The sequence below is a fragment of the Cucumis sativus genome, chromosome 1 (genome assembly GCF_000004075.3).
Source record: "Cucumis sativus cultivar 9930 chromosome 1, Cucumber_9930_V3, whole genome shotgun sequence".
In the NCBI taxonomy this organism is placed as follows: domain Eukaryota; kingdom Viridiplantae; phylum Streptophyta; class Magnoliopsida; order Cucurbitales; family Cucurbitaceae; genus Cucumis; species Cucumis sativus.
In genome coordinates, this window is record NC_026655.2 from 10,679,207 (window position 1) to 10,822,522 (window position 143,316).

Here is a 143,316-nt window from a genome sequence, read left to right on the forward strand (position 1 = left end):
AAAAGTAATTTAAAAAATTAATATTCACTGAACTGTTTTTTTAAATGTTTTTGTATTTATAATTTTTGTTGTTATTATAGAAAGAGAAATAGTAAAAATTAGAACCTTTTGCAAAAAAATTACTTATAAGAATTTTATTTTTTAATTTTCAATTTCTCTCTCCTTCTCCTTCTCCTTCTCATCCTCTCTTTCCTTTCCTATCATCATCTTCTCCCTAAACCTTTCCCTCCTTTCTTATAATTTCTTAAACATCACCATCCATATTTTGTTTAAGAATTAATCCCTATTTCATAGTTTGAAAATAAAAAACAATTTACACGTAAATGAAAACATCTGGGGAGAAAAGAATTACGGAGAAAAGACTTATGATAATATTTGGATTATGAAAAATGAAGAATTATGATAATCTTTGTTTGGGAAAAGGAGTATGTCAGAAGGATTATGATAATCCTTCTTTGGGGGATGACTATGTGACAAGGATTACGAAGAGATTATGATAATCCTTGTAAGAAGAACAAGGACTAAACATGCATAGAATCATTCTAAATGGTTTATGAAGGGTAACAACTTCTTTTTGAAACTCCTAGTAAAATTTTGAAATGTGCGAGATAAAACATTAGGGTCTAATAAACTTACTAAACATGCATAAAATCACTTTAAATGGTTTAGAAAGGGTAGTAATTTCATTTTGAAACTCCTAGTGAAATTTTGAAATTTGCGAGATAGGTGCGAGATAAAACATTAAGGCCTAATAAACTTACTAAACATGCATAAAATCACTCTAAATGGTTTATGAAGTGTAGCATTTTGAAACTCCTAGTGAAATTTTGAAATGTGTGAAATAGGTGCAAAATACAAGTGAGATAGGTGCGAGATAAAACATTAGAGACTAATAAACTTACTAAACCTTCACTATTAGTTTTACAATCAAATTGATATCCCTCCCAAGTCATCTTGAACGTATCTCGCACGTATCTTGCACCATCTCGCACATTTCAAACTTTCACTCCGACTTTCAAAATCAAATTGCTACTCCTCCCAAGTCATTTGGAGTGATTCTATGTCTGTTTAGTAAGTTTATTAGATCATTGTATTATATCTCGCTTTTTAAATAGTATCATTTTTTACTCAAAGCTTTCAATACATAATTGTTTCTTTTATACATGCATCCTCACCAAATAAGTGAAATAATGTAAAAGTTTGGTACTTTTAAATTTACTAGCAATGATTCTCACGTGTGTCATGGAGGAGACACATGTTTAGAATTTCATAATTACAATTTTATTTTCTATGTTTAAAAGATTTAGTTTATTAATATGCTTATGGGGTAAAGTGAAATAATTCTACCTCTATATTTTATAAATATATATAATATATATATAATTCCTTCTATGAAAAAGAATTGTAAAATTAGTAATTGATGCAAAGATTACAAATGTAACACTAATTATAATGATCAAATGAGTGTTATGTTGACATAATATACTTTGTGTTCAGACATCTTGCAACGAGACACCTAATTTAATCACTACATTTATTTGATGTGTAATCACCAATACAAAAACAATAAGTTATCTTTGAATGAGTATATTCATTCAATCTATATCCACCTACACAAAAACATTCTGACACTTCAACTCAAAAAATTGTCTCAAAGATTGAAAGACCTAATGTGTAACCAGTTACACCAAATGAGTTGTTTTTCATCAACGTAAGGTTGCGCCTCTATTGTTCTAACATTTTTCAACAGGCACCAATTGAAAATTTGTGCCCTAAGGACGGACAGGCAAGTAGTCATTTACAAAAAATGTAGGGGCAAAAAGGGAATGTAAAAGTTCTCCCTGCTTTCCCCTTTTACCAAATTTTTCTCTACATAGATTTTGTTCTTTAAAATTGGATATGTGAAATTCTTTTAAGATTGAAAAAAAAAAAACAAACTTGGATTTGTTATATCATACCATTCTTTGAAATTATCGGCTACCGATTTATTTCATTATTACCCTCAAATTTTGTTACACGTTATATTTATATTATGTCATAAAAAACAAACTTGGATTTGTTATATCATGCCAATAATTGTGCAACTCGAAACAAAATCTCACAAGAACTTGGATATTGGATATATAATGTTAACATGCTTGTTCAATTCATAGAGTAAGTAATAACATTAAGCAATAATAAAATTATAGTTCCAAAATTTTGTTGTAAAACATAACGAAATTTTAAATTTTATCAACGAGACATTTATTGGTAAATTTATTATATTTTACAAATATTTTTATTCATTTTACAATATTTAAAAATTTCTCTAATAATAATCATTATTTGTTCTATCAACTAATTGCATATAGACAAAGTTCGATGATTTAAATATCATCCATTCTGTATTTGATGACCTAGGAAAAGAAAATAGATAAATAACTAATTCAAAAGCGTTGGTTTTTAAGGTCTCGCAGATGTACACAAAATGCTATAGTTCGAATATTTTACATCAGTGAGGACAGGATTCGACCACTGACTATTCTTAAGAGAGTAAACATTTGAAGTGAGTTAAATTTTTGTTGATTTTCTTTTTTATATTTTATGGACAGCATACAATAAAATAATATCAAATACCGTATCAACAGCCATACATTTTCCGGGATGGAAGTGGAATGGAAACAAAAGAGAGCTTGTAATAGAGTTTGCTTTATTATATCATACCATACCAGAACAGGATTCAAGTTCGTTCCCCTACATGCCCTCTACTTCCTTTTAACATCTTCACTTTCTAAGTGAAACAAATGATGTTGGAATAGAGATAGAGAGAAAGACCAACCTTCTTCCATCTTTGGCCTAAGGTAATAGCTGCTGCTTGCTTTCCCTTCATCATTCTGTGGCTTTGCCTTTGCGTCTGCTGCTATCCCCAGTTTCCAACAAATAACAAACCATTGAATCCACATCCTCTCCAAATATGCTATAAGCTTCAATCACCTGTAGATAACTGAACCCCATTGAAAGCACCGTTCGCATCCCATTGCTTAAAACTGACTCCTGCACCCCACTCTCTCGCTTACAGTTACCCTCACTTCCCGAAGACCCTGAAGTTTTAAAACAAGACACTAGTAAGTACAACATGAAAGTAACTTCTCATATTCGTGCACTTTTACATCCCATAAAAATATCACTACGTATTGATTATTGTGTATACATACTGGCGCCTGAAGAGGATGGCTCTGCACCCGAGGTGGAGTTGTCTCTTCGGTCTAATTGTTGCTTCAAGGAGTATTTAGCAAGATATTCAGCTCTTGAAGCTTCCATCACCATCTGCTCGATCTCCTTTTCAGTAACCTCAAGATCTGAGAAATACCGTCCTTGAGCAAGAAGAGCCTGTCAATTCAGAAAAGTAAAAGATCACTCTTATTTTACAAATCTGCTCTAACCTATAATTTAACAGTCCAAGATACTTGCATTATCAAGCTGTTGATCTTGCTGCGCTTTTAAAGCAGCCTTCACTTTATCCTTGTCAACATTTGCCTGCAAAGTGCATATGAAAACGTCAAGGTCCATACAACATTCAACAAAAGAAAGTTTAAAAGCACACAACTTGCTGACTAGAATCTTTGACATACTGAAACTGCTTAAGTGAAGATTTAGGGAGCGTTAGGTGAGCAAAGTTGAATTGGGTTGGTAATTATTATACGAAGGGAGTAATTGGGGGAGCAATAACGAGGTGAGATATGCGTGGGTTCAATAACCAACCCTTTTAGTTAATGACGGCAGGGATTTTTTTACTCACCCAACCCAAGTTGGAGGCCTTAGGTTTCAAGAAATTTTGACCCCCACTTCTGCCCAACCAAAACTACAAGGACACAAAGAAAAACAAAAGTAATAGCATGTGATCCTATCAAGTAGTTGATAGAAACTGAATATATTAAAAGGTAAATGGATAACGGAATTACAAGATAAACCAATTGTTCAAGGTACTCGGACCCTCCCAATTTGGAGAATACTCTCAAGAGCTCTGAAAACTCTCTAGAATTGCTCTTTCCAAAGAAGCCAAGGAATAGCCCTAGGCCCCTAGCAAGATTTCATCCAGAGCACTCAAGCTTTGTCTCTCAGCCAACCACAAAATCATACTATGAGGTTTACACCCCTGCAAACCACACGTCTGACCGAAGAAATTCTGTACTTTCCCAGTGAACTCATGATGCAACAGATGGGAAAAACTCATCTTGACAGCACATAACGCACAATGGCAAATGGACTGAGTATTGGTAATATCTAGAACTGGTGCAAAGAAAAACTTCACTTCCTTTGGAATCACCCATCCGCCGTCCCAAAGCGAAGTACACAAAGCTTCATCTAACACTTTGTTTTTCTTGAAGGAGAACCAAACAAACAACAAACAGGCAAATGTACTGTAAGCATACCACACTTGTGTAACCATACCACACTTATCCAAACTTCCAGAGTAATGTATCGTGCCCATCAGTAGGACATCTAGTTTCCAACAGCAAAGCAAGCCTAGCCCACTCCACCATTCTATCAAAGAGACGCCTTCTCAAACCAAGGTGACAAGGTACCGTTCTCAAATATTTTGCCTTGGGATCTTTGGTAAAAAATGACAACATTACTTAAAGGGATCTTTGGTAAAACATGACAACATTATTTAAAGGGAGTTAGGGCATAAAGATTTTCTTTTTCTTTTTCTTTTTCTTTTTCTTTTTACTGACGAGATAATTCCATTGAATAATGAAATTACAATCAAGAGAAGGGAGGTGAAAACCCTATATTTTTCTGAAATTCTTTGCTTTACTTTTCTCTTAGAAAGGAACTGGTGTGGCCTCTTTGACATTACCAAGCCTTGAACAGGCTATAAATAATAACCATCACTGTACCCTTGGAAGGCTCATTGGGAAAATTATTTTAAAACCCACCTGATAGGGTTGGTGTCATTTTTTCACTTTTTTAATTATCTCTCTGGTTCAAGGGAGGTTTGTAACTATTTCCTTAAATGTTTTTACAACAGCAGAAAGGAAATAAATAACAGAACAAAGAAAAAGGCATACCCCTCGAAGACTGCTGAAGCCAAGCCCTGCACCAATTGCCAAGCGCCGTGGATCAACAAGAGAGTTGTAATGATTTCCATGATGATAACTCAACCGAATGGGAGGCAGGTCAGTAGCATAGTTTCCATGAAAGATGTTAATAGGTTCTGCATTAGACTAAAGGTAATTAAAAATTGTATAGAAAACATAGACTTCCATTTAACACTAATAATAATACTAATAATAGCAAACAAACAAACTGTAAGAAGGTTAAAAGAAAAAAAAGATTAGGCTCCCCATGCCAACAGTGCCAATCACAAACAATAGGCATAGACGATTGACACACTACTTGAAATTGGTTGGTAAAACACCATCCAAGAGCAGTAACAATAGTGATACGAATATGATATAAACATAATTTGCACCTGTGCCATAAGAAAAAATATGGATTGGTCGATTATACATCTCACAAAGAGCTTGGATTTCGGCATTATTTCCATATACCTGCAACAAATGAAAGAACCCCATTCCATCAACAATCACCAAACTTGAAGGAAAAAGCAATATAGAATGAAAGCATAAATGATAACAATTTAAACTACTTGAAACCTTGTCTCTTCTTTTCCTCTTGCAATAAGATGTAAATCCTTCAGTTATGAACTGGGAAAAGTGATCCCTTTCACGCTCCTGGACAGTATAGTAAACTCAATTAAATGTGCAGGCAAAACTGAAACCAAATGAAGCATGGTTTTTACACACAACTGGAACATAAAATATATTCAAAATAGTCATCTATATGTACCCGTTACTGGAATCTGTACGAGAAAAATCTTCCTCTACAGAAATCCAGTGACTAGTGCAGTATGTTTGCTGTTTCTGTATAGCTACCCTTTATTTGTTTATTGTAGCTAATTAGTCAGGCGGTTCATCATTTGGCAGCCCATACAAAATTTGACGGGAAGTAAAATCCAGCTTTTCTCTGATTCTTCTTTCATTTTTTTTGGGAAAAAATGATGAATCTTCTGGAATACATTTCTTTTTAAGCAACATAAAGGATCCATCCAATTGTTGTGGGGTTCAAGACTATAACAGTTTAGAATATTGTAATGGCATAATGAGTACTCTTTAGTTAAAACTTTTTTCTAAAAAGAAAAAAGAAAGGCGGACAAATTTGTAGTGGGTTACCTTCTTGTGAATAGTTTGTGTGCATCTACAATCTATACTACATTGATCATTTTTTTTTATTATTGTTACAAAATAACTTTCATTGGGGTTAAAAAAACGAAAGGTACAAGGGCAAGGGAGCCGCTTAAAGACAACCCTCAGATAATGAAAGATATCCAATTAATCAAAATATGTCCAATCGTATAGTTACAGAACTGCTTCAAAATTGAAACCCAAAGAGAACCATGAAATCTAACCAAGGACCAAACATCACTAGGATCCCATTCTCTTCCCCTAAAATTTGATCATTCCTCTCACCCCATATATTTCATAAAATCGCACACACCCCAGCTGTCCACAAAATACTACCTTTTTCTTTGAAGGGTAGGTTCAGGAGAAATTCACTAATTGTTGCTTGAAAGTCATGATGTCTTGCATAATTAACATAATCTTGTAGAAATAAGTTCCATACAGCTGTAGTGTAATGGCACAACCAAAACAGATGATTAAGGTCTTCCTCTGCTTTCCGACAAAGAATACTGCAAAATGGTCCCATAAGCATAGTTCTTTTCCTCACCATCCACTGTAAAGTATTAACACGACCAAGTAACAGTTGCCAGGTGAAAAAACTCACTTTCTTAGGGATCTTAAGCTTCCAAACAACCTCAAACACTGACTGTCTAGTGGGAGAAGGATCCAACAAAGATTTGAAATAAGATTCACAAGAAAAGCCTTCACTAGGACTAGGATGCCAAATTCCAATATCCTTTCTCCTCAATCTAAAAGAATAACTCTCAATCAGAGATAACAGAGAAAAAACCTCTGCCGTCTCTCTATCGGTCAAATTACGACAGAACCCAAAGGAAAAGGAAACAGAATTTTCAGACCACATCCAAAAATCTGATATAGAAAGATTTTTAAGGGTAGATGAATGATACAGACGTGGAAAAGACAAAGAAAGAATATTACCTCCCAACCACAGATCCTCCCAGAAATAAGTATTCTGACCATCCCCCACAATACAATGAGTTAATAAAGAGAACGTAGGTAATTCAAAAGAAATGCTAATCCAGGGATTCTTATGAGTGCCTTTAGCCCTTTTCGACATCCATTCAGGGGGGAGGTTACCATATTCACTTACAATGATTTTGTGCCACAAAGCCTCTGGTTCATAATAAAAGCAACAGAACCACATTGCCAACAAAGCTCTATTGGGACTCCCAAAGTTACTAATCACCAAACCCCCTTGATGCAACTGACGCCCTAACCCCTCCCAGCTAACAAGATGAGAACCCATTCCTTAATCAATACCATTCCACGAGAAGTCTCTCATACGCTTTTGTAAACTTTTACCATACCAAGCTGGGAATCTTGAATAGAGATAGATAGTATACTGGGATACCCGAAAGCACAACTTTGATTGAAGTTAATCTTCCCGCTTTAGAAAAGAAGTAACTTTTCCAAGATGCAAGCCTCTTGCGAATGCCATTGCAATTGATCGTTTTTCAAACAATTAATCATTTTTCTTTAATAAACAGCCAACGCCATTGCAAACTGGAAATGTTTAATGTCTTTGGTCTATTTATCATGGTGCAGTTATACTTAATAAACTTTGGGGGGGGACTTTAAGATAAGAGACGAGCTTTTCTACAGGATGTTCGGAATGAATAGAACTACATGTGAATCATGTAATGAGAATTCCATGAAGGGGTTGTTCTCTAAAATATCTTGCATTATTCTTAACCATCTATGAATATCGCCCGAGTGTTTCCGCCTCCTTTGGGAATAGGCTTGGGACTGAGAGGGCAATTCCTCATTTTGAACTTGTCCTCAATTTAATGAAGATTAATTGTTTGATTTAATTAGTTTCTCGAACTCGAACATCTATTATAGGCACCCGTAAGGTCAATTTCACTGTCTCTGTTGCTCAACCTATATACGCCTACTCCATTATTGGCAGACCAATTCTGTACAATTTTCTCTTTTCTTTTCTTTTTTAAGAAAGGATAAAATAGACATGTATTCTTTCCCAATGTCAGTACCAAGAACTAATCTTACAATGCCTTTTAAACAAAAACATAACATTTTTATGGTAAGAATTAACCTGCAATATCACCATTAAACATTGGTTCAACTTTGACATTCAATTCAGTCCACAAAAAAATAATAAATAAATAAATAGATCTTTCTTCGTCAAAAGAAGATATGGAAAGCATAAAACTTTTGAGGCCATCATCATAATATCATCAAAGAGAGATAACTCAAGGATTCATCATACCATGTAATCTATGCACATCTGACGAATCAGATCATATGTTTCAGAATCCCCATACACTTGATCTGCAACAGCACGAAAGAGGCAATTTCCATCCTCCAGCATTCTTTTAACTTCAAAACCCTTTACCCGCCTAATTTCAGCCTCAAATTGCCTCTCTCTTTCCTGGAATAAGTTAAATGAATCATACACATTGGATAAGTACAAGAACTCATAAAGATGAAATGTACACATTGGATGCGAACAAGAGTTTTTAAGGAACCCATGCTTCCAAAAAGGACTAAAGTGCTCATTCGTCAGGAAGATCCTTGAAATTGTACGGTTCAAGGTATCCAAATACCTAGATAAACAAATACCCAAACAAGGGGTAACGGATCTTATTTAATAGCCAAGAAACAGAAGTGGAAAACCCTCACATACATAATGAGTTGCATGAACATCTTAAACCACTGAAGCACAATGTGATGTGTGTTCTTGGAGAATTAACACAGAACAAGAAAGAAAACTGGAATTTTTTTTTTTTAATATTCTGCTAATAAAATAATATTAGCTATTATTTATACTATAACAAAACAAAGGTGACCTAACACTTTTCAACAGGTCAAAGATTATAATAACCAGCCCAGTAGGTAATGGGTAAACAACCAACTATTTAAGCAAACTAAATACATCACAATGTTTCAGGCGAAACCACAAGATAAGAGAGGATTTTTAGAATTTTATTTTAGCATATTGACATTTAAAACAAAAAAACAAGAATTTCAGAGTTCTAAAATATATTTAAGCCAGAAGAAACCAAAGAGTAAACCAAGACTTAATCAATTTATCTGTATCAAACCTACAAACCTTACCTGATCATAATAGGATACATAACATGAGTTCTGCTCATCAGCACTATTGTAACCCTCGTTATCAACATGTGATCTTGGAGATGAAGGACGTGACCCAGTGAGGGAGGTCCTATTTGAAACAACAGACCAGGGAATGCCACCTCTTGAGGACCCAATTCTGCCAGCATTTGAACTTCCCAAGACATGTCTCCTTGTGTTTGATGAGCTCACTGAAGAAGGTTTGAGTGGTGGGGCAGGGGGTGGTGGAGGTGGTGAATTCCCTCGAATGGCCTGTGGGGAATCCCCTTTACAGCACTCGTTTTCAGTAACATTCCTTTCAGAAGTTTGCAACTGGTCCGACACTATTCTAGCCGGTTCCCCTTGATCCATGATATCATCTTTAACGACTTTCTCATTGTCTCCAGAAAGTTCCTCCCTCAAAATTTCCATCTGGTGATCATTACAAGATCCTTCAATTAAAACATCCTCTGTTTTAACTGTCTTGCTTTCGCTATTTGCAGTATCCAAAACCTCATCAACAGTAGACTGCTCTTGTACAATCTCTCCAAGTTCCTCATCCTTCAAAGCTGGCTGTGGGGGAATAGAAACATGTTGTTCAGGGCGAGATGATGAAGAAGCAGGGGCAGAAGATCGGTTGGGGTTTGTAGAAGAAGAACCACCAGAGGAACCTCTCGGTATAAGAACCCTCGTCATTGGAGTGATGTTATCAAAGAAAGCCTCAAGAAATGAATGAGAAGCCCAATTATCAGCGTCAAGAAGCAAGCTTAGAGAGTCAAGAAGGCAGTAGGCATGGGTTTGTCACGAGTTCTTGCCTTGGGAGCAGTGACACCCAAACCTCGGCTAAAAATATTGTTCCAGCCCAGCTCCCTCTGCTGCTCCTTGCAAAACGATTTCTGCATTCCCCTAAAAATTCTCATGAGACCCAGACCTCGAACTTTAAACAAGAAAACCCTTCGTTTTAAGTAGTCGAATTTACCCGGAAATGATCAGAGAAGCGCTTCCACAAGTCCAAGCTGCAATAGAAAAACCATGTATCACAAAGAAAAATCCATAAACAACAGAGAATTATACGATTATCAAAGGAAGAAAAGGATGAGACAATCAATTATCCACCAAAAAGATTTCTGATTCTTTATCAAACAAGGCAAAACGGGGAGAAACGAAAAGAAAAGATCCGATCAACAGAATGAAGATGGAATCCATAAAGAAAAAAGATGAATTAAAAGAGGGAAATGGGGAAGTTGACTGATGAGGAGTAAGATGCTCTCACCTGGAGGAGAAGAAAGCCCGGAATGTTGGATCTGAGAAGGAATGAAGGAAGTGGAGAAGAAAAAAAAACGAGTGGAGAGCAAAAAGAAAAGAAAGGAATGAATTGAAAAGAAGGGAAATTTTATTTTTTAGGGTTTTTGCAGCGAAAAGAGGGAGAACAAACTTGGAGGCTAACTCAACACTATTATCATTATTATTACTATTGGTTTCTACAAAGTTTAAAATGTAACATAATTACGTTACACAAGTTTAAAATTCCCATTTATGTATAGAAGAATCTATTTCTATATTTATTTATTTTCATTATGTCTACATAATAATTTAAATTTATAATAGTTTGAATTAGGTTAATTTGCTGCAAGATCATTTAGACTAGATACAAGGATACATGATCGTTTAGGTTGGGTACAAGATCGTTTATACTAAGTATAAGGGTATAAGATCATCTAGACTTTGTACAATATCATTTAGACTTGTTAGAAGATCGTTTAGATCGGGTGAAAAATCATTTTTTCACGTTTGTGTGACCAGTTAATTGCGAGGATATTTTTGTTATTTCACGTTGTGAACTTGTGGGCTTTTTCCTTTCTTAGAATTGTTCTATAGGGTCTAAGTATTTTCACGCTTTGTTTTATTTTTAAAAAAACCCCTTTAAATTATTACTATTAAATAAAATTTTGTAAAAATAGAAAAATTGAATTGTAATTGGCAGATAAGAACTTGTTGTCGTCCACAAACCCAATTAATCAAATAAATTTATAAACTCTAATCTATATGTTTATAGTACGATTATATGTTTATAGTACAACGTAGTATCAGTAGCAGATTTGATCATCACCGCATGAAATCTTAGTATTTTTCACTAATCGATGAATTCAAATGGTCATAGGGGTTGATTGTTGTTGTGATTGCAATAAATTTAAAGAACGTGAATGTAAAAGTGTAATTAAAAGTGGATTCGATTTGAATAAAGATAGCTAGTTTAAGAAATTTAGATTTTACTCATGCTTTTGGTTGTTCATCAAAAGTTTAATTGCATGTTTGATTTTGTCCTTGATTTGTTAGCATAGAGTGTCATGACTACCATCTTAATGCATTAGTTAGGTGGCTAATTAGTTTAGGCATTTAATTAATTTGAATATCCTAATTACTAATTGCTTATATTCTTGCATGGATGCTTTAGATGTCATGAATGTAATTGAATTTAATTATGCAAATCACAAATCCAAGTCTTAGTTCCTAGAAAAGCATCGAAATGGCATAGTTGATTGATAACGCGTATAAATATTCATTATTATACTCTCTTTTATTAGAATAATGAGGTTAAAACGCATAAGAAAGAGATCAAAGTGTGTGACTCGTGTTAAAAATTCATAAATACTCAGAAATACAGCTTACATAAGCATTATACATGTTTTACGCAATTACCATGTATAAACACAGTATAAGTGGGAAAAGAATAAATGAGCAAATCATAGAGAACATCTCGCGTAGAGACAATGCGATGGAAACTCGCTTGGCTATTAACAACCTAGGCGAGAAAATATATCATCACGCGAGGAAAGTCCACTAGAAGACATGAATGGTAGTTGGAATGACGTGACTTTACAGTACCAGAGTCAGTGCTGACAAGATCAAAGGAACATAAGTTTTCCACCTAAAGTTGCCTATAAAATCACTTCATCTACACCAATAACCAGGTATGACGTCTAAACGGACAGCCACACACACAAAAGAGCGCTTGAATGGGTGCAAGGCTCGAATAGGCCATTTCCACTCTTCTTTCTCTCCATTTTTACCCTTCATTATAATATATGTTGTTCATATTGTACAATGATCGAAGGCCTATATTTTTTATACATATATTGCATGTTTACACCTTTTCAATCCATCATTTCTTGACTTTTCACCTGTCAATGTGTTATCAATAGTTAGAGTTGTGATAGGTTCTTGATAAGAATTCTAACTTATAAACATTGTCGCATTAGTTAAGCTATATTAATCATTTGGCCAGTGCCAATTGCCAACTACCCGAGAAGATAAGTAGCAAGAATATGACTAATGCATGCAGGGAGAAGTTTTGCAACAAACTTCACCAACTTCCAACATTTGTATCTCGAAAGATGAACAAGTGCAGACTTTAAGCGCTGAGGGGTTGTTATTCTTAAACGAGAAGTCCTATAAGTATTATAAGCCAAGTCTTTTCGATATAGCTACCCTAATCAAGCACAGTCATTTGCATCCCAAAGGGCGAGCAAGTGTGACATTTAAACTCTTCGAAAGAAGGTCGCCTTAATCATGTGCTGATTATGTAGTTATTTCGCATCAAGACTCTCACATTACTCCCTCACCTAATAATGCATAGACCTTCTTTCACATTTTTCTCGTAACGCAAGTAGTTGGCGAAATACATTGGCCAAGTGATGATTATAGCTTAACTAACTAGATAAACTTTATAAGCTAAGCTTCTTATTAAGAACTTATCATAGACCTAAACTAGATAACACATTGATGATGAATAATAAAGCAATATTGGATTGAAAAGGTATAAACATGTAATGTATTAAAGAATATATAGGCTTTAGGTCACTGTACAATATAAACATATACATTACAAAGAAATACAAAAAAGAAAAGTAAAGAGAATGAACATTACAAGTTAGGGAAGGGGGAAAAGATGAAATTTTCTCTACTTTGTCCTTAAACTCTCACTCATAGTCTAATAGGAGAAGAAGAATAACTTTTACAGATGATGGAAAGACTATTCATTTCCACCAATTCTCTAGGGTTTGGCCCATTCAGGCATGCTTTCCTTGGTAGAGGTGGAGTCCTTTTATATGTAACTTTCAACAAAAAACTTCTATTCTTCTGATCATGTCAGCATCCATTGCAGACTTGTCAAGTCACATCAACTTCGATTACCATTCTTGTTTTCTAGTGAACTTTTCTCGCATGATGACGTAGTTCCTTGTCTAAGGATTGTACTCGCCAAATGAGTTCTTCTCGTGTAATGCTTTACACGCTCTCCTCTACGATTCATTCGTTTCTTATTTGATTCATAATCCATGTGTTAAAACATTGAAGACCAGGGCAAAACATGCTTGAAGACTTATGTAAGATGTATTTCCTAATAATTATGAATTTGCACTAGAAGTTACACGTTTTGGTTCCATTATTCAACCTAAAAGGCCATAATAACTTGTATCTTTACAAGTTATCACACTCCCAAATTTAGAATAATGGTTTTCCTCAAGCATCACTTCATATCACTATTGGAATTTATGTCTAAAACTTGTAGATTGTAAATATAATTCATTGACCGTTATTTAAAAAGTGTTATTATTATAATAAATGTTATTTATTATATTATTAGTTTTATCTTAATAACCTAAATTCAATAAACTAACCTTATAAGTTGTTTGATGAGTCTTGAACAATATGTAGAGACATAGAGAGATTAATGTTCGAGATCATCTTAAAGAATCTATAGTAGGTATAAGGCTGAGTACCTTATCTTGGTAACTTTATGGATGCGGTTCACTTTGTATTTGATGCAAACACAATTATCCAACGCATTCATATAGGTGACATGCGAGTGAGGGTATCTTATGCAATAAGTTTGCATAAGACTATACTACGAAATAATAACCACCAGATGTAACTTCATTAACTAGTTAGGTTTCTATTTCATTAGAATGATCTAGGTAACTTAGTCTTAATCCTGAGTGTATTATGAACTCCTGTTCACAAGTGATTGTTCTTTAATATGTACTGGTGAGAGTGGCTAGATTGCTGGCTCGATATGCTTATCATTTTGGGGACAAAATCGAGTAGTAAGTTGAAAACATAATTATACAAGATGAAATTCACTCATTCCTTACTTTAGGGTAAATATATGAGTGTTCCCTTAAATGATGTCTCTAGGACTTGAACAAAGGGTCTTACCCTCTCTATGGCACGGGAGAACTTTTTGTTTATTAGCTGGAGTATAAATAGGTTGTTCATTAGAGGAGCACTGATATTTAAGGACTAGAGGTAACCTATGGGTAAAACGATGATTTGATCCAACTGGTGTTACAAACACTCGTGAAAGACTACCTTACTGTAATTGGTCTATATTTGTGCACACAAAAATATATGTACAGTGAGAAGAGTTTAACTATGAGTTTTTAGTGAAGTGTACACACAATCAACGAATATTGATTAATATAGTTAATGAGTTCAGCCAATTAATCTCATATCATTGTAGCATTTGATCTGTAGGTTCATTAAGTCCTCTTCCTAGCTCGTAAAGAGTAATGAGATTTATTTATATTTGTTGTAATTTGAAATGTTCAAATTTACTTTGGAAATTAGTATAATGCATTGTGATACATTATAATATAAGGTTTATATATTTTAATCAAACTTTATTATATAAATTTAATTTTGGATATGATTCAAAATTAACTTATGATAGATAAAATATTTGAATAAATTTAAATATTAATTTAATGTGAATTAGATTCATATTAAAATTATTGGTTAGGAGAGAAATTTATATTTGAATATGATTCAAATTTAATTTAAGTTAAATATAAGATATTCAATTAAGCTATTAATTAATTGGATAAATAATTAATAGTTTAGTTTAATTTTATTTAATTAATTTAATTTAAAACTATAAGATATTTGGGAGATATTCATTAAATATGATTTAAATGAATTATTAATTAATTAGTTGATTTGAAATTTTTATTAATTTAATATTTTTTAAATTAATAGAATCTCACAATTTTCTTCTACTTGCTTTCCTACCCCACAAAGAAAATAAAGTTATAAATACGTAGAATAAAACAATCTTTTCTTGAACTAATGATTTTGCTTTTATGCAAAATAGTTTCTCTTTAAATCTTTTCTCATTCCAATTGGTTCCCACAAACCAATCTCAACCCAGATGATAGGAAGGTATTCGATCGATGGTATCTCAAATTCAATGGATTGTAAATTTAAAGACGTCAGTAAGAATAAGTTATCCGTATCTTTTAATTTTAAAAACATGCTTAGTTTTTTATTTAGAATTTTGATTTTAAATATTAATGTACTAGTATTTTGGGATTAACAAATTAAATTGATGAGTGGTTCTCTAAAATATTTGTCAAGGGTTTTTATCCCTTCAATTGGTATCAGAACCATCTGAAATTTTAGTTGAAAATTTTAAATTTTGCATTGATTAGGTGAGATTTTCCAATTATGAATTTGGTTTGCAATTAGATGTTTTTGGTAAAATTTGGCCATAAATTTACAATTTTTTTTATATGATCATGTAAAGACCCTGTATTTTTAGACAATTTTAATTGTAAATCTTGTAAATTAGAGTCCAATTTTGAATTCATGGTGTTTTCCTAATAAACTGTACCCAATGCGCCCAAAATGGATCACCAGAAGACCGCCAATGGAAGGATTTATGCAACTGCACGAAAATCGGAAAAAAAAATTCCACAACGTACTAGGGATAAGAGTGTTGACATCATGATAACGTCAGCTTGGCGTCACGATATCGTTAGCCTGGCGTCAGAAGGCAATAAGGAGAGGTGCGCTAGCTCGACTTGGCGGTAGTGCGATGACACAATATGGAGAGGTGCGCTGGCTCGACTTGGCTGTAGGTAATGGCACACGGTTGCTTTGGTTCACGTAGGCAGCTCCAGTTCAACACGAACAACATGGTTCAACTTTTTGGTACCAGTTTAGCTGTTTTTTGGGTCGATTCAAAATTTTTGGGCCTCTTTTGAAGCTTTTTGAAAGTTTTGAGATCGATTTTGGAGCTTTGGAAGCAATTTTAGGATATTTTAAAGCTTAATTATTGTAATCTATTGCTTTATTTTATCTTAGGGACCAATTTTATAGGTTCAATTGCTATTTAAATGCTTTATGGATGTCATTTACATAAATCACACATTAAGTTAAGCATGTTCATGCATTTTTATATATTATAAATGTTATAATATATGATTTTAATGCATAATTTTGAATTTCATGAGTTATTTAAAGTGTGTTGATATTTTAGATATATGAAATTGGATTTTAAAGTGTGTTGATATTTTAGATATATGAAGTTGGATAAGCATGATGCATGTCATTACTTAGTTATATTTAAATTAATGTCTTGTTTATGCTTGATTTTTTTAATATAAATGTTATATTAATTAAGATAAAAATCAATTTGGATTGAGCATATTACATCCATATATTAATATAATTGTTATAGCATATTACATCCATAGATTAATATAATTGTTATATTAATGTAATGTTTAGCATGTGACATGGTTTATTTCAATTAATTAAACCATAGTGTATTCATATTATATGATTAATTAATTAATTTTATAATAGTTTAAAATTTGATAATTAGAAACCGTCAACCTATAACAAAGAGTTGCATGCAAACGTAGGATCTTAGGATTAATTTATTTTAATTTTAAATTGTTTAAAATTAAATATACCTAGGATCACATTAATTCTAGTAGGATTATAATTGTCTTACTTTAGTTTAATGAAAATAAGTAGGACAAATAAGATTTAAGGTTACAAGAGAACTCTATCGGTAAAGTTCTAAGGCTAGAAATACTTAAGTTAATGGTTTATGGAACACCTCCTACCTGAAAACTGATCTGAAACCGTCGTTGAATAAACCTTATTCTTATTAGCATAAGAAACCACTAGGTAAATTAAATGGTTTAATACACCTAGAAACTTTAAGAGTAAATATGATGTAAGGTTACAAGGGAACTCCACCGGTAAAGTTTTGTCTAAGGCTAGAGATATTTAAGTTGACGATTTACGGAATACCTCCTACTTGGGAATTGATCCGAAACCGATGTTGAATTAACCTTATTCCTATTAGCATAAGGTGTCACTAGGTAAATTAAATGGGTTAATACACGTAGAAACTTTAGAGTAAAGTTTTATTATAAGAGTTATAATAAGAATAGGCTTAGATAGATTAATTTAGCCTGAATTTAGCTAAGTACAACAAATCCTAAATTAATAGAACATTTTAGTGGGAGAAAAATGGTATATAGGATATATCAACTTTTAGCTCTCACGTCTCTAAGAGTTCACACGTGAGATTCATACTCAATTTCGTGTCGCCCTAGGAGCGGCCTCCCTTCGAAAAGTGTTTGCATGAGTTAATAACAAGTTGAATATGAAAAATGTTCATAGTAAGTGGAAGAAGGATGCATGTCAACATATCCTCAAGTCTCCTCCATTAGTTGCATCATGAGATTTCTATGTTCGGCCTGCGTGTCGTTCTGAAGTGACCATCCCTTTGGAGGACCTGATTATAGAAGTCAGAACAACACAAACTCCAAAAATGGATAGGGTTTCTTAGGTTAATCTTCAACAGTTGTCTTTCCTTTCGGTAGAGTGTACCTCTTAGATCTAAAAATGGTAGGGTCACACTTACGGGATGAATTAAGCTAGTTAATGAATCTTGACAAAAAAAAGCGGTAGCTAAGAACTATAGGAATATGAGTTATTCTAGTATTAGTTATTAACTAAAATTGTCTCAATTCAGGAAAAGAGTAGTTGATTGGGGAATGAGTCTATAAAATCTTTCGCTGCCTAGTACTGTTATCCTTTCAACATCAACTTATTTTCCTCTACAAACAGTAGGAAAACTTGTACTTAACAATAATTTAGTGGTTATGTGATGAAGAGGTACATAGTGAGTAATTTGTATACAACGATCATGACGGGTGACCTATCACATAGTTTACAATGACAAACCACCACATAAATCACGTACCATGTGCCACATGTTCAAAGATGTGGACATAAAGAGACCAAAAACAACGTCTCATACTCAATGACACCACAAAGATATTAAATGAATGAAATTGTGTTTCTCGTTTTTAATATATTTGTTTGTGGTAACTGCAAACTCTTTAAAGAATCAAACAATGTTTATACATAAGAGAGGTGTTGGTGGAACCAAATCCTTCTCATTTTATTTGCACATAGAGAACTCATTGTTAACGAGATCATCAATGACCTTAGGTTTGTGACACACATTAGATCATATTGCATATTATGGTACTATCTTCTAAATTATTATTTGTGGTTATAAACGGTGAGACGTTTTATTTATATATATATTTTGTCATAACAACTTATTTGAATTTTCAATTATTACCCAAGTAGTATCAATTTCAAAATTTAAAATGGAAAAGTAGAGTGTGAGTGGTCTCAATTTCTCTTGAAAAGCTACAATAGTTTTAAAAAATTAAGTTTGATTTTAATTAATTAATTTTTAGAAAAAACAAGATTTAAGAAAAAATCATATATCTCAATTAATTAATATAATCTAAAATGGGAAGTAATTTTTGGAGTTTATAAGAAATTTCAGGATTTTTTTTAAAAATAATGTCTTTTGGGAAAGTATTTTCAAAAATAGGTGACTGAAGTCGTGTACGGAGTACACGACTTCCACAAATCGATTTAGTGTCGTGGACCGGGCTTACGACATCCGAGTGGAGTCGTGGACCCGGCCCACGTTTTCTGACTGGAGTCGTGTACCAGGTACACGACTCCCGTACAGCTGGCACATTTTGCCGCGTATGGTGGAAGTCGTGTACCCCGTACACGACTTCCGTACAATGAGTCAACGGTCAACAGTCCAGTCAACCGTAGGGTTCACGGGTGGACGTAGGGTTCAGAGGTAGTGGACACGTGTCGCGCATGCAGGAAGTCGTACGACTTCCCCTATTTTAAAAACCCTAAATTTCTCTCGTTCTGCCTTCATTCCAAACAATTTTTCCTTCCTCTCTAAACTTTTCCTCTTCCTCTTTTTCGTTCTTCCTTCATCTTTCCTCTCTTCTTCCTTCATCTTTCCTCTCCTCTTCCTTCATCTAGTTTTTTCTCTCATTCATCTTTCATCTTTCCTCTTTCTAACCCATTCTTCATCCCAACTTCATCTTTCCTTTCCCCCTCTTCATCTTTTCTCTTTCTATTTCATTCTCCCTTCCAACTTCAAATTTTCTCTTCCCCTCTTCTCTTTTCCTCTCATCCATTTTTCCTTTCAAATTTTCTCTTCCTCTCTTCACTTTTCCTCTTCTATTTCGTCATAAAGGTATGTTTTTCTAAAAATCGTGGACGGCGTATACGATTTTGTTGTTAAAATTATTTTATTTTATTATTATGTTGATAAAATAATTTATTTTTTGTTGTAGGCTTCCCCTATCCTCCATTGTCTCCTATCCTCCATTGTCTCATTCATCTTCACAAGGTATGTTTATTCTAACCCTAATTTTATTTAGATTTGTTATTTTATTTTCTTATTTTGTGGAAAAAAATTGTTTGAATTTAGTTATATTTTTTTAATTTAGTTAGGTTATTTTGAATTTAGTTATGTTATTTTGAATTTAGTTATGTTTTTTTTTAATTTAGTTATGTTTTTTTTAATTTAATTATATTTTTGAATTTAGTTATATTTTTTAATGTAGTTATATATTTGAATTTAGTTATATCTTTTGAGTTTTGTTATATGCCTTGAATTTTGTTATATTTTTTCTGAATTTTGTTATTTTTTAACCTTAATAATAATAATAATAATAAAATTATTATTATTATTATTAAAAATAATAATTATTAATAAAAATCAAAACCTAACCTAATTAATGTTAAATGTACTTTTTTTTCGATTGATTTGACTAATAATAATAATAATAATCATAATAAAATTATTATTATTATTATTAAAAATAATAATTATTAAAAAAAATCAAAAAACTAACCTAATTAATGTTAAATGTACTTTTTTTTCTTTCCCGATTGATTTGACTAATAATAATAATAATAATAATTATTATTATTATTATTAAAAATAATAATTATTAAAAAAAATCAAAACCTAACCTAATTAATGTTAAATGTACTTTTTTTTCTTTCCCGATTGATTTGACTAATAATAATAATAATAATAATAATAATTATTATTATTAAAAATAATTATTATTAAAAAAATCAAAACCTAACCTAATTAATGTTAAATGTACTTTTTTTTTACCGATTGATTTGACTAATAATAATAATAATAATAATTATTATTATTATTAAAAATAATAATTATTAAAAAAAATCAAAACCTAACCTAATTAATGTTAAATGTATTTTTTTTTCTTTCCCAATTGATTTGACTAATAGTAATAATAATAAAATAATAAAAATAATCTTGATTTGACTAATAATAAAAAAAATAATAGTAAAAATAATAATCATTTTATTAATAATTATTATTATTGGGGTTATTATTAAAAAATACAATTATTAATAAAAATCTAAAAGGAAAACCTAATTAATGCATAATAATTTCTAGGGGCTTCCCAAATAGGATTTATGCAGTTGGATTGGCATTTGATTACTGCTCTGGTCGAGCGTTGGAGACCAGAGACCCACACATTTCATATGCCTTGTGGGGAATGCACGATCACCCTACAGGATGTTGCAGTTCAGTTAGGGTTACCTGTGGATGGTGAGCCTGTGGTAGGGTCGTTATTATATGACTGGAAGGTACTATGTGAGGATTACTTGGGAGAAATGAAAGGTCAACGATTGAGCCTTCCTTGGTTGGCAGAACAGTTCACAGAATTGCCACCAGATGCTGATGTAGTGAGCGTTCAAAGATACGCTCGTGCATACATTATGCAGTTAATTGGAGGCTTTCTATTTGCAGACAAATCAAACACCCTGGTCCACTGTATGTTCCTCCCGCTTTTAATTAATTTTGACCAGGCTGGTACGTATGCTTGGGGCGCTGCATGCCTCGCATGGTTGTATAGGGAATTGTGTCGAGCGAGTAATGCACGATCTTTAGAGATTGCTGGCCCATTAATATTGTTGCAAGTATGGGCGTATGACAGATTTCCTATTCTGGCACCACAAGTACCAGTTGAGGTGTCAATTGGTCGACCTTTGAGTTTCAGGTATTTTATATATATATATATATTTTTAGTAAAATTTGCAGGGTTTATAACTTATTAATGATTTCATTTCTCACATTATAGATGGAGCGGCGTTATACCATTGTCAGAACTGTCCGCAAATATGTTGATCACCTACCGAATGTTTTTTGATCGGCTGATCAACTCTCAGGTAGTAAAATATTATATCAATATTGCGTAGGCATGTTTTTTGTTGTTTCCTTATGTTCGTTTTTTTTAACAGATTAATTGGACACCATACACGTCCCACATTATGGCATTGCTTCCACGTCAATGTCATAACGGTCAAGCGATGTGGACATATGTGGGTCCTATGATTTGCTTTCATCTCGTTGAGAAGCATCAAGCAGGTCGTGTATTGCGACAGTTCCATATGCTACAAATGCCACCAGAGTTTTGCTCCACAGATTAGGGCCTACACCAAATTGATTTAAGAGGCAAGCACGATCAAGATTGGAGTAGGATTCATGCAGAGCATATAGCAATGTGGCATTCACGAAATACTTTTTGTGCCGAAGCAGAAGCAACACAGAAGCCCACAGTATCAGATAACTACTTTTCCTGGTACACGTCGATTACCCGACGCTTCATGACACCTGATGGCGCTTACTGTTATCGCATGGTAATAGTTTTAATATGATTTATAAATTTAATACAAGCATGAACATTTTTTAATTATATTATTTACAATCGTTCAGAATAATTTTGTTGAAGACGTACGTCGAGTCTCCATGGAAAACAATTTTGAAATTTTTAGTCCAATGTGTGACGAAGTCATGGGAGATATAGACAGCCTTGTTCAGCGGACTCGACGTTTAAATGTTGCCGACACAGATCGTAGACGCATTCGACGGCGACGACGACGACAAGGCGATGATGTCGTAGAGGGAGATGGGGAAGCTTCTTAAGTTGTATAATTTAAGTGTTTTTTAAATTTTGCTAGAACTTATTCAAGTTGTATAAATAAAAAGTTGAACTTTTTTAAATTAATTATAACTTAGAAGTTGCTAATATATGATTTAGATGTAGGAGTATTCTTAATAATATCAATATATAATATATATTTTTTAAAAGTAGAGAACCAAGTATTAAAAAAAACGTTCAAAATTCTTATAAGATATCACTAATGATGTGTTTACCTTTGGTTTATTTTTTTAATTTGTTCATAATAAACATAAACTACCAAAAATTTGGCCATTTAAACAAAAACTAATTTTGTTAATCTTTTAAAATATAATAATTTTACAAACATATATTTAGGAAGTCGTGTACCCCGTACACGACTTCCGTCCACGTGGGTCAAACTCGTGCGTACGTGGAGCGAAGTGGTCAAATGTGCTGACATGTGCATTTAGGAAGTCGTGTACGAGGTACACGACTTCGTTCAATTTCATTTGGAAGTCGTGTACCCCGTACACGACTTCCTTCAATTTCAAAAAAACACCTATTTTTGAAAATAGTTTGGGAAACAACCTTATTCTTATAATTTATTTCCTAACAACCCTATTTTTCAAAATACTTTCACAAAACACATTATTTTTTAAAAAAATCCGAAATTTCACATTGATATTTTGTGTTTTCTAAATAAAAAATGAAAAAAATGAAAAAAATGAAAAAAATGAAAAAAATGAAAAAAATGAAAAAAGAAATAAAAAACTTGACTTGCGAAAGAGGCCCTTACTCAACAAAGGTTGGAAGGTCAAGTGAGGTGTATGCGGGCGGTGGGCATCTCTCCTCAACGGCGAGAAGAGCAGCAAAAGCCGCGAGCCGATTCAATTTCCATGTGCTCATCATCCATTTTATTCTAATCAAAATTCCCTTCCACTCTCATCCTTTTTCTTCTCATATCTTCAAACGCCATTTCCTCCCTCAGTCTGAAGCTCCAGATCTTGCATCCATGGCTCCTCGTAAACCCCGCGAGCCACAAGTTTTTGATTCCTTCTACCCTGTCCTCGCCTTAGTCTTCATTCTAGTTGCCTGTGTCGAGCTCTGTGACGCTGCCACCGTCGTCGATGTCTACCGTCTCATTCAGTATGATATCTCTGGTGTTCCCTTTGGATCCCGCGCCGCCACACTCAATCACCATGCTTCCTCTCTTCATTTTCCAACTGGTGCTGATCTCTCTCGTACTGTTCTCATCATTCCGCTTTGTGAGCTCAATATGACTTTTCTCCAAGGTACCACCATTCTTCTCTTTTTTTAACTACACTTCCTACTTTCTTAGCTACTGGATCGTCGTCGTTAGTATTTGGAGATTTTAGTAAATCAGTTGTGAACTGGATTCAGCTGTTTTGGGGTTGAATTACTCAGGTCATAGTTACAAGTGTAGATAGTCTCTTTTGTGAAGTTTTATTGGGGCGAAATTTCCACGATGAGCTGGATTTGATTATACTGAACTAGTTAAAGAAGTTGTTCATACTTTGAGTATTTGTATTCAAAGGTTTGATCTTCTTTCTATTACCAAACAGTAGTGTGTTTGCAGACTTGAAGAACTTTGTTAATCTAATTTCTTCTCTATTTGAAGGAAGAAGAATATGATTGTAGGCTTTGCTCTTACTTTTTAACTTTTAACGTATCAGACATCCTGTCTATTTTTCTTAGTGAGGAATTATATGACCTATATTTTATAAGCATTGTGGGTTTACTACTTCCCTTCTTTCTTCTGTTGATAACCGGGCTATCTTTTTGGTCTTGTCAGAATGTATATCTCAGAAAAAGCGTCTGGGAGGTCTGTTGGTTTTACTTCCCAGGATTCTTGGTTCGGAAAGCCTGAAAAATGATGACATTAAATGTCCAAATGGAGAGGGGGTGATCAAGGGTTTATCGGTTGAACTTGAACGGTTGCTCGTACATTCTACTATACCTGTGAGTGAAATGAAAATAACTTCTGGTGATTCTTCATCACTTCACTAGACATTTTCTATGTTTATTCATTGTGTGCTTATTCTGAATTCTGTTTTATATCATGTTCCTTCTATATATGGTTTGAAACATTTAACCATTTAACTTTCATTTATACTCATCTGAACTTTGTGGTTCATTCTACATTAAATGAATGCACGTTATCTTTTCTTAGTTTGTGAATTATGACCACCGTCTCGTATTCCTTTACTTCAATTTCTTTTTCAGTTTCTGTAATGTGTTTGCATTTCTGAGAGTTTCTATGTTGTTCCAGTATCCTGTATATTTTGCTTCAGAAGGTGAAGATATTGATGCTGTTTTGGCTGATGTCAAGAACAATGATGCCACTGGTCAGCTTGCAACTGCAACTACTGGCGGGTTAGTTGAATATATTATGAAATTTTGGGTGATTTAGTGGATTTCAATATATTTTTATCAGTTTATGTAGTTTCTACTATGTTTTATATTTTAATTCTGATTTTGATATGATTATTAAGGGTTATTATTATTATTTTGCTGCAAGCATAAACCAAACCTTCTTTTGCAACAGACAACAACATTAAGTTAGAATGTTAAATTATATTATGTTTCTCTTTATCTTTTATTTTCGCTACTGTCTCCAATTTTCCCCTTAATTACCTTCGTCAGTTCCTACTTTTGCATAAAAGATTGGCAATGTTTATTCTGTTAACTTCTTTTATTGTTTAATTCATACCCAAGGAATTTTTGGTAATTCTGATCTTGGGGTGATGTTAATTAATATTTTGTTTTGAAAAGTCATAGAAGTTGATAAAGTTTCAACATTTCTTCAATAACTTATAGAATTGTTTTGGATTAGGGCTGTCTTTTGTAACTGGGTTTGAGGTCCTTTTTGTTCTTGGGCTTATTTCTTTATATGCCTTTGAATATACTTTCACCTCTCATTGAAAACTTGGTTTTTTTAATTCAATAAACCAAAGTATGATTGTTATTCATTTTCTTTTTTGGTGTAATTTCTAATGTCTTGACACTTTTTGATGTATTGTAATTTACTTGATACTAAAAAAACATCCATCAACCTATATTGATTTGATGTCACATCATTCAGTTTCTCATTAAAAAGGTACTTTCAATGTCAACTGCCATTGTGTCATTTGCAAGGGCTTTTATCAAATAATTTCATATTATCGAGAATCTTTTTTTCTCATAAAGAAAACTTGAGAGCTTGAGGATAAGTAGACAATTGCTAATATTCTATGTATTCATACAGGTATAAGCTTGTTGTTTCGGCAGCAGAACCAAGGAAACTCGTATCTTCCACTATTACAAATATTCAGGTATCTTTTTCAGTTTCCTTAACATGTGAACGCCTAGAGTTATTCTGTTATTGTATATAATTATTTGAAAGCTTTTACACAGGAAAAGTGGTTGGATTGTTGATCTTATAGTTGTATATATATTTTGGTAAGAAACCGAACTTTCCTCGAGCTAAATGAAGGAATATACAGGAGTGCACACACGTACACGCACAAAAGAAAAAGCCGAACATGCATGAACTATAAGAATGGGCTCCAATCCAAAAAATTCAAACCAATGTCACAAGTACAAAAAGGCCGTAGTCTTGCTATGCAAATTTTGGCTCTCAATCCCTAGGCCACCAACCACCACCGACCACTACTCCCAGTTAACCATGTGAGATCACCATCCCATAAGAAATTCACATCACTCACTTGTTACATAGTTTCTTGCTGGTCGGATGGTTCTTGTGGTTCGCCTCCGAGTCTAAAACAGAGTACATACGGTTTCCATTCCTTTGAGTGGATGTTGTTGGGTGGGGTCAAAAACATTTCTAGAAATCTTGGAAAGACATTTGATATGAGCTTCCATCCTTTTTTTATTTGGTCTAGTGTTTTGTGGATGATAGGAGGGAAACTTACTTTTGGGAGGGTTAAGTGTGGGGGAGGGGGGATAGAGTATAGACCCCTATTCTCCACATGCCCTTCCTTATTTCACTTGTCCTTGATGAAAGATTGTTTTGGGGCTAATGTTTTGCACTCTTCTAGGAACTTCTCCTCTTTTCCCTTGTCATTCTTTATCAGCATAGGAATGTGAAAGTTGTGGCTTTCTTATCTTTGGTTGGGGAGTTTGAGCTTATGCAAGGGAGGGAGGATGTTGGTTTTAGGAGCTTAACCTCATTGTGGGTTTTTCTTGTAGCTCATTCTTCATTTCTTCCAGTGCTTGTTTGAACCCTTCTTTGACCAATGAGTCTACTTTTTCAATTATGTGGAAGATGAAAATTCCAAGGAATTTTCGATTCTTCGTTTGGCAGGTCATCCTTGGAGGAGTCAACACTTTAGATCAACTTACTAGAAAGATGTCTACTTTGATAAATAAAACCATGTTGTTACATTTTCTGCAGAGGGTGGGGAAAGATCTTTTGGGTGTTTGACTTTCAGTATGCTAGACACAAAGGGTATAGGAAGATGATTGAGTAGTTCTTTTTCCATTTTCCTTCTCAAGAGAGGAGTTTTTTGTGGCAAGGAGTTTGTGTTGTGTTGTGGGTTTTGTGGGGGGAGTGGAATAGAACCTTCAGAAGGGATGAGAGGGACTCAGACCTTAGAAATGTTTGGTCCCTCATTAGATTTTGTGTCTCTTTGGGCTTGAATGACAGATTTTTTGCAATTATTTCTTAGGTCTCATTTCACTTGATTAGATCCCATTTTTTAGTTGGCTTTTTTGCTTGGTCTTTTTTTTGGATGACTTTATGTTCTTTCTCAATGGCAGTTCGGTTCTTTATAAAAAAAAATTAAATCTCTATTTGGATAAGTAGGATAATATGTAATTTTATTCAAATATACATTAATTATTCTACTTATACAAACACAGACATTTATAAATCGTTTGCTGACAGATTTTTTGGTCTCATTAGGGAGTTCTGGTTCCTTTTCTTTTGGTCCTCCTTGTTCATTGTTTGATAGAGAAATAGTGGAGGTTTTCTCTCTCCTGTTTTTGCTAAGGGAGTGCGATTTCAGGATTGGGAGAAAAGACTTCTGAGTTTGTAGTTTTTCTTGTAAAGTTTTCTTTTGTGGCTTATTGGACCTTCTCTTGTTAGCGAGCTTGCCTTTCTGCTCTTTGGAGGATAAAAACTCCAAAGAAGGTTAAGTTCTTTACGTGGAAGGTCTTACATGGACGAGTTAACACTCTAAATTGACTCTCGAGGAAGTTTTCCTTGTTAGTTGACTCGTTATGTTGCATTCTTTGTCAGAAGGTGGAGGAAAACTTGGATCATATTCTTTGGACATGTGAGTTTGTGAGATATTTTGAGTTGCTTCTTTCAAACTTTTCGGTTTCGTGCTCTTTATTATTTTTAAGTTCTTGGTTACTTGAGAATGTGATGAATATGAAAATTTGTGGCTTAGCTAGGAGTTCATTACGTTTGGATACAGTACACTTTAAGTTATGTTTTTTTAGTACCCGAGTGTTCTGTAGTTACCATCTTATTGTGTTATTGAGTTGTTGGAGATCCTTTTATAATCCTTTTGAGTCCCTAGCTTTTTTTGGGTCCCCTATTCCCTTATTAGTTATCTGACCCCTCTGTCAAATATATTGGTTAAATTAAATTTAAAATTTCACGTGGCATTCATTTCAAGGTTCTCTCCATTGACTCTTGAGGAGGATTGGAGTAGAGAAGTCAACAAGTCAACCGAGAGGTCGTGTGTCAAGAATAGTGTTGTAAAACTGCAAATTGTGTATTTCCCATATAATTTATCATTTCCCTTGGTGTATTTATGCAGTCTGTGTTCTGTTATTGAGGTGCTGTGATTAGCTTTGTTCTCCCTTCATTTTTGTGTCTAATTCTTTTTAATAGTGTTGCATTGTTTTACCTTTATTTCTTTTTTATTTTTTTAATTGGTGTCAGGGTTGGCTTCCTGGACTAAAATCCGATGGGGATGCTAGTCAACTCCCAACAATTGCTATTGTAGCATCATATGATACATTTGGCGCTGCTCCTGTATGTGACTTGTTTAATGCACTAACAATACCTACCATATTTTATCTATATTTTATATAGACGATGTGGATCATCTCTCTGGTTGTAGGACTTATCTGTGGGAAGTGATAGCAACGGAAGTGGAATTGTTGCACTTCTCGAAATTGCAAGATTATTTTCTCTTCTTTATTCCAACCCTAAGACAAGAGGAAGGTACAATCTACTTTTTGGACTCACTTCTGGCGGGCCTTACAACTACAATGGGACTCACAAGGTTTTCATCCTTCTTTAGTACATACAATCATTGTAGTTATTACTTATCATTACAATATATTCTATTTAGTTGAATATCTTCATTTTGATTATTATTTAATTTTTTTCTATAATTGTTTATATTTGTTGTCTATTAATGTAAAGTATTGCTTTCCCAGTGGCTTCAAAGCTTTGATCACCGTCTCCGTGAGAGGATTGACTATGCTATTTGCTTAAATAGTATTGGTTCATGGGATGACAAATTATGGCTGCATGTCTCCAAGCCTCCAGAAAATGCCTACATTAAGCAAATCTTTGAAGTAGGCATATGTTCTTTTAAAATGTTCATTGTCATGTAATATTAAAAAAATGTTGATGTCTTAGTACTGTGTTGTTTATTACAACATGCTGATTGTGGGTGGCCTGGACTCTCTGTAGGATTTCTCAAATGTTGCGGAGGATTTGGGCTTTAAAGTTGATTTGAAGCACAAGAAGATTAATATTTCAAACCCTCGAGTGAGTTAAATGCTAATACACCTGAATTTTTTCTATTTTTATTTTTCTTACAAAATTAATTTTCACATGAAGAAATATTATGAAATTCAGTTATTGACATTTGTAAAATGTTATAGAATCTAAAACATTATATTGAAACATTACCGAAATAGAAAAAGAGGAAAAAGGGGAGAGAGTTTGAAAGGTTATTCTCTCCCCAGGACTAGTCTGAATCCCACCTACCTGTTACAGTTACACGCATACATCAGTACCTAGCCACCTACACGATCTTCCTTCAATAACACCTGAGGCTGTCCCATACCCTCATTGTCCTCCTAACAAAATTCTCCCATCCATAAGCTTCGTGCTACCACACCATGCAAATCTAATGGGTTGGCCTAGCGGTAAAAAGGGGGACATAGTCTTAGTATTAACTAAGAGATCATGGGTTGGTTTAATCCATGGTGACCATCTACCTATAAATTAATTTCCTGAGTTTCTTTAACACAAAAACGTTGTAGGGTCAGGCGGGTTGTCCGTGAGATGAGTCGAGGTGTGTATAAGCTGGTACGGACACTCACAGATATAAAAAAAAGCATGACTTTAGCATTTATATTCCTAGTCCCTAGTCCCTTGACAAGTGCATTTTTCAAATGTCATGTTACTTACCCACTTAATAGAAAGCAAAAAAATGTAACAAGAAATTGGCAATGGCCAATGTGGACAGCATCATTTGTCTTGTGGCTTGGATAAACTGGCTCAAACTAAAGTGGGCATGCTTTTTATCTTATAATTAGTCAATAGTCAAAGCCAACCCTGGATGCTTTTAATAATCGTATCCTGTTGTCATTGCTCCAAGAAAAGGATATTTCTAGGATAATAGCTACATGTACCAGCACAGAGGAGACACTCTTTTTTTCTTTTTCTTTTTTCCTTTTATACAGGGGTGGGAAAGGACAAAACAGGAGTCATAGACTTTTGACAACTGACCTAATTTACATTGCCATCATCACATTTTTCATAATGATGTGTGCTATTTATTTAATCTTTGTTTCAAAAGAGTGTTCTAGGTTTCCCTTAGCATAGTATACAACTCTTTTGTTTCTGATTATTATTTATTGTAGCCCCTTTGATAAATCCTTTGTATGCTGTAGGTAGCCTGGGAGCATGAACAGTTTTCAAGATTGAGAGTAACTGCTGCTACCCTTTCTGAACTCTCTGCTGCTCCTGAGCTCTTGGAAAGGACTGGAGGTTTGGGTGACAACAGGTTCTATTTTTAAAAAATTGATCAGTTTATCAGAGTTTCCTACTTCTGTTCCACTTCCATGTTTGCATGTGTGCAAGCCATATTTATTTCTGAGTGATGTGTACTCTGACATGACTAACTTCCAACAGATTGTTTTTGGACGAGAGTAAAATTGCCAAGAGTATCAAGTTAGTTGCCGAGAGTCTTGCAGTAAGTTTTATCAGTCTTCTTAGACATAATCTTTAAGCTAGTTCTTATCATATTTATGCGTTTCCTGTTTCCAACTGTGAGTGTTCGTTTTTGGCAAACAAGAATTCATTTCAAGTTCAGTATGTTTAACATGAGATATAGCTAGCTTCTATTGTTATTTATGAGTGGACACGAATACATGACTTACATTATTAATGCACATTTTTCAGATTTCCAGTATATTTTTATATCGTTTTTCAGAATTCTCTAGTGCATCTTAACAAAAAAAAAAAAAAAAGGAAAAGAAAAGAAATCTCTAATGCACATTTCTTTGCATTTTATGCAGAGGCATATTTACAGATACGAAGGAAAGAATATACAAGTATTTGCAGATGATAGTAGTTTGGCAATCAATCCAACTTTTATTCGGTCATGGTTGGATCTTTTATCACGAACGCCTCGAGTTGCTCCATTCCTGTCGAAAGACGACCCTTTCATAACGGCATTAAAAAAGGTTTTATATTATAAACAAACTCGTGCCAGTTGATACCATCTACTTTCATTTAGCTTCGTGTACTGTGTTGACCCAAAGATTGATTGGCCATCTGATAGAAAAAAATAAGATATTGTTCTGAAATGTATTTATGTTCTACTGGCTCCTTTTCGTTAAAAGGTGACTCCTTCCTTTGTTATTTTCATTAGAAAATGTTTTATATCATTGGAATAAAATTGTCTGTTGTTACCATTCTTGCCGCTTCATTTAGCTCAACCTAAACATATTGCTTGGTAACGTGCTTAAATATTCTGACTTTGGAGAAATTGCAACCTTCTATTTGAAATTAGTTTTTTAAAATCTTGACTATTTTTGATATGGCAGAACTACTACGGTTAGTGCTGATCCATATTTTCCTCTCATCTTTGTCTGATACAAAAGCTTGAAATCTATTTATGAAATGCAATATTATAGTGGTGAATTAGTCTGGCTGGAGTGACTCATGCGAATGCTTGATTCACGTTATCTCACTCTCAGCCATCATGGAATAATATGTTTCTACTATTTTCAGGAACTGGAGGTCCATACCCATGATGTGAGCTTGCAACATGAAGTATTTGAGGGGATATTCACCTTTTATGGTTCAACTGCAGCTAAACTTCACGTATACCAGGTACTTTGCAGATAAATTGTGAACTTGGCTCTCTAGTCGGTTGTTGGTAACGTGTTTTGGTCCTTTGGTGTTTTTTCTTGACTTCAATCTAATAAGCAAAGCTTAATGTTTGTTGTTTCAGGTTGCTAGTGTGACATTCGACTTGCTTTTGCTTTTGGTCTTGGGATCTTATTTAGTTTTACTCTTCTGTTTCCTTGTGATCACAACCAGGGTATGTTGTATTATTTACTCTTTTAATTTTAGAGAATGATCTCATGACAGAATTCCTTAAACATAAATTAAAAAGATAAATGTCTATGTGTGCATAAAAGGGCTCTTTGGACCTTTTCTATATCAAGCACTCACCACTCAAAATTATAGAGCTTGTTTAGAATATAACTTTCCAAGCGTAGGAATAACATAAATATGGTATTGGAAAAGTTCAAAATACACCAGACTGTTTTGTGGAAGAACACTTGGTGTTTTTGGCTTGAGTGCTTAATTGTGAATCACTCAAAAACACTAATCTACATTGTTAAAAGAAAGCCGAGGGAAAGGTTTAGGCTCTTCGCCTAGCTTTGTCTCTTTCTTTTCTCGTTGTTGAAACTCTTTTTTTTCTTTCTTGTGAAAGAGTTGATGTAGTGGATAATATGGAAGTGATTGTCAAAAATATTTATTTTAAAAGCACTCTTAAACACATCTTGAGTTTGGAATGACTTGTGAGGATATTGTTTTTAAGTAAAATATTTGTTCATCTCCTTTGGAACACGCTTGAAGTGTTTCGCTTTTTCTTTTTTCTTTTTTAATTGTACTCCATACTCACAAAATTTATCTGTTCCATAGGGTCTTGATGATCTGATCAGTTTATTTAGACGTCCTCCTTCCCGAAAAGTAAAAACAGCTTGATGAGTTGAGTAGATTTTGATGCTTGGATTTGCATCATTGCCACCCGAATTTTTGCAATCTAGATTAGACAGGCCTAACGATGGGGTCCAAGGTGTCAAACCAATCATCATCAGAGCTGGAGGAACTGAAGGGGATTTTGATGCTTGAATTCCTCGCAGGATTCTCTGTTTCTTTCTTTTGACATCCTTTAGTTGTTATATCATCTGTGACATAAAAACAGTTATGAGAACTCTCGAGGTGCGATATTTTTTTCTTTGCTCTCCATATTCCTACTGTTTAACCCTCCATTTGTGGCTTCCACTTTTGACAATGATTTTTTTCCCCTTGGAATTTGTTGGGTCTATTATTTCTTTGCTCGGTTGATGTTAGTGAGTCGCAGGCAATAGATTCAGTTCAGCAGTTAAGAAAATCTTTCTCAGAGAATATGTTGAGGTTATTTATTTATTAGCATTGTTATTATTTCACAGTTGTCTCGTGGTCTTTTCCCCCTTGTTTTGTTGATTATTCTGTTTTATCAAATGTTTCAGTGGCATAGAGTTAAGTTACTGAGAAATAATACAAAGATTTCATCCATTGCTACACTCATCTAGAATTTTTCACTTTTATATTATAAATGATATCTTAAATCTTTTCAATACTTTTGTGGATTGTTGCAGCTATGCTTTTAGAGAAAATAGTCATTTATAATTTTTTAATAACTGCATCACAAATGAAAAGGATGCGGTTGTGGAGATTAGCAGATATCATTTGATACACATTGATAGCATGGGGATTGTGTTAGTGTATGGAAGCAATTTTTTTTTATGATTTTAGGTCAATTTTTATAGATATAACAAAATTTACCGTTCGTTTAACAATTTAAGAAAATTATTTTTTTTCTTTAGAATTTCATATTTGTCCTTACTAGTTTGTAACGATTTTTTAGAATTCAATTCTGATTTTTCTTCTCGATTCTTTTACTTTCTTTTATAGTTATTCATGTCTTTTTTAATATATTTTTCATTTGAACCATTCTCTTATTCATCATTTTCGTTTTCAACGGTGTTCTTTCTCTTCTTTGTTATTTTTGTCATCAGCTTCCACCATCAATATTGTTTACTCAATATTGTTAGATTGATTTTAAATATCGTTTTTGTTTGAATTGTTTAGATGATTATAAAATCGCGTTAAGAATTCTATCTTTTCATATGAAAGATTGTTTTTGTTTTGTTTGTGGAATTCTTTTCATATGAAAGATTGTTTTTGTTTTTGTTTTTGTTTGTGGTATGGATTGTAAATTTTGTTTTTGTTTTAAATGTTTAAAATATTTAAGTATTAATGTAAGACATTCTGTGTTTCATTACGTTAGTTTGAAGTTTTTTTACTCGTTTATATTGAACTAAAATTTTATATTTTATTATAAAAATTGTTTTTGTTAGGGGTGTAAGAATTTGAGTTGAATTTGAATAACTCAATTTTTTATTTATTTTTCGGGTTAGATTGGATTACAGGTTGGAAGACTGAAAAATTCGGTTCAATCCAACCTAACTCGAATTAAAATAATATATATATATTATTTGATAAAAATTTATTATATGAAATTTTGAATTATGTATGTTTGAAATTTAAGTGTAACAATTTTGAACTTTTATAACTATTAGAAATTAGAAACGAAAAATAAAAATCAGACAAAATACCTAAATCTAAAATGAGACAAAAGACTTAAATCTACTCTAAAATTTTATAAATGTCTTAAATTATTGTTTATTTTCTTGATTAGGTTTTCATATACTTCTAGAACAATTATAACCTTACCATAATTATTAATTATATATAATTTTGCAAATTAACTTTACATTATTTTCTTATTTATATTATATTCAATTATTAAGTAAATAATAGCTTCCTTAATTATTAATATATATATATATATATTTGTATTTATTTGGATTTGTTAATGGAATATTTACGCAATAATTTAAATATGGTATAAATTATTATCATATATGGTAATAATATTTTTAATTATAGTACAAAATAATTACTTTCAATTTCATGTCCAAACCAAAAGCTTTTTTCTCACGATCCATCAATTCCGACGTCGACTTTCTTCTTCGATTTTTATTTCAAAAAATTGTTTTCTTCTTTCCTTTCGATTTGCTACAGAATATACAATTAGTTTTTCCTTTCTTTCATTTTTTGTTTCGTATATTCTTTCTTCTTCCGTTTCTAGCATATTTCTTTTCCTAAAAATTTTGTTCTTCTTTCGTTTCACACCATATATTTCGGTCATGTTTTTTCTATTTTATTTAATTTTTATTATTGAGTTAATATTCCTATCCCGTTCAACATAGATTTTTTTTTAAATGTTCCGTCATTTGTATATAATATGGTATACCGGTGAAAAATAAATTTATGTTTTATGATTTGCCACATGTATACTACTAGATATATTCAATAATACATACACATATTTTTTTTCGTGCTCTGTAATTTTTTTCTATTGCGTATATATACCAATATATACATAGATTATATATTTATTTAATATTTTTTTATTTCTTATATATATGTTATTGAATAATTTATTTATGTTTTGTGATTTGTTACATATATACTACTGCATATATTCAATAATACATACATATAATTTTTTTCATGATTTGTAATTTTTTTTATTGCATTTATATACCACTGTATATATAGATTATATATCCAATCAATATTTTTTTTTGGATTCTTACATATATACTACTACATAATACATATATTTTATGTGATTTGTTATATATAGATTACTTCATATATTCAATAATACTTAAATGTTGTTATCTTAAATATACTCAATATCCCCTAATGTATTTCAAATACAAAATGCAAATTTTTACTAACCTTAAATTTTTACCAAATTGTTTTTCGAAAGATCACTATACCAGTTGGCTCACATTCTATAAACAAATTGATATAAAAACTTTTCATTCATAAAATATGCATTGTATTATTCAATATATACTATAACTAGGTGGAATATATGAAAAAAAATGCAAAACGAACGAAACAATTGACGGAAAGATAATTTGGAAAGTAAGAGAGATCAAGAGGGGAGATTTTTTGAACAAAATCACCAAAATAAAAATAATTAAGGAAATGTTTTTATTATAACATCACCATAATAGAATTAATCAATTACTAGATTTCTATAAGATGTATAATAAATGTAAATATTAATCATGGTCCACTTTTTTTTTAATATATTATTAATAATAAAGATGAGTAAATTGGTCATTTGGGCCTTATATTTGTGTAAAATATTAGTCAATCTAAGACATTTATGAGAAACTTGGATTAATTTTGTAATATGATATATCATTTTAGGCTATCTTAGTTAAAGATCCTTTAATAAAAAAGAAAACATATTCTAAACCCATGAGTTTAGTTTCTTAATCCAAAATTTTATTCCAAGTGTAATACCAAACTACCTAATTCCAAACCCAAGGGCCAAGCACCCTCTAGTGGAGTGTTCTGGTAGTTAACGAATGTTGCTACCTATGTTATAGATAAAATTTAGCCTTTTAAACTCGAATCGTTGGAGTTCATGACTTGAAGGCTTATTAGGTCCCTTATCAAAATAAACCTATAGAAAGTGTGATGAACAAATTCAAAAATGGTTGAATTAGTTTATGGAGTAAACTAATTCAACCCAAGCACCCTCTAGTGGAGTGTTCTGGTAGTTAACGAATGTTGCTACCTATGTTATAGATAAAATTTAGCCTTTTAAACTCGAATCGTTGGAGTTCATGACTTGAAGGCTTATTAGGTCCCTTATCAAAATAAACCTATAGAAAGTGTGATGAACAAATTCAAAAATGGTTGAATTAGTTTATGGAGTAAAACAAAAAAGTGGTAAATATATTCGATACAATTAACGACTAGATATAGAGAAAGAATACAAGTATTTAAATATGATTTCAATATTAAAAATTTGAATACGAATTAATATTAAATTTCTCTTAAAATCTCGAGAGAATAAAAATTAGAGACGGTAAATATTAGATTACAAATCAATAAAATCAAGTTCATTTTCCTTTCCCGAACAAAATTTTCTTTTTCGAAATGTTGTGTGAATATTAACTTAATAAATTTCTAATTCATCCAATTTTAGTGTAAAAAATGACTAGTAATCAATCCACTTAACATATGACACCATATCAACCCTCTGTTAACTAAAGGTCAAATTAGAGGGCTTTAGAATCATTATTAAAATATTCGAAGTACCATCAACTCTAAAGACCATAAAATCTACTAGAAACTTCGGATGAAAAAAATATTTATTTTTCTTTAGTTAATGATTCGTTTGGATTGAATTAAGAAGAAAATGTTTTTCAATAATACATTTTCTTTTAATCAGTTTTTTGAAAATGAATTTAAAATTTTAAACCGTTAACGTTTGATTAGATTTTTTTTATAAGTGTATATACATGAATTTAATTTTTAAAGATTTCTAAAAATTAGATTATTTTATAAATAAACTTTTAAAAAATATATTATTTTAATTGATCAAACGCTCACATTTTTTTTGTTAAAATATATATATTTTTTAGACAAAATTAAACATTTTAGAATACGAAGCAAGTTGAAACCTAGTTGAATGAAGAGAAACAGTGAAAAAAAAGGCTATTCCATAGTTTTAGAGTAAGTTTGTAAAAATTGAAGGAAAGAAAAGAAAAGAAAAGGTTGTTAGGTCATTGGGTAGAGACCAAATGATTTTGAACATCCTGGTTCCTCCCCATAGAATCAAATCAATCCCGCACACAAGCAGCAGACACAGCGGAGTTTGAAGGCGTTTTCGGAGGCACCATCTGTTCCTAACAGAGAATACTAGGGTTTTTCACGACTATGACTCGCTTGGATATACAGCAAGTTCTTAATGATTACAAAACCAAAGACCCACTCACCATCACTACTCTCAAGCTCAACCAAAAGGCTCTTTCTGATGTACGATCCTCCCCCTTTCTTTATCTCTCTCTTGTTTTCTCTGCTTCTCCATTTCATTCACTTCTACTGCATTTGTATTGTTTTCCAGATAACTGGTTTGTCCCTTTTCAAAAACTTGGAGAAGCTCGATTTGACATTCAATAATCTCACATCACTTCAGGTATAACTAACTCTTTATGTGAAGTATCATGTATTCGTCCTTTTGTTGATTCTTCATGTTTAATTGAAGGGGTTGGAGTCATGCACCAATTTGAAGTGGCTCTCAGTTGTACAAAACAAACTTGATAGCTTAAAAGGAATTGAAGGGCTTTCTAAACTTACTGTAAGTTCCACACTCATCCTTCCTCCTATATAAAAAGTGGGCTTCCATTCTTAAGATATAAAATGACATTTTCTCATGAATGTAGAAACCAACCCTTGTCCAGTTGTTGAATTATTCACCCTCTATTTAAACGTTATGTGGGAGTATCTTCAATTTATGTGGGTGTTTTTTTTTTTTGTTTTTGTCTTGTTCTAATTTTGTTCATTATGGTCGTCTCCTCTATTAATCTATGGATTTCTGATATGGACAAATTTCTGTAGATGCTACGTTAACACTTTCTTATTCAGGAAAGATATGGCTGTAGATGCTATGGATTTGATTTTGAGTTTCCTTTGCTTTTTTCTAACTAGGTATTAAATGCGGGAAAGAATAAGCTTCGGTCAATGGACGAAATTAGACCCCTTGTTGGCTTATGTGCTTTGATTTTGAATGGTGAACCTTGTTATAGTTTGACATACAAAATTTCATCATGTTTATATGTTGATTATGGTCATGATTAATTGGATTTTTTTGGGGCTTTACAGACAATGAGATTGCTTCTATTTGCAAGCTTGATCAGATGAAGAACCTGAATACTCTGGGTATGGTTTCTCGTTTTCATGTTCACTTTTACAAGCTGTTTGTCTCAAGGGATTTGGGGATGGGAATAGGTTTTGGCATTTTAAAACCATGTTTGGTTGAAGGATTTTGGTTGTTTCCTGGGCAAATGTTGTTTCCCTGGCATTAATAATAAGCTAAAGTAAGCGGGGTGAAAAAGGGTGGGGTTTCGGTTTTTCAGTGCTACCCGACCTCTTTAACCCAAATATCTCTTCCTGTTTTCGCTTCCTCTTTCATCCTTTCTACATGTATCACTCTTTTGTTTTTTGTTTTTTAAAAATGATCTTCTAAGGCTTTGGCTCTGGTCTTGGCTTCTTCAAGTGAGTAAAACAGATTTTTTTCCCCCCTACCACCACGAGTTTTTTTCTTTTTGTATCTTCTTATTTTCTTTTCTTATTTCTTGTCATTATTATTTTTCTTCTACCAAGAAAAATTGAGTTATATTGTTTCAAAATATTTTAGAATATTAACTTAAAATCAATACTAAACAAACAAATAATTATTTAAAATTAAATCAAATAAATTGCTTATTAAAGGGTAAATTTAGTTTAATTTTATACTTTATAATTGTAATCTTGTAGCTTTAGTTATAAATTACTCATTAATGGAGACTTGTTATATATAGCACAAGAATAAAACTATTTACAAAATATAGCTAAAAATTTAAATGAGGTATAGAGAGTTTGATGAATTTTGCTATATTTTTTGTTAATAGTTTCAATATTTTACTACTTTTAAATATGTCATTAATAATTTAATTAAGGAAAATTGTCAAAAATAACAAAATGGATTAAATATTTTCACTTCATAGAAAATAAGTGTAATGAATTTTTGTATTTTAGTTTTTTTTTTCTATGAAGTGTAAATAGTATTTTTTTTAAATCCCTTTAATTGATATTATTATTTTTCTCAAAACTTTGAATTAAATTTATTGTTTACTATCTATAATATATTTTATAAAGTTATCATACTTAATTGTAAATCGGATATAAATCGGATATAAAGATACTTGTTCCCCTTAATATCCAGTTAACATTCCATGCACAACCAAACACTGTTATTGTAGATTCCCAACACTCTTCCTACGTTCTTATTCCCAACAATCTTATTTTTAGACATCCTTTATTGTTGGCCATCTATGAAACCTTAAACCAAACTGTGCCTTAATGCTTTTCTGATAGTTGGCATTTCAAGATCTTTTTCCTTGTTGTTTTAATTTATTATTAACGTGTTCCGATAATAGTCTTTTCTTTTTCTCAAATCTGACTTGAATGTTCAAGAGTGATGCTCACTAGAAACGGAAACTAAACTTATTTTCTAACCTTTTGAGTTTTTGCAGTTCTTTCTAGAAATCCAATCCGTAGTATTGGAGATTCTCTATTGAAAGTGAAATCAATGAAAAAAGTAAGAGTGATTCTCTATTGGTTATTATTTGAAGATCAGTCTTACTTGACTACAATCAATGATCTTCAGAGTGATTTATTTATCCGTGTTTCAGCTATCCTTTTCTAACTGCAAACTTCAATCTATTGATTCATCCCTCAAGTCTTGTGTCCAACTTAAAGAGCTTAGACTTGCTCACAATGAAATCAGGGTATGTGCTGTTTGGATTAGTATGCTTTATCTTAGCAGATCTCTTGAGATCTTGTTTATTACTATTTAAATTGCATTAAATTCAATATTAAATACTATTTAGTGATTGGATAACACTTGTACGTTGGACACTGTCTGTATTCACTCTTGAGTGTACTTGCCCTATCCAGATGCTCCCCAATGATTTGGCTCATAACAAGAAGTTGTTGAATTTGGATTTGGGAAATAATGTCATCGTGAGATGGTCAGATTTAAAGGTAAGATACATCCTATCTTACCTTTTCTTTAATATTTTCTCCAACTCAACCTTCTCTTTTTAATTGATAACCCTTTTAACTATTCTAGGTATTGAGTTCATTAGGCTATCTGAGGAATCTTAATCTTCAAGGGAACCCTATTGCTGAAAGTGCTAAGTTAGATAAAAAGGTTCATCCCTGCTCTCCACAAGTCTTCTACTTCTACCATTTTAAATGATGTGTCCCCTTCGAATTCTTTTCTAACTAGTGAAAACTGCAGATTCGTCGACTGGTTCCAGGCTTGCGTGTATTGAATGCTAGACCAATTGATAAATGCATTCAGAATGAGAATGATAATGGGAGTGATAAAGAAGACGACACTCCAATCAGGAACCTAGAGCGTCAAAAAGAGAAAAAGGATAGAAAACTGACTGGGAATGTTGAAACACACCCGTCTGTTCAAGGCACTGATGGAAAACTTGATCATACTAATGGTGCTGATGTGGAAAGGAAGTCGGAACGCAAAAAACGCAATATGGATAAGATCACCAGGGAGGAGAAAGTAGTTCCATCTCTTGACAAGAAGATAAATCACGGTACCAATGATATTGATGAGGAAAAGAAGATTTCAAAGCAGAAAAGAGCAAAAAGCAATAAGGAGCCATCTTTGCCAATACACAAGGAGACGCTTACCAAGATTGAAAAGCATAAGAAGAAAGCAAAGAAGGAAGGGGAAAGGCAGGTTGATGTTATTGACGATACTGAAGTGCCATTCGAACAGCTTTTTGGAGACAATCTTGTTGAAGACATGGATGCTGTTCTCGAAAAGGTTGGTGAGAAAGAAGTAGAGGAGATGAATTTAAAGCCTAACTTGACATCATTCTCAGCTAATAGAAAGGAACCTAAAAGCCAAGATCGAGTTGGAAGGTTACAAATATCCCCAATAGTTGAAATTGGAATAGGCGGACTATCAACATGGGGTGATGAGTAATTGCAATGCAGGCATTCAGTTACTTGGGAAAATTTGGATCAATCATGGCAGCACCGAGGTCGGACAGGTGTGGAATGCAGTAATAGAAAAAGAGAGTGGGTTTTAGAAACTCATTTCAGTGGTTGGTCTGGCAATGAGCTATGAAGCATAAGCTACTGTTGTTGGGAGACTTTCGATTTGGGGGAGTTCATGAAATGATGGAGGATTTTTACTTTTCTGACTTAAACAAGTGACATACCAAAAGATTTTGTAGGTTGTTGGTACGTGGGGAAGTTCTAATTTGAAACTTACATATTTCTCCTTCAACAGCCTTAAAATAGTGCATAATTAGAACTGTTGATGCCTAAATTGAAACACGGGTGCTTGGGGGTATTGACTGACCTTCAACACATTTTTATCCAGTTTTTATATTATTTCTATAATAGAGTTTGCCTTGTTTCTCTTCATCTTTCAAATGTTTATACCTTTTAACAAATTCTAATATTATTATAAATAGGTATAAGTTGTAATAGAAAGCTGTTTGTTGGTGTTTTTCATTTGCAGTACACACCTGTCATTTCCAATACATAGACAGCGCTTAGACAAATCTTGATCTATAACCTCCCTCGCTTTAATTAAGATTCTTATAGAGCTGCTTGAGAGTAAACTATATAAAATATTTGTCGTATGGAAATCAACAGTAATTGTTTACATAGTGTTACATTAGAATGTTATCAATATAAATGAATGACTGTAGACTTATTTTAAATAATGTATATCTTAAATGTTACTTGGGTTGTGCATTTATTTACTTATTTATTTTTCATTTTGAAAGTTTAGTTTATCTTATTTTAATTATGTCTTGTAGTAACTGTTTGAAATGTGGAGCAAGTATATCTACTGTATTTGGATTATTTTGAAATTTGTGTTTTTCTTTTTTCAATAATGATTTTTACAGAAAGTTATAAATTTGTTAATTTAAATGCATTTGTCATGCTATCGTTTGATTCTTTATTTTGATACAAATTTATTCTTTTTATGACACAAACTTATTTCTTTTATTTTCTCTTTATCTTACTATCATTCTTTTTATAACACAAATTGTCTTTTTAAAAAATATGCATTGTGATGCATGTCTTTTCTTCAAATTTATGATACAAATGTGGTTATTCAAATTTTGTTTTATGCTGAAAAGATTTGAACTATAATTTATGGAAAATTATTCCCTTGATTGATTTAGAAATAAAAGGTCAAAAAAAAATAAAAATTGGTTTCATTCTTAAACATAAAGGAAGAGAGCACAGAGAGCAGCAGATAATTGTTTTGGTTGGATGAATGTGTATGTAATAGAAAGGGCCCAGTTTATCGAAGAAATTCCTATGTGTCAAAGGTTGATTCATCACAAATTGATTCGCTATCCACAGCAATCAAATCTACAATCCTTCGCCAAATATTATCCACACAAAATCCCCAACAAAATCCCAATCCCTTTCCCACTCCCCTCTACAAACCAACTCCACCACCCAACCCCTAAATCCCCACTAATCTTGATCCCCACACAATGGCCACCGCCTTCGCTACCTCCTCTGTCGCCGGCCTCGGAACCGCCTCCCTCTCCTCTCCTTCCTCCAGGTCTCCCCGTCTAGTCTCCGGTAATCCACTGCTACCTCCAATCAATCCATCTCCAACTCTCTCCTACCGCTCTCATTAACTTTTTGGTCTTCATTCTCGTCTTCGCAGGGTTCATCAAGCCGCCCGTGGCTGCCAGGAATCCGCTCAGCGTAGCCGGTGCATCTGGTGGAAAGTTCACCTGGTAAGAAATTTAGTGATGATGTGATTCCGAGAATGAGTGGTTGTTTGGTGTAATTTTGATATTGGTTTTGTTTTGGTGGAGTGAAGCTTTGAGAGGGATTGGCTACGGAGAGATCTGAATGTTATTGGGTTTGGACTCATCGGGTGGATTGCCCCATCAAGCATTCCGGTGATCAGTGGGAAGAGCTTGACGGGGCTGTTTTTTGAGAGCATTGGAGCAGAGCTTGCCCATTTTCCTTCTCCACCCGCCCTCACTTCTCAATTCTGGTAAATTACATTCATTTACCTTTAACTTCATTCACTTTTTTTGTCTACTTTTTAAATTTTAATTATGAATTTATGGTTGTTTCTAAACACTTCTCATAATCCAATATCATTCTTCTTCTATAAGTTTTGGAAAACTTAACATAATTCACATCAAAATTATTATAAAGTTTATAAAATTTTGTGAGATTTATTGGGTAAAATTGTAAGAAACTTGTTAGTGGTTATTTTAATTTAAATGAATGATGTGTAATTAATCCAGGTTGTGGCTGATTACGTGGCATTTGGGTCTCTTTATTACGCTTACTTTTGGACAAATCGGATTCAAGGGAAGGACCGAAGACTACTTTTCAAAGTGAAAATGTAATAATTCTTAAAAAAAAAGGAGAGGGAATTCTAGTTTTTGTTATTATTATTATCACTCAATGTTTATAAGTTTATAACTTATAACTACTGTGTGTCCATCATTTTATTCATGTATAAATCCTTTCAACCTCCACCCCAAATTTTGCTTCACTAATCCTACTCAACACATCTCACTTAATTTTACCTTTTATCCTACTAATTAAACAACATCTTTTCAACAAAACACACTACTACTCTTACCTATAACTCCACTTCTGTCAAGGTTTAATTGCAACCATTTTACAAGTATAGTTTCACCCAAAGATTACAAACATTCTAAGCAAGTAACCTAACATTTTTTGCTTCTACCTGATTCATACCCTAAATCAAGTTTAAATCAAGTTTAAATCAAAGCAGTATGAAAATGTAACTCATAAATAGCAAAGGTTAGAGCAAAATTCTTAAACGCAAGATGTTAGTTATTAAACAAGTTAGAAATATGTCTCAAAAAAACATCATACAATTGCTCCTAAAAATTAGAATACAATTACAAACCTCTAAATTTCATAAACAAACTGTAGATTTGTTTTGTAGAAAATGTATTATAAGTTCCTACTACGAAAAGGAACTTAATGAAAATGTATTATATGTTCCTAGTAATAAAAATGTGTATTGATGTATTTGTATAAAGATTTTTTATTTTTATTTTTTTATAGTAATGAAGGGTTGATGAGTAAGAAAGGTGTTGAAATTCGTTATATATCCCAAACTAAAAGACAGTTTAAGACGAATATTGTTTTGAACAAAAATATTTAGAATAGTTGAAACTCAAAATAAAAGACAAAATGTTTCACACTTAAGAAGACTATGTTACAAAAATCTCAATAGGATTGAAAGATTGTGTAAGAGTGGTCATTGAAGTCAATTAGAAGACAACTCTTTACCTCTATATGAAACTTGTTTTGAGGGAGAGATTTTCTTTTACAGAAAAAATGTTTTAGAGCTAAAGAACGCTTAGAACTGTTGATGAGAGTATTTATATGTCTCAACCAGAGAAGTTTATAGAATAGGATTAAGAACAAAAAACAAGTTTCTTGATCCTTCAATATAAGATTTGACACTCGATCAAACCTTATGGTTCTACACAAAATGTTGAAGAATCTTACGTCTACGAGAAAATTATGAATTCGAATTCTCCTGTATCTCCTTTAACCTGACAACATCATTCTTACTTGTCTTAAAGGAATATTAGAGTGAAAATTCTTAGCATAGCAAATAGAATATGTTTAGCAAAAATGTATTGGTAATATCGCTTAAATCATGGAATAATATGCTCAAAATGGTACAAGAAAAAAGAATGAAAGTTGCTATTGGAATAAAGGTAGATGGCTTACTAAATTTTACCTTACCAAAAAGTAATTTGTAAAACCCTTACTAATATGGTAGTATATCGAGAAGTCGGGATATGGAAGGGAAGAATTAATCTTGAATTTCACTTGAAAGAAATTGTTAGAAACATTCAAGAAGGTATTATAAGAATTTGCAAGAAAATTAAAGCAATTGTATTAAAGTAAGAAAGACGAAAAACAATTTGTATTTGTTTTCAACTCAAAGTAATGAATTGTGTAAAGAATTACTCAATTGATTAAAGAGAGGTAAGAGAGATTGGAAATTTAGGGATTTTTTCGTCATGGGGAAAAAAAATGAAAATTGCAAAGCCTTCGTTGCTCTATTTAATTTAGTCTAGGGGTTTGTTCATGTTTCAATCGTCCTCAAATTCTAGATTGGTCTTGTCAAATAAATCAACCAATACGTAGTAAACACAAGATTCTTTACAGATAAGCAATCGTGGAAAAAGAATTGGAGCCAAACCAAGTTTTCTATCGAAGAGAGAAAATAGATAGAAGTAAAATTATGTATATCTCAAACCAAATTTCTGCCATCTATTTGTAAGGAAATACAAAAAGGAAAAAGAATTGAGATCTAAAATTAATTTAAGATCTATATTGGGTCAGATGATTCAAACATTAGACCTATGGCAATCAAATGATTAGATTGTAACAGCTAAATATAAGATCTATAACCACTAAAATGTTTTTTCAGAACTTTAACATAAATAAGGTTACAAAATAAAATAAAACAAGTCACTTGACCGTTTCTTGTGGCTTAATACGATGTGTTGGATGGATTGAGATATTAGAGGAAGAGGAAGAGGAATGATATGATTTTTTGAGGAAGGTATCAAATAAAATAAAATAACCTATATGCTCTTGTCAAAGTATCAAACACAAATATACTAAAACTTAATTGGCCACATTTCTTACACTAGCATCAGTGATACAGCTAAATCCAGAATCATAAGCAAGCTAGGTTAGAGAAATAGAGGGGAAATGATGTGAACAGAAACCCACCGTGACAAATTGCTGCAAATATAATTCTGATAAAAATTAACAGAAATATTCACAGTTTTGAATTCTTAGTATGAATATAATACAACACTGAACGCGGAGGAAACAGTAAAACATGGACGCATGTTGGCTAAAACAATTAATGGAACTAAATAGAAGTGTGAACGAAGAATACGTACTACTTTTTACAAGAATCTTCGACTTTTGTAGATGTAGATGTGAAAGTAACCGGGGTTGTAGGATGATCCCTCACAACCAAGCTAAGAACTTCAGGCCTTGCATAATGACCAACCACATCGAAATCAAATTTTGCCCGTGCTATTTCTCCAAGATCTGTTTCAGATATTCATCGAAATTATTTTTCATCTAAAAATGCTAGTTGTAGAAAAAAGCTTTCCATAACAATCAATGAAGGGAGGGGTAAATAGTCAATAAAACATATGCTCCAAAAAGTTTAATTTGTTAAGAGTTGGTGTGGATGGATCAATAATCATTCATACTGAACCGTGCCAAAAATCAGTTGGAACCAGGTTTATCTCTCTAACCTTTATTTGCAGGCATATGATTGGGAGATTTGAGTATCCGTCTTCAATCCTTTATTCATTTAAGAATATGTTTGGCTTGAAGACCAATCTCTTATGGTTAAGTAGCTGGCATTAGTGACCGATCTTAGGAGGGGTTCTTTTTTGTATTTGTGCTTTTCTAAGAGGGACTGTCATAGGAGATTAAAAATCCGATAGCGATAAGCCAATAACTCTTTCTTGCTTTATTGCTTCCTGTCTTCCTGGCCTGTCAAATATTAGGAGCTCTCTTTGGTATCTAACATTCTTCAATATTCGAACTGTGAGGACCACATAGTGCACAGACATGTTAGAAGGGGTAAATCAAAATTTTCCCTCAAGGGATTTGATTGGGCCTTTATTCGGCCTTTCGTGGTTAGATTGTTGTTATTGCCTTGTCCATGTAATTTTGTGCTTTCTATTTATATTATCAAGTAGAACCTTCACAAAAACCCTTCTACCTTGGTAAGAGGCTTAGCTTAGGAATTCCTAGTTCGACCTTTGCTCACAAAGATCTAGATGAAAAAGTTTCATAACTCAAGGCACATAAGGTTAAAAAAAACCACTTCGGTTTATCCCCACATTCTCCAAGGAACTTTTTAGACAGCAAGAGAGGCCCTTCCTCTCTTTAATGGTTGATGGATCCTTAACCATTTTACTGGAAACCAAATCCTAGTGGCCGTTCATTTATATTGACAATAAAATGGCTAAGCTTAGAATAAGAGCTTGGAATAAAGGTTTTCAGAATCGTTGGCTGTCAGGAGCATCAGATCATCCAGGAGAGAGAATCCTAGTATTCACTTGAAGAAGAAAGAGACTCAAATAAAATAGTAGGTTCCTCAAGATAAAACCTTCTTATATCAACCACTTAAAATGATAATGTTGGAGTACATACTAAAGCTCTGATGACCATAAGCAGAAGGATGAGATGACATACCCAGATCTGCTGAAATAAGTGCCTCTCCATCGTAATTGGGTCCAGCTAGGATTGTCCCTGAAGGTGATATGATCGCACTACCTCCAGCACAAACAACAGAATCCGGGGTCAGTTCCTCTTCTGTGCCAGAAAATACATATTCTGGTGGAGGTGGGTAGTCTTTTCTTCGGCAGAACTGGTTGGCTGACAAAACAAAACATCCACCCTCCAAAGCAATGTGGGTCATTGATGCTTGCCATGTATCCCGAGAATCAGCAGTAGGTGCACAATAAATTTCAATGCCTACAAACATGATAAGTCAATTACTAGTGAGCAAATTCGGTTAAGCAAAAGAAAAGGACTGTTTAGACGGAAGTTAGGCAAGTTTGAAGAAATACCAACTTCTATCCTTAACATAGCAGTAGAACTTTAAGCATATGAAAAACTTCTTCTATATGATTTTTCCATTTGGTTTCGGTGTAAAGTACTTTTTAACTTGATGTAGTTGAAAGAGAAACATAAAACAAAAAAGTTGTGCACAATATGATTAACCAAACAAGTATATTCTGAGAAAAGAAGCTAAAAATGATAGACCAGTGTCTGTAAATAGTGAGCAGTGACACAATAATCCCCAACTCTGGAGTTTGACCATCGTTTTACAATTTCTTAACAACTAGAGCCTCTTTAGTCTGTAATAGTTTCTCGTCAGTCTTTTGGTAGAACCCAAATATATTGAACTATAAAAGATAAGAGAAATACAAAATAGACCATGTAATTTGAGGTACTTGGACCCTCCCAATCTTGAGGTCACTCAAAGCCCTAATTTACTCCCAAAATATTGTCAAACCCTTTCTTCCTTACTCATTATATTTATAACCAAACTTCCCTGACAAACTCTTTAACTTACTACTAATTTACCCTTAATATCCCTCTAATACCATTCCCATCACATTTTTGTAGTGCTATGCTATCTATTTTAAGTTTAATAAACATCATACAGTCAAACAGAAAGAATAAAACTAGATTTGAAATACGCAATTACGTCAGGAATGACATTATTGCCAGCAATGAATAACTAACCTTTTGCATACATAGCTGTTCTTAGGAGTGGCATTCTGTTTTCCCAACAAATGGCAGCACCTATCTTTCCAATTGAAGTTTCAAACACAGGAATTGTTGATCCATCACCAAAGCCCCAGATTATTCGCTCCAATGCAGTTGGCATGACTTTCCTGTGCTTACCCAAGTAACGACCTTGAGGATCAAAAAATAGGACAGTACAGTACAGTGTGTAGCCATCTCTCTCTATCACCCCCATTACCAAATGTACCCTATACTTTCCAGCCATTGCTGCCAATCGATCAACTTCAGGACCTGCATGTATTACCGTCTATAGTCATCAAAATAACAATCATTTGATATATTAGAACCACAGCCGGTGCACTTCAAGCAGTTTATTTTGTGAATGTGGCATATGATCTTATAGATGAATAAAAATGGTTTTTATGAGAAAACAAGATATTACTTAGATGAATGGAAGTAAACACAAGGTCAACCAGATTGTATTAGGATGAATGGAAGTAAAGCAACCTCATACATGAACTGAAGCCTATCAAAATAGAGTTTTAAAAAAAAACCTAAACAGCAACTAAGACAGGAACTGGCTATAGCTTTCAGAACTTTACAATATTATGTCTAGGTTTTAGATGCAAGCAAGAGTAGGAAGATTTTGAAATTAATAGAACTAAGAAATGCCAGCAGTTGAAGCAATCTTGTTTGTCATTCATTAACTGCAAACTGCAAGAGCCATTAAAACAGACCATAGTCCCATTTCATATTTCATGAGCAACAAACTCGTATTTCACTTTGAATAGACTGACATCAGTAGCTCCTTATTGTACTGTCCTAATATGAGGTAACATCCATTTAGGAATGAAAGATGATAAAGAACAGAAGGTGTATGTTACGATGAAAGAATTTAATACTAATATATCACCAGAAATCAAGTTTGGTAAACTCAAGGAGAAATTAAGTCAGCCCTCTAGAATGAGAATTATACAACGAGCCTAGCAAAACTTACTTAACCTGAAATTATCCATGGTAAGACACTAAGATTTTTCTCTTTACAGTAGCAACTCACATTGAGTCAAACAAAGTGCACCTGGAGACAAAAACTAACCAGGTACATCAATCGCTGAGGCATGATATTTACGAAATTCCTCTTTCCCCTTAGGAGTTCTATTCCCAATGGAAACACCAAAATTTGATCCACGAGGATAACCACCAACAAAGGCTTCTGGAAATACAACTAGCTGGGAACCAAATCCAGCAGCTTCAGCCAACAACCTCTCAGCCTTATCTGTTCATGTAAAACAGAGTTAGATTTCTTTTTACCATTACAGAGGAAGAATAAAAAAGGCCCACATGTATTAAATCATTTTAAGCCGTGGTATTTCACGTGTACATTTTCTCTTCAATGTCTCCAATCGAGTAAAATTAAGGGAGAAAAGAACAATCAGGAGCACAATGTTAGGCCACAGCAGCAAATTCATATTGATCGTAGACAAGAGAGACAATTAAAACCAGGAAAAGTAATCGAGGATGTAATAGTTTAAACTAATTAAATTATTCAACCAAAATCAGCTGATGAAAGAAAAGCAACTTGTAAGATTAAAGAAAACCAAGCAAAAAAACAGCCAAAACAACTAATAACCTTGCTTCGAAGAACACAAGCAAAAACAATCTGGAACTCATTCCAAACTCTGAACTGACCATTGCGATCCAAGAGCTAGTGAGCAAAGCAACAGCGAGAGCAAGAGTAGTACATAAGGAGTAAATTGAAAATAGAAGCAAGGAAAAGGAACCTAGAGTGGCCGGAGTGTCATAGAAGATGGTGGAGGCCTGAACGACGGTGGCTCGAACATTCATTACAGATGAATCGGAGCCCATGTCAACCTCCGCTATCAGTTGGGAGTCGGTAGGGGCCGTGGTTGGCACAAGCGCCATGGTTGCTGCTTGAATCTCCCTTTTTTTTTTCTCTCTCTCTCAGCTTGAGCTTCAGCCGGCGAGCAACAGGGCTATCAATGGCAACGCAATGTATGGACTCGAGTTTTACACTTTTTATTATTTATCTCCGTTCGTTGTAGATAGATGAAATTTGTGGAAGTTGCTAGAAGAAGCAACAAGGATATATATATATATTCACTTCATTATTCAGGATGGTCAAGTTGCTTGATTAATACAAACGATGATGATAGTATCGTCCAAACGGAATGGCGAGATTTGCGAATGCAAGTGGATGAGGAGAGAAAACTTAGAAACTAAGTTTTCGAGTGGAGGTGGAAATTTGTGAATGCATGGATGGAGAGAGAATTTAGTGATAAAAAACAATGAGTCAAGTGTGGATAATCGTTATAGAAAAGCTAGTTGTGTCACATCTTCCGAGCACCTGCTTGCTTGTTCCGTCCTCAGACGTAGCGTGATGTTAGTCAAAATCGTTTGTCTCTGGAACAACTCAACTAATACATGACATAGAAATGTGAAACCCACAACATAAGTTTTTTTTAACTTGAAATACTTTTAAAACATTGTGTAACCCATTTGAAATCTTTATAAGTGTTTCATGCCTAAAGAACAAAACATGAATATAAGTATTTGAACAATCACATTATTAATTTGAAACAAAACAATGCACTTGCATAATAAATAAACTAAGTTGGTCTGACAACAGTAAGTTTAGCCGGAGATCCACAATCTGTACCTAGAAAGAGAAAAAACATTTTGAAAGAGTAAGTCGAAAGTCTTAGTGAGCAAACGGTTTTATAAAAAAAAAAAAGTTTTCATAAACATTTTAGTATAAAACAGAAATTTAAATATATTTATTAGTAAACACTCATAACATAAAACTTGAAACATTTGCATAGCTTTTCGAAGACAATCTTTCATAATCACAGGTAGTATTTACCCCTTCGTCCGAAGACAGGACAGCCGATGGGTAGCTAACCATTCTCCTTTTAGACTTAGAAAAAATATATTCTTCCTGATGGACCATAGTTAAAAATAGGTTCGTTATCCGTACCATCAGTATGGAGTTAACCACATGTATAAAACAGGTCTCATGTTATATCGAGCATGGATAAAAACATTTGAAAACATTGAAATATTTTCTTGAAACTATTTAAAATATTTCCTTGAAATCGTATTGAAATCGTAAGATCATAACTGTTGAATAAGAAATTTTGAGACCAATCACAAGTTGCCACGTCATTTATTAAGTTAATGATGAAAAGTACAAATAATTAAATTTGGAACTAATTAAAATTGACACATGCTTCAAATTAAAGAGTTAAAATAAATAAATTGGTCATTCTAATAATGCCACATGTTTTCATATTAATCGTTGGATTAAGTTAATCATTTTAGTTCAATTAAATATTATTTACTTGGACTAAGTTTAATTAAGTCAAAAAATAAGCTTAATTGAGCCCAAAGACTAAATATAACCTAAGTCCATATGGTTGAGCCCATGGGTCTGGTCCATGGACCAACCAGGTTCAAACCCATAAAGTCCACCAGTGAACTCTATAAATAGAGGAATTCTCCTCATTTGTAGGGGTTGGAAAATTTTGACTCTAGAAGATCCAGAGAGAATTCTTCCAAGAGCTAGAAGACTCCCTAACTCTTAAAGTCGACCATTCTCGAAGATTGAAGCTTCTTTAAAGATACAAGCTATACAAGCTTTCTTCCAAGGCTCCAACTTCAAGAACATCACGTGCTTCGCTTCCTCCAAATCAAGCTGAAGCATCCAGTTGAGAGAGAATCAGAGGATCAAATTCTAGAGATTGAACCGCATCGCATCAAATCAACAAAAATACAACATCAACTCCAAGTTCAAGTCCACGAATTAAATTTCTCCGGAAATCTCGTGCGAACAAATTGGCACGCCCAGTGGGACAATCTCTACTTCTCATCTCTCTCTCATCATCTAGATCTACAAGCAAATCAATGGCATCAAAGAAAGCTGCATCCAAATCTTCAGCTGCAAGCGACACCTACACGGGACCTATCACCCGTAGTCGTTCCAAGGGGATCATCCAAGGGCAAGACCAAGGTTCCGCCATCGCGCAGAGCATCCTGAAGCAATTGATGGAATCTCCTAAAGCTGGAATTGTCATCAAGGAAAATCCTCTATATAATGATTATGATTCTGCCTCTAGCAGGTCACTGAAAGAAGCACACCCAGATGTGATGTCCGTCATGATGGCTGATGTAGCAGTCGAGACTGCCATGGCGGAGATGGAGAGAAAAATTAATCTCCTGATGAAGGTTGTTGATGAACGAGACCACGAAATTGCAGCTTTAAAGGAGCAGATGCAGACTCGTGAAACTGCTGAATCGAGTCAAACTCCTGTCGTTAAAGTTGATGACAAAGGGAAGAACGTGGTACAAGAAAATCAGCCACAACAACAATCAACTTCTGTGGCTTCTCTCTCGGTTCAACAATTACAAGATATGATCACAAACTCCATCAGAGCACAATATGGAGGCCCATCTCAGACTTCTTTCATGTACTCTAAACCATACACCAAAAGAATCGACAACTTGAGAATGCCGCTTGGATATCAGCCTCCAAAATTCCAGCAGTTTGACGGAAAGGGCAATCCAAAACAGCACGTTGCTCACTTCGTCGAAACATGTGAGAATGCAGGATCAAGAGGAGATCAACTAGTCAGACAATTTGTTCGAAGCTTGAAAGGAAATGCTTTTGAATGGTATACTGATCTGGAGCCAGAAAGCATTGAGAGTTGGGAACAACTAGAAAAGGAGTTTCTCAATCGCTTCTACAGCACCAGGCGTACTGTAAGCATGATGGAGCTTACAAATACGAAACAAAGAAAGGGAGAACCAGTCATCGACTACATCAATAGATGGAGAGCTCTAAGTCTTGACTGTAAAGATCGGCTCACCGAACTGTCGGCTGTAGAAATGTGCACCCAAGGCATGCACTGGGGACTCCTCTACATTTTGCAGGGAATAAAGCCCCGCACATTTGAAGAACTGGCAACTCGAGCTCATGATATGGAGTTGAGCATCGCCAGTAGAGGAACTAAAGATTTTCTTGTTCCTGAAGTAAAGAAAGATAAGAAAGAGATGAAAGGTGCTGAAAAGATAGTGAAAAGCACCTCGAAAGAATCTATGGTCGTAAACACAACCCCGCTGAAATTCTCCAAAGGAAAGGAAGCGAGGGTTGAAAAGAAGGATGATGGAAGCGAAAGGCGACGTCTGACTTTAAAAGAAAGGCAGGAAAAAGTTTACCCATTTCCTGATTCAGATATCGCTGACATGCTAGAGCAACTACTAGAGAAGCAGCTGATCCAGCTGCCAGAATGTAAACGACCTGAGCAAGCAGGAAAGGTAGATGATCCCAATTACTGCAAGTATCATCGGGTCATCAGTCATCCAGTAGAGAAATGCTTCGTGCTGAAGGAGCTAATTCTAAGGTTGGCTCGTGAGAAAAGGATTGAGCTAGATTTGGAGGAAGTAGCTCAAACAAACCACGCTGAAGTGACGATAATGTCTGAGGCTTCTTCGTCGAGATTGATTTTTGAGCAAAGGAAAAGCTTGGTCCAGTTCGGGACCTTTGAGCCTATAGTTGTCCAATTCTTTCAGGAAATCTCATACGAGGATCCTCAAGGAGAGAAAAGACCAATTGAAGAAGACGATGAAGGGTGGATAGTGGTGACCCACCGAAAGAAAAGACAGTCGATCCCGACCCAAAGAGAGTCTCGCTCTTACCAAAACTATAGAAGAGGAAATAAGACTCAAAAGAATAAGAAAAAGAAGAAGACTCATAAGCTTAAGCTCGTACATAATGAAGACATGAATTTCTCTCGACCTCAACGCTTAGTGACCTTGGCAGACTTCCTTCCAAAAAGCTTCCTTTGTGATCATCAGGATGAAGACCCAGAAGTCGTTGCGTGTCATGCTATCAACACAACGGAGGAAGAAATAATCCCTCCAAGATCACTAGAAGGAGAGGGAGTATCAAAAGACCTTTCAAGGTTTAATGTAGAGGATCTATTATCACTTCCTCAAGAGACCAAAACCATCCTTATTGATGCATTGCTAAATTCAAGAGCATCAAGTTCGAGTACTCCGACTATGACATATGAGAGTGGTTCTTATTGTATGTCTATAGACTTCTCAGATGAGGATTTGTTGTTGGGATCTAAACTTCATAATAGACCTTTGTATGTTTCTGGATACGTTCGAGAACAGAGAGTCGATCGAATCCTCATTGATAATGGCTCAGCTGTCAACATAATGCCAAAGTCGACTATGTGGCAATTAGGCATCTTGATGGACGAGCTCTCAAATAGCAAGCTAGTAATTCAAGGTTTTAACCAAGGTAGCCAAAGAGCAATAGGCATGATACGGTTAGAACTCATAATTGGCGACCTAAAGGCCAGTGCATTGTTTCATGTCATAGACTCAAGGACTACTTACAAGTTGTTACTAGGGCGTCCTTGGATTCATGGAAACGGAGTAGTAACTTCAACACTGCATCAGTGCTTCAAATTTTATCAGGACGGTGTAAAGAAGGTTGAAGCCGACTCTAATCCATTCTCAGAAGCTGAGTCTCACTTCGCAGATGCAAAGTTTTATTCAAAGAATAATAATATTTTAGAAGTTTTGCCTGCAGAAACCCCTCTTACAAAAGGAGAAGATAATTCACAACTGAAATCACTCGCAACCACAGAACCACATGAAAGTGCGAGAACCTTTAACTCTGGAAAGGGTGAAGCATACACTAGCAGCACAAAGGGTATGATCTTGAAGGATGAAAATGCTGCAAACACACCAGTTTTGCGTTATGTCCCTCTGTCAAGGCGCAAGAAAGGCGAATCACCATTCATGGAGTCTCCAAAAGGTTTGAAAGTTGGTGACATCGAAATCATAAAAGAAAGCTTCACTACACCACTAACTAAGATAGCGAAGCAGGAGGTAAAGGTAGATCTGGTGGAAGCAAACTTGCCCCAAAGGCGAACGAAAGACGGATTCGACCCCAAGGCTTACAAATTGATGGCGAAAGCAGGTTATGACTTCACAGCTCACACCGAGTTTAAAAGCTTGGAAATTCATGACCGACCTGAGCTCTCCTCAACTCAAAAGAAGCTTCTACGGGAAGGACATTCTATACCCGTGTCGAGAAAAGGACTCGGATACAAGTCGCCAGAACCGATCCGTATAACTAAAAAGGGGAAGGAAAAAGTGGTTGACATCAATCATATAACTATAGAGGAGGATGACAATACTGACGTAAAAGAAGGTGATAATCAGAGAATCTCAGTATTTGATCGAATTAGACCATCTGTTGCACGTCCCGTAGTATTTGAAAGGCTAAGCATGACAGAGGCAGAAAGAGAAAGGCTCCAGTCAGTACCAAGCCTTGAGAGACATTCGGTCTTTCGAAGGCTAACTACGACTCCCATAAAGGAAGAAAGCACATGCCATGCCTTGACAACTACAAGACCATCAGCCTTTGAAAGGCTAGGTGTGTCTAAAAAGAAAAATGTACAAGCACCCCGTGCTCCGATTTTTAATCATCTCGGGGATAAAGGATCACACGACAACATTGATTCCAACATAGATACAAAGAAGAAGGAACCAATGTCTCGTGTGAAAGTTTGGCGTCGAATTAAGCATACAGATGTCGAGAATTATCGTAGTAAGAAGTTTCCTTGCGAGACAAAGGAAAATGGAGAAATTCATAGCAACGTTCCTTCTCGCATGAAAAGAAAAACTTTTGTTACTCTCAATACAAGTCAAGGTTCGTTAAAGGTAAAAAGACATGATGTTATACTAACGAATCCTGAAAAAGAAGGGTCGGAACAAGGGGAAGGTGAAACTTCATGTCATCACATCACCATTATTGAGGAATCAGAGACTGGAACTCATGAAGAAGACGCAGAAAATGCCCCACAAAGTTTAGAGGATGGTGGTCAATCTACTGTAGACGAGCTAAAAGAGGTGAACCTTGGTACAATAGAGGAACCACGTCCGACTTTCATTAGTGCGTCCCTCTCTAACGAAGAGGTGGATAAATATATGAGTTTGCTCACCGAATACAGGGACATCTTTGCGTGGTCGTACAAGGAGATGCCAGGACTTGACCCAAAAGTAGCAGTCCATCATCTTGCAATTAAACCCGGATATCGACCGATTAAACAAGCACAACGACGTTTTCGACCGGAGCTTATCCCTCAAATCGAGGTGGAAGTCAACAAGTTGATCGAAGCAGGATTCATTCGCGAGGTCAAATATCCAACGTGGATAGCAAACATTGTCCCTGTTAGAAAAAAAAATGGACAACTTCGCGTTTGTGTAGACTTTCGCGATCTGAATAATGCATGCCCTAAAGATGATTTTCCCTTGCCCATCACCGAAATCATGGTTGATGCAACTACTGGACACGAGGCGTTGTCGTTTATGGATGGGTCGTCTGGATATAATCAAATACGGATGGCCCTCTCAGATGAAGAAATGACAGCTTTCAGAACTCCAAAGGGAATATACTGTTACAAGGTGATGCCCTTTGGATTGAAAAATGTCGGCGCTACTTATCAACGTGCCATGCAGAAAGTGTTTGATGATATGTTGCACAGGTATGTTGAATGTTATGTTGATGATCTTGTAGTCAAAACAAAGAGACGACAAGACCATTTGAAGGATCTAAAAGTCGTGTTTGATCGCTTGCGAAAATATCAGCTAAGGATGAACCCTCTCAAGTGTGCGTTTGGTGTAACTTCAGGAAAATTTCTTGGCTTCATTGTAAGGCATCGAGGGATCGAAATAGACCAGTCCAAGATTGATGCCATTCAGAAGATGTCAAGACCTAAAAGTTTGCATGACCTAAGAAGTCTCCAAGGACGATTGGCTTACATCCGAAGGTTCATCTCTAACTTGGCCGGTCGGTGTCAACCTTTTCAAAAGTTGATGAGAAAAGGAGAAAATTTTGTGTGGGATGAAGCTTGTCAGAACGCTTTTGATAGCATAAAGAAATACTTGCTTACTCCCCCAGTGCTGGGAGCTCCAGTACCTGACAAACCACTAATATTGTACATTGCTGCACAAGAAAGGTCCTTAGGAGCATTACTGGCACAAGAAGAGGTAAAGGGAAAGGAGCGTTCTCTCTACTATCTAAGCAGAACATTAATTGGGGCTGAAGTTAACTATTCTCCTATCGAAAAGATGTGTCTTGCACTTTTCTTTGCCATTGATAAGTTGAGGCATTACATGCAGGCCTTCACGGTTCATCTAGTGGCAAAAGCAGACCCTATAAAGTATGTTCTATCCAGGCCAATCATCTCTGGACGCTTAGCCAAATGGGCGGTTCTACTCCAACAATATGACATTGTCTATATTCCCCAAAAGGCGATAAAAGGACAAGCGCTAGCAGACTTTTTAGCAGACCACCCAATTCCTTCGGATTGGAAGTTATGTGATGACCTACCAGACGATGAGGTTTTCTTCACAGAAGTTATGGAACCTTGGACTATGTACTTCGATGGTGCAGCTCGAAGAAGTGGTGCGGGGGCAGGCATTGTCCTCATTTCTCCTGAGAAGCATATGTTGCCTTATAGCTTTGCACTTTCCGAATTGTGTTCAAACAATGTGGCTGAATATCAGGCTTTGATAATTGGCCTTCAAATAGCATTAGAAATCGGAGTGTCATTCATAGAGGTCTATGGTGATTCAAAATTGATAATCAATCAACTCTCGCTTCAATATGACGTGAAACATGAAGACTTGAAGCCATATTTTGCTTATGCTCGACAATTGATGGAAAAGTTTGATAATGTGATGTTAGAACATGTCCCTAGAGTAGAAAATAAGAGAGCGGATGCATTGGCAAATTTAGCCACGGCCTTGACCATGCCAGATGATGTAACTCTGAACATACCACTTTGTCAACGATGGATTATACCCCCAGTTAGGCCTGAATGTCAGGAAGTGAACATGGCAACATCCTATTTGATTGATGAAGAAGATTGGCGTCAACCCATCATAGAGTATCTTGAACATGGAAAGCTTCCAAAGGATTCTCGTCATAAAATTGAGATACGAAGAAGGGCAGCACACTTCATTTATTACAAGGGAACTTTATATCGCCGTTCTCTTGAAGGGCTCTTCCTTCGATGTCTCGGAAAGGAAGATTCGGTAAAAGCTCTAAAGGAAGTACATGCAGGTGTTTGTGGAGCACATCAATCGGGACCAAAGCTTCAATTCCAGCTAAGAAGAATGGGCTACTACTGGCCTAAGATGATCCAAGATTCAATAGACTATGTGAAGAAGTGTGAGCCTTGTCAATACCATGCAAACTTCATACACCAACCTCCAGAACCTCTTCATCCAACTGTGGCTTCTTGGCCTTTTGAGGCTTGGGGACTCGATCTGGTTGGCCCCATTACACCAAAATCATCAGCAGGACATTCTTATATCTTAGCAGCAACAGACTATTTTTCAAGATGGGCTGAGGCCATTTCCTTGAGAGAAGCCAAGAAGGAGAACGTGGCAGACTTTATTCGAACACACATCATCTATCGATACGGTATTCCACATCGAATCGTGACGGATAATGGAAAGCAATTCTCCAATAGTATGATGGACAAGTTATGTGAAAAATTCAAATTCAAGCAATATAAGTCATCCATGTACAACGCAGCTGCGAATGGACTAGCAGAAGCATTCAACAAAACATTGTGTAATCTTTTAAAGAAAATTGTCTCCAAGTCAAAGAGGGATTGGCAAGAAAAGATCGGCGAGGCATTATGGGCTTATCGGACGACTCATCGCACCCCTACAGGGGTTACACCATATTCGCTTGTTTACGGTGTGGAGGCTGTCCTTCCTCTCGAAAGGGAAATTCCGTCACTAAGAATGGCAGTACAAGAGGGATTGACTACCGAAGATAATGTGAAGTTACGTCTTCAAGAATTAGAAGCACTTGACGAAAAGCGATTAGAGGCTCAGCAAGCATTGGAATGTTATCAAGCGAGAATGTCCAAAGCTTTTGATAAACACGTTAAACCTCGCTCCTTTCAAGTCGGTGATCTAGTACTTGCCGTAAGGAGACCGATCATCACAACAAGGCATACAGGAAATAAGTTCACACCTAAATGGGATGGACCCTACATTGTTAAAGAAGTTTATACAAATGGCGCATACAAGATCGTTGATCAAGACGGACTACGAATTGGCCCAATCAATGGTAAATTTCTTAAAAAATTTTATGCTTAATTTTGTTAGGTAAAAAAAAAAAAAAAGTTGAACTACGTTATGACTTGATCCCTATATTATAAAGGGTACGTAGGCAGCTTAAGGAAAACCTTAAGCCCAGTCCAGCAAAAAAAAAAGTTGAACTACGTTATGACTTGATCCCTACATTATAAAGGGTACGTAGGCAACTTAAAGAAAACTTTAAGTTCAGTCCACCATTATAAAAAAAAAAAAAAAAAACCTTGAACTACGTCGTGAGTTAATTCTTTTCTTCAAAGGGTGTTCATCTCTACTAAGGAATCATAACAAATTGGGGGCAAATCCCTAAATTCAAGATGTTCATCTCTAGTAACAATGAGATGAAATAAATTGAAGATGTACAAACTCCGTGCAAAGACTATGTACAAGTTGAGTGCATGTAAAAAAAAAAAAAAATCTCAAAATCAAGCTCAAAGGCTTCATTAATGATCCCTCATATTCAAGCATAAAGGTTTCATTGATGATTCCTTATATTCAAGTTTGAAGGCTTCATCGATGCTGCAGCTCCAGCTCTTTGAGAGGATAACGATGGTACAATTTCGATAGGACGACGATCGGGCAGCTCTGCCTTCGCCTCTCCAAGATGAAAACGACAGTGTACATCGTTTCTGCCTCTTGAAGAAGATGCATACAATGCTAAAGCTTTAACCTCTGCTTCATCTTCAGCTTATTGCAACCGAAGAGGATTCATCTTCATCTTCTTCTAAGTGTTGCAATCGAAGATGATTCATCTTCATCTGCTCTAAGGTGTCGCAAGTGAGAGGATTCATCTTTGTCTTCCTCCATGTGTTACAACCGAGATGATTCATCTTCATCTTCACCTAGGAGTCGCAATCGAGAAGATTCATTTTCATCTTCTCTCAGGTGTAACAACCGAAGATGATTCCTCTTCATCTGCTCTAAGGTGTCGCAAGTGAGAGGATTCATCTTTGTCTTCTCCTATGTGTTGCAACCGAGAGGATTCATCTTCATCTTCTCCTAAGAATTGCAACTGAGAAGATTCATCGTCATGTTCTCCTAAGAGTCGCAACCGAGAAGATTCACCTTCATCTTCTTTCAGGTGTCGCAACCAAAGAAGATTCATCTTTATCTTCTTCCAGGTGCTGCAACCAAAGAGGATTCATCTTCATCTTCTTTCATATGACGTAGCTGGAAGGATTCACCTTCATCTTCTTCTAGGTGCTACAACCGAGAGGATTCATCTTCATCTTCTCCTAGGAATTGCAACTGAGAAGATTCATCTTCATCTTCTCCTAAGAGTCGCAACCGAGAAGATTCACCTTCATCTTCTTTCAGGTGTCGCAACCAAAGAAGATTCATCTTCATCTTCTTTTAGGAGTTGCAACCAAAGAGGATTCATCTTCATCTTCTTTCATATGTCGTAGCTGGAAGGATTCACCTTCATCTTCTTCTAGGTGCTACAATCAAAGAGGATTCATCTTCATCTTCTCTTATATGTCATAGCTGAGAAGATTCATCTTCATCTTCTCCCAGGTGCTACAATCGAAAATGATTCATCTTCTCTCATATGTCATAGCCGAGAGGATTCATCTTCATCTTCTCCCATATGTCCGAGAGGATTTATCTTCATCTTCTCCCAGGTGCTGCAATTGAATAGGATTCATCTTCATCTCCTCCCATATGTCATAGTCGAGAGGATTCATCTTCATCTTCTCTCATATGTCATAGCTGAGAGGATTCATCTTCATCTTCTTCCAAGTGCTGCAACTGAAGAGAATTCATCTTCATCTCCTCCCATATGTCATAGCCGAGAGGATTCATCTTCATCTTCTCCTATATGTCGTAGCTGAGAGTATTCATCTTTATCATCTAAAAGGTGTCGCAACCCGGTCGATGGAATTCATTTTCATCAGCTCTAAGGTGTCGCAAGCTAGATGATTCATCTTCATCTTCTCCCTGGTACCACAACCAAGAAAGAAAGAAAAAAAAAGGAGAAGCAAGAAGAAGAAAGAAGAAAATGATGAAGAAGAAAGAAGGAAAAAGAAAGAAAAAAAAAGTAAAAAGAAAGAAGAAAAAGAAGAAAAAACAAAAACAAAAAGAAAGAAAAACAAAAAAACAAAAAGAAAGAAGAAGAAGAAGAAAACAAAAAAGAAAGAAGCAAAAGAAGAAAAACAAAAAGAAAGAAGAACAAGAAGAAGAAGAAAAAAACGAAGAAGCTCAATTGGTGATAACGAAGATCGAAGCCCGACGATGACAGAATCGATCTCTCCTACTAGGGCGATAGATCTGACGGCAAAAGCCCGATCGTCCTTAGAAGAAGCTCAGCAAAGTCATTTCTGCAAACGAAGATTGAAGCCCGACGATGACAGAGTCGATCTCTCCTACTAGGGCGATAGATCTGACGGCAAAAGCCCGATCGTCCCTAGAAGAAGCTCAATAAAGTCATTTCTGCAAACGAAGATTGAAGCCCGACGATGACAGAGTCAATCTCTCCTACTAGGGCGATAGATCTGACGGCAAAAGCCCGATCGTCCCTAGAAGAAGCTCAACAAAGTCATTTCTGCAAACGAAGATCGAAGCCCGACGATGACAGAGTCGATCTCTCCTACTAGGGCGATAGATCTGACGGCAAAAGCCCGATCGTCCTTAGAAGAAGCTCAACAAAGTCATTTCTGCAAACGAAGATCGAAGCCCGACGATGACAGAGTCGATCTCTCCTACTAGGGCGATAGATCTGACGGCAGAAGCCCGATCGTCTCTAGAAGAAGCCCGACAAAGTCATTCCTGCAAAAAAAAAACGAAACAAAAACAAAACAAAAACAAAAAAAAAACGAAAAAAAAAACGAAAAAAAAAACAAAACAACACAAAAAAACAAAACAAAAAAACAAAACAGAATAAAAAAAAAACACACACAAAGAAATAGAAAAAAAGAGAAAGGGAGAAGAAAAGTTTTCTATACCTTTCTGCTCATTGGACGAGGAATAAGTGTTGGATGAGGTATAAGTGAGTAGGATATGAGTCTATTTATAAGCCCAACAAATCCAATTCCTAAAAGGATTAGGAATGATATTTAATTATTTTTTTTAAAACAAATCCAATTCCTAAAAGGAATAGGAATGATTTTTTTTTTAAAAAAAATATATATATATATATAAGAAAAGATAATCCAATTATCTTATTTTATTTTAAATTATTTCTTTTTTTTTTTGATAAATCTCAAGTTTAACTTTTATTGAGATATTTAAAATATTTAAAAATTTCAACATTTTTTTAAAAATATATATATATATATATATATAATATATATAAATATTCTCAATTTCAAAATTTAAGTTAAATTAACTTGCATATATGACCTCCTTTTTATCATGAATTTAAATCGGAGTCATAAATCCAACTTTACCTAAGATTGAGGACCTGATTTTTTTATCTCAAATTAAAATTGGTCATTCCAAATTCTTATGCATCCCCAAGATAAATTAAGGTACGGTAGAAACCTTATCCTTATTTCAAAATTAAAATTTTGGTTATATTCCAAATTTTACTTAAAAAAAAATCATCATATTAAATTTTTTTTCCCTCAAATAAAATTAAGTGGGAAATAAAACTTTGAATTTTTTTAAGGTTTGGCCATATTCCAACCCTTATTTTAAATTTAAATCAAACTCACGTACTAAATTCATAGTTTGATTAATTTGATATGCTGAATTGAGTAAAAAAAAAAAAAAAAGGGCTCGTACTTTGACTTCAAATTTATCTTTTCCGAGATTCATTCACCCATATACGTGCATAAATCTCGAAAAGGGGCATTTGTTGAATAAGAAATTTTGAGACCAATCACAAGTTGCCACATCATTTATTAAGTTAATGATGAAAAGTACAAATAATTAAATTTGGAACTAATTAAAATTGACACATGCTCCAAAGAGTTAAAATAAATAAATTGGTCATTCTAATAATGCCACATGTTTTCATATTAATCGTTGGATTAAGTTAATCATTTTAGTTCAATTAAATATTATTTACTTGGACTAAGTTCAATTAAGCCAAAAAATAAGCTTAATTGAGCCCAAAGACTAAATATAACCTAAGTCCATATGGTTGAGCCCATGGGTCTGGTCCATGGACCAACCAGGTTCAAAACCCATAAAGCCCACCAGTGAACTCTATAAATAGAGGAATTCTCCTCATTTGTAGGGGTTGGAAAATTTTGACTCTAGAAGATCCAGAGAGAATTCTTCCAAGAGCTAGAAGACTCCCTAACTCCTAAAGTCGACCATCCTCGAAGATTGAAGCTTCTTTAAAGATACAAGCTATACAAGCTTTCTTCCAAGACTCCAACTTCAAGAACATCACGTGCTTCGCTTCCTCTAAATCAAGCTAAAGCATCCAGTTGAGAGAGAATCAGAGGATCAAATTCTAGAGATTGAACCGCATCGCATCAAATCAACAAAAATACAACATCAACTCCAAGTTCAAGTCCACGAATTAAATTTCTCCGGAAATCTCGTGCGAACAATAACGTAGTTTGGAAATATCATTTCAATAAATATTTATCAATAATGACTTGTATAAGAACTTGAGGTCATGTCTAGCAAATCATTTTACTTGTAAAGTCTGAAATCATGCTTCATAAATAGCGTTTGAAACATGATGTTACTCACAATGCTTGTACAGATCCTTGGCCGAAAATTTCTCCTAATCCTCCTTGTTTTGAAAAATTCATATTTTATCCTTAATTAATCATTTGAATAACAAAATATCCAAAATTTTTCTTATAATTCTAAAAAATATCAAAACAGCCAAAAACAACTCGAAAGCAGCCCATCGGTGCCCATTGACATGATGAGTGAGGCTGATCAAGTGTGCATGGCCTGGGGCCTGCTGTGTGCTAACCTCGCAAGGGGTTGCCGTGCGCGTGTGCTTAGCTTGCCGCTTACCCAGTGTCCCTCACGTTCATGGCGCGTGTGTTGGTGCTCCTCGCACCCATGTGTCGAGCTAACCTCTTAAAGCAGAGTCATGCATGCAACCCTTAAGGCAGGGTCCCCACACCCATGAATTATTCTGTAAAATTCATTTTTTTATACTTGATTAATCCCTTGATAAAAAAATATCCAAAATTTTTCTTATAATTCTAAAAAATATCAAAACAGCCTCAAATAGCTCGAAAACAACCTAACTGTGTCCATTGACATGATGAGTGAGGTTAGTCGCGCGCGCATGGCCTGGGGCCTGTCGTGTGCTAACCTCACAAGGGGTTACCGTGCACATGCTTAGCTTGTCACTTACTCAGTGTCCCTCGTGTGCATGGTATGCAAGTTGGTGTTCCTCGCACCCATGTGTCGCGCTAACCTCTTAAGGCAGGGTCATGCGTGCAACCTGAAAATACGTCTTGCCGCTCGGCTATGTCATGACCTTGTTATGTGCATGCAACCTAACCCAAAAAACCTCTATAACCAAAACACCAAGCCCATCTCGCCTACAGAGGCATGACTCACAGCCACTACCCAAACACTAATTAACTTTTAGAATCATGACCCATCTTTGAAAAATCATAACTTAAAATTCATAACTCTTTTGGTAAAACTTTCTTCTACAAAGTTGCTCTAAAGTGTCTTAACTTTGTTATCTCAAAATTTTGAAGGAAAAATCCAAGTAATGAGTCTTGTAGCTGTCTAGAAGTGAACCTTGCTCATAAATTAACTGAGAAATAACATTCTTGCCTACTCTTGATCAAAATACAAATTTCCTTGAATCTAAAATGCGTAGCAACCCTCTCTCACAAACTAGATTTTATTTCTGCACTTTTAAGACCAATTTGAGTAATTTTGCACAAATAAGTTGTGAGAAATCAACTGCTAAAATTGACCTATTTATAGAGTCCCTTGCATGCAATTAAGATGACACTTAATCATTGATTAGGTTCACCTCTTAAGCATGCACTTACTCCTCATCACTTCCTCTACGTCCTCCTTGACTGCAAAATGCATGATGACATGGTTAGGACACTTGGACTTATTTTTAATCGAATGGCCTCACCATGCCACATACATGTCCAAAATGCACAGTTAACCTTCATGACCACCTCGCATAGCCTTGGCCGCCCAACACAAAGTGTCTAACCTCTATGATCCTTCCTTTTCGCCAACCTTAAACGTCCAAAACCCCTTATTAACCTCATGTCCTCTCGCATGGCACCCTTCTTGCTCAATGACACCCACTTGGAGATTCTTCTCGTATGATAAAAGCCATTTCGCCAAGTCATCCCAAAACGCCTAGACACAAATAACCTTTTTAGAGGTTCTTTCCTTTCTTTGGCCGCCCAATGCTAACCTCTAAATGTCCAATGTGCCATCATTTGACACTTAGCCAATTTCTCCAATTTTTCTTAACTTTAACGTAAAATTAAACTTTAACATTTTCAAGATTTTTAACTTCCTTATTCCCTTAAATTTCATTTTCTTCTATCCTTGACCAACTCAATAATTTCCAAGGGTTTTAAGAAATTTTGGGGTTTCACAAGTTGGGAGTTGACACACTTCCTCTTTGATTCACTTGAACTCGTCTTACAGTCGCTTGATCAACTAGGTCGTGCGCGCCATTATGTCCTCCGGTGACATGTGTAAGTCCCTGACTGTACATCATAGGGATCTCCATATTGTTTCCATCTTCAAGTGAAAATCCCTCGTAACTGCTCGAAACATTTGACCCAACATCGGCGAATGTCTCTGCGCATGCTACCATTGTGCGATCTTTCCCGAACACATACGATAGTTTATCATAATAGGAGAAAGGCTTGTTCAGGAGGTCATTCACTGCAGAATGGGTCTGTGAAAAAAATATAAAGTAATTGTCAGTTTTTTATTCCATTAGAAGTGAATCATGGTTCACAGTTAATTATTTTCCTAACCTGACCTAACTGTCAAAAAATTCATTTTCTACAATTATGCACTTAACCTCATCGTTCCATCTGAACCCAGTACATAATGGGTCCCACATTTCTACTATTGCTTGAAAGTTCTCTTCAAAGTTTTTATTGTTAGAATTTATGTCCTAAAACTCATAGTTTGTAATCATATTCTATTCAATAAAATTGTTATTGATTTTATAATCTTAAAAGCCAATAAACAAAGGTCCCAAGGCTATTCTTGAGTAAACTTGAACGGTATATAGAGATGGAATCCGGTTTGACATCTTATTTTGGAGACACTATGGATGCAACCCACTTTGTAGTTAGTACAGATGATGTGATCCTAAATCGTTCATGTAGAAACATAGAAGTGGGGGCATCCTATGTAAAGAGTTTACATAAGACTGGAAACCATAGAAACAGTCGCTTTTAGGTTATAACATCGTTGACTTTAATAAAATCGACTATTTCGTTTATAAATATCCAATATAACTTAATTTTAATCTTAAGCTAACTATGAACTTCTGTTCACACGGAATTATCCTTAGATCTGCAAAGGTGAGTGCAGCTTAATGGCGCTGACCCAATAAGCCTCCCATTTCAGGGGTAAGATTGGGTGGATAGCTAGAGATATATGGTGCAAGATGTAATTCACTCCTACCAGTTTCAGGGTTAGTAGATAGGTTGTTCCCTTAAGGACTAAATCCAGGTCTTGAACAAGAGGCCCCCGCCCTCTCATTGGCGCGAGAGAGATTCGATTAATAGGTTGGACCTAAAACCAATTGTTCAATAGTGGATCAGTGGGACTTAAGAAGAAAGATATAATCTCGAGGGTAAAACTTACCTTTTTTTCCCTTAGTTACCTTCTTACAACATTCAAATTTTCAAGTCTTATTCCAAACCAAATTTTGTTTCAATTTCCTTATTAAAACAAATCAATCTTAAAGAATTGACAATTAGATTTAAACTTATTTTTTTTACAACTTAGGAAATATTAATATAAAAGGAGAATGGAAAGACAACTTATAACAAGTGTTATTGTCTCAACCTAAGGGCTTTATTCTATTTAAATTGAACGGGACGTCCTAACCTAAACCTAAACCTTGTGTTGATATCAAAATCCTCCCGCTTAAAGGAGACCTTTTAACCGAGTAGTTTAAAACTAATTATGTTGTCCTGTCCATCATCACCTCTCCTCAACAGTATGTAATGGCAAAGAGGTCCATTAAACACCGGCTTAATGTCCAGGAAATGACCGAATAAGGTTTTTCTAAACATGTGTATTTGCCTAGGTGTTAACTTATTTTTTATATTTGACACAATCTTCACTGAATGCGAACAACATGTCAAGTTGACTAGGAGTAAGTCTTTAACGTTGATCTTGGTGACAAGAGACATTTGCAAAACAAAAAACACATGTAAACAAAGCACAAATAGTAATCTGTGTTAAAACTCGGGACAATCTCTATCGAGGTTCCTCATCTACACAACCCATTAATGAAGTTGCCAAGATTCATTGAAGGAAACTACATGCATTAATGTCAAATATAGTTCTACATCCAACTACAACAGAAAACCAACTACATATTTTTCCATCTGTCTCATATTTCACAGAAAACACTATAACATAAACTAAAATTCACCCTAAACTACATAATCGTTCAAAGTAATTCACTTTTAGAGATTTAAGTTTGAGAACAACTTCTTGAAATTTCGAGAAGCAAAAATTAGAGAATTGTCCTCGATTTTGGGAGCAAACTTGTTTAGTCTCGACTAAAAAGAGCGCAACACTTATTTTGAAATTAAAAGAAAACACACGATCTTGGTGCTGATCTCGACCGAGATGGACCAAGAAATTAAGTTGAAACAATTTTTTTTAAAAAAATTTATGAAAAATCTCGATGTCCAAATCAATCGAAATTGACCAATAAAACAAAATCTTAATTTTGTTTTTTGAAAATGTGCTACTTGCTGTAAAAGTGTACTATTTTATAAAATTTTCCATTAAAATTTGAGAACCTAATGATGGAGGCAGAAAAGGATGGGGATGACCAATAAGGTAAGATTTAAGACGGAAGAAGAGGGAGTCCTCGTCAAACAACTCTACAAGTTGCTTACAACGTGGATGAATCCAAAACTCCACCGTTATTTCCCTCCAACACAGAAGCTTGTCGCCATTGCAATGGCGCCAACAGAGCCATCAATTTCCGATCAGACTGTCCAGATATGCCTGACAACATACACGTTTTTTCCGCCGCCTAATTCAACCCCCCACGCGTCATCCACATTCTTCAATCCTTCAAAATGCCTCAACCAAATCCCCCCCGACTTCAAACCCACGAACAAGATGATGCTTCTCTGACCTATCCCTTTTCCTTTTCCTCTGTTTTCTCCCTTTTCGATACGACCTTGAAACCTGGCAATGGCTGCTGCTGCTGAGAATCGGGTTTCTAGGGAAGTGCAGCTTTCAATGGCGGTTTCGTCTATGTTTCCTGGTTTTCGCTTTTCGCCGACTGATGAGGAGTTGATTTCGTTTTACCTCAAGAAGAAATTGGAAGGGTATGAGAAGAGCGTTGAAGTCATTGCGGACGTTGAAATTTACAAGTACGAACCCTGGGACTTACCTGGTCAGTTCTGCTTTTAATGGTCTGAATTATCTTTGCTGCTTCATTCTTTTCAATTCGTTTGGGTGTTTTTCCTTCCTGGTGTATGATTAGTGGTTTTTTTTTTCTTATTGTAATTAGCCAAGTCTATCATTCAATCAGATAATGAGTGGTTTTTCTTCTCCCCTCGTGGAAAGAAGTACCCAAACGGTAATCAGACGAGGAGAGCTACCGATTTAGGCTACTGGAAAGCCACAGGGAAAGAACGTAATGTAAAGTCAGGTTCTAACACTATTGGTACTAAGAGGACTCTGGTTTTTCATACTGGCCGTGCACCTAAAGGGGAAAGGACAGAGTGGATTATGCATGAATATAACACCAAAGATAAAGCTCAGGTAAGTTCTTCATGTTTTAAATTACAATTCGCTTATGTTTTGTAGATTTCAACTTACGAAAATGATGATGGTTCTTGGAGCAAAATTGTTTTCATTCAAATTTGTGGCTTCTTTTACTGAATTCCTAGACAAGCTTTTAATTTTTTTAATTATGGTGATGTGACACCATGCTGTTAAATTTCATGGAGAAATTTGTAGAGGTTAGGGCAAACCACTTGGTTGCATGTTTCCGTGCTGAATAAAATTTGTAGAAATGAGCCTTATGCTAGACTTGTGTTGCTGCTCTGTTGGTAAAAATGGACAGTGCTGCAGATTTAGTGTCAACTATCGTGCCTTCTACGCATCGACAATATCTGACAAATTTCCTATTCTAGTCATAGAAGAGCTTTTGGATGAGTTGCCTAGGGCAAAATTTTTCTCGAAATTGGGCCTATTGTATGTATGGATATCATCAAATTCGAGTCCACGAAGTTGACATTCCAAAGACACATTCTGCATACACATTCTGTTTCATCCGGGTACAACTGCTGAATCTCTTCATAAGTCTCCCACGTTGCCTCGTGCCTTGGCAATCCTTTCCAACTTAGTAAAACTGCCCAACCCTCCTGCCTTATTCTTCTGGTATCCATATACCACATCAGGAATAGCCTTCCACTCATGATTCTCTGTGATATATTTTGTAGTTGGTTGAACTGTAGTATACTCTCCCAACATCTTTTTCAATTGCAACAAATGGAATACTGGATGAATTGCTGCAGTACTTGGAAGTTTCATATGATGATTGAACTATCTTTCGTATGGTGCAGGATTTTCTAGTTGTTTGCCGCCTCAGGAGGAATAATGAATTTCGTCAACATAGTTGCTCAAACCGAGCTTCTTCTAGCCAAATGAATTTATCCTTGTTGCAAGCTCATTCTAGTGAGCAGGTAGATTCTACTGAATCCAATCAAAAAGATGCAGCCGAAACTACACATGTGGATTCAGGTGATCATGATCAGAAGGTAAATTCCAACATCCTGTTCTTCGCACTTCATTTGTGTAATGGCTCTAAAATTTTCTAGGTACTCTATTCCAAAAGAACTAAAAATTCCTAGGTGCTCCTTTTACTAATCTTAAGCTGGAAACTGTAGACTACAGATTCTCAAATTTTATTTCATCTTCTAAATGGGGTGAAGGGGTTTGGATTTTTAAGCTATATATTTGATTGGACCGTGTTAGGTTTGTTTAGAACTTCAACTGATTAAATCTCCCAATTAGAATTGGGAAAATGAGATTATTTATCAGAAAAATAAAAAGGTTATATATTGATTGAGGTAATTTTTTGTAAATGAAACTGCTGTGCTAAGTATTTTCTCTTCTATCTACCCAGCATATCAAGTACTAAAGTTACGCTTAATTGTGTTTAGGATTGTGGCTCTGATGATTTCTACTCCGACATACTAAAAGATGATATTATAAATCTGGACACTGCACCTTTGGATGGTGCTTTGGATCCTTTACCACTGATTTTCCAGAGATCAGACACAGAGAGAAGATCCCAGCAGCGAGGGAAGCGATGGTTTCGAATGGCTACCGAACCAAGGCTCCGCCAATCGAAGAATCAGATTGAAAAAGAGAGAAGCGACTGGAGGAAAGAAGCTAGAAAGTACGAAAATTGGTGATTGCAGAAACAAGGTTGAGAAAGCAAGGTTGTGTTCCACAGAAGTATGTCAAAGCCGGTTGATGAACACTGACTCTTGTGGTAGCATTTCGCTTGGCTACTATGTTCGAGTTGTGATATTTGTTTTGTTGATTTTGATGGCTTTGTTTATGTCTCGATGGGAGGTTTTTGGTATACCCAAGGGACTCTGCTGATCTTCCTATGGCATGCTAATGTAAGAGGTTCTGTTAACCAAGCGAAGCATATCTTCAAGTGTCAATTTTGTCATCTTACTTCATTAATATTAACTTCTTGATAATTTTAGGCCGATTTTATATAATTTTAGGGCAGTATAAGATTTTTAAAATTAATTTTTACAATAATTTGCAATTTCCTCTCAAGTTTTAAAAATAAAACGATTTTATGATTTTTTTTTTTGAATTTTTGGTATAATTTTTTAAAAATGTTTACCAACACGGTTTTTGTTTTTGTTTATTTCATGGTTTTTGAAAATTGTGTTTTATTTCTAACTTCTTATTTAATACAGTGGTTACATAGAATTTTTAATCAAATTATGTGTGTTTTTAATAGAAGTGAATGATAAAATAATGAAACTTTGCTTAACAAAACAGCCTAAACTTAAATTATATTTCATTATCAGATTTCTGCATAAGTTTGGAACCAATTTAACCTTGACACATTCACTCTTATTAAATTTTTCTATCTTTTATAATTTTTATTAATGGAAACTGTATTGTCGTGGGCATGTTGGATTAGAAAAATTCTTAATAAATAGTAAAAAAGAAAAAAAAATGAAACTATTTTTAAAATATAGTAAAATTTTTTAAGAGAATTTTGAGTTGAATGGATTGGATTGGATTTTGCTATATTTTGTTTAAAGAAATCCTATTTTTCATTTTTTATTATTTCCAAATTGCCAACAGTGGAACCCTATCTTCCTTTTTCTTCTCCTCCATTTGCAACCTCTTATCTTTTCTACAGTGAACCCCCTCCAACGAGGATCGCAAGATACGAGACATCTTCCATGCAGCAGAGCAATGACTAGAGACAAGTGATAAAGAGTAAAATGAAGACGACAATTGATGAGAGAGGAATCCAGAGAGAGAGAGTAGCAATCAAACGTGTCGTGGAGGAGTCATAGCGTTGGCTGGCGCAAGTAGAATGATGATAGTTGAGCGAAACGATGGTCGTAACTCGTAAAGTGGTAACATATAAAGTATCACCACTCGTCTTTTATAGATATCATCTTTTCACTTCTTAATTCTTTAATGTGGGACAAGTGAAATGTCCTACTACCATGTGCCTTTGTCGTTCTCAAGTCTAAGAGTAATGTGAGTCATTCTCAACCAATTTTAGTTACCTTTTTATTTTCAGGGTTAGTTGTATATGACATTTATACCAAAAATAAAAGAATATGTAACACAAGAATAAAATAATTGCATATATATAACACAGAATTGGTACAAGACTAAAAACTCATGCCAAACACAAAAACTAATAACTACCATAAGTTGCTATTACTAGTAGTTGCTATCAATGAATATCATCGATAGTTGCTATCAATGATAGCTTTCAATTTCAATGATAGTTGATATCAATGGTGCAGCTATTTTCAATTTGATAAATGTGTTATGAGTTGCAGTTATCATTGATAGTTTTCAATTTGAGAAGTGTGTTGTGATAGCTTCTATCAATGATGAAAGCGCTTACATTCAAGGATAAACTTGAAATTCTAAAACATTTTATATTTAGGATTGATCAATATTTGCTATATTTTCCTAGTGTATTCTTGATTATACTATTTGTTATAATTTTCCTTATTTTGACCCTAATAATTTGCAATTATGATTAAGACTCCAAAAGATGGGGATGATATTTGATAATGCAATCTCTCCAAAGGTGTAAAATCAAAGTAGGTATACACTTATTGAAGAATTGACAAATTAACACAAACAAATTAAAGGTCATTGTTATCAATGCATTGGTCACAATAAAAGAACATAAGGTGTCTGTTGTAATATATCAACAAATATAGTGTATTTGCGTAGTTAAAAAATGAGATAGAATACAATAAATTCACGAATAGTGTATTTGCAAACAACATTTCCTGAAAATATGGCTATAATTTATACCGAATTTAGGATTTAAATGAATTAATTAACCATTTATTTCTATCAGATTTGAGGCGAAACACCGTCATAAGGTACGAGTTTTCAATTAATCTTTTAACATATGAGATAACCGTGTAAATAGCGAAATATCAAAATCATCTACTGCAATTAATATATATTTGAACAAAAAAATGAAGGAAGAGAAGTGGAAGTAGGTCGTACAGGGGAGCATCATCATCCACACAAACCCCCCCGCCAAGAACAAAACACCAGAAAATAAGTGCTCTCTCCTATATGACCCTAAGATGGGACTCGCGGCAGTGGCCCAGTGATCGCCACGTGATTGGCCGCACAGTCTGCAGACGGAGTCGGAGGAGAACATAATTATATTATTAGTAAGAAGATCAAAACAAAATCTTGTGTTATTTACAACCACGAAAGCATTGAAAGTTAGTGAGTGGTTCAAGTTAAAGATAATATGGATGCCCACTACACTACGACTTCTAGGAAGTACTTGTCAACAAAGGCGGTTTTTGCACTCATATCCACATGTGATCAAATTTCCAAATTTAACTCAATTGTTTTTAGTATCCAGCCGCCCCTCTCACCATCTTCCTACTTGCCTGTACTTAAACTCACATGAACATATAGGCAAAATTATTAATTGAATCTCATGATTCTATCCAACAAGGAAAGAACGTTATAAATATCTAGAAGAAAACAATTTTTTTTAACAATTCAATCAACAAAAAAAAAAAAATAATAATTTTGTTTTTCTGCAAAAGAGTTCCTATCAAATATAAGAATGAGTCTCAAATCATCTACTTATTATTCGTTCTTGATACATTGTAACAATTTTATATGAATGTCGCTTGAAAAAAATTTAATATCACATATTCACATGAACTGTGCACAACAAAATATAGTTGTAAATGTGATTAAAAAATAAATTTTATAAAAATTACTTTACAAATTTATTATAATAAAACAATTCAAATCTTATAAAATAAAATGTAACAAAAGAGAAAAGAGAAATAAGAAAATCGACGTTGAACTTGAACCATCTCCAAAACGGAAGAAGAAGAAAGAAAAATTGTTAGTTTCTCCCCAACTACAACAAAATTATATTATAAGAAATTATTTTATATCATTTTTTCTACTCTCTTTCTTTAAAATCATATTTTTTTCTCAACTCTTTTAAACTATATTTAAAACGAAGTTACTATCCCTATAAACTATATATTTCTTTAACTATTTCTCTAAAATCATCAAGAATTAACATATCGTAAGACCAAAAATATATTTCAATTAATATGAAAGCAAACCCGTAGATAAAGGATGATAGTTGTGATATGGATTTTAGTGTTTGAAATTGCTTAAGGCAATGAAATGGTTTTTAGATTTTGAACCGCATATTTTGATAAATTTGTTGAGCTTGCGAAATGAATTTCAAGTTTATGAGAGGGGCTCTTGCAAAAATTAAAAAAAAAAATTATAATAATAGGGTTCATGTCACTACATTTTCTAAATTGCATAAAATGGTAACAAATTTAAAAGCGGATAACCCTATGATTATCATCTAATAGCCATTTGATAGTCTGACTGTCATCTAGCTGATATCATTAATTTTGTCATATTCGCAATATACAAAAAATAGGTGTCATGAGTTGTTTTTTTCTAAATGTTTTTGTCATTTGATAGAATTTCTATTTAAGATATATATGTGTCGTTTATGTGAAAACCATTTTATTAAAATGAAATGTATTGAAGAAATCCTCACTCACTAGACATTTTGTCTAATTCTTGAAATGTTTTGTTTTCTTTCCTTCTAGGTAGCGAAGGACATTCAGCTTGACCTGCTGTGTCTTGATCGACTGTTGTGCCTTGTTACGTAACATCTTCTTGTTAGTAACCATCAGTTTCGTCGCACAACATCTAAATTTGTTAAGCGAAGGGGAGGGATATTTTGTAATTCAGTTATTTGTAACTTAAGCTTTAATTTTGGTACTTGCATTTTACCTAGACATTGACATTTTGTAAACTCTTAATACATATTAGCCTTCGGTTAGAATAAGAGTTCCTCTTAATGAAGTCTTCCGTTGAGTTAGCTTAGTCTATGATACGCCTGAAAGAGTAAGCGAGTAGTAAAATTCGCTTGTGGCATGAGATAGTACTAGGCGTCCAACGTATTAGCTTGTGGCGTGAGATAGATGTTAAGTGTCTAGGCATACACACTTCACTTGATTGTATGAGGAGGTCTTGGGAGTGGGTGTGACACTTTTTTTAGTAATACTTTCAATAGATTTATATATCATTTACAATAGTTTTTCTAATAATAATATTACTTCAAACGTGAGAAATCTTAGTATCATAAAGAAAATAGAGTACAACAATTAGAGAATGAGAAGTATAAGGTGCCTTCTCTATTTGAGTATATGGTGTGGGATACCATTTATTCTTCTTGACTCAAACTTATGAACGAAAGGAACAAAGAGCTTGGTTGACAACAGTAAAGCCTCCATCAACAATCAAGTTGAGTCCACTCACACACTTGGACTCGTCACTCCCCAAATACACAACAGCTTCACCCACATCTTCTTCCCTTAAAATATCTCCATTTTTTAAACTCCAGTAGAAACTTGGAAATTCCCCACCATCTTTAACCTTGAACAACTTCCTTCCCATTTCAGTTGGCACTACATTTGGTGAAACACAATTTACCCTAATCCCATATCTTCCCAAATCCACAGCTGCATTCCTCATCAATCCCAACACCCCATGCTTCGAGCTTGTATAAGCATGCGTCCCAATTCCCCCAATCACCGAGCATATACTCGCTGTCGTCACGATGCTCCCTCGACCCGCTGGTTTCATTACTCGTGCTGCGTGTTTCGTTCCGAGAAAGGCCCCAACCAGGTTGACGTTCACCACTCTCTGAAAGGTTAATGGATCATCTTTCAGAATGTCGAAGTTTGGAGATTCTTCGAAAACTCCTGCATTGTTCAACATGATGTCTAACTTTCCGTACTTGGAGACTGCCGTGTCAACCGCAGTTTCAACGTCTTTCTCTTTTGTTACGTCGCAATGAACGAAGACAGAAGATGACTGACCGAGATCCTTACATAGTGTTTGACCTAAATGGTCTTGAATGTCTGCAATAACCACTTTGGCTCCATGCTTGAAGAAGAGCTTCGCTGTTTGTTCCCCAATTCCTCTAGCCCCACCAGTGATTACGGCTACTTTACCTTCAAGTCTAATATGTATAGAAGTAAAGAAATAAAGAAAGTTTTATTGGTTGTAGAAATCATAATCAAACAATAACATGTGTGTTTTGGAGAAGTTAAAAGAGTAAAATAATGAGTAAACCTTCTTGCAATGGCGGGAAGCAATTGGATACTCATGGCTGCTCACATATAAGATCTATCTCTGCCTTCTATCCTTGTTCTTCATGAACTTACTATATATAGAACCCAATGCCCTTGAATTTGTTTCCATTTCACCAAAGTCAGTGGGCCAAATTCAAATAATTATGTTTGAAGAAAAAGAAAGCAAACGAAAAAAGAAGAAAAAAATCAAATGTGCTATTTATTTTAATTGGTTGTTTGTAAATGAACAAACATATTTACAAATTCTTACCGTATTAAAAGTGGCTTTAGAGAACAAATCTTTTTCCAAAGATTCTACCTTCACCATTTATATTATCTTATATTTTTTTAAAAAAAGCTATTGTTTAAATTTTAAAAAAAAGTCATTTATATTTGATGAGTTTTTTAAAAGAATTTTTCTTCAAATGTTTTTATCTATTTATTTATTTCAATAATTATTTAATATAAAGAATAAAAATTAATATTAACTATTGATTTTCTCAAATTCTTAACTTCATTCTCAAATTCTTAACTTTCTATAATGAAAGATTTTTATCTATTTATTTCAGTAATTTAATTTTTAAATATTATAAATTTTTATCTATTTATTTCAGTAATTTAATTTTTAAATATTATAAATTTATATTGAAGGATGAGATTTCAAAAAACTCTGTAACGGTTTATTTTCTTCAAACTATATAAAGACGTGTCTTCAACCATTTTCTTACAAATATTTGAATTTTTTTACAAGCTACATGTGTTTTTTCTATGGCAAAGGTATATGTCTTTTTCGTAGAATAATTTCTATTATATAATATTGATTGATCCACTTAGTTCACAAAGTCTTCAGAAGTTCATCTTTTCTTCAGGTAAGCCATTCAACATATATAGTAAAACATAAAATCAAAATGAATTATAATTGTAGTGAGTGTTAACTCAACTGAGATTTCATTCATACATTTTCATTGTCGAGTCATGGTTGTGCAGAGAAATCTCAAGGCATTCAACAAACATCATCAATTCCATATACGCATAACATGTCTTCCAATTATGCCACATTACAATGCAAGCAAAAGACATTTTATACCATATCATAGAGCAAGTACAAGGCATCTTATACTAGATTGCAAAGCAAGTGTAAGGTTCACCACCAAAACCTATCTCTGAACATAAATCATGAACTATTAAAATTGTAATGATAAATTGTATATCTAATATACCTTTAATATGACAACAAAGTAAACCAACTTATATAAAAATTATAAACTATATAGCTAGGTAATTGATAAACCAAATTCACTTTTTACATACCAAAATTTGTAGTCTCAATAATGTGCATTTGATATTATTGCGTAAGTTATTTTTGTCATGACTTCAAACCTATAAAAAATGTGAATATAATAAGGTAACAAAGATAAATGCAAATTATTTAAAGGAATCTTTTAATCGAGAGTTGGTTGAATTTTGAGGATATTGAAAATTCTAAGAACAGTAGGAATGCTTACACACAAGACTCAACCTTGGATTCCTAATCTATTGGATATGCAATTTTGAGATAGAATTTTATTTATTATGAAATGTTTTAAGGTGAAATAATTTTGGGTGTCAGTGAAGAAAAAAGATTTTTTTTATGGGAATTAAGGTGAACCACACAAAATGATTCAAACCCTTCTCTCCCTACATTTTCTTTCTTATCCACATGTACCTTTTCATTTTTCCAATAACTTAATCGATCTAAAATCGACCCACTAAATACTCAAATACTTAGGCTGTATACAACAATTTCGAAAATAGAAAAAATTTACAGACCATTGTGAGAAATACAAAAAAAGATTCATGATTAATTGATATTTATGGCGCGTAATATATTTGATAAACGATCGTTTTGATTTGATTATTCTTTCCTATATGATTGTTTAGATTTTAAAACGATTCTTTTTCAAGATCATTTACACTTTACTATTTTGGTAAATGATCATTTACATTTAATTGTTTAAATTTGGACAGTCAAATCTAAACAATTTTTTTGTCCACGATCGTTTAGATTTTGGTAGTTTTTTTTCAAAAGATTTTGATACAGGAGGATCGTTTAGATGTGATTTTTTTTTTTTTACACAATCGTTTAGATTTGACTATCCAAATATAATGAGTTTTTTCATTTAGTTGTACTAGCCTTAACTATTTTGTCCTTTTGTTATATTTATGAAACTTAATATATAATTTTTTACATTTACTTATAATGGTGACAAGTTATCACTAGTAGTAGCTATCAGTGATAACAACCGATAACAACTATCAGTCATATTCACTAGTTGTAGCTAATAGTCATAGCTTTCAATGTGAAAACATTGAAAAAAAGTGTGTGAAATAATCATTTCTCAAATTGAAAGCTATCAGTTATATTTTAATTTGAAAAATTCTGCACAAAACATCCAAAACGGTGGTTTGACGTGGGTATTTTAGTTTTTTACTATTCTTTGTGCTATATATATAATTATTTTATTATTGTGTTATATATGCTATTATTTTAGGCTTTTTTTTTTTTTTTTTTTTGTCACTTATGCAACTAACCCTTAATGCTAACAGCTGGAAATCACTAAAGTTGGTGGCATCTTTAGAATTGGGATTCAAAAGTTTTATACCATGGTTTAGTTAACATTTGATGAGACTTGAAATAGATTATGACCCAAGTTTGTTAGGTAATATGTAGGCGTGATTTATTTACAAATTTGACTTTGATCCATGTCGTTAGAATTTCATTAGCTATTTAACAAAATGATGATGTGACTATATCCATAAATACTTTAAAGAAGGATACAAAGCCTTTAATTTCGTTTGGAAAAGTTGTTTCAAGGTTCCCAGATCTTTGAGGATGGTTTAGAGCATATAGGGTTGAAATTCATCCAATTATTAGGTCCATTTGGGCAGTTATTGAAAACTTCATATGGTTTTTTTAAGGCATGCACTTTGAGATACATTTTACACACTTTTTATAGGTTTTGAGTAGATATATATATATATATATAGCATATGAGACTTGAAAGTTTTGCAAATGAATTTGCTTAATCATGTTGTGTGCTTATTGGATTTCAATATTCCTTTTCGAATCTATATATTTCAAAGGCGACATAAATGACAGCTTTTGTGAAGACCAACTGACCAAGCAAAGCCCTTTTCGTGTATTTAATAGTTTTTGTATAGTCAAGTTAAAAACTAATAGCTTAGGAAACAAAATCTACAAAATTCTTATTCAATCTATTTTGATGGAATTAGGGGATGAATACATTTTTTTTTATTAATTTGTTGTTGCAATGTTGAATGTATTTTGTTACAAGAAATGAAAATATGGGTCATGCCACTACAAGAAATCGGAGTTCTCTCTATGCACAAAATCTCGTTGAGGAAAGAGACGTTGGGAAACAGACCTTCCGTCGACGTCGTCGGGTGTGCGTCAAGAGCATCAATCTATCCCTACGTATTGCTTCTGATGTCGGGAAAAGTGAGACCATCTTCGACACCGCACGCATACACATTGAAGAAAGTTAAACAATTAAATAATAGTTTCCTTTTCCTCCACGCGGTGTAGAGAAATGTCGAACTTTTTTATCTTTTCTGACGCCATGCATCAGAACGTCGAAAATGTATTGGATATTCTTGATGTGTGCACTCATAGCGTCGAGGGAAAGAAAACAATTAAATAATATTTCTCGTTTCTTCTAATGTCAATTGCATGGCATCGAGAACGTGGATAATTATTCTTGTTGCCATTAGTAATGTGTCGGTAATATGGGGTTTTATTACCGACACATTACTAATGGTGTCGATAATAGGGGGTTCTTTCGACGTTTTCTTTATGCGTCGAGAGTTCCCCTATAAAAAACCCCCATTTAGTTCTTTAAAATATAGAACTTAACGAGAAAGAAAACAAGAGAGAGATTGAGAAGAAGAGAAGTTCATTTGTCCGCCCACCGTGTTGTTGTCGCTCACTGCCGTTTGTCGTGTATGCCTCCACTGCTCTTATATCACGTAAGTTTTGGTTAGTTTTAGTTTTGGGTTGGTTATAATTTAGTTTTATCTTTCGTTTATATTTAGATTTAGGATTTAGATTTTGAATTAGTTTTAGGATTTAGTTGTGGAGTCAGTGTATGTTTTAATATTGAATTTGAATTGTTTTTGGGATTTAAGAATTAATTTTAGATTGAATTTGAGATAATGATTGAATTTGAATGTGTTATATGTTAGAATTTACGTCCTAAAACTTACGATTTTGTAAGCATATTCTATTAAAAAAAGTCGTTATTGATACTATAAACTTAAAGTCAATAAACTAAGGTTTCGATGCTAATTTTGAGTAAACATGAACATTAAAATCGTCCTGACTTGCTCACTTATTTCTTGAACAGTTATATTTATCAATTTGATATTGATTATATTTTGGTCGTACTTTAGATTAAATCATGTTGGAAATTTGTGGGAATTGTCAATTACTTAATTTGAGTTAATTATTCAGCTGAAAATTTGAGGGGCATTGTTGATTTAATATCAAAGGTTCGAGAATGTATACATCAAATCCTTGTGGAAGGTTGCATATTGTTGGCCAAATATCCAGACAACATAGCTGATTGAATATCATACAATATCTGATATGTTCTCTCTCTTTCTTTTAACTTTCTTCTCTTAATCCAAACATGAACTTACACATTACATTCTCCCAAACATGCCTTGAAGTGTCTTCTTGTCATTAGTTTCTATTTTTCTTGATTTTGATGTGTACAATTCATATTCAACTTCAAATCTTCTGGATAAAACAAACTACAAACCATAGAATGGAAGCATCTAAAATGAATTTGTCTTCAACAAGGCCAATGCACAGCAACTTAAGCTTTTTGTTGGGATCATTCTCATTCTAAATTTCGCGGAAGCACTTGCTCTTTATGGGCTTATTGTTGGTATTATTCTCTCCTCTCGAGATGGTCAACCAAGAGCTGATTAAGTGATTAAATGTTTTGTGATTGAAATTTGTGTATTACTGGTCTTTTTTTTTTCTTTTCTATTATCTCATGATTTTTTTGTAGTTCTATAATTAGAAACGGTCATGACTAAGTTTTTCACTTTTTCAAATATTCTTGTGGTTTTGTGATTTCTGTACCACATAGATTCTGTACTCATAAGGATTTGGAATCAATTGTCCTCTCAATAAACATAAAAACATTGCTTCCTTCCCTATTTATCTGTGTTGATTGTTGCTCTAGTATTTGTACTTCTGAAACTTTTTTTTATATACTTTGTAGCTAATGATTAGATATATTTGTTATTGGACTGTATTGGGACTAAAGTATCCATTCATATGTTGACATTTTCTTTAAGCAGAGATTTGGCACTTCTTTTTCCCTCTTTTCTTTTTTGTTTTCCTGCCGTTTTCTCTTCCCTTCTTTTGGATGTTGATTTTCTTGGTACTTCCACCTCATTGAATGTTCAAATTGATTAGATCCGACTTTTTTTTTCTTCTGTTTCCTAGCCTCGTTTTGATGTCTATTGTTTATTTCTCTGTTGCTATTTGGCTTGCATTTTTTAAATTTGTAGATTTATTCTGTGTTTAATTTTCCTATTGAATGTTAGCTATAGCACGATGTTTATGGATTTGGAGTTGGGTTGTGTTGATGCCTGATAATTTCCTTTTCGACTGTTTGTTTTCAGGTTACATAAATTATATCAGGTGTCCTTGGATCTTTATGGTTTAACGGTGCATTTCTGAGTTTAGATGTGAAAATTGATTGGTATGTTAGATAGGTTTTTGTTGACCCAGTCTTTATAGTTCTTCACATTTAAGTCCTCGTTGTTATATGCCAGTTGGAGTTAGAAGTTATTAAAGTTCTTAGTTTTAATTAATGTTATATTCTTATTTCATTTGTAGATTTCAAGGAGTTGAGGATAACAACCGTTGAGATTTTGATGAGTTTGTAGTTATCTAAGAGTGTTGTGGTGCTTGCAGGAGGGTGATGTCTATGTTTCTTATTACTATATATATTTTGTGTTTTATGATTAAAAACAATGTTCATAACTTCGTTCGTTTTGTAATATGAATAAGAACAATATGTTTCTATGTTGTAAGTATATTGTAATGACGAACTATATGTATATGTTCAATAATATATATGAAATTTGTTAGTTAATTGATTGGAGGTAAGTTGATTCAAGAAATATAAATAATTCAATTGATCATGTTGTATACCATTGTTGGACTTCAAAACAGGTGCAATATAAGTATATGGGTATTTCAAATTGTACTTTTTTTCATTTGAAAAAAAAAAGTCTTCGACATGTAAAACGTATCAAGAATAAACAAATTCTTAACGTTAATAAACTTATATACTTAATGCGTAAAAACTGTCAAACAAAAAACTCCCTTATTCTTGACACTGGATTACTTGACGCGTAAAAAGCGTCAAGTAATCTTATACACTTGACATTTTTTACCAGTCAAGTATAATTGTACTTGACGCTTAAAAACTGTCAAGTAAACCTCCCTTATTCTTGACACTGAATTACTTGACACATTGAAAAACGTCAAGTATTACCAATTTTGTAGTAGTGATAAATGAGAATATACGTTGCAAAACATAATTCATTTTTATCCATTTTTAAGGTTACTAAATAAGATGTTCCCTTAAGTGTTGACTCTCTAGGTCTTGAGTAAAGGAGCCCCACTCTCTTTTTGGTTTGAGAGAAATTAACTTTATAGGTAGGACCTTAAACCAATTGTTCATTAGAGAATCTTAGGCTTAAGGAATAAGATGTACTCTAAGACGTAAAATGGTAAAATGACCAAACCGAAATTACAAACAACTTGTAAAGGCTAGACTTACTAATTATGATTGTAACAAGTGGATACAAATATATATCTACAGTGAGGAGAGTACAATTATGGGATATAGTGGACAATCTCGATTAATTAATGAATGTTGATATACTCGATTAAAAGAGTTTAGTTAGTTAATTTTGGGTCGTTGGTTCATTAGGTCATTTTACTAGCTTGTTATTATGGATGTAAACTTAGAATAGAGGGATCAAAATTTTGAATTGCTCAAATTAGTTGAGAAAATAAATCATTAATAATATTCAATATAATTAACGATTTCAAGTTGAGAAAGAAATGGTATTTAAATGAGATTTAAATATAAAAAGTTCAAATAGGTCGGGATTGGGTGAAATTTAATTAAATTAAATTAATCAAGTTGAAAAAGAGGAATTTTGTTTTTGTTTTTTTGTTTTTTTTGTCAAAAGTTAAAAAGCCAAAATGTTGTTTTGAAACTTGGAAGTCATGCATGTGTTGACTTTGATGGTGGAATTATCCCTTGGTTGATGAATAACCTATATGCTTTATGCTTAATGGTGTTGTTCAACAAGCTTTCTACCACCTAATCCACTAACTAATTGCATGTTAAATGTTAAATTGTAATGCAATTGTGTTTTGCATTTGTATTGGCTTTACAATGCACACATTAGTTTGATAGTTTAGATGATGAATCTCATTGAATTTTGGAGAAGATTTGTCTCGAACTGTTTATAAACTCATTTCTCTCACAAACTCACAAAATTCAACCGTTTGTGTGTGGTTGTTCATACTTGATTTCATCCAATTTCATCCAGAATTGAGGGAGAATTTTAAATCCTCATAATTCATGAAATCTAGGGTGTTTTAGTTCGATTATGTTATGCTAACATGTTAATTTAACTTTCAGAAATACGGTGAAGTGAGCAAAAGTGAGTTAAAACATGTTAGTTCGATTGAGGCCAAATTTGACACTTCTAAGAAAGAAAAATGCATACAAAAGTGTTGAGGCCAAGTATATCAATGATAATTTTGGTATATCCTTAATTATTATTCCTAAAATGATCATCAATTGCAATTTTGCTATAAAAAGGTTATGATTTTGTTTAAAATAAAAGAAAACGATCATTTTTCTTGTAAAAGGAAAGAAAGGCAAGGTCGAGGCTGGGGTCGTTCCTTGAGTTTTAAAGAGAGGAAGACTCAGATCGAAAGAAAATATCAAATCCTAAAAACAAAAAAGAAGGAATGATCAAATCCTCAATCGAAGGGAGGAAGCCGAGGCTGACCTGAAAAATTTCACTGAAGGTAGATCTGAATCAGAAGAAAGTATGAAATCCTTGAAAGAAAGAAGTAATTAAGGAACAAATCTCCAACCAAAGAAGCCAGCAAGTAGAAACTTTGGAACCAATCTCACTCACAAGGAGGATAAAAGCGTAAATATTAGAACCATAACTGAAGCTAAACAAATAAAAGAACTTGATCAAATTCTTAAGGAAGAATACTGATGTATTTGTTTGGTCGACACACGAGGATTATTCCTGAAATTGATACCAACATCGCCTCAATGTGCACAAGTATTTAAACTAGTAAAGTAAAAGCGAAAAATAATGTTTAATCAATAGCAGAATGAGATAACAGCAATTCAGATTAATGATTTCTTAAAAGCTAAATTTATTAGAGAAGTTTATTTACCCTCAATGGTTGTCTGATGTAGTGTGTTTGTAAAAAAAAGCGAATAGTATGTGGTGGAGGTTCATAAACTTCATTTATCTTAATAAAGCTTGTCTAAATGACATTTTTCCTTTTCTCATGACATATTATTTAGCAAATGCAACAGTTGGCCACGATATGTTGAGTTTCATGGATGCATAGAACCAGATCAAGATGAATGAGGCATACCAAGAGAAAGCTTTCCTTCATTACAAGTAAATGTGCATACTACTACATGGTCTCATGGCCATTTGAACTTAAGAATGCAAAAGCTACATATCAAAGATTGGTAGATAATATGTTTGCTTCACTTAATTATTGGAAAAAACAAGAAACTATAAGTAGATGATACGTTAATAAAAAGCATTAAAGCTAGACAACATGAGGCAGATCTTGAAGAATGTCTTTTTAGATCCTTTGCAAGTATATATAATAGGAAGCTACGTACACACCTTACCAAACGTACTTTTGGGATAACATTAGGGAAATTTCTAGGCTTTATGGTTCACCAAAAAGCCAATTTAGATCAAATTCAAACGATCAAACGATCGTCGACATGTCCACTCCAACCCATTTAGAGTAACTTCAAAGTTTCATCGATAAGATATCAACTTTAAATAGATTTGTTAGTAGAGCAACTAACTGTTGTCTCCCTTTTTTAAAAATTTAAAAAAGGATCCTAATTTGAATTAATAGATAGAAAAATATGACAAAATTAAAACAATTTTCCAACGGATGACATATACTTGAGTAAAGTTCCACTTCTTGTCAAGCTGATTTTTCACACAGACGAATTACTCCTCTATTTACCAATTAACAATGTTGTCTCTATTTCGTTGCATGGCGAGCCTCTCTTCTCCTAAAGTACAAATTTAGTGTTGTTGGTCCGTGGAGATAAAATACATCGTGTTTGGTTAAAATTTGGCATCAACAGAAATAAAATCATATAAAAATAATTTAATTTCTATATTGTCTCTGGTCCCTAAAAATGACATTTCTGAAGGTGTTTTGGTGATGATAGAGTGGAGGACAAATGCAGAAGAGTAAAATAATTGAATGGATGGATGAGAACAAAATAGGTACACTCTGATTCAACAGCTAATTTAGACATCACTATTCCAGATATATTTAAAGAGTTTATATAGTAATTGTATTTGAGAACAAGTAATATTACTTTTGGACAAAGAAGCAGCAAGCCATAGCCATGGGCGTCCCTTGCTTCCAGCTGCTGCAAGAAGGTATGTCTACTCTCTTCCAAAAACTTTGCAATCCTTTTATTATCAAAAAGAAAAAAGGTTTTGATTTTTGGTTTTATGATTATCTAATTAGCTTCTTTTGAAATATTCTTTCTAGACAACAGGTAAAGTTGAGTTGAACTTTTAATCTTTGACGTTTAAGTTGATGATACACGTTAAACCCTTCCTTTGAATTTGAATTTGTGCCTTAACCAAGTTTACCATAGGAAGGAAAAAAAAGACAAGACAAACAAATTGTATGCTTTGCAATTTGCACCATTTTTATCTTTTCTCAAAGCACATTTGATTTTTTAAAATTAATTTTCCAAAGTTTATGAACAATTTCAAAAACGAACCCTACAAATCTTAACAACTTTTTAATTAATAATTATGGGTTTTGTTGTAGAAGTGTCATTCGTCCCTCCATTTTTTTTAGTCCAAATATAATAAAAACCCTAACAACTTCCATAGAAGAATACACAAAATCCAATTACATCTAACATTTACTTTGTCATCAATCTCCTCCAAGAATCCTACCTTTTCAATTTTCAGATTTATGGGGTCTTGGGATTAAGAGCTAAAAGAAGACAAAAAATAAACGCAAGCAGTACATATAGTAACATAAACTGAATTTTTTTTTGCATATTTCATGGTGGGAGCGATGAGGGTGTAGCTTCAAAGTGGGAGAAAAAAGATAAAACATTAGATAAAATGAAATGAAAAATGAAAGGTTGATATTTGCAAAAGAAGAGAAGTTGCAAAGAAAGAAATAAAAGAAAGATGAAACAATTTTTCTATAAAAAGCAATGAAAATTAAAATTAAAACACATACGTGACATCATAAGAATCTGCCACGAGGCAGAGATGTTAAGGCTGGAGCACTGTAAGAGCAAGATTGTTCAAAACATGTCACAATTCGTATTGCAGAATGCTTTAAAATTCATTTTTCACATTCATATAATTAATAATATCTAACAATTCAAACATTTGGTGCACTGTATGTTAGACTAGAAGGCAAAGCGGCAATAATCACAGGTGGAGCAAGAGGAATAGGAGAGTCCATTGCAAAACACTTCTTTAATCCTGGAGCAAAAGTTGTAATTGCAGACATCCTAGACGATTTAGGTAACTCTCTTTCCAACCATCTCTCCTCTTCATCTACTTCCTTCGTCCACTGCAACGTAACGAAAGAAACCGACGTCGAAAATGTCGTTAACACCGCCGTTTCCAAATACGGAAAGCTAGACATCATGTTCAACAACGCAGGCATTCCAGGAGCTCTCAAGTTCAACATACTCGAAAACGAATATTCAGACTTCCAAAACGTACTCAATGTCAACCTAGTTGGAGCCTTTTTAGGCACAAAACATGCAGCAAAAGCAATGATTCCAGCAGGTCAAGGCAGCATAGTTATAACTGCAAGTGTTTGTTCAAGCATTGGTGGGATTGGGCCATATGCTTACACAAGTTCAAAGCATGGGTTGTTGGGATTAATGAGGAATGCAACTATTGATTTGGGAAGATATGGAATAAAGGTGAATTGTGTGTCACCTCATGTAGTCCCAACTCAAATGACAAGAGAACATTTTAAGTTGAAAGATGGTGATGAGTTTCCTGATGTTTATTCTCATAATTTCAAATGTGGAGATATTTTAAGGAAAGAAGATGTAGCTGAAGTTGGTTTGTATTTAGCAAGTGATGCATCTAGATTTGTTAGTGGACATAACTTTGTTCTTGATGGAGGCTTCACTGCAGGAAACCAAGGTCTTTGCTCCTATCAACAATTTGGTAACTGAAATATAAATAATTATTAAACCCAAAGAACAAAAGTTGGTCCTTTTCAAAATTCTCTAATTCCTATAGTTTCCTTTTTGTGTGGTTTTATGTCCCAAGTAAGTCATTACTACTTGTTTTAGTTGTACCTTTCATTTCTCTATGTTTGACATTATTATAAGAATATCCAATAATTATAAAAGCTTTGGGTTCTTGAAGTACTGTTTTTAAGTTTATTGCATACTCTTTTTAATAAACGTATTTTAATATTTTTAGGGCACAACTGCATTTTGTCATCTCCCTTTAATTTAAAACTAATAATTAGATATATAACCATGATTTTTTTATAAAATGATAAATATAGTATAACCTATCAATATGATAAACTCTATTGTTGATATATAAACACTTATCAATACGGTAAACTGAATGGTTGATAAACACCTATTAATGAAATAGATATATAATGCTTGCTAGACTTCTGTTAGGCGTAAAGTCTATGTTACTAATATAGGTTTTAAGAGTTGGATTTAAAGTTGGATGTTATTCATAATTATTTTAAGAAACAATTTTTTTATATATCTGCTAATAGTTTGGTTTGGGATGATTGTTGTATCTAAAGTATAAAGTACTCATGAAAATAGCTCTCTTTACAAATGAATTGACATACCTATGAGTACATTCAAGATCAGTTTTTTCTAATATTTAATTATAGTTTTTATCCATAAATAAATTATTAAAGAGAGATTAAATCTTTTATATATGAAACTTTCTTTCACATGTTTTCACATATTTGACTTAATTTGATCAAATTATTACTACAAAAATTTTAGTGACGCAAGTAATTTTTGTCGGTAAAAGATCGTGTATAGCAATGCATAGAAAATGTGTTACAAAATATTATCATTAGCAACACATTTTTAATATGCGCCACTAAAAGAATTTGTAACAAAGCAATAATGCCCCTAAATATTAAATAATTTTAGCAAGAAACATAGATGAGAAATTGGCAAAAGTAGTAAACTTTTGGTTTTCGTTTTTAAGAGTAGCACATTTTTTTAAAACTCGTAAAAGCGTTTTTCTCAGTCAATCTTGAGCGAGATCGATCACTAAAATTTTCTAAAATATTAAAAAAATTCAACTATCGATTGTTTTGGGTTTTTTCGGTTCATCTTGTGTAAACTTTGAATCTTATTGAACTTAGATTATCTTTCCAAGAGTTCGGAAGGATTAGTTTTAAGTGGAGTTAGGACAAGAAAGTAAGCTTGTGAAGTGATATTTTTATGTATGTGGTGGGAGGACGAAAGAAGAAAAATTAAGAAGTAATAATTTTGAAAGATAAAGAGAAAAGTTAGGTAGGAAATAAGAGAAAATTTGGCTAAGTATGAAAGTTGGGTATTTGACTATGGTTAAGCGTTAGAGGTTTTGTTGAGGTGCCAGAAGGGAAGGAAAACCTCTAAAGAGATTAGTGTGGGCAAATAGGGTGCTTGCTAGGCGGCAAAAGAAGAGAAGATAACCTCCCTCTTAAGATGTTATCTTTGCGTTTTGATGTGTGGTTGAGAAGGACAGAGTGAACCTCTAAAAGTTGGCGTTTTGGTTGCGTTTAGGACAAAAGAAGGCTTGTTTAGTGGTTAGCTAGGCGTTTGGAGATTTGCAGCAAAGCTAGAGAGGTTAGTTGGATGTTAGGACTTGGCGAAGAGCATGACATGGGAGAAGGACATGGAGGTTAGCTATGCAAAGTGAGGTTAGAGGTCATGCAATGAGAGATTAGTTGGTCATTAGGCTAGGCATTTGGCATGTCCTTGACACTTTGGAGTTTTGATTAGGTGAGGAGAGGAAAAGGTGGATTTGTTCAAGTGGAGTCCAGGTGTCATGTGTATGCATAGATTAAATTTCGGCTAAAGGAGGTGTCAATAAAGTTTCATGCAAGCTCCATTATTAATAGGTTACTTCAGACGTGCATTTCTCTCAAACCACTCGTGCATTTTGAGTGAAATTACTCTCAAAATATTCTAAATTGAGTCTATATATTTTCTATATTGGGGCTACCGATTTAATTTGAGTAACGAAAGATTGATTTTAAGTTGAAGAAAGTGAGGAAGGTCGGAATTCAGGTGATTCTGAGCAAGGTGGACTTCTAGAGAGCTGTAAAGTTCATCCGTTGAAATTTGAAACTGAAATATTGAGGTGAGAAAGACAATTTTCAACAACTTTATCGAAGAAAGTATTTTCATTTGAGTTATGCATTTACAGTTACTAAGCTCTAAATTGGAAATAAGGTTCTGGCCGAAAATGAGTTTATGAGCAATAGAGGTGGTTGGCCAAGAGACAAGGTAAGATTAGGCGAGTTGGGCATGACGTTTTAGATCAGAGAGATTATTAGATGAGGAGGTTGGCGTTGTATGCACGACCTATGCGCAAGACGCACACACGACAAGAAGGCACGTTAGGAGGGCTGCACGAGATGTCAGACACGGGGGCCAAGTGAGGCGCGGTGTGTCTGTGCGCAGGCATGCCCCGGGCGCGTGGTAAACCTCTTGTGAGGTTAGCGCGAGCAGCCCAGCACGCACGGGCAACCCCTACGCGCCAGCCGTGTCAAAGCGATGTTTTAAAGTTGTTTTTGATATTTTGAAAATTTTTAAGTAAATTAAATGAAAGTTGAAAGTTGTTTCTCATTATTTCAGGTCAAGAGAAGAACAAACACATTTACAGACCAAAGTGTAAGCTACTATTTGTGAGTGATAAAGTGAAAGTTGATTTTTTAATTTAATTATCTATCAAATGTTTTAAGCATGTTTTGATGTATGAATTACTTGAGTTTACTGTTTTAGCAAAATGTTTCCAAAGCATGAGATTTAAAATGTTTGACAAGTATTTAAGTAAAGAATAATTTTAGAATGTTTTAGACTATACCATACGATGTATATATATAGCAACCCTTTCGGGGGATATGACATGTGCACAAAGGTTCTTATGATAGAGGTTATCATTAAATACCTATGTATTCTCTCATTGAGAGATTTCTGAGAAGAGGGTGCTACATTTCTTGAGATTACCCACCTCATTGTAGCTATAACAAGATGAGGACTGTTAGAGGGTCCTCCTTGTGTTTCATATGGTATAGCAAGTAAACTGACTTACTATGTTGAAGACGAAGTTTAAAACTAAATTGTTTTTTTTCTTTTCAAATATGCATGTTTTAATAAAAACCATCACTCATTGTGCTATTTTAGCTCATTCTTTCCAAATGTTCTTCCCACTTTTCAGGTAGTGGTCGTGATCTGCAAGCCTGACTGTTGTCTTCAAGTTTGTTGTACAAAATTTGTGATTAGTTTAGTTACTGAGGGTCAATTTTAGTTCAAACCTTATCATGTACATGGTTTTGCATAAGGTTAAGTGCAGTTGTTAAATTTTTGTTTGGTCTGTAAGTATAGTTTGTAATCAATGGCATCTAGCCTCGCCTACTTGTTAAAAAGTATAAGAAGTTGGTGAAGTTTGTTTCTCTTAATTTTCGTTGCATAAGTTTTAAATTATTTCGATTAGGCCTTTTGGTACACATTTTCTATTTGTTTCTTGGGATTTGCTTAAGCTTTCTTCCCATTTGAATCAAGTGTCTTATGTTTCACTTGCTCTTGTGGCTTGAGTAAGAAGAATTTACAACCATGGCTTCACTGCTGCTAGAGACATTTCAGGGGTAGTCTTTCTTGAACTAAGTTTAATTTTCTTCAACAAATTTTGCATATGTGATATCATCATATAAAGTTAGGAAATGTTTGAACTTTAACCATTTCTTTTATGTCAAACCGTAGTCCTCTTATAAACTGGACAATTAGGTATTTTTCATTCTCCATCAGATTTGTTCTAGCTCCTAGTTAGTGGAACTCTTCAATGTATTCAACCATAGATCGAGTCCCTTGTTGAAAACTTTGATATTGGTTGTATTGAGTTTGTTCATAGTTAGGTGGAAGGAACCTAGCTTTCATTAATTTCCTCATTTTCTCCCAAGAGAATTTAGTTTGAGTTAATACACAAAAGCTTAAAGTCTATTAGAATGGGACATTTGTAAACAAAGGAGGTGGACTCCTTTTATAGGCTTAGAGTCATCCACCTTTCTACAAAATAGCTAACGTGGGATTCCCACATCCCACATCTTGCCAAATCCGATTGAACTAACATAAATTTCTTTAGTTCATTTACAGAAAAAAATTAAAGCAGAATTTGATATCCTTTCATTCATCATCTTCTTGTCGGTAATAAGTTTAATTTCATCGTGGGTAGAGAAAAATAAAAAGAAATCAGTATTTACATATACAGAACAAAACGCAAAAATATTTACAGCACATATAACAAAAAAAAAAATGAAGTCACTATTGTTTTTCCATAAATTCTGGATTTTTCCTTGTTGGTTTTGAATTTCTTGGAACGAGTGTTGAATTCCTGCACATCTTCTTCATATTCCCACTTCTTCTTATTCGCAGTTTTTCATCTTCTCTTTTAGAATTTCTTACTTGTTCGTCATATCATGTCATTTTTTTTTTCTTTTTTTTTCACTACAAGATCGTGTACCAAAATCTAAACGATCAGTCAACTATCTGAGATAGATAGAGATAAATCACTATCACTATCTATCCCACATACATAAGCAATAGATCTAAATGATCGTTTACGAAGATCCAAGCTATCGTTTGCCAAGATCATTTAGATTTGGTATAAGATTGTGTACCAATATCATGTACCAAAACCGTTTAGATTTTGTATAAGATTATGTACCAAGATTGTTTAGAGATAGACCACTCTCAATGTCTATCCCAAATAGATAAGTGATAGATTCAAATGATTGTTTACTAAAATCTGAACGATCGTGTACCAATATCTAAATGACCTTTTATACTATATTATACGATCGTTTTAACTAGAAGCTTTTCATGAGCATGTGTGGTCGATTAATCGAGAGATATTTTTGTTATTTCACTTTGTGGGTTTTTTCCTTTCTCAAAATTGTTCTATATACCGTATAAATATTTTTTCACTTTGTTTCATAGTAAAAAAAGTTCCTTGTTATAATCTAAAATTTTACCATATTTTATAAATATTTTAAAAATTTTGCTACTTATGATCATTTAACACAAAAATACATGTAAAAAAGAATAAACTAAATAATTTGTTACTAAGATCGAAAGGTAAATGGCATTCGAAGAAGAAGAAGAAGAAGAAGAAAGAGGTTGGGCAAATAAGAGATACCAAAACCGACTGGTTCGGTTTAAGAATTCGTTCATATCCAACCGAACCGGTTTTTTTTTATATATATATAAGCCTTAGGGTTTCTTTCTTCAACACTTCAGCCGCATCGTTCCTCTTCTCTAGGGCCATAGAGAGACCAGTGCGCCATTGCAGCGCTTAATAACTTCCCCTTCACTCTCTTCATCCTTTGCTTCACTACTACGGTAAGTCGCTCTTACCAGTTCTAGTCTTTTGCTCTTTTGTTATTCTTTTCCTTTGGAGTTTTTTCACTGTTGTAGTTTACTTTGATGCCCAAATTCTATCACGTTTTCAGCTTGTGTTTCGTTTCGTTGCCAGTAGCTGGTGGGTTTTTGAGTTTTGTTGTTTTTGATATGTGCTGTAATTGATTGAAATATTAGAATACTCTAGATCTGTTAACGTTACTCTTGCTCATTTGAGTACCATTGTACTTGTTTATATCTATTTATGAAGTCCTGTTTTTATTAGTCTATTGTTGGTGAGTTGAATAGCAAGAAGTTGATTTTTATCTGTCTAATTTTTTAGTTTTTACAACTTCTATGGAGATGCTTGATTTCATTGCTAATCCGTTAATTTATCTTGGTTGTTTATTTTCCTCTCTTTCTGTTTTTACTCTCATTAAGTTCTTCATTAGGAATGGGGAATGTGGTTAGTTTTCTTTAAGGGAAGGCGAGGATTGGCGTTGTTCAGTTTCCCTGCTTTTATAATTTTGTCCCTGGAATAATTGTATTTGGCTTCTCTTTGCAACTTTTATGCCGCAACCTTCTCTTGTGATTCCAATTTTTAGGTAAATTTTGGATAATAGATTACCTCAACTGATTGATCCTTCCTATCAATTGGTTTCTTGGGTGTTCTCTCTCTGCCTTGGTGTGACAGATGGGAAAATGTGGAGTTCTTGATCGGAAATGGTCCTATTCTTATGATTTTCTCATTTTATCAACACATCTATGATCTATTTCTGCTGCTCCCATTTACATTTGAAATGTAAGAGGTTTTAAATTTCAAAACGTTGTGTGTATTATTTTAGGAAAATGCAGCTTTTTAATCTAAGACTAGAGAGTTAAGCCATCTAATTTGCGGATGGGGAATATGAAAATGATTAGGTATCTGGATATGCATAACATGTTTGATCGAATTAGTGCTCAATTTCTTTGTGTAAATAAATGGTCTACAGGAATAATGGCTGTTGAAGTTGATGTGGCAAGCCAGGAACTGACCCAGTCTCATCACGATGTGAAGCTGTTCAACCGCTGGACCTTTGATGATGTCCAGGTGAACGACATCTCTCTGGTTGATTACGTTGGGGTTGCACCTGCCAAGCATGCCACCTATGTCCCCCACACTGCTGGGAGGTATTCTGTCAAGCGCTTTCGGAAAGCTCAGTGCCCAATTGTGGAGAGGCTCACAAATTCACTTATGATGCATGGTAGAAACAACGGGAAGAAGCTTATGGCAGTCCGGATTATTAAGCATGCAATGGAGATCATTCATCTTCTAACTGATCTCAACCCAATTCAAGTTATTGTTGACGCCGTTGTTAACAGTGGGCCACGTGAAGATGCTACCCGAATCGGTTCAGCCGGTGTTGTTAGGCGTCAGGCTGTGGATATATCCCCTCTGCGTCGTGTTAACCAAGCAATCTATCTCCTTACGACTGGTGCTCGCGAGGCTGCTTTCAGAAATATCAAGACAATTGCAGAATGCTTAGCTGATGAACTTATTAATGCAGCAAAGGGCTCTTCAAACAGTTATGCAATCAAGAAAAAGGATGAGATTGAGAGAGTTGCAAAGGCTAATCGTTGAGGTAATATCTCGAGGTTTGTTTTATGTCACACAACAAGAGTTTTATGTACTATTTTTTTGTCTCTGGCTACATTCTTCTAATGAACACTGAAGTTTAAGGTTCGGGTTTGGTTTCTTTGTTGTGACAATTCATATCTACTTGTTTTAGGTTTTTGAAGTTGAACAAGCTAATGCATGATGTGTTTCTTAAAGTTGGAGTATATTTTCTAGTATTAGTGAAACTTAACTGTCTCATTTGGTTTTTTAGGTAAAATATTTTGCTAAGTGCAAGTTTTGGGTCCATATTGTTGGGGGTGTGCTTCTCTTCTAAGAGTTCAATTTCGTCAAATATTTTTCTTACTAATTCTGAAGAAATCATCTCGTATACTAAATTTTGATGAAATTATTCACTCATTGCCCATTGAGGTCGGTTTGAAATAATCATTTAGTTTTGAGAAATTGTGATAGATGTCTAAAAGGAAAGAATCGTTTTGAATTATATCTACTCTACTAAATTATTGAAATGTCCTTGGAGGGATCCAACGTTGATCTAATGATGCAAGTTTTTCCCCCGGAAAGCACTAGATCATATACCCTATTACCATGGAGAGTGTAGATAGATCAAACCCTTTTTTTCCTAAGTGTATTTTGAAGAAATATATCGTTATTTATCTTTTACATGTAGGGTTTTAGTTGTTTGGATATCCTTCATTGTGGAATCAATTTTAAAATTAACTTGAAGTTTCTCTAGATTATTCATCAATGATTTTGTTATCTTTTACCACACCATGTTCGGACCTCACCGATCTCGTTGAGATATTGAAGATGAGGGATTTAATTGAAGCAAATAAGAGTTATACGAAGTCCCCTAGGTATTCAACTTAGAAACTCTTTTGTTACACGAAATTCCCAACAATTCAACTTAGAAACTCTAATTTTTTAATCACTAAAATTTCCAAATCAATATAATTTCAATCCTAGGAATTGGGTTAGACATATATTGTCCTAAGATCTAACATCTTAGACACAAAAAACATTCACCTTAAGTTTTGAACACTCAAGAGAACTAAGTTTTGAACACTCAAGAGACATGTAACTAAAAAATGAATTACAAATCTAAGCTCTCTTAAATTTGATTAAACTAATTCTACTTGTATGTAATAATAATAAAAAAAAAGGATAAAAATGAAAAGAATATTTAAATTACATCAAAATTATTTAACAAAATATAATTAATAATTTGATGCTCGTTTGAAAAGTTGGTAAATCAAAGCCTTGCAAAGTAGTCATGAAGTCATGAGATGGAGGCAACGTCAATTTCCTAGCAGTCTTTTGGATGGTTTGCAGCTATCGAAAGAACTTGGGGGATGGTTTGCAGCTATCAAAAGAACTTAGGTCACTTGTGAAGTTTTGCTTTAATATCTTTACTTTCTCTGCAAAAGTTCAAAAGATAAATGAGGCAAATTGGGTGGAAGCTCACCTATTAGAAAACTAACTCTTTGGTTATCTTCACAAATTTTAGTTTTTGTTTTCTCATCGATGTTTGCGTATTCTTCATTTTCATATATTTGAAGCAATGATACAACATATGATCAATATTACTTTGGACGCTAATTTTTTGGAAAATATGTCAATTTCAAGTTCACTACTATTTACATCCTCTACCCCACTACCATTAGCCTATGCTCCTTATTACAAGCACATGAGTTCTTGCAATCTAAATCATCACGTTCATGCATTGACATAACAGTTTAAGCTTTTGTTTACATGTAGTGGCATTGAAATTGAGCTTAGATCTAATGTACCTTCAACATTTTATTTGGAGTAGCTTTTTTATCTTGCACCATTTTTTCCAAGTCCTCACAATTTCTCATTAAATTCTTTGTAGAATTGATCCATGGTAATTTCCTCTTCCTCATATATGTTAACCTCAGCAAGTAGTAACAGCTCTTCATTAGTAAGTGTTCACACTTTTGTTCCCTTGCTTTAAAGCTTCTAATCTGTGGAAACTTGAACAAAAGTCTTTTTGCAATACTTCATCGGTCCACATACTCTCAAGAGTATGGGTGGTAGGAGGAAATATAATAAGGGTTGAAGGAGTTGGAGAAATCCGACTAAGAAAAAATCCCGAGTATTTTTGGGTGTGTGAGAAAGTAAGCAGATAAGGTGAAAGAAATAGGTGAGAAATTTATATTTGACCCCTTTAAAAAGAAATTTTTTTTTAGAAAACTTAAAAGACAATCATGGAATGAATTTCATGGCATATCCCTACGAATGTGGAAAATTTCCCATATCCATAGAACAGAAATTATGAGAAGGAAAAAAAAGTTGTGGGGATCAGGGGGCAGATCTCAATTTCTAGGAAACCTCCGACACTCTACATATGTGAGGAAGCCTCCTCAGTTTTTACCTACTAATCTCTCTCGCTGCCGGAGGTATCCATGGATGGGGGAGAAGAAACGATGGGGACTGAGAGGGAAAAAGGATTGACATGAATGCCACGTATCATTTGACCGTTAGGATGATGCAGCATTGGAGAAGGAGGAAGAACAAGGACTGGCGATGGGCGCCGAGGAGTGACACAAATTGGAGAGAGATGGAACGTATATGAATGATGTAGGAGAGGAGAGGTAATTAAGTGAGATAGAATGGAAAGACTTTGGGGGAAGGAGAGGGCATATCGTAAATTTTGGGAACACATATTGAATTCCTAATTTTGTGAAAAATTAAAGAAAGATTTGGTGGCACTAAGCTTTCGATCATGATGCTTTAAATTATTGTGTTGTTAGAAATTGAATTTTGTGACCTTTTCTTTTAACTTCTGGCTCCAAATTAACTTTTACCATAGCAAATTGAATGGGCTACTAACAAATTATCATTGAAAAGCATTTTTGAGTAAATTTACATTAACATTTCACAATATATCCCATCAACAATTTGTTGGGTCAATTGAAGGTTTGGACCATTTAGAATAATTATTCACACTTTAAAGACTTTAAAGACTAAGGGGTGGTTTGACCATCAAATTATGAATGAGTGAAATAAATTATTTTAGCTCACTCTACGTTTGTTCCAAGAATTATCACAATCTTAAGATTATAAATATTCTATTTTTTTCCCTTATTTCTCTTATTTCTCATTCCCACTTTCAGTGTTCCTCTATTTTATTTTGAACTAATTTTTTTACTTTTATTATTTGTTTCTATTTTGTTACAAAAGAAGTATATTTCGAACATCTAATATTAATTGTTAAGCACATTTTTTAAATTGAATAAAAGGGTATTTATAAAAATAGCAAACTAAATCAAAATATTTATAAACTATAGCAAAATTTTGGATTCTATTAATGATAGTCTTCTATTACTATAATATATAAATGACTATGAGCGATAAAATTTGCTATAGGTCGTAAATATTTTGTAAAATTTACTATTTTTGAAAATTCACCGTTAATAATTCACTTTATATGTAAACTCATCTCCAAATTTTGCCCAGTATTGAAACGTTCGCCATTTGTCCAAACTAATACATATGATTAATTCCATTGTTAACCTTACTACTACATTTTTCTCACACCTATTTCTCCATTTTCACACTTAAATAATGAGGTTTTTTAGAAAGTATAACACAACCCCAAAATATATATCATATAGAACAATTTTGAAAAAAAAAAAAAACTACAGATCTACAATAAAAAATACAAAAAATGCTCCAATGAACACGCGATTAATTTGGCACTTACACGCATAATATATTTGGGTACACGATCTTGTACCAATGTACCAAGAACGTTCAGATTTGACTATACGATCATTTAAATTTGACTACTTAATTTTAAACGATTTTTTTTCTAAGATTCATTTGTTACATCGTCTTTTAGATTTGGCTACACGATCGTTCTAAATCTAAACTATTCTTTTCAAGATTCTTTGGTATAAGATCGTTTAGATTTGACTACACAATCATTTACATTTGTGACATTCATTTGGTACTACACGATCGTTTAGAATTGAAGCAAATAAAAAATGACAAAAGAATAAGAGAAGAAAGATGATGAAAATGAAAAAAATGGTAGAAGAAGAATAGATCAACAAAAATGATAAAAAGGAGAAACCTCCAATATTTTAAAAAAATTGTCAACTATATGAACTTTTTAATATTAATATTATTATTATATTTATAAAAATTAACGTAAAATAATGTTGAAAATATTATGTTTTGAAAGTTATAAAAATAGTTTAGAAAACTTATTTTTAAAAATTAAAGTGACTGCAATCCATGAAAAAATAGTGAAATTAAATAAATAATTTAGGTGTAATTAGTTAGCATTTGATTTCAAAATGCTAAAAAATTAGGTTCCATAAAGTACTTTTTACTTAAAATACATCATTTTTTTCTCTATAAGTAAAGAAAAGATATTAGGAAATAAATATTAGGTTTGGTTCAATCTGTTTAGCAATGTTAAAGTGGTGAGAAGGAAAGGTATTGTTAATTAAGAAAATATAACCCTTACATATAAATGCTATCTTTTCAATTTACAACTAAGAGAAACTAAGAGAAACTAAGAGAAACTAAGAGAAACTAAGAGAAAGTAGATTTGATTCTCATGAAGTAAATAAGAAAAAAGAATCCAAATCTACAATGAGAGAAAGCAGCATTAAATCATTGACCTAACTTTACATCAAATCACCATTCTACCCTCCCTCCTCCGTCTTTCATGTCACCAATTCAATGCCCTCACATGCCCTCCGCACCACCTCACATCTATCCATCAACCTTCACCGCCGGACCGCCTTTTCCAGTCCGTATTATTAGACATATTCCAAAGACGGTGGGACGATTCAAACTCATTTGAAATTTGAGTGAACGCTTTCACGATTATTTCGTGGTGGTAAGGAGAATTGAGATGGAGGAAGCAATTCAGAAGCTCTTGAAGGCCGTTGGGAGAGTAAATTCTCTTCTCCACTATCATCTCAACCATCGATCCCCGAAAATCCTCGTATGGGTCGTCGGAATCCTTCTCGACCGCGATGCTGTCGCCGATGAGAATAGCCACCGGGCTTTGGGTTCCCGTGGATTTGGAAGCGGAGCTGGTGTAGTCTTCGTCGAGAGAGAAGGTGCCGTTCTGATCAGTGCTGGAGCTTGAAGAGGAGCGTCTGACGATGGTGGTGGGGGGTTTCTTGTCAGGTTGGACGATGTCAGAGAGTTTTGGCTTTTGACAGCCGCCACAGCCGGCGGTGGAGGAGAAAATGGTTGTAAAAAACTTGTTCTTCCGGATGTTAGACATAATTGAGAGAGCGTTTTGGTGTGTGGGTTAGGCTTTTGTAGTTGAGTGAGATGTGGCCTTCAAAGTTGTATACATTCAAATTCGTGTCGTATAAAAAAATTTAAAGGTTGTAGACATTGGCGTACCCTCGACTGCACTAAAACTTTTTCCTTTTTTCTTTTTTCTTTTTTCTTTCTTTTTTTTTTAAAAAATTAATTGTAATAATCAAAGTCAATACTCTTTTCTTTCCCTCTCTTCCTTATCTTAACTTTGTACATAAAATTCAAATAAATGAAGTGTTTTGGACTATGGGTATGGATAGATCATCTTAAGATCTGAGGTAGGAGAGATTAGGAGTGTGGGAGTGAGTTAGAGATGAAGAAAAAATTATAAAACACACTACAATATGTTCATTTAAAAAGTTATATCTAATTTTCTTTTTCATAATACACAACTTATTTTGATGCTAGAGGTTGGGTATTTCATTTGGTTTACGAATAGTTTCCTTTTGAGATTAGAAGAAGGTAAGTGAGACCTTGTTAAAGTAGCTAGTTGGTATTGAGGAGGAGGAGAAGAGGGGTTAAAAAATTGGATGGTTGGGAACTCTATTACTATAATATTGTAAGTAAAATGGACATTCAGCACTATAATTAAGAAACAATTAAGTAATCAAATTTAATAAATGCATAGTTGCATCCTCTTTTTAACCTTTTTCTATTCTACCCATATAAAAGAAAAATATTATCATATAAAAGTTGGCAAATATTAATTAAAATTATAATGAAACCTCTTACCAGTATCATTACAAATATGATTTTGACATTTTTCTAAACATATCATGACACCGACTCTCCACTCAACACAAAAATTTTCATTTAAATTTAGGTTAGAGATCGATATTATTGTTTTAATTTTTATATAATAATAATATTAAATATTATTATTATAATAAGTCTTAGAGAGTTATTTCTCCCCCTTATCTTTAATGCTTTAGATTATGTTTGCCCTTAATGTATTATTTTGCATTTAACATTTCTATTTTTTCTTCCAAATTTAAATTTATTTAGTTTAGGGTTTTTGATGCATAGAGATGTGCATGGACATAGGCAACGTAGGATCCAGGATGTCATTTCCTGCGTCCCACTCTCTTGTTTCACTCTCCATCTCTATCGACATTTTCGTTGGATCAAGTTCGACATTTTTTGTCGAAATTTTCTTCCGTCAATTGTTTTTAGAAAAGCAAATAATTTAAATTATTAATGTTGGTAAATATTAATCAAATAACTGACTCTATTGTTAAATTGTTCAATATGGTTAGTTCTACGTGATAATTTAAATTTAAAGACAAATTACTCACCCTTTCAAAAAATGTTAATCAAATTATTCACATGTATAATCTAAATTTAAATATTAAACTTAAACATATTCATTTATTTTGACCAATAAACAACTGAAGTTGAAATTTAAATGAGTTTTCTTTAAAAAAAAAAAAATTACAAATTATTTATATTGGATAAGACAAAAACACTAGAAGACAAATTAAATTAATTTAATACCTTTGATTTTTGTGTATGAAATATGTAAATATTTGGTCAAATATGGACGAATTCTCGCATTTAAATGTAATATTTATAAAATAATAATAATAACATAAGATTAAAGATTAGAAAATGTAACATTAAATAGTTATAGTAATTAAATAAATAAATAGAGGGTAAGGAAGAATACATTGGTAACCCATCCCCATTTAGGTTAGTGAGAACTTTCTTTTCCACTCCCTCCCCCTTTTCTCGCTTAAGGGGGGACCCATCCCATTTTCATGAAAAAATTGGACATCTTAATTCTTAAAGATATGATAACCTTTTACCAAAATAGATTTATTTTTTGGGACATTTTCATAAATAATATAATAAAAATATATATTTATAAAATATAGCAAAATTTTATATCTATCACTATTATGCATTATAGACTTCACGATGTATTAGTAATAAGGAATAAATAAATGGATTTTTAATTTAAAAATATAATATATATTATTATTCATCACTAGACCATGTCTTGCTTGATCATACAGATGGCAGTGGCAGCAGCAGCAACAACAACAACAACATGCATATAAAGATATCAAGGTGGAATTCTCCAATTTTGAATAAAATAATAATAGGTTATTTTTAGAAGATGACGATTTTTTTCGCTCGACCACCCCATTTTGTTGGAGTGTAGTCGCATGAGTTTTGGTGAACAATTGCCTTGGAGGCTAGGAATTCGCTAAGGTTATGGTTTTGGAATTCCCTACCATTATCACTCCCAAGAATTGCATTTTTTTGTATGGAATTGTGTTTCAATGGTGTGATAAAAGTTTTGAAAAATAGATGAAATCTCATATTTATCGGTGATAAGGTAGACCCAGATCAGACGGGTATGATCATCAATGAAAGTTACAAACCACCATTTTTCCGATGAGGTGGTGACATTGGAAGTACCCCAAATGTCACTATGGATTAGGGTAAACGATTGTGTAGGTTTATATGGTTGTCAGAAAAATGAAACTCGGTGTTGTTTTGCCCAGATACACACATCACAAGATAAAGAGGAGACATCAAGTTTAGAAAAAAGATGGGAAACAAATATTGCATATATATGTAAAGTTTGGGTGGCCTAACCGAAAATGCCACAACATACAATCATGCTTAGAAGTGCTAAAGTAGGAAGACAATGAACTAGTCCTAGACAAACTGCTACTGGAGGTATCATTATCAAGAATGTAAAGTCCTCCACTATGATGCCAAACAATGTCAATCATCATTTCCAAGCTCATGTCTTGAAAACAAACAGATTTAGGTAAGAAGATAGCTTTACAATGCATCTCACTAGTGATCCTGCTTATACATAGCAAATTATAAGACAATTTAGGCTCATGCAAAACATTTTGGACAATAAAACCATCAAAGGGAGCTATTTGTCCTTTGCCAGTGATAGGGGCTAGAGAGCTGTCGACTATCCAGATTTTTTCATAATCGACACACGGGCTGGGGCATAAGAGATAAAATGCTCTGAAGAATCTGTCAAGTGATCTGTAGCTCGTGAGTCTAAAATCCAGAGATTTTTCCCATCAACGCTAATAAGCCCACAAGACCGAGGCATACTTGACTGAGCAATAACACCCAAAGTAGGAGTCTTGGTCTAATTTGATTGAGAAGTCTGGCAGGGGTAGTCTCACTAATGTGGACATGTCCTAAGGTATGTTTCTCATTTATGGCAAGGGTAGTTAGTGCACCCATGAAAATACTTTAGAAACATGGATATCAGAATCATCATTTCAAAATTAGTAAACATTTTACTAAAAAGGCTCAAAATTATGAAAATACTTTGTAGAAAACACTCACTATACTAAATAACTTAAACTCGAAATGTTCTTCTTCTTTTTTTCGAGTAGACACTTTGACAACACTTCAGCCCTTGAGCTTCCTCTTCAATTTTGCTCAACCTCTATTTATACTACTCCTTAAACAAGCTTAGTCATTTTTAAACTCTTCCCAGCACACCAACTCCTACCCTTAGTGATGCACGTGTAAGCTTTAGGTTATACTTAATTAATCATGCTTAACTTAATCTCTACACGTGGTCCATTAAATAAACTTAGAAGATTTTTAGGAAGTGTCATTACTTCTTCTCGCCTAATCTTATTCGTCTTGCATAGTACCTTAATCGCATAGTAACACTCAAACACCTAGAAGTCCTATCGCGTAACCTTCCCTTAACGCGTACCTAACTTAAGTGCTAACTTCAATTCTTGTCGTGCAATCTTGTTGCTTCGCCAAACCTCAACTTTCCTTATTCTCTTATCATTCAAAACGCCCAATTTTACACGTAACAAAATTTTAACCTTCTAACTTAGGTACGAGTCATACATACATGAAGTACTCCGAGAGGTAGATTGGGAGAATGCCGAAAGAGATGGTGAAATGAGAAGTCGACGACGATGAACACTGAGAAGGAGAAGTCGAGACGAGAGGGAGAGGGTAACACCAATGACGACCTGGATGAGAAGCTAAGACGAGAGGAGAATGAAGATGGTAAAGTAGAGAGACATGAAGTGAGGCGACGTGAAAGAGTGAGACTGCTTTAGAAGTGACCTAAATTTACTTTTAATAAATTAATAATGTATAATATAATATAAATATAAATATACATATATATATATATATATCATTAATTAAGATTGGATTGGGTTGTACCAAAATTTTCAACTCGCAACTCGAGACCCAACCCAACTCGAAAAAAACAAAATTTCTAAACACAACTAAACCCCAACCCTTATAATATGGATTGTGTAGTGTAGATTGTCAGATTATTTTTATACACGTAGGTGCCTATTTAAGTTCGGTTTGGTCAAACCAAAAACTTTATAACCAAAAATTATTGACTGAACACACTAGATCACTATATTTTCCACGGAATCATGTGGATACTTAATACAACTAAGCTAATAATCGCCACTGAAACTTCTACCTAGTACTAAAATTTAAAATTTAAACTCATGATAGCCATACAAATAGGTCCAAGAGTTGCATTTTTGGAAGGATGTGGATGGGAAGATTTTGGAGGATGAACTCAGTCATTTACTTGGAGAGATAATAACGAAACTCTGGCCAGATAAAAACGTAGATTTTAATGGAAAAAAAGGATAATTATGATTTAAGAATATAAAAGATAAAAGAAAAACAATTTAGATACAAATTTTTAAAAAATAAAGTTAAATCACAGAAAAGGAAAATTTGAAAATAGAGAAATTCAAATCTGTGTATGTTAATTGGAAGGGATGAAAATGTTGGAAGATATTTCATAATAGGTAACTTAGATAGAGATTTAGGAAGATGAGTGTTTGGATGCACCATTGTCTTGAAGCCATAAGGGTTATCAAACGGAGGCTATAATATTTACTTATTATACATTATAGTAATGTAGTTATATTTTGAGTAATATTGACTCCAAAATGACCTGCATCTATAGCTTCATTCCATAGACTTTACCTTTCAAGAAATTAAATAAAAGAAGTGGAAATTAGTAATTAATAATAAATGGGTATATAGTATTTAAATTAAATTTATTTAAGGTACAATTTAGATTAGAAGACCTCTAATCCGTACAAAACCCCAGCATGTTTGTGCATTTCAGTCTGTACAAAAAAGGTATCTCTCATCTTTTGAAAGGCATGCCACGTTAGCAAGCTATCTGAGCCGGCTTGATGGCACTTTCCAACCGCCCGGTTCACATTCATAGTTTTCGCAATCCGGTCCAAACCGCCGTATAGACTCTGGCAGAAGCGCATCAAGTACTTCATGTCGTACACGTTATCGCCGAAGAAGAGCCTAACAACGCCGAGGAACTGTTCTAAATCTTTTGGAAGTTTTTGGTGGGTTAAAATCTTAACCAAATACCCAAAATCATAGGCACTGTGAAACGTCACCCAACTGACCGAGTCGTTACAGACGAGTCCCGATGACATCATCAACTCTCGGCGAAGCGGGAGGAATCGATCCCTTCTTCTCGATTCCGGTCGAAGTCGATGCCCTGACGGCGTAGAAGCTCGATGGAGTTCGGAGCGTGGAGGTCACGCGCCACGTCAAAGTCCTTAAAGTTGAACTCCCAGATAAATCGGGTGTCGCCGGTGCCGAGATCTGGCAAGTTTCCGTCAGAATCGGAGAGAGTGATTCCGATCTGGATGAGATGGAGGAGGTCGACGTTGGATTTGAGGAATTGGTAGTGATGGGAGGGGTGATTTGGAGATTTGGGTATGTCTTGTTGGGGGAAAATGACTCCGGGGAACTCCGTGTCCATTGAAACGCAAGGGAATTGGTCGATGAGATCGCGGATCAAACGAAATTCGGATTCGAGATTGGAAGCCCAAACTTCACGAATTTGGATGGATTTGTGGTTGGTGTTGAGATCGTGGATAAGCATGGTGTAAAAGTTAAATAAAATAAAAAAAATAAAAACTAAAATAAGATGGGATTGAAGTAGTGAGGGATTTGGATGGAAAAGAAGAAGAAAGGAGAGATTAATATAGAGAATGGAAAAGGAAAAGGAATATAAAAGGAAAGTGGGAGGATCGAGAGAGTAGTAAAGTTCAGAGTATTTGATTCAACGCGTTTTTTTCATTAGTCCTTGACTCACAAAGTAAGCGAGTCGACTCGGTCTAATTTGGGTTCTGCCTAAAACGTTTTTTCTTTAATTGAAAATATTTATAAATGAATAGTGACGTGTATTTCGGAGTAAGTGGATGGGTATCAAATTTAGGTTGTGGGCCCTACTTTTTCTCTTACGTTTTTATTTTCTTTTTCTTTTTTTTTTTCTTTTTCTTTATTTGTTTTCTAATTAATAATAAATTAACCATTTTCAACCGCTACCATTTCCGTCTAGGTGAATCCCATTACCTTATTTTAAACATTATATTAATACTTTTACTTTTACTCTTTTTTTTTATTATTGAAAAAAAAAACTACAAAACACATCTACCTATCATTCTATCCCATCTAAACGATATTGTATCCATGTATTCAATCTAAATCATCTTATATATTGTACCTACTCTAAATGATCTTAAACCATTGTAATCAATCTAAATGATCTCACTCAAAACGATCTTGCACCAAATCTAAATGATTTATTAGTGTGATAGTTGTCTCTATCTGTCTATCTTACACAATTGATCATTTAGATAATGTACCAATATCGTTTAGATCTTATACCGAGAAGAAAAAAAGAAGATGAGAGATGAAGGAAGAAATTCTAAAAGAGAAAATAAAGAAATTGCAATAAAAAAAAATGGAAAGAGAAGTAATAATATGAAGAGGAGAATAATAAATGACAAAGAAGAAAAAAAGAGTGAAGTGAAGAATGGTCTCATAATATTCAAAAACAACGAAAGACAAGTACGAGAGTTATTAACTATCCTTCCTTCCCGCCCATTTGATTTATTCAATTTCTTAAAGTTTTCTTCATTCTCTTCTATCGTTTTTGTTTTTCTTTTTGTTTTCTAGATTTTCAGGAGCTTTGCTTCTTCTATTTCAACTACTATTTGTCGTGAGAGGTAGAAAGATGTTGGTCATAGACAAATCTCCAATCGATACTTGGAAATTCCTCTCTACTCAATTGCAGTATCTTAATCAATGATCAACTTTTTCTTTACTATGTTTTCTAACCACAATGTTTTTTATGGATATTATGTCACACCCCACTCCACATGCGTCCTAACCTTGTAATATGGCACACGATGTGACTTGAGTAGTCTCGACGCTTTAAGAGAAACATCAGAACGCTCAACTTAAATTCTTGAACTTTAAATTAATCGCGCCTGGTTCCAATTTAACCAATGAAAACTTGATACTTTAGCATAAAGGCGATAGAAAAAAATACGATGCGAGATACCAATAACATGGTCTTCTTTTATTTCTTAGCAAAACACATTCAAAGTATACATGTTACAGTACAGTTTCTTAAATACATAAACTATGAAGCCGAACTTAGAACGTTTTGCTTAGCTTCAACGTGTAGCAACCCGTCTTCCTTGTTCAAACTTAACCTTAACACCCGGTGACTTAGGAGAGGGAAAATTTAAAACATATAAGTCAAAACTTAGTAAGTGTGTGATATTTTGAAAACCTTTTTAGCATACAACATATGAAATCATTTTCGTAAACATGACTTTTATTGCCTCATTTTATAAAACATAAATCAAACATTAGTCTTTCATATTCCTTTCGCCAAGAACATGAATCATTCCCACGCATAGACACAACTGTGATGTCATTTTCATCAATAACATCTCTTGGAGAATTTTCTGGTTTATTTCTCGTTGCTCAGACATCTAAGATCAATATGCCCCTTTTACAGATTGGCTAACTTTAATTCATCATGTCGTCCTTTTCTACATGACTGCCTTTACTTCTTATGTGCACATAACAATTAGCTTCATTGATAGGAATAAGACTAATGGTTTACAAACAAACATAGCAAGCAAAATAATCGTTAAACATAATACAAGCTTTCTTTCGAAACCATTTCTTTTATAAACATTAACCTGCGAGCATTTATTACATATCAACAAGGAATTTAGAAGAAAGCTTTAAAATCTTTAAACAATTTTGGAAAATCACTAGCTCACGACACTAAATTCTTTCTTGAGAAGGCCCTAGCATCCCAAAAAAAACCTTCTTCTCACCTAGTGATTCTTCAGCAAGGACATCACTTAATACATTTCCTTATCAAAATTATCTCAAAGTAACCTTCTTTTCTTCTACTCCTTTCTCTGGTATGTACTAACCCTAATTTGGATTACTCATCCTTAAATTCTTATAAACTCACTAGTTTCTACTTAAAGTGCTACACATGTAAGCCTGTTAACTTTTCAAACCATCGTTAGCTTATAACTCTTACACTTAGCCCATTAAGTATAGTTAGAAATTTTCCTAGACTTTTCTAACTCTCAATATGACCTGGTTTCAGCTTGCGTTGAACCTCAAATCACCCGATTAATATAATCTTGTATGTCTTTTCCTCACCTTGTGTCGCCTTAACTCAACGTCAAGCATCAAAACACCTAATTTCTCAGAAACTCTTCTTCAAACTTCTTTACTTAACTTCTTAATTTTTCCGTATATGACCCTTCTATTTAAATACGGTTGACCCTTTTATTCAAATATTGGCCTGACACATGTTGAATGACATAACATATTATTTTTGCTTAATTGAATGTTATTGGTGTAGAATTATAAACAAGAGAAAGATCCGGTGGGGATGGAAGATTAGGAAGCCTACAATACCTAAAACACATAACAGAAAATTGAATAAAAGTCATAAGAAATTGAAGAAGATGGAAAATGTGGACGAAGAAAATGATTTCAGGTCCGATCAAATGCCAAGTTGTCTAATGAACTAACTAGTCATTTAACCATCTAGTCACATTTTGTTAGTTTAAAATTAAGTTAAGGATTACTTTGAATCAAAACTAAAATGTGTCTTAACACCAAACTTGAAGAAGTAAAAGTGCATTTTGTCCTTGAAAGAAAATTATACCAAAAGATTTACCTTGAAAATAGGAAATTTACATCGTATTATGAAAAGAAAAAAAATCCATAACTTCCATTTGTAGTCAACTTCGAGTTGAGGAATTTAGGAAAGGTGAAAGGACTAAATATGATTATGGAATTGAAAAGAACTACATCAAATCATTTGAATTGATTTTGTACTCCCTTTAGTTGAGGTATTAACAATATTGAATTGAATAACCTTTGTTTTGCAGCAAATTTGGGGAATAAATGGTGACTGAAAACTCCTCAGAGTTCTGAATTCGTGAATGTCATCAACAATAAAGCTCCTCAACCTTGACCGACTACAGTGGAAGGGAAGCCATATAAGTAGTTTCTTACCTTCCATTTTTCAATTATTTTTATTCGTTTTTTGCATGTAATTTCCTTTTTCCCGAATAACCACTCTTCGTGTGGTTTTCTTTTTCTTTCTCTTATCTCCATCATCTTCCCCAAATAACATCGTCTTCACCATCTTCCTCCTCGCCTCTCATCGTCTTCCTCTTCGCTAGATTTGGGTTTTCCTCTTTCTCTTCGTGTGGATCTCAGTTTTCATCAAATCTGTGGATTTTCGCCTTCGTCGTGGGTCTTTTTGTCTTCCTCTTTGCCGTGAATTTCAATCCTCCTCTTCATCGTGAGTTTTCGTCTTCCTCCTTGTCGACTCTGTTCTTTAGAACTTAATCTTCATCTTGATCTCTATAAGATTACTAAAAGACTCTTCTATCTAGGTTTGATAAAGTGAGTTGTGTAATTTTTAATTGAATTAGATGTAAATAAAATAACATGAATAAAAAAAAAAATTTCGAAGAAAACCAGAAAACAAGAAATAGTTATCAAACACATTTCCTATTTCTATTTTTTCTTTCAAAAAACAAGAAAAAAAAAAGTAAACAGTTATCAAACACATGAATGTTTATTGTTCTAGAAAAAGAAGAAACAGAGAATAGAGAACAGGTAACAAGAAACGTTACCAAACGGGTCTTTAATGTCTATCTAAATTTGTCCTAGTTTGTCAATAAAATAAGATAGAATTATGTTATATTTGTAGATTTTTTTAATAATTTTATAATTTGAAAGAGTTTGTATGTTTATATTTCATTTACTCAAACGAGATTTTGTTGCTTCCTTTTTTAGTTTTGTTTTTAATTTTATGATTAATGGAAATATAAATTTTATGGGAACATATTAAACCTGCTGACGACTAAAATTTAATAACAAATCTTATCAATGCATCACTCACAAGTGGTGAAAGTTCTATTTATATAAGAAAACACACTTAAGTAGTCCTATACTACTTTTCCAATCAATATTTGTGATATGTGATTCTTGGAATAAATTCCCATTCTTCTCTAAAATATATTTCTATCCATTTTCAAAATTGTGCAAAAGAAAATAGAATCTCTAGTTGGAGGTTGCATCTTATCATTGTTTTAGTATATAGTTCTTTTTTTGACACTCAAATCCAGTGATTTGATTTTAAAAAAAAACAATTATAGACTATGATATATGTGAAGAATGATTTAAAATATTCCACAAACTACTTTGAATATGAGATATTTTTTTAAAAAAAACTTATTTTCCATCTATTTTGTTTAGCTTTAGGATGCATTTATTTAATTTAAAACGTGATAGAGTTGTTTAGGTCCTTTTGGGCAAATAGTTGTCAAACTAATAAGGTAGATTTTGATGTGGATCTAAAGTGATATGATTATTTGAATGGGGTCCTCTCTTATTAATATTGGTCTCATGAGTAATGGATATTAAGGTACGTAGTAGTGTGTGAATATGTCCATCTAATATGGATCTCACCCATTCCAATTTTGTAGGCTGTGGATGATTCAACGTTCAACTTTTCTTTACCAAATATAAAAAATAATCCCCACTTCAAGTTATCTTTTCATTTATTGTTAGACATGATAATAACCACGACAGTAAATACTATTTTAAAAAAACTCTTTAGTTTTTACTGTTTGACATTCATCGTTTTCAAATTATTTGCTACAGTCTTTTCAAACGATGAATGTAAAACCTACCTAACTCTTTAGTGATACTCTTTAGTTTGATAGTACGTGTTTATGTTGACATTCAAATTATTTGCTATAGGATTTTGATAGTACGTGTTTATGTTGACATTCAAATGATTTGACATTACTTTTTAGTTTATGTTTATTAGTTGCCTTTTTAAAAACTATTATTCATCTTCATTGTTTTGGTGAATCAAGTTATTAATTAATTTAGGAGTATCACTCACATGTAAAACCTACCTAACTCTAACTTTTAGATTGAGTTTTTTTTTTTAAGAAAAAAAGTCTTCTACTTTCTTAACCATTTAAATAACTATATTATAATAACATTCTTCCTTATTAATATATTTTTCACATGCACTCTCAAAATTTTAATTTATTAAATATTTTATGACTTTTATCAAATAAGAACATTGTTGAATTGGTACATTCCTTGTATTATAAAGGTAGATTTTTAAAAATATCAAAATAAATTAAAATACAAAATTTTGGATTCTATCACTTTAGTATCAATAACTATTAGTAATAGAATTTGTTATAGGTTGTAAATATTTTATAAAATCTACCATTTTTTTAAATTCTTCTATTTTAAATGTAAAATGAGAGATTTGATTCCTCCTTTCATTTTTCAATTTACAAATTTTGTAAGAAAATATAGATAAAATAAAATTAGTTGTATATATTAATTCAATATTAATTTATTTAACACTTTAACTAGTTTTCTCGAACATCACAGAATATAGAAATATAAAAAACAGAAAACTTTTAGGATAATACATAATTGAAACTATTTACTAAGTATAACTAAAAATTTACAATGGCTATAGAAAAATTGATAGAATTTGCTATGTTTTGTAAATAGTTTCAATATTTTATATATTTGAAAATGCTCCATAAAAAATATCATAACAATTGATTTTTTTTAAAAATAAAAACGATTAGTATTTTCAAAAAGAGTTTTAAAAAATAATAATAATAATACAAACCATTTACCCTTCATAGAAAAAGAAAAACCACGGTAAAAACAAAGAGTTGAGTTGAGTTAATAATAATCATAGGAAGTTATTAAGGAAGTAACGTTGATGCCAATAACCAAGTAGTAAACCTATTCAATTATTGGTGAATCAAACATGAAATTATTCTTTTTTATCCACTCAACGTAACTCTCCTAAATTACACTTCATTTTTGCGCTAAATATTTTTTTTTATCCATGTGGCTATTTTTGACGATTTTGCTATTTTTTAATTTATTAAAAGTGATGTTAAAGTTTCAAAAGTTTCAATCATAATTCTAAATTTTGAAAGAATATTATTATGCTTATTTCTATGTAACATCTTGTAAAAACCTTTGGTAAATATATTCTGGGTGTGACGTAATTTCTTTTTTTTTTTTTTCTTTTTGAGGAAAAGTAGGGATTAAATTTTATTTCCATTTAGTAGGCAACATTTGATTGAAATGGTTTTAAAAATGGTGTTAGGAATCACTCTACACAAACAAAAAGCTAATTTTGGGAATGCTTTTATTTTAATGCCATTATGTGGTCATTTTTAAAGCAAAGTTTAATATTTTAATATTTGGTCTTCTTTCCTTTCCTCTCCACATCCATCACTTTTCTTCTCTATTCTTCTTCTGTGGTTGAAGCCATTGCTCTCTCTACTTTCTTCCTCCACAAATCTTCTCTTTATGCCCTCTCTTTGTTTAGTCTTTACTTAACCCACAACCAATTTTGAAAAATGGAACTATTTGAAAGTGACTAAAGCTTTACAGAATTTGACCCCTAAATCATTGCCTTCAGTTTTATGAAACACAAATAATACAATGACATGATATATATTTCTCTCAAATAAAACAATCCATAAGTATACAGAATGGCTTTTCATGGATTATTACTTTCAAAAAGAAGCAAATATACTATGAATTATGGAAGATAATGAGCTATATATATATATATATCGAGCTAGAATAAGCCAAACAAAAGAAGAAACAAGAAAAGAAAGCACAAGATCGAGTAAAAAGGTAAGAACATTTGACGACTTGTTGATGAACCTCTTCTCATTTAGCAACATCGGGTGACATATCGACAAAATTTCGTCGAGATACTTGATTGGTCAAATTAAATATATCAAGAAGCGTGGTGTTGTTACATTTAGGACATTTAAGATCAAACTTAGATGACATGATGTACATGAGGCATTGAGTGCACCCTAATAACACCATGTCCACTCTTGAGGAATCTTCTGTTGTTGAACTAGATATTGATAAGGATAGATCTTGTGATATCGATTCTGATTTTGAATGGCTGAAGCTTCGACCCATAGTTTAGAGGTGTTGAATGAAATGAAGCAGAGAGGAAAGATGAAATGAAATGAAGAAGGAAGAGGAAGGAAATCAAATGCTATATATTTATGATGTGGTAAGATATTATATATTAACAAAAGTGGGAAGAGAAAAGTCGGGGAGAGGTGGAGTAAACAATTAGGAGGGTCTAAACGATCATTTAATATAAAGTTTGAAGTTTGACAATTAGGTTTCGGGGGTAGGAATATCCAACTTGGTTTTGAAAATCATGTCATTAACTCATCTGATATGGATACATTTGACTTCTAATCTCTAAGTTTATGGCATATTGACTAGTCAAATTCATAAGTTTGTGACAATGACTTGCTAACCCAAATGTATCCAACTTCAGTCACCTACCACCAATCATAAGAAGAATAAAATCCAACTCTTAATTGCTTTATCTGGTCTGTACTATATATCCCATCAACTTTCTCAAACTAATCTTCATCTCAATATTTACTAACTTGCTAACATTTCTAAATCTACTCCACACAAAATTAAAATTTTAAAGTTTTATTATGGGACTTTAAATTAAAAATTACATACCATACATGAATTACATTTAAACATTTTAGAATTATCATCAACTTATTATTGGCTAAATTATAAAAAGGTCCATAACCGATAACGTGGTTTGGATAAAAAATAGGAAAATTGCAATTGATAACCATTTTAACAATAATAATTAAGGATATAACAAAATTTTAAAAAATTGTAAATATAGCAAAACTATCACTGATAGACTTGTATCGCTGATAGATTTCATATGGTTTATCAGTGATGGACTAATATTTACAACATAGTCTATCAGTGATAGACTTATATTATGGATAAAATTTGATAAATTTTGCTATATCTGCAAATTTTTTTTAAATTTTGTTATATACTCAATTATTTTGATTCTAATTGCTAAATTTACAATTATCCCTAAAAAATACCCCTCAACTTTAATATATTTAAAAAATGTCATTAAACTTTCAAAATGGGTTCAAAAATGTCTTTTATGGTTAGTTTTGGATGGAAACTATTGAAAATTTTCTTAAGTATTATTGAGCTTAAAAAAGTTTTTTTTTTTTTAAAAATATGATATAAATTATATAAAAACTAAAATTTTAAGTTAAAACAAAATTTTTTATTTTCTTTTATATTTCTATTGATATTTTTACATATGTATGGATTCAATATCGACAAAGGAATAAAAATAAATAGACACTATTTATAAATACAATATAAGTAATAGAAATGTTTACTTATTGGAAACTAATTAAATATTTAAATTTATTTTTTAAATTTTATTTATAATTTTTTCTAGAAGTGTCCATACAAAGAATTTTAATCCATCCTATCGATATATTAAACATTGGTTAAAACATAAAATTCTACCAATTCTCGTAAAGTTCTAAAATAAAATTTTCTTCTTTAACACATATTAAACCAATAATTAGTTAAATAAAAAAGAAATTTGACACTAATATATCTATTAGACTATCACTGTTTGTTAATAGTCAAATACATTTTTTACCGTATATGTTAATTACAAAAAAAAAAAAAAAAAACTTTTGAGATCGACTGTGTTAGGTGATCAATCATGATGTGCTAATAGTAAAATAAACTTAAAACATATAGTTTTAACTTGAAATTTTGGTTGATGAGAAAATTAGTTTAAAATCTGAATCAATAGAAGTATTTTTTAAAACTTTTTTTTAGGTTCAAGGACGTTTATGAAACTTTTTAATAGTTCAACGGTATTTATCAAACAAAATGTTAACGATTTCTATCTAGAACTAATTATAAGTGTAAATTTAAAACCCTTTTAAAAAGTTTAAAGGACATTTTTGAAACGTTTGAAAGTTTATTGGTTCTTTTTACACAAAAGCTATTTTTTGCAATTAGATACAAAATTGGTAGAAGATGTGTGAGAGAAATTTAAATTAATATTGTTCATTTTTTCAAAAAAAAATTAGAGAAATATGGTACTTTGCAAAATATGTACAGAAAAGTGGTACTTTTCCTATGTGTATATCTCTCTTATAATTATTCACTTCTAAGTCGGTTGCCACATCTTGAAACTCTTTACCCCTTCTATGAAGCCAACAAACATACATTTAATAGCTATTGCCTTTAATTTCCCTTGATTTTGATGGACATACCCTACACATCCAAACACCTTGAGATCATTTAGATTTGAAGAGTGTTTGGGTCATTTCTCCTCATGTGTTAAGAACCCTAAAGAGGTATGAAGGCTTTTGTTCAGTGTGTACATAGCATAGATAGCAACTTCAGCCCAAAACTTTTCTTCTAGGACCACATTTACTCTTTCCATGATTGTTCTGTTGAGTCTTTCTTACACCCCATTTTGTTGAGGTGTGTATCTCACTATTTTATGTCTTGTGATGCCATTTTTCCTACAGAAAATATTGAATACCTCTCCACAAAACTCCAAAACATTGTCAGTTCTTAGGTACTTAATTTCATTATTAGTTTGTTTTTCTATCAATAATTTCCATTCTTTAATTTTTTCAAAAACTTGATCTTTTGTTTTTAGAAAATAAATCCAGATTTTTCTCGAAAAGTCATTAGTAAAGGATAAGATGTACCTTGAGCCACTTAAGCTTGGACTTGAGGCTGGACCCCATAGATCGAAGTGGATGTAGTCTAGGATTCCTTTAGTTATGTGTTGTGTTTTGGTGAAGCTTTGTTTGCTTGCTTTGCCTAGTACATAATGTTCATAGAAAGACAACTTACTAATTATTTCTTGAGATAGAATGCCTTGTTTGGATATAGCCTCTAGCCCCTTTTTGGCTAATGTGAGATAGTTTTTTATGCCAAAGGTCACTCTTAGTTACATTTACAGCAAAACCAACAACATTAGCTTCTTTTAACATTTCAACTCCTTTAATTATAAAAAGATCGTTCACCTTTTCTCCAACTAATACTACTCTAGAGTCCATAAAAACTTGAAAAACTTCTCCTTTTCCCTTGAATTCACACCCTAAAGAGTCTAACATTTCTAGGAAAAATTATTTCTTTAAGAAAAAACAATCTTGGATTAAATGCCCCTTCTTATTACAATACTTACATTTCTTTTTCTATTTTGCTTTCTTTTCCTCATTTGAAAAAGATTTGTTGTTGTTTTTCCACTGATTAGTTTGAGATTTGCCTTTGACAAATAAATTTTCTCCATTGTGATGCTCTTTTTATGATGACTAAATTTTCAATTCTCTAGTTCTGATGGCTGATATTATATCATCTGTTTTGACTGAGTCTCTGTCATATTTAAGTGCATTTTTTACCTCTTTGTAAGCTTCGGGTAGAGAATTTAGGAAAACATAGACCTCATTTTCATCACTGAGTTTTTCTTCGAGACTTTTAAAATCTGAAACTATTTTTTTGAACTCATTTAAATTGTCTGTCAAGGTTTTTGAAGAGTCCATCTTGTATGTGAAGAATTTCTCCCTTAGGTACATTTTATTAGGGAGATCTTTAGTGGCATGTAAACTTTCTAATTTCTTCCAAATTTTATATATTGTCTCTTCTTCTAGTAATGCGTTATAACAATGTCACTGAAATTTAGAATTAGTGTACCATAGACATTTAACTCAATTTCTTCTCTTTGTGATGTTATGAGTGTTGTTCGAAGTTATGAAGGATCTAAAAGGGCTTTATGAGTCTTTTGCTAACCTAGCAAAACCTTGACTTTTGCCTTCCATAAGGCAAAATCTCTCTTTCCATAGGGCAAAATCTCTCTTTCCATCGAATTTCTCGATTTCTACTCTTGTCGCTGTCATTTTTTCAGGTTTGCTTTGTTTTTAATCCTCTAAGAGATTCAATTTTTTAAAAGTCGACATTCGCTCTAATACCAATTGTTGGGCTTTATCTCAAGACACAGCTTGCAACACAAAGCTTGGAGGAGAAGCAGCCACTTCTCTTCTTTGATGGCAACTGTACACATGGACGAGATAAGATCTCTCTTATCTTTTGTTGCTGCACTTTACGTAAGAAAAAAAAACAAAAGAGAGAGGAAAAATGAAAAGGAAATTATTTAACCTTTTCTTTCTCTTCTTCTTCTTAGTTCTCTGTCTTGCAAACCGTAAGTTTCTTTACTGTACTTTATGGTCTTTAATTGAGTAGATTACACACACCACAGATGAAGATGAAGGGAGAAATAGAAAGGAGGCAACAAGATTTACGTGGTTCGGCCAAAGAATGCCTACATCCATGGGAAGGATCTCTTCCCTTGCTGTTTTATAAGATGAGTACAATCATTTTTCTTCTTTTCTTTTCTTTTCTGTATATGTAAGGAATATGTATGTAAAAACTAGCTAATATTTTGAATACACCTTTATATTTATATTTATAGGTGTTTACAAAGAAGAGAAAAAAAAAGTAAAATAACAGAAAATAAAACTAATTTGTTGGAATTCAAGTTCCAATGGTCCAAGGAGATTATATGTTCAAGTTATTGCAACGTTGTTCCCTCTCCAACTAGTAATTTTAATGTATTTTTTATATCAATCACACAATTGAAGGGATTATGCTAATGATATAATATAAATTCAGCTTCACCTATATATTAACTTAAGCTTATCAATGTCAAATCGAGCTAAGAAACGACGCCAAACTGATAAATAATGCTCACCACTGAAAGAAGGAGGAAAGGGTGAGATAAACTGTAGGAGAGGCACAATGAAAATAGTAACAAAATAATCAAGAATAACTATAATTCTATTAGTTTTCATTGCTGTTGGCAACTACGTTAACAGATACTTTTTAAGGAACATGGAAAAAGAAAAAGAAGTACAAATAAAGGGGACTTTGAGAGATCTCAAATATCAACATAACAGCCCTGAACGAACTGAAACTTCATGGCGGGTCCGAAAGCAATTCCATTCTTTGGATCACCAAACTTTATATACGCCGGGCAGTTCGCGTTTAGCCGATATCTGCCCGAAATCCAGCTCCCGACTTTCCATCTAACCTGTTGTGCAATACGACGATAAAGTCTACAATAAATATTAAATTACAAAGAAGAGATGCAACTTCTTTCTTTTCTTCGAATTTCTCTTCTTATGTTAACTTGACGAAAGTTCAACTTTATGTCATCTGACCAGGTTAGAAAGATTTAAATCCTCCCATAAGTATTTGGAACGCCAATTTTAATAATTTGAATTGACTCAAAAAATACAACAATAGGATACGAAGGATTCAAACCTTCCATTACCAGGATTAAAAGCCTAAGTGCTTTATGCTTTAAAATAACAAAATATGTGTATAGAATTAAAATTTAAAATGAGAAGTTAAGCTATGAAAAAGGTATGTAAAGAAAGATAAAGAACTTGTGAGTCAGAGAGTTGAAAATAAACAAACCTGTCCATTGACCTTAATATTGAACAGCATGGCTCCAACATTGTTATCTTCATTCAAAGCTTCAGCAAATTCCGGTGCCACCGGCACAGCTTCGCCATACAAAAACGGCGACCAAACAGTAACATCATTGTGGCCCTGGTAAGTAGGCGGCAAGAGCGTCGGGAGAGTGACTTGCTGGCCGCGGTACGCGGCGTAGACATCCATGACCTGATAGTAAACACCAATGCGGTTGTTGGGGTTGTGGAGGAGATGGTGATTTGCATGGTTGTCGAGATTGCGGCTGGTGGCACTGACGAGACATTAAGGCCAAGAAGGGTGACGTCTTGGAGGATGAGACGGGGCTTCGACGGTCGGAGGATGGCCCAGATGAGGAAGATGACTAGGCCAATTAGAAGCACCACGGTGAAGATGACACAGGCTATTCGCCGGTAGAGACGGCGGCGCTCGCAGTCGTGATGGTGGTGGTGGTCGCAATCCTTTACCGTCATTGTTGCTAGAGATAGAAGAGAAAGAGAGAGAGGGTTGAATGGATGGAGATGTGTGTAAAGTCAAGAGTTTGAAAAACATATATTTCTTTTGGGTCTATAGTTTTTTTCCTTCTTTGGTTTCACAAACAAGCTTAGATAGATTTATACAAGGTGAGAATGGAAGTACAAGATTCAATTATTGGATGATTATATTTTGGAAATCACGTAATGTATAATTATTATATTAAAGTGATCACATTTTCAAAAATGAAAATCACTCTTAATTTCCGTCCTTCAATCTCCTAAAAAGTGAAAAGAAAAAACTCTTCAGTATATATATATATATATATAGTTGGTTTATTATTGACAAAATAATCATATGATATATTATTACACGTGTATATCAATATAGTATATGCATGCATGTATGCATATATAATCTACAGTAATTGACCTTATACCTGCAACATACAAAATCCAAAACATATATACGGACTTCCAATTCTAAATCAATATCCCTAATAGTTTTTCCCATTTGAGATGTTTTAGGTCGGGGAGTATACCAATCTCTAACCACTTTGGTTGAGTTTAAAAAATGTGTTTTATGCCAAAAATTGATCCTATCTAAATATATTAGAGATTGTTTGGACTCCTAGCTTTAAGTAAATAGAGTGAAGATATGACAATCAACTTCAATATATATGTTTGAGCCTTCATTGGTGTTTCTACCTCCTATTATAACCTAAAATTAATTACAACTATGTCAAGTCTTTTTTATACAACTTTTCAAATTCCTACTCATCCTACTGATCTCTCCATACATAATACACTTTTTACTATATTTTTACTTAGACTAATCAATAAAATGTCCCAAGTGCGTGGCGCCTCATAACATATATACACTTAAAGTTGGTACAATTTAGTAATTGCCCAATAGGAACAATATATAGTATCCTTGGTACACATTTCCTTCATACCTCCAATAGAGTGAAGAAATTGAATCTCAATTGATGAGACACTGAATTTGAATAGAACAAATTAAATTGGGATAACTTGAAAATGGAGTCATTGATTTTGAAATCATGGACAATAACAATGATAAGTGTTAGGAAGCTTAAAGAGCAATATATGTGTGTATTTGAGAAGGGTGGTTATGAATGAGTAGGTGAATATTGTTGGTTGAGAGAAAGAAAAGAGTTGGTTCATTTCCTTGCTTTGAAGGGAAAAAAAGGAAATCTCTTTTGTCCAAAAATGAGTGATGAAATCATGTCGGTTGCAAAAGAGGAATTATATTAATATAATAACATTAATCTCCAACCTCCCTTTTCCTTTCTAACTTCTAAAGTTCTCATATGACTTCACTTACAAACCTAACCATTCATATGGATTCCCATCTTTCCTTTTCCACTTTTATTTGTCTATTAAATACAATTAATCTTTTAGAGTATTTAGGACTAAGAGTTGCTTATCATAATAGTAAGTTATTAGAGTTTAGTTTATATAGTTTGTATTTCACACGTATATTATTTTAGTTTGAATTATTAATTATTTTTATTTGATGATAGCAAATAGTAAACACTACACCAAAGAGTAAAAAAAATAGCCAACGTAAAATAACAAAAACGATAACAAATATAGTAAATATAATAATAAAATAATGTTGACTATAGCTAATTGGAAAATGTATAAAATAGAACATACTATAACAATAAGTGGTTATATTTATATGGCCTACGAAGAAATGACCCAATTTAGAACGATGTCAAAGGTCTCGAAATTTCACGTCTAATTACTGGGTGGCCTCATTTTGAGTGATATTCAAGTTTTTTGCCCATAAAAGCTGAAAAAAATATGCCCGAGAGTCAGTTTTTATTTTTATCCCAAAATGTTGAAAAAATGGTCAATGTTATAGCCTACGAAGAAATGACCCAATTTAGAACGATGTCAAAGCTAACTACTGGGTGATCTCATTTTGAGTGATATTCAAGTTTTTTGCCCATAAAGGCCGAAAAAAATATGCCCATAGCCTACGAAGAAAGGACCCAATTTAGAACAATGTCAAATGTCTCAAAAATTCATGTCTAACCATTGGGTGGCCTCATTTCGAGTGATATGCAAGTTTTTTTGCCAATAAAGGTCGAAAAAAATATACCCAAGAGTCCGTTTTTATTTTCGCCCTAAAACGTTGAAAAATGGGGCAGTGCTATAGCTTACAAAGAAATGACAAAATTTAGAACGATGTCAAAGGTTTTCAAAATTCACGTCTAACTACTGGATGACCTCGTTTCGAGTGACATTAGAGCTCTTTGCCCACAAAAACAAAAAAAAATATGTATGAGGGTCCGTTATTATTTTCTTCCCAAAACGTTGAAAAAAGGGTCAATGTTATGACCTACGAAGAAAAGACCAATTTAGAACGAAATCGAAGGTCTCAAAAATTCACATCTAACTACTGGGTAGCCTCGTTTCGAGTGACATTAGAGCTTTTTGTCCACAAAAGCGGAAACAAATATGCTCGAGGGTCAGTTATTATTTTCGTCTCAAAACATTGAAAAATGGCCAATGCTATGGCCTACGAAGAGATTACCCAATTTAGAACGACGTGGAAGGTCTTGAAAATTCACAGCTAACTACTGGGTGGCCCCATTTCGAGTGATATTTGAGCTTTTTGCCCATAAAGATTGAAAAAAATATGTTCGAGAGTCAGTTACTATTTTCTTCCCAAAACGTTGAAAAAAAGGCCAATGTTATGGCTTACGAAGAAATGACCCAATTTAGAATGACGTCGAAGGTCTCAAACATTCACATCTAACTATTGGATGGCCTCGTTCCGAGTGACATTAGAGCTTTTTGTCCACAAAAACCGAAACAAATATGCCCGAAGGTCACTTATTATTTTCGTCCCAAAACATTGAAAAATGACCAATGCTATGACCTACGAAGAAATGACCCAATTTAGAACGACATGGAAGGTTTTGAAAATTCAGAGCTAACTACTGGGTGGCCTTGTTTCGAGTGACATTAGAGCTTTTTGCCCCAAAAAGCTCAAAAAAATATGCCCGATGGTCAGTTATTATTTTCGTCCCAAAACGTTGAAAAATGGGCCAATGCTACGGCCTACGAAGAAATGACCCAATTTAGAACGATGTCAAAGGTCTCGAAAATTCACATCTAACTACTGAGTGGACTCGTTTCGAGTGACATTAGAGTTTTTTGCCCACAAAAGCCGAAAAAATATGTCTGAGAGTCAGTTTTTATTTTCGTCCCAAAACATTGAAAAAATAGCCAATGTTATGGCCTACGAAGAAATGACCCAATTTAGAACGAGAAAGTGTAAACTCGATTTTAAGAGAGGATAGAAACTTGCCGGATTCAAGTTTCCTGGATGGAATTAGAGAGTTTTGCAAAAGTGGTTTCATTATGCAAGTTTGTCAATGAAAATAACTTTAACCTCTTGTGCTGAAAGTATATTATGCAAGCAACATGAAGAACCAAGAAGTTTCTTGGTAAGGAGTTCTTTTATTATTTTTATTTAGATATATCATATCGATAGAAGAAAGAAAGGAAGTGATAGATGTTTGTCTCTGTCTATTAGTGATAGAAGTATGTCTCTGTCTATCAATGATAGAAGTTTGTCCCTATCTATCAATGATAGAAGTCTATCATTGTCTATCAGTAATATACTGTGATAGAATTATGAATGTTTATTTGTAAATGTTGATTTTTTTGTCTATTTTCATCTTGTAGGTTCATCCTATCAACAATAATGTTGAATACAATGTAATGGCCAATGAGAAACAATTTATAGTGAAGTTGAACTTGGGGTCTTGTAGCTGTCGAGTATGGGATTTTCATGAGATTCATTGTTCTCATTCTCTTGTTGTTCTTCGGATGCTTAACCTAGATACTTATTCTTATGTGTTTGATTATTATCATTTACAAACATTATTGTCAACATATTTAGGTTGTGTGTGACCAGTTGGAGTTTCATTCAAATTGGAGGGTTGTAAATAACGACGTTAGACCTTTACCTCCTATTTTTAATTGTCCTGCTGGAAGACCTAAAAGAAATTAAGAATCCCATTAATCAGTGAGGTTAATTGTAGCTCAACATGATGTAGTAATTGCCATGGCAAGGGTCATAATTCTAGGACTTGGAAACTTGGTCAAATTAATCAATGATGTAATCATTATAGTGGCATTTTTATGTTGTATTGGCAAATGGATTTATATTGGAATTTATGAGTGTTATTTTTTCAAATTCTTTATATCAATAAAAATTGCCTATGTCTTTGTTTGTATTCATCTTTGAATTGAAACATGTGGTGTGTAAACTCATTGGAACTCTCTATATATTTTTTCGAGTTAAATCCTATAAAATTAAATCGATACAACATTGGTACCAGTTTCTTTCATTGATAAAAATTTATATTTTTTTTTATCAGTGTCTATCACTAATAGAAAATGATGATAGATCAGCTTCTATTTATCAATTCTTCTATTTTTAATTAAGAAGGGGGCTAATACAGTAAAAAATTCTTTTTAATGGCAGCTTCTAATCCTCTCACTGACCTCTCTTTTCAAGCTATGTCAACCTCCGTCTTTCTTTTTAGGTCAAGAAAAGTCAACCTCCGTCTCTCTTTTCAAGTCAAGTCAATATATAGAAACTTTGATACAAATAGATATTAGTTTGTATAATTGATAAAATTGATAGAAAGATATCAATTTCCATCACCCGTAGAAAGATATCAATTTCCTTCAAAAGGTAGCATATTATAAAAATTGCCATTATACAAGAACACTCATATTCATTGCATACAAGAATGTAGCATAAACAAAATTTACAAGTATAAAAGAGTTTCAAAATACATTATTCACAAAAATATTCATTGTAAAGGATCGGTTTGCGATGGAGACGTCGGTCCTAAACTGAAGCTTCAGGCAAATTTCATTTACGATGATGTTGTTGTTGTTTTTTGGAGTTTGCCTTGTTTGCATCTTTTTTCGAGAGGTCATCTTCATTGCTTTTGTTTGTATATATAAAACTAAAATCTAAACCATTTACAATCTTGTTGAATCGCATCGCACGCCTGGTTGCCCACTTGAAGCCGCTCACCTCTTAGTCACCCGTCTTTCATTCATCGATTTAGCCGGTCAAAATTCCTTCAATCACCCAGTCACGCACACCCTTCACACAATCACCAGACCCCTTTGTTGAAATTCCTTCAATCTTCTTTAGTTTAAGTTGTTGAGAGGGTATCCTTAAACGGAAGAGCCTAAAGAAGCTACCAAAAGAAGAAGAGCTCTCCCTAAAAAGGTAGGAAAGTTTTTCAACTATTTTCTCCCCATTTATTTGACATTATTATTTGCCCTCAAAACCCCTTCCTCACTTTCTTTATCTCTTGTGGTTTTTCTGGTTTTGTTTTTGCAAAGTTAAATTTTGAGCTTTAAAAAATTTAGGGTCTTAGATTGTTATGTATTTTTTTCTTATATATGGAGTCGGATCTAGCTAGCTGGTATTGATTGCTTTGGGGTATGTGTTTGGAATATGGGAGAGTGTGAGTGTTTAGTTTCAGAGTTGGAAAATGAAGAGTTCTATTTACACTCTGGTTTTTCTCCATCCGAGATTCCAAAGTTGGAGAAGTTAGGATACTATATTTAACTACTAAATCTTCAAGTAGGTTTTTTCTCACTTTCCATCCGAGTGTTTAGCCATTTTCACAAATCTTGTTACCATAAAATTTTGTATGATTAACCGTACACTCAATACTTTGACACATTAAGGGCCTATTTGGATTCAAGAAAACTTTTTTTTGTTTCTACTTAAACATTTTTTCTTATAAAATTGTTTAAAACACATCTCAAAATCTATTTTTAATGTTTACCAACTCTAATCTTTCTTTTCAAGATAACTTATTTAATAAAATACAAAAAATTTGACTCCAAAATAAAATTCACCAAAAACAACTAAAGAACCTTTAGATTATTAATTAAAAGAAGTTCTTGAATAAAAAAGAACAGATATATAGTACACAAAAACAAAAAGACTCGCGAAATTCCTCTCAGTGTAGATGGCATTGCCTTGAGCCACCAACCAACTGGCCGGACCGGCCACTGAGACCAGGCGGCCACGAGAATTTAACTGACAAATCACTGCAAACAACCCGAATATCGGTACCTATCGGCCGCCACACGCCGATCTCGACGTTGGCATAGCCAAGAACTACGACGGTGAAATCAATTGTTCCACGCTCCAAGTCTCCATGAATGTCGTTCAGAACCGACTCGTCGACAAGCAAGTCAGCAATGAAGGGGCTGACGAGGGTGGTGGAGTTCCTTGGGGGGAGGAGGAAGCGACGAGTTCGAGCCTGAGCAATAATATTGTCTTTGTAGTAAATTGAGGACTCAAGGTTTCGGAATGAGATGGCGAGCTTCTTGTTAGGATTTGTTGATGGAAAATCCGACGACCCATGAGGGAGCGGCGGCGGTGGCAGAGAAATTAACGAATTGAAGTGAGTCGAGTCGTAGGGCGAGGAGGATGGGTCGGAAGATTAAATATTGGAGAATGTAGATGATGCAAACTATGAAAAGAAGGAGGGTTATGCCGGCGGCGAAGCCTCGGATGAAGGGTGAGAAATTGAAGCAATGAGGATGGGTTTGGGTTTCAGGATGAGGCGGGGGCCATCTGCCGTTGGTGGAGTTAGCCATGCACGATCTGTTGAGGGGAGAACCCACAGTTTATCTATGACACTCGAACACTTTATACCCTAACGTTTGTTTATTCTTTTCCTTTTTTTATTTTTAGAAAACTCTTTTTGATGGGTGCCAATGATTTTTTTGAAGAATTGTAAATATATATTTGATATGGTATATATGGATTAATTATATAGCACATGTGTAGTATATTTGTTTATTGATATAACTTTATTTACAAGAGAAATGAAATCATAGCAGTGATGTATCATTCAATATATTCATGCACGCTAATTCATCACCATCCATTTCATAAGGTTTATATGATATTTCCATAGTTTATATATAAGAGAGAAGATTATATCTAACTCTATATTTATCATAGGTTTATTATAGTACTTAAATGTTGCTAATATTTGTTTGTCACGTGGCAAAAAAACAATAGGGTCAATAGTAACAATCAACTTGTAACATTAGTGTACATTTTGTCTAGTTTAATGCAATTGTAGCAATTTAATAGCAATGTTTAAAAAAGGTCATTGCAATTAAGGGTTCAAATTAAAACTTAGGAAGTTGTGAGAATCTAACTTAATATTTTCACATTTTAATAAGGATTGTTTTTACGTACCATTTCCTCTCTCGACATGGGATGCTCATTTTAGCCTAATGTTTTCTCTAAATCCTTGTCCCTATTTTGTAACAAACACTCATGATTTCTAAATTAGGATTTCAGTGATTTTTTATTTGGGGCATTCTACAATGTATCGGGCAGCTGATAAAAACTGATAATTTATAAATGTTGATTATGTTTTAAAATTGGGATAGAGAAATTGGAAGAAGGTATCAGAGGCCTCTATAATCTTAAACCTTGATTTCTCATATCAACTAATCTAATCAAACAAAAGAAGACAAAGAGTAGTACTTTCAACTCAAATCTAAAAAACATGAATTCATTGTTGAATATGGATGCCTTTTGAATTCGTATTTGTCATCCCTTCCAACTGCTTTTAAGGAGCACCATAGCTACCATCCATCGCAACCACTTACCAAAGTCGCAGTCACCATCAGTTGTTGAAGTTTTAACATCGAAGCCTTTTCACTAAGGAGAAAGAATCGTGTGCATATATTGGAAATTTTAGGTTTTTTTTTAACTAGAGAGCATTTTGAACTTTTATTATGTTCCGACTCAAAAATCATTATTTTGAAGAAATCGTTCCCAAATCTCTTTACCTTCCTAAGTAGAAAAGAACTTAGCTAAAATGTTTCCAATCTCAACCCTACAAAAGTATTCGAAATTTCTTTTAGAAATAGCACACTCGTAGTTTTACATTTCAAAACTAGAACACTTTTAAAAAAATTCGTAGATATGTTTTTCTCGATCAATTTCGACCGACCTCAACACCGAGATTCTTCACGAATTTTTAAAAATTGTTTCAAAGTAATTTCTCATTCATCTCGACCGAGATTGTCAACGAGATTGTGTTTTTTGTTTTTAAATTTCAAAATAAAGTATATTCTAAAATGAACAAAATGCCCTTGTAATTAAGTCCGAACGTTGGATATTCTCAAAACCCTCAGTCTTGCGCTCATTTTAGTCAAGACTAAATAAGTAATTTGCTTCCACAATCGAAGAAATTTCTCTAATTTTTGCTCCCGAAATTTCAAGAAGTTATCCTTAAACTTAAACTTGTGAAGGTGAATTTTATACTTTGAACGATTCCATAATTTAGGGTTGGATTTTAGTTTATGTTATAGTGTTTTGTGTGAAATCTGAGGCGAATGGGAAAATATATAGTTGGTTTTCTATTATAGTTGAATGTAGAACTATATTTTACGTTAGTGCATGTAGTTTCCTTCGATGAATCACAACAATAGGGACGATTTTGGTCACTTAAGAATACCCTTTATATTGAAATTTAAAAACAAAAAACACACAATCTTGGTGTCGATCTCAGTCGAGATGGACCAAGAAATTGGTTGAAACAGTTTTTTAAAATTTATGAAAAATTTTGATGTTGAGATCGGCTAAAATTGATTAAGAAAATTAAAATTATCAATTTTTTTTTAAAGTGAGCTGCTTTTGGAATGTAAAATCAAAAGTACGTAACTTCTCAAAAATTTCCAAAAATACTGGATAATACACTTAATCATTGGAGAAATTTAGAGAAATAGCATATTTAAAAAATAACACACTTTTAAAAAACTCGTATTTTTGTTTTTCTTCACCAATCATTGTCAAGATCGACCACCCAGATTTTCCTAAAGTGTTAAAAAATTTCAACTTACTGATTGTTTTGGATTTTCTCGATGCATCTCGACAATTAGACTGAAATTCTACCAGTTTCAAATCATATCCAAACTTTTTTTTATTTTTTTATTTTTTCAAATCAATTACTCAAACCTTCACATATCTTTTACCAAATGATCTTACTAATTTTTGCTACTTAGCCAATTTGTCCAACTATTTCTTGTAAATTACCATTTTTCCTTTTCCTAATTCCTTTCACTTTCTTTACTCAATTCAATTATCTTATGGAACGCCAAGAATTTGGAAAAGATGAAAAGAAGAAAGTAGTAGAAGAAACAATACCTCAATCCTTCCTTATTCCTTTATTTATAATTAATTAATTTAAGTTTAAATACTATTTAAATCATTTTTCTCTTATTTACTATTTCTATATAAAAAACATAACTTATTTTTAAGTGATGAATTTGGTACAATTTCGTTAATTTAAAATTTTAATTTCTTCTTTTACCCTTGAATTACGTAACTTACTGTGATTATATCGTTTGACCCACATTTTCTTTTTGTGTATTGGATTTAGAATATGATTTTTTAAAAAAAAATTAATAATTTAATCGCACCTAACGATTTCATAAAAATGTTGAAAATGGATGTTGTATTACAGAAATTATTGCAAATTATTTTATGAAAACTATGGTGATTTGGTAAATTAAATATATGAAATTTGTGTATTGGAGTTAGAATATAAATTTATTAAAAGTAATAATAATTTTTGCTCCTTCGTTCTGTTCCATGTAATTGACTTCAGTTTATAACTCTCTTCCTAGAAACTATTTTGTTCTTCGTATACCGTTTCGTTTGAATGAAATTATGGTACCAATATGATTTAAATCAATTCGTAAATATATGCAATTTGTGTATTGCATTTAGAATATCAATTAAAAATAAAAATATAATGTATTCGCAATTAACGACCCAACATTAAAAAAGGTTGAAAATTGACGTTATTTTTGAAGAAATTACTGGAAATTGTTTTACGAAAACTAAGATGATTTGGTAAATTAAATATAGGAGAATTTTTAAAAATAGTAGATTTTACAAAATATTTACAACCTATAGCAAATTTTATCACTGATAGTCATTGATATGCTATAGTGATATATAAAAGATTATTAGTGATAAAATCCAAAATTTTGCTATAGCTTGTAAATATTTTAATTTATATTGCTATTTTTAAAAAATGTCCCTTAAATATATATAATTTGTGTATTAGAGTTAGAATACAAATTTAAAATAATAATAATAATTTATTGACATGAAACGCTTGCATAAAAAACGTTGAAAATATACATCGTATTTAAGAAAACTAATGTAACTTGTTTTACGAAAATATGACAATTTGGTAAATTAAATATACAAATATTTGTGTATTGGATTTAGAATACGAATTTTTAAAAATAATAATAATAAATAATTTTCATAATGTTTCCCACGTAATCATTCACAAACAAATATTATCATAGCACTCGCTATTAGAATCATTCTCTCAAACACATATTATCATAACACTACTATTCATAATATGTCCTTCAAACATATATATTATCATAACACTATAATTCATAATTCTTCCTCCCAAATACATATTATCATAACGCTACCAATAATAAACCTTTCCTCAAACACATTTATCATAACACTAGGATTATCATAATCCTTTTTCTCATAACTCTTTTCCTCCCCAAACACACCCTTAATATTTTAGAGAATCTAGTGGTCGATCTAGCCGAGATTCTCCCAACAGTTTTAAAAAATGTGATGCCCGTGGAAACCAAAACTTTTGCCAACTTCCCTGAACATTGCCTGGTGGGGCCGTTTGCCATGCAGGTCGAAATCAAATGCTTGAAAATTAAATGCATGTGAGTTTATTTGATGTGTTCTGATGCATGAGTGTTGCAAATGCATGTGTTTGGAGGATATGAATTAGAAACCTAGACTTTTTTATGCCTGTTTTGGGTGTTGATTTTGAATTCGTGCGTTTACTTAATTTGTTTGGTTTTTTCTTTATTAATTGTACGTCTTAAATTTATTTTGTATCAAATTTTTAATTATTTTTTTTTATAAATGTTTGTACCTCTAATTAAATTTCTTGACTCTATTGATTTTAATGAAAATAATGTAAAAATGAGAAATTTTAATATTAGATAACAATAATTCTGATTACAGTCGCATTAACATGAATGATCTAAGTAGGAATATTACAAATCATTCACAAAATATAACAAATCATTTAATTGGATGAAGCTTACAAAAGTTCTAGTTAAGCAATATTAAAAATGGTCTAATAAGTTTTAAAATAAGCATAACCAAAAGGTCACGCAAAAGCGAAAATCAACTAGAGTTACATTTAGCCATCTCCTAAAATGAATGAAATATTAATTTTAAATAAAGAATAGCAAAGAGATAATTAAAAAATGATATAATAATAATAGTTATAAAAAAACTCTAGAAGAAAATAAAATAAAAGAATTAAAAAAATGTGTATTTTAAAAAATACTATTGTGATTAAATTAAAGACAATATGAAAAGACTCATAAAAAAAGTTTTCAAAATTTCATTTTTATTAATTTTTCAAGGTTTGGAGTAGTAGCAAAAGAGGTGGTTGGGAGTTCGTCCACTGAGTTTGTCATAAATCACACCTAGTGGTCGATCGACAATGGTCGTTAGGGTGGTGTTTGGAATTGGTTGATGAATTTTCTAGATTGAATTAGAAAGAATATAATCCATTGGCATGAATCGTGTTTACTATTCAATTCCATGGAAAAGAGTGTAGGAAGCCTTAGTGAAGATACTTGTTGATCAAGAGTAAAGACGATCAATGGTCACCACTTTTAAGACGATTGGTTGGTCGTCAACCATCATAGCAATTAGTTGTCAAGGGTTATGGCTATTGATCATTGAGCATCACTACAATCACTTGTTAATAGGCATGAGATCGATAATTATTGATAACAATTGGTTGTCGTCGATCAAGATGTTCACCCTACAACCGTAACGTCCAACGTTGTATGTCACAAGTAATCAAGATCGTTCATCGACGATTGATAAACAACCGTCAAAACGATCTAGAGCCGACGGTTAAAACTATCGATCGTTGTGACCATTGATCAATCATCGTGGTTGATCGTGTGAAGTTGGCTAGCAATTGTTGCCATTTTTTCCAAGTAGATGAGATTGAATGATTAAAAATAACACACACATATTCCAAACCCATACCCATGAGTCAAACACCCACACATTGGGGCAATAGGATAGAAAGCACATTGATTTTCATTTCAAAGTCGGCTTCTTTTCGTCAATATTAGTTTACAAAAGTTTACTCTTCTAATCTGCCCTTCCACTTGTGTACTGATTTCAAGCTTCTCCCATGGCTGGTTCACCGTCAATACATGTGTTTTGGCACGAGGGGATGCTCAATCACGACACCGGCTATGGGGTATTCGACACCGGAGAAGATCCAGGTTTTCTCGACGTCTTGGATAAACATCCAGAAAACTCTGACCGGATTAAGAACATGGTTTCCATTCTCAAAAGAGGACCTCTCTCTCCTTTCATCACTTGGCATTCCGGACGACACGCACTCCTCTCTGAATTGCATTCTTTTCACCATCAAGGTGATTCTTATTTTAAATGCATATGCTCTTGATAATTGGGTTTTTGCTTTCCATTTATTTGAACTTAGTAGATCTAGGAAAGCAATTGAATCCTCGATGTCACCAGGAAATCAATTTAACCCTTCTTAGATTAGGGAGTTGCAGGGACGGATTTATTAAGCTGCCAACAGACACTCGCCCCTTCACATTATCTGTTTTTGTATTTTAATATAAATTTTGAACTTTTTTTTTAAACAAAATTTTGCTGTAATGCAGTGGTTGTGCCCCACTCTTGCAACCATTAAATTTTGGGTTAACATTTTTTTTAGCTGTGTTTATTATATAGTGGCTGCGCTGAATAAAATTTTTGGATCCCCACTGGGCAGTTGGGTTCTTGAATACCGAAGAAATTGAACAATCTAACTTGCATATGCAGATAATTTCTACTGGGAAATCAAGTAAAACCCATCACTCAATGCTGTGCTTATAGTTTCGTTCGCTAATTTTAACAGACTATGTAAATGAGCTCGTTGAAGCTGATAAAAATGGAGGAAAGGTTATGTGTTGTGGAACTTTTCTGAATCCGGGTTCTTGGGATGTCTCACTTCTTGCTGCTGGCACTACTCTATCAGCAATGAAGCATGTTCTTGAAGGGCAGGGTAATATTGCTTATGCACTTGTTAGGCCTCCTGGTCACCACGCTCAGCCAACTCGAGCCGATGGCTATTGTTTCTTGAACAATGCTGGTCTTGCTGTTCATTTGGCTTTAAATTCTGGCTGTGAGAAAGTTGCTGTTGTAGACATTGATGTTCACCATGGAAATGGAACTGCTGAAGGATTTTACATGTCCAACAAAGTTTTGACTATTTCCCTTCATATGGATCATGGTTCCTGGGGTCCTTCCCATCCTCAAAGTGGATCCATTGATGAGCTCGGTGAAGGACAAGGTTATGGATACAATTTGAATATACCTTTGCCAAATGGAACAGGGAACCGTGGATATGAATATGCCATGAAAACATTAGTTGTCCCAGCAATCCAGAAGTTCGAGCCACACATGATTGTTTTGGTTGTAGGCCAAGATTCAAGTGCGGTAAGTCAGTTCATTTGTCTACTTTCTTTCTTAAGAGGAATGATCATATTGTCAAAAATTTTGTGATTATTTACATTAATTATGGGTCTACTAATCTATAAGACACCTTGGTATTTTTCAAATCCTACTTCCAAATATAAGTCCTTATTCTAGTTGTAGTAGAATGTCTAATTTGTTTCCTACTAGAGTTAGGTCCAGTCTTTTGTTAATGAACTTCTGTAACTTTATCTATCATGCTGAATTGAAATTTTGAACGATTTCTAATAGATATGAGACTTTGTTGGTGTTATTTGTGGCTTCAAATTTTGAACTCTAGGTTTGATCTTTGCTGTATTCTGTATCTTTCTTCCTGTTGTTGTTTCTTGTATTTGGCAGCTATGGGACCTTACGTAATGACCCTAAAGTCTCAAATTTGAACTGTATATTAGTCCTAATATTTAAGACTATCCTGCACCACGAAGAAAAAAGGCCCAAGTGTATGTCTTGTTTTTCATGCTCAGAATAACTGAATGATGGATATGTAGATGAAGAGTTGATAATTAGCTGTAGAGATAGTGAAGTGCTTTTGGACTTGTAGATAATTTCAAAGTGCAAGCAGCAAGTATGCTTGATTTTGAATAGGTTGTAGAGCAGAAATGTGGCTGAAATTGTTAGATGGTTGTGGTAATGTTAATATTTATAGATGTGGGTTGTGTTGTAAACTAGACTATTGTTTTGCTTAGTTCTCTTGGTTCTTGCATCCTTTGGTTTGATATCGTTATTGTTGATCTACTATTGCTTCCTTGTCTCATAACTAGACTAGAGAGAATATTTTATCGAAATGCTTAACCGCAATCCTACTAATGGTCATGCTTTATGATGTGAAATTGTTTGTTAATTTGGTTTACATTTATTTGATTGTTATGAGCTTGCATTTTTTTACTTTCAAATTAGTTCGATCCAAATGGAAGGCAATGCTTGACGATGGATGGCTACTGGAAGATTGGGCAGATAATTTCGGAGCTGGCAAAGAAGTACAGCAGTGGAAGCTTGCTTATAGTCCAAGAAGGAGGATACCATGTTACTTATTCAGCTTATTGTCTTCATGCTACACTTGAAGGGATACTCAACCTATCGCCTCCTTTGATATCCGATCCTCTAGACAGTTACCCAGAAGACGAGGCTTTTTCTGTGAAGGTCATTGATTTTATTAAAAAGTATGAAGATGAAAATGTACCATTCTTAAAAGTGTAGCATCCTTTTAAATATGTATATATCTGTATTGGTTGATGATTCTTCACTCCTAGTTGGATAAAGCTTTCTAAAGTTTAGTTGACATAATCTTCGACTTGCTAGTCTCTAATTATCTTTAAAACTATGGTTCAGCTTTCTCCATGTACTAGAGCATCAAAGTCACTTAGTTTCTACCATATAAGCATATGAGCAAAATGTTTGTACTTGTTAAGAGATCCAATTCTCTCACCAGAAAAGTTGATTGTTTTCTATGATTTAAAAATGGATGAAAAGATAAGCAAAATGGTTGAAGGCTCTGTTAGATTTTTTTCAAAATTTATTTTATAGTATAAATGGCTGAAGGTTTGAGAAATGTTAGGTTAGATGCCTTCTTTCCAAAGTTGCAATACATCGTGAGCAGGATGATTTAAAATGGACCTTAGGAATTTTCTTTGATGAGTAATATTGTAAATCTAGAAAGAGTAAAATTGCAAGTTTGAAAAGGAAAAGGATATTGTTTGAAATGCAAAGTTCAAATATGTTTTTCTTTTTTCAAATATGGATTATAATAGTTAAGTTTTAACCATTATAATTGGAGCTCAAACATGGGTTGTGTTATACCACTTAACATGATGTGTGCTCAACCTTAGGAGATGTCACACAAGCCAATATGAGTTGGTAAAAGCTATCAAAAGCTACCGATTTGATATTTGTCCTATCAGTTTTAAATGTTGGTAGAGTTGAGTTGGTTATTTTTGCGTACCCACCACAATTCTTCCTTCTTCCTAATGTATTTAACGGCTCCACCTATTTGCCACCATCAACGATTAATACTACCACACTTTCATAACCACCTTCGCACGATCAACTCCGATGCTTTAATAGTAACATGCAACGAAAATTCTGACGACAACTTTGGGCTCTAGTAGCCACCTCCGATGAGACCTCCAATGACCAACTCCAATAAAACCACCTTCATGCAGCTAACTCCAATGATCAACTTCGAGCCCCAGCAACTACCTCCAATGACAATGTCGGCGACCAACTCTCTGACAACCAACATAACTCAAAAGCAACTTCAATGACCATCTTCGTAGTCAACCCCCAACAACTAGGTCTAGCTTCGTCAACCACCTCAAACTACAAGTCGATAGGAAATGACTTTTAGGTTTAGGCTCATAGCAAAGGTTAAGGAAATGCGAGAACGCTTGTTCCACATTGGAAAATTTAACAACGCCTAGAGGGTATAAATACCAAGTCATCTAGGAAAATTTAACAACGACTACAGGGTATAAATACCAAGGCATGCTAGATGCGAGTTCAAAGTTTGTTGGTGGTGATAATATAGTCATGTCATCACACACACGTCGTCATCATCCAACATGTCCAAGTAGCTGCACAGGCATGGAATTTTTTTAACTTTTAATCCGATCTTCTTCTTTTATACTGTCATGAGTACTTTTTCTAATTCTCTAGATCATTTGAAGGTTGTGTTAACGTTAGAGAACAACCAACACTGTATGTACTTTCAGTCTAACAACAACGCCTTCACCTAACAACTTTGATGACCAACTTCAGAATCTGGATGATCAATTATGGTGATGATGAACTCTGACAACCAACTTTACCTCATGTGATTAACTCTGGGGAAGCCACCTTTAATGAGATCCTTAATGAGAATATTATGTTTTATGCAATTTAACTCATACATTCAACGACCATGTTTAATTAATATCATTTTGTCTGATTTTTTTCGACAAATTAAACATTTGAATCTTTGTATTTTGGTGTATTATTGTAAAATATAAAGAATCAAATGTTTGAAAAGAAAAGCCATTAACCATTAACCATAAAAATTGAAATTATATTTCAGAAATGGATAAAAGAACCATATAATAATTGGTACTTTTATTTTTCCCTTTAATTAACATTTATAGTTGAATTAAAATTAATTAAGGATTTACCAATAGAGGGTTTGGGAGCAGAGAAAATGTTAATTTCATTCAAATATATCATACTTTTTTCAGGAGCACATAAAATTGTTGTCCAATTTAGTGTTCAAATTATGTGGTGAAAATATGTTACAATATTTTAACCCAAAAAAAAATCGTTTTCATAATACATTTTCTTTTAAAGAATGTGTTTCAAATTTAAACACATGATTATGAAAATTTCATAAGTGTTTATATACGTAATTTTTCTCAAAATTGGGTCGAAATGTTGTATTGAATTATTTTTAATCTCATTTTTTTGAAAATGCATTTTGACAAGTTATCAAACCCCTCAAATTTTTTTAAATGGTTTTCCTTTTACAAATTTGAACGCTTTAAAAGTTAATCCAAACACACTTTAAGTAGTTTTGAAAAGTCTTTGCATTATACACGGACTTTAAGGAAAAGAAATATGTGTTATGTAATTGATGTTAAAATAGTTTGAATCCAAAATTTAGGTTTAGTGTATCTTCAAATATAGGAATCTGCTACGTTTTGAGAATGAAAAATGTAAGAAAATATGTATATGGATTGAAATTAGAAATGAGCAGTAAATAAATAAATAATGATGGAAGAGAAAATAAGTTATTTGTTTAGAAAAAGTGTAGCATATGGCATATACCCTATGGGCATGTCTCAACTTCATGCCATAGTACATGAAGGTGTACGTGGATGCCAAAGTTATTTGATCTATAAACTATTCCATGCTTGGTTTTTTCTTTTTTTTTTCTTTAAAACTAGGGTGGGTAAGGTATTGATGTTTATAGAAAATGAAAGAATGGAAAATGTTTAATTAAAGTTTGAAATAATTGAATTTTAATGGTGCAAACTAGATGTGTATTGGAAAGGGAAGTAATTTCTATAACTCTTTGGTTTCTTCCAAAGCTGAAGGGAGAAGGGAGAAGGGAGAAGGGAGAAGGGAGAAGGGAGATGGATGCTTTTCTTTTTCAAACACAGAAAGTAAAATAAAGTGGAATACTTAAAGTCAAACCAATTAGTTATATCATAATCCAACGTTTACATCTAATATATATATATGTCCAATTAGTTATATCATACCCGTAAAATATGATTGGGTTGGGTTGTCAGGTTGTATTGTTTTTTTTTTCCATCCCCAACCTAACGATTGTTTAGTTTTCTTTAACTTTGTGTACCTCTTATGCGATCATTTAGCTTTCTACCTTCAAACGATCGTTTACTTTTTACACAGTCGGCTAACTTTGTATACAATCGTTTAACTTCTGATAAATACTCCAACTTTACTTTTATTAAATAAATATGTATATTAACTCGAGTTGATATCAAATATTAGATTAATATTTCTCGACCAATTTGATTGATCAAATTAGAATCCTGACCTTATTTGAATTTATGATATTTAAATTTTATTAAATATCATTTCTCTATTAATGTCATGTCATTAATTATATAGAATATTGTTAACGATTTATTCTCTAAATCAATTTAAACAATTCAAATTTCTCGATCATTCTATTTTAAGTTTAATTCTATTACGAGCTAGTAGAGCGATCTAATGGACCTACAAATTGTGAGCTCCAACGATCCAAGATTAACTAGTTAAACTCTTTAACCTAGCTAACCAACATTTGTTAAATAACATGTTGTCCAGTATAACTTGTGGTTGCATTCTTGTCACACCCTACCTAGTGCACCTGCTAGCTCGTTCCGAAACGTGGCGTGATATCAGTTGAATTTCGTTCGCCTCCGAAACAACACCTCAACTGACACATGACATGGAAACGTGAAATAATCAACAACGAAAGTCTTTAAACTTTGAAATACTTCTAAAAAAAATTGTAGTGTGACCCATTTGAAATTCCTTTTACGAAAACCAAGTGAAAAATATATCAAACATAGAAGTATAAACTCTTAAATAAATACAATAATGCTTTAAAATAAAACAATTCCTTTTATGGTTTAAAACTAAGTTGGCCTGGCAGCAATAAGTTCAGCACACGGAAACCCACAATCTGTACCTGGGAAAGAGGAATTTTTTTTTTGAAATGGTAAGTCGAAAGACTTAATGAGCAACTGTTTTAGAAAACAAATTTTCATAAACATTTTAATATAAAACCAAAACTTAAATACTTTTATAAATGAAAATATTGAAATATTTTCTACTTTCAAAGACAGTCCTCCATAACCACAAGCAATATTTACCCCTTCGTCCGAAGACGGAACAGTCGATGAGAAGTTATCCCCCTTCTTTAAGGTATAAGTATATACCCTTTCTGATGGCCCATAGTTAAAAATAGGTTTGTCAACCGTACCATCAGTATGGAGTTAACCACATGTATACAATAGGTCTCATGTTATATTCGGACATGGATAAAAACATTTGAAAACATTGAAATATTTCCTTGAAAGTATTTGAAATATTTTCTTGATCATAAAATCATTCCAACATGGTATCGCTTAAAAATAGTGCATAAACATTCATCATAAATCATGACTTGAAATAATAGTTTGGAAATCATGTTCATAAATTATTTAAAACATTTTGTTACTCACAAGCTATTGTTTGTAAAACATGAAATCATGTTTAATAAATAATGTTTGAAACATGATATTGCTCACAATATTTGTACAGATACTTGGCCAAAAATTCCTCCTATTCCTCTTTGTCCTGAAAAATTCATATTTTATCCTTAATTAATTCCTTGAACATAAAAATATCTAAAATTTCCCTTAAATTTTTCAAAAATTTCAAGACAATCCAAAACAACTCAAAAACAGCTAAATGATACACACTGACATAGGGGGATGAGGCTGGTTGCGTGTGCATGGCCTAGGACCTTGCCATGTACTAACCTCACAATGAGGGGTGTACATGGTGTGCTAACCTAACAATAAGGGGTAACGCGCGTGCAAGACTGCACATCAGTGTCCACCGCGTGTCCTTGTCCGCATGGTGCTATGTGCCCAACTTGCCACCTACTAACCTTCTTTTGCAAGTCATGTGTGCAACCTGAGAGCATGCCTTGTGACTCAATTGTGTGTCTTATCTCAATCATAAAATATATTACTGATATGTTAAGAGAACATAAATGTTGGAAGCTAAACCTATCTATACACCTATGGTAAGTTGGACTTTACTTTCTGCCTTTTAAGGAGAACCATTTTATGATGTGCATTTGTTTAGAACTGTTGTTGATGCATTACAGTATGTCACACCTACTCATTCTGAGATATCATATAGTGTTAATAAAGCTTGTCAATTTATGCATGCTCCAAAAAATACACTTTGGTAGCTTGTGAAAAGAATTATATAAGATATCTTAAAGGTGTACTATATCATGGTTTATGGCTTAGCAAGTCTGATAATTTGTCTTTAATTGGTTTTATTGATGCGGATTGGGCTTCTGACCAAGATGATAGGAAATCTACGTTTGATTTCTGTGTTTATTAAAAATAACTTAATGTCTTGGGGTTCAAAGAAACAATCTATCATTTCCAGATCTAGTAATGAAGTTAAATATCGTTGCTTGGCTCTTTTGGCAACCGAACTTGTAAGAATTTATTCTCTCTTGAACGACTTATACATTAATATGCTTAATCCTCCTATTTTATAGTGCGATAGTATAAGTGCAGTGCATCTTAGTGAAAATCTTATATTACACTCCAAGACAAAGCATGTTGAACTTGACATCTATTTTGTTCGAGATCTTATAAAAAAGAAAATGTTATCTATTAGACATCTTCCAGAAACTGAACAAATTGCATATATCCTCATCAAACCATTGTCTGCTCAAAATTTCCACAAACTGAAGAATAAACTTACTGTCATACATTAACAGCCATTAGTTCGTAGAGGGTGTTAAGATAGCCCACTTATTTTCTTTTATTGGCCCACATATTATGACCCAGATACATATTCTAGAAACAATCTGTTATGAGGAATTATACGATGAGTGTGTGTAGGTAAGAGTTTTTAGTCTCAACATCTCTTTATATATTTGAGATTTGTAGAATACCAAAGATATCAATTGAAGCTAGAGTTTTCTCTTGCCAAATTCTATTCTTCTCTCCTTTTTTTCATTTCTTATCTACCTTCAATAAATGCAAATATATAAATTAATAAAAAAAAAACGAGGGCATTAAATAAATAGTTGAATTTGGATTTGCCAGTCTTCCTCGTAGGTTGGAAATCCATTACTTAGGTAGGAAGCAAAAATTTAATCCTTTTTCAAGTCTGTTAGCTCTAGCCAGTCATTTATCCTGTGGCTCGTGATTGAGATGATTATGAGTGACCTCTCATTTATGTGACCTAGATATTGTTCGTATACTTTTAATTTAATGTGCTTCATTTATATATTTTACTCAACCATCCATGATAGTGAGACAATGATTTGGCTATTAACTAAGACCTTACGAGCAGCTTCTTGTTTGATGTAGTTTTCATTATGCCAGTTAAGTCGAGTATATTATTGGAAGTTAAGACCTACTATGAACATTCACGTTGCAGTTGAAGCTTATACTAAAAAGATGTGTTCACACAACTAAAATGTGGTAACAAAATGACTTTTGAAATAAACCTAATAGTATACATTGAATGACTGCTTTAAAACTCATATGATTGAGGGATGTTGAGACCTCATGTTGTTTTGTAGGAGTTGTTTATTATTACTTTGTAAAGTTGCGTAGTTGGTTTGTAATTGTATTATAAACTTTATGTAAGGGATTTGGTTTTTTCTTTTCTTCTAGTGTATAAAAAACTTTAGCTTTCAAAATAGTTGATGGACAAAAAAATAAACTTTACTTTGATATTCGAAACGTATCAACAAAAGTGTTTTTCTTTATCTTCTTTTTCATACAATTGAGGAGCAAAAAACGTTAATGTACCATTTGTTGATGGCTAAAAACATCAAGAAAAGGGTTTTTGGTGACATTTTTTGATGGCCAAATTTTCTTGATATATGTTGACTTAGTTGATGTTTTTAATTTGTCATGAATGTAGACACTTTTTCTTTTACATTTTCTGTGGAACCAACAAAAGCTAAACTCTAAGTGTAGTGTGTAGTTTGAGCTTCATTCGATATCCTCATTGTCTCCTTGCTTAGTTAGCTAGAGGGGTTTTATTTCTCCCATTTACTTCCTCATTATTCTCTCCTTCCTCCAGAAATTTCATCATCAAATCTTAAGAAGGATCTCTTTCTAAACCAACTCTACAGTCAGTTTTTAGCTCTAAAATTACTGCCTTCAAATAGCTAGATTTTGAAACAAAAAAGAAATCTCTGAAATTAAAGATGTTAAAGAAAGAGGTATTAGAGGTGTTTGGGGAAAAGGAGGTTAATTAGTTATTATAGTGGTAGGTATATAATTAGATTGTAAAAGACTGTCCATTGTTGGAAAATGAGCAACCAATTGAAGATTAGGAAATAATAATAATAATGTTAGAAGTGAATGAAGAGAGAAAGAGAAAGGTGAGGATAATTTATTTAGAATTAAATTGTATTGATACGAGGAATAGAATGATCCTCAATTAACACATGGGATCCCTCCATCCTCTCTTCCTTCCATTCTAATTTTCCATATACATAGGTTTGATAAGGTACAAAGTTCCATGTGTACATTCCAAGTATGAATCACAATAATAAAACTAAAGTATCTCACTACATATTCAAACTCAATATTCTATGTATTTATGATGATATCAATATTACTATATCTACGCAATAAACTTGGTTTAGTCATATACTTTTTTAAGTATAAAATGTCAAAGGTAACTCAACTTATTGAATTCAAATAAACCATTTATCATACCCATAATTGCTAGCATGCATTTACATATATTTATGATTGATGATGTATATGCAAAACAACAATGCTTTAATGCTATCATAAATTTTGGACCCATCAATTTGCAACTTACTCTAATTATACAATCCAAAAAAATCTAAAATCTATACTTGCATAATTGAATTAAAAGATGTGGTGAGATAAAGATAAGTCGATAGTAATTAATATCAAATTTAAGTTGAAAAAAATTGTTTGCGATTATATTTTAAAATGTTTATAAAAACTTAAAACTTTGGTGAAAATGACCGTAGGTGAAGATATTAGGTATGTTGTACCAATTTGGAGGAGGGGAGAGATTTAATGTAAGCATCTCACGTATGAATACAAAAGAAAAAGAAAGAGAGGAAAATATTTGAGTGAATAGATTCTTTGAATCTTGATTTTGGGGTTAGTAATGTGAGTGTCGGCGAGCTCAAGTGTGTGTACAATGGGACAAACATGGTTCAACTGTTAGTTTAGGTA

At 33.3% G+C, this 143,316-nt stretch overlaps 15 protein-coding genes across 20 annotated transcripts; 9 read left to right on the forward strand and 6 right to left on the reverse strand.

The window, feature by feature from the left end:
- Positions 1 to 2,546: 2,546 nt before the first annotated feature.
- Positions 2,547 to 10,745, reverse strand: LOC101208627 (OVARIAN TUMOR DOMAIN-containing deubiquitinating enzyme 6). 2 transcript variants are annotated; one of them, XM_031887460.1, is made up of 11 exons: positions 10,591 to 10,745; positions 10,297 to 10,333; positions 9,321 to 10,213; positions 8,473 to 8,634; positions 5,640 to 5,717; positions 5,456 to 5,534; positions 5,052 to 5,197; positions 3,779 to 3,841; positions 3,451 to 3,516; positions 3,195 to 3,369; positions 2,547 to 3,080 (listed from the first exon to the last, which is right to left on the reverse strand). In XM_031887460.1, the coding sequence occupies exons 3-11, from the start codon at positions 10,011 to 10,013 to the stop codon at positions 2,869 to 2,871; spliced, it is 1,674 nt and encodes a 557-aa protein (XP_031743320.1). In that variant the 5' UTR covers positions 10,014 to 10,213; positions 10,297 to 10,333; positions 10,591 to 10,745; the 3' UTR covers positions 2,547 to 2,868. The 2 variants fall into 2 exon arrangements, with proteins under 2 accessions (XP_031743320.1, XP_011654529.1); XM_011656227.2 differs by lacking the exon at positions 3,779 to 3,841 and having other exon boundaries at positions 9,321 to 10,333.
- A 10,216-nt stretch (positions 10,746 to 20,961) lies between these two features.
- Positions 20,962 to 22,523, forward strand: LOC116401730 (serine/threonine-protein phosphatase 7 long form homolog). Its single transcript, XM_031880195.1, has 4 exons — positions 20,962 to 21,556; positions 21,638 to 21,725; positions 21,798 to 22,196; positions 22,273 to 22,523. The coding sequence occupies exons 1-3, from the start codon at positions 20,970 to 20,972 to the stop codon at positions 21,984 to 21,986; spliced, it is 864 nt and encodes a 287-aa protein (XP_031736055.1). The 5' UTR covers positions 20,962 to 20,969; the 3' UTR covers positions 21,987 to 22,196; positions 22,273 to 22,523.
- Positions 22,524 to 23,255: 732 nt separating this feature from the next.
- LOC101208870 (nicalin-1) lies at positions 23,256 to 33,259 on the forward strand. The gene is made up of 14 exons (XM_004139450.3): positions 23,256 to 23,751; positions 24,273 to 24,439; positions 24,750 to 24,853; positions 25,725 to 25,791; positions 28,374 to 28,466; positions 28,555 to 28,719; positions 28,877 to 29,017; positions 29,136 to 29,213; positions 30,347 to 30,459; positions 30,588 to 30,648; positions 30,974 to 31,141; positions 31,692 to 31,793; positions 31,915 to 32,004; positions 32,616 to 33,259. Exons 1-14 carry the CDS (start codon positions 23,472 to 23,474, stop codon positions 32,676 to 32,678), a joined length of 1,692 nt encoding a protein of 563 aa, XP_004139498.1. The 5' UTR covers positions 23,256 to 23,471; the 3' UTR covers positions 32,679 to 33,259.
- A 4,081-nt stretch (positions 33,260 to 37,340) lies between these two features.
- Positions 37,341 to 41,837, forward strand: LOC101211158 (leucine-rich repeat-containing protein 9). Its single transcript, XM_004139540.3, has 10 exons — positions 37,341 to 37,652; positions 37,741 to 37,812; positions 37,882 to 37,974; positions 38,325 to 38,406; positions 38,499 to 38,555; positions 39,911 to 39,975; positions 40,070 to 40,165; positions 40,335 to 40,421; positions 40,510 to 40,590; positions 40,681 to 41,837. The coding sequence occupies exons 1-10, from the start codon at positions 37,554 to 37,556 to the stop codon at positions 41,389 to 41,391; spliced, it is 1,443 nt and encodes a 480-aa protein (XP_004139588.3). The 5' UTR covers positions 37,341 to 37,553; the 3' UTR covers positions 41,392 to 41,837.
- A 1,007-nt stretch (positions 41,838 to 42,844) lies between these two features.
- On the forward strand, positions 42,845 to 43,962 carry LOC101209111 (photosystem I subunit O). Its single transcript, XM_004139451.3, has 4 exons — positions 42,845 to 43,022; positions 43,111 to 43,183; positions 43,270 to 43,449; positions 43,709 to 43,962. The coding sequence occupies exons 1-4, from the start codon at positions 42,932 to 42,934 to the stop codon at positions 43,803 to 43,805; spliced, it is 441 nt and encodes a 146-aa protein (XP_004139499.1). The 5' UTR covers positions 42,845 to 42,931; the 3' UTR covers positions 43,806 to 43,962.
- Positions 43,963 to 46,187: 2,225 nt separating this feature from the next.
- LOC101209360 (bifunctional nitrilase/nitrile hydratase NIT4A) lies at positions 46,188 to 50,985 on the reverse strand. Its single transcript, XM_004139452.3, has 5 exons — positions 50,540 to 50,985; positions 49,855 to 50,034; positions 48,756 to 49,049; positions 47,697 to 47,978; positions 46,188 to 46,532 (listed from the first exon to the last, which is right to left on the reverse strand). The coding sequence occupies exons 1-5, from the start codon at positions 50,679 to 50,681 to the stop codon at positions 46,378 to 46,380; spliced, it is 1,053 nt and encodes a 350-aa protein (XP_004139500.1). The 5' UTR covers positions 50,682 to 50,985; the 3' UTR covers positions 46,188 to 46,377.
- Positions 50,986 to 52,648: 1,663 nt separating this feature from the next.
- Positions 52,649 to 60,001, forward strand: LOC116401693. The gene has a single exon (XM_031880112.1). The coding sequence runs from the start codon at positions 52,680 to 52,682 to the stop codon at positions 59,973 to 59,975; it is 7,296 nt and encodes a 2,431-aa protein (XP_031735972.1). The 5' UTR covers positions 52,649 to 52,679; the 3' UTR covers positions 59,976 to 60,001.
- An 8,908-nt stretch (positions 60,002 to 68,909) lies between these two features.
- Positions 68,910 to 72,989, forward strand: LOC101211408 (NAC domain-containing protein 40). 5 transcript variants are annotated; one of them, XR_004214634.1, is made up of 5 exons: positions 68,912 to 69,492; positions 69,610 to 69,863; positions 70,670 to 70,864; positions 71,270 to 71,737; positions 72,505 to 72,989. XR_004214634.1 is itself a non-coding variant. In XM_011656283.2 (4 exons), exons 1-4 carry the CDS (start codon positions 69,427 to 69,429, stop codon positions 71,522 to 71,524), a joined length of 789 nt encoding a protein of 262 aa, XP_011654585.2. In that variant the 5' UTR covers positions 68,910 to 69,426; the 3' UTR covers positions 71,525 to 72,896. The 5 variants fall into 5 exon arrangements, 4 of the variants coding, with proteins under 4 accessions (XP_011654585.2, XP_031737235.1, XP_031737237.1 ...); XM_011656283.2 differs by having other exon boundaries at positions 68,910 to 69,511; positions 71,270 to 72,896; XM_031881375.1 differs by having other exon boundaries at positions 68,910 to 69,492; positions 69,631 to 69,863; positions 71,270 to 72,896.
- Positions 72,990 to 76,013: 3,024 nt separating this feature from the next.
- LOC101209607 (secoisolariciresinol dehydrogenase) lies at positions 76,014 to 77,056 on the reverse strand. Its single transcript, NM_001308834.1, is given in 2 exon segments — positions 76,014 to 76,887; positions 77,001 to 77,056. Coding segments are annotated over 2 exon segments (816 nt in total). The 5' UTR covers positions 77,036 to 77,056; the 3' UTR covers positions 76,014 to 76,106.
- Positions 77,057 to 86,745: 9,689 nt separating this feature from the next.
- LOC101211657 (secoisolariciresinol dehydrogenase) lies at positions 86,746 to 88,767 on the forward strand. Its single transcript, XM_031883280.1, has 3 exons — positions 86,746 to 86,779; positions 86,895 to 86,901; positions 87,783 to 88,767. Exons 1-3 carry the CDS (start codon positions 86,746 to 86,748, stop codon positions 88,570 to 88,572), a joined length of 831 nt encoding a protein of 276 aa, XP_031739140.1. The 3' UTR covers positions 88,573 to 88,767.
- A 5,073-nt stretch (positions 88,768 to 93,840) lies between these two features.
- On the forward strand, positions 93,841 to 95,842 carry LOC116401690 (40S ribosomal protein S5). The gene is made up of 2 exons (XM_031880102.1): positions 93,841 to 93,993; positions 94,983 to 95,842. Exon 2 carries the CDS (start codon positions 94,988 to 94,990, stop codon positions 95,609 to 95,611), a length of 624 nt encoding a protein of 207 aa, XP_031735962.1. The 5' UTR covers positions 93,841 to 93,993; positions 94,983 to 94,987; the 3' UTR covers positions 95,612 to 95,842.
- Positions 95,843 to 100,361: 4,519 nt separating this feature from the next.
- LOC101211890 (transcription repressor OFP6) lies at positions 100,362 to 100,877 on the reverse strand. Its single transcript, XM_004139543.3, has one exon. The coding sequence runs from the start codon at positions 100,875 to 100,877 to the stop codon at positions 100,362 to 100,364; it is 516 nt and encodes a 171-aa protein (XP_004139591.1).
- A 5,046-nt stretch (positions 100,878 to 105,923) lies between these two features.
- Positions 105,924 to 106,923, reverse strand: LOC101210423 (probable CCR4-associated factor 1 homolog 11). Its single transcript, XM_004139457.3, is given in 2 exon segments — positions 105,924 to 106,377; positions 106,380 to 106,923. Coding segments are annotated over 2 exon segments (834 nt in total). The 5' UTR covers positions 106,824 to 106,923; the 3' UTR covers positions 105,924 to 105,987.
- A 12,083-nt stretch (positions 106,924 to 119,006) lies between these two features.
- LOC101212136 (NDR1/HIN1-like protein 1) lies at positions 119,007 to 120,338 on the reverse strand. Its single transcript, XM_004139544.3, is given in 3 exon segments — positions 119,007 to 119,291; positions 119,681 to 119,922; positions 119,925 to 120,338. Coding segments are annotated over 3 exon segments (639 nt in total). The 5' UTR covers positions 120,169 to 120,338; the 3' UTR covers positions 119,007 to 119,138.
- A 12,068-nt stretch (positions 120,339 to 132,406) lies between these two features.
- LOC101210667 (histone deacetylase 8) lies at positions 132,407 to 135,199 on the forward strand. The gene is made up of 3 exons (XM_004139458.3): positions 132,407 to 132,759; positions 133,251 to 133,831; positions 134,765 to 135,199. The coding sequence occupies exons 1-3, from the start codon at positions 132,513 to 132,515 to the stop codon at positions 135,062 to 135,064; spliced, it is 1,128 nt and encodes a 375-aa protein (XP_004139506.1). The 5' UTR covers positions 132,407 to 132,512; the 3' UTR covers positions 135,065 to 135,199.
- The last annotated feature ends 8,117 nt before the right edge of the window (positions 135,200 to 143,316 follow it).

Coding starts and splice junctions, on each gene's coding strand:
- LOC101208627 (XM_031887460.1), bottom strand. CDS start 10,013: ATGACGAGGGTTCTTATACCGAGAGGTTCCTCTGGTGGTTCTTCTTCT. Junction 3,842..5,051: donor GCTTCAGCAGTCTTCGAGGG/GTATGCCTTTTT, acceptor GTGTCCTTGTAG/TTTTGGTTGGGCAGAAGTGG. Junction 3,517..3,778: donor AGGCCTCCAACTTGGGTTGG/GTGAGTAAAAAA, acceptor TGCACTTTGCAG/GCAAATGTTGACAAGGATAA.
- LOC116401730 (XM_031880195.1), top strand. CDS start 20,970: ATGCAGTTGGATTGGCATTTGATTACTGCTCTGGTCGAGCGTTGGAGA. Junction 21,557..21,637: donor GGTCGACCTTTGAGTTTCAG/GTATTTTATATA, acceptor CTCACATTATAG/ATGGAGCGGCGTTATACCAT. Junction 21,726..21,797: donor ATCGGCTGATCAACTCTCAG/GTAGTAAAATAT, acceptor TTTTTTTAACAG/ATTAATTGGACACCATACAC.
- LOC101208870 (XM_004139450.3), top strand. CDS start 23,472: ATGGCTCCTCGTAAACCCCGCGAGCCACAAGTTTTTGATTCCTTCTAC. Junction 29,018..29,135: donor ACATTAAGCAAATCTTTGAA/GTAGGCATATGT, acceptor GACTCTCTGTAG/GATTTCTCAAATGTTGCGGA. Junction 31,142..31,691: donor TCATAACGGCATTAAAAAAG/GTTTTATATTAT, acceptor TACTATTTTCAG/GAACTGGAGGTCCATACCCA.
- LOC101211158 (XM_004139540.3), top strand. CDS start 37,554: ATGACTCGCTTGGATATACAGCAAGTTCTTAATGATTACAAAACCAAA. Junction 38,556..39,910: donor GAAGAACCTGAATACTCTGG/GTATGGTTTCTC, acceptor GAGTTTTTGCAG/TTCTTTCTAGAAATCCAATC. Junction 39,976..40,069: donor AAGTGAAATCAATGAAAAAA/GTAAGAGTGATT, acceptor TCCGTGTTTCAG/CTATCCTTTTCTAACTGCAA.
- LOC101209111 (XM_004139451.3), top strand. CDS start 42,932: ATGGCCACCGCCTTCGCTACCTCCTCTGTCGCCGGCCTCGGAACCGCC. Junction 43,023..43,110: donor GTCTCCCCGTCTAGTCTCCG/GTAATCCACTGC, acceptor TCGTCTTCGCAG/GGTTCATCAAGCCGCCCGTG. Junction 43,184..43,269: donor TCTGGTGGAAAGTTCACCTG/GTAAGAAATTTA, acceptor GGTGGAGTGAAG/CTTTGAGAGGGATTGGCTAC.
- LOC101209360 (XM_004139452.3), bottom strand. CDS start 50,681: ATGGCGCTTGTGCCAACCACGGCCCCTACCGACTCCCAACTGATAGCG. Junction 50,035..50,539: donor TGACACTCCGGCCACTCTAG/GTTCCTTTTCCT, acceptor TTACATGAACAG/ATAAGGCTGAGAGGTTGTTG. Junction 46,533..47,696: donor ACTTATTTCAGCAGATCTGG/GTATGTCATCTC, acceptor TATCTGAAACAG/ATCTTGGAGAAATAGCACGG.
- LOC116401693 (XM_031880112.1), top strand. CDS start 52,680: ATGGCATCAAAGAAAGCTGCATCCAAATCTTCAGCTGCAAGCGACACC.
- LOC101211408 (XM_004139541.3), top strand. CDS start 69,288: ATGGCTGCTGCTGCTGAGAATCGGGTTTCTAGGGAAGTGCAGCTTTCA. Junction 69,493..69,609: donor CGAACCCTGGGACTTACCTG/GTCAGTTCTGCT, acceptor TATTGTAATTAG/CCAAGTCTATCATTCAATCA. Junction 70,865..71,269: donor CAGGTGATCATGATCAGAAG/GTAAATTCCAAC, acceptor AATTGTGTTTAG/GATTGTGGCTCTGATGATTT.
- LOC101211657 (XM_031883280.1), top strand. CDS start 86,746: ATGGGCGTCCCTTGCTTCCAGCTGCTGCAAGAAG.
- LOC116401690 (XM_031880102.1), top strand. CDS start 94,988: ATGGCTGTTGAAGTTGATGTGGCAAGCCAGGAACTGACCCAGTCTCAT.
- LOC101211890 (XM_004139543.3), bottom strand. CDS start 100,877: ATGTCTAACATCCGGAAGAACAAGTTTTTTACAACCATTTTCTCCTCC.
- LOC101210667 (XM_004139458.3), top strand. CDS start 132,513: ATGGCTGGTTCACCGTCAATACATGTGTTTTGGCACGAGGGGATGCTC. Junction 132,760..133,250: donor GCATTCTTTTCACCATCAAG/GTGATTCTTATT, acceptor TAATTTTAACAG/ACTATGTAAATGAGCTCGTT. Junction 133,832..134,764: donor TAGGCCAAGATTCAAGTGCG/GTAAGTCAGTTC, acceptor CTTTCAAATTAG/TTCGATCCAAATGGAAGGCA.